The sequence below is a fragment of the Beta vulgaris genome, chromosome 8, assembly GCF_026745355.1.
Source record: "Beta vulgaris subsp. vulgaris cultivar EL10 chromosome 8, EL10.2, whole genome shotgun sequence".
Lineage (NCBI taxonomy): Eukaryota > Viridiplantae > Streptophyta > Magnoliopsida > Caryophyllales > Amaranthaceae > Beta > Beta vulgaris.
This window is the reverse complement of record NC_079209.1, coordinates 59,564,928-59,709,106: the sequence shown is the minus strand read 5'-3', so window position 1 is coordinate 59,709,106 and position 144,179 is coordinate 59,564,928. Positions and strand designations below refer to the sequence as shown.

The 144,179-nt window shown below is 34.4% G+C and overlaps 11 protein-coding genes and 2 non-coding genes across 24 annotated transcripts; 3 read left to right on the top strand and 10 right to left on the bottom strand.

Annotated features, from left to right (window-relative positions):
- Positions 1-15,775: 15,775 nt before the first annotated feature.
- On the bottom strand, positions 15,776-17,712 carry LOC104902271 (ethylene-responsive transcription factor ERF043). The gene has a single exon (XM_010689989.4). The coding sequence runs from the start codon at positions 17,593-17,595 to the stop codon at positions 16,744-16,746; it is 852 nt and encodes a 283-aa protein (XP_010688291.2). The 5' UTR covers positions 17,596-17,712; the 3' UTR covers positions 15,776-16,743.
- Positions 17,713-40,748: 23,036 nt separating this feature from the next.
- Positions 40,749-47,324, bottom strand: LOC104902270 (hypothetical protein). Of its 2 annotated transcripts, none has more exons than XM_010689988.4 (9): positions 46,320-47,324; positions 45,327-45,414; positions 44,915-45,143; positions 44,680-44,784; positions 44,412-44,540; positions 43,059-43,108; positions 42,859-42,956; positions 42,417-42,701; positions 40,749-41,477 (listed from the first exon to the last, which is right to left on the bottom strand). In XM_010689988.4, the coding sequence occupies exons 2-9, from the start codon at positions 45,394-45,396 to the stop codon at positions 40,968-40,970; spliced, it is 1,476 nt and encodes a 491-aa protein (XP_010688290.2). In that variant the 5' UTR covers positions 45,397-45,414; positions 46,320-47,324; the 3' UTR covers positions 40,749-40,967. The 2 variants fall into 2 exon arrangements, with proteins under 2 accessions (XP_010688290.2, XP_010688288.2); XM_010689986.4 differs by having other exon boundaries at positions 44,915-45,146; positions 46,320-47,320.
- Positions 47,325-50,149: 2,825 nt separating this feature from the next.
- LOC104902268 (probable glycosyltransferase At3g07620) lies at positions 50,150-54,702 on the bottom strand. Of its 2 annotated transcripts, XM_057391275.1 has the most exons (5): positions 54,485-54,702; positions 53,225-54,086; positions 52,999-53,135; positions 52,248-52,596; positions 50,150-51,182 (listed from the first exon to the last, which is right to left on the bottom strand). In XM_057391275.1, the coding sequence occupies exons 2-5, from the start codon at positions 53,948-53,950 to the stop codon at positions 50,514-50,516; spliced, it is 1,881 nt and encodes a 626-aa protein (XP_057247258.1). In that variant the 5' UTR covers positions 53,951-54,086; positions 54,485-54,702; the 3' UTR covers positions 50,150-50,513. The 2 variants fall into 2 exon arrangements, with proteins under 2 accessions (XP_057247258.1, XP_057247259.1); XM_057391276.1 differs by lacking the exon at positions 54,485-54,702 and having other exon boundaries at positions 53,225-54,457.
- A 2,386-nt stretch (positions 54,703-57,088) lies between these two features.
- On the top strand, positions 57,089-58,329 carry LOC130589953 (putative F-box protein At5g62060). Its single transcript, XM_057391613.1, has 2 exons — positions 57,089-57,207; positions 57,843-58,329. The coding sequence occupies exons 1-2, from the start codon at positions 57,089-57,091 to the stop codon at positions 58,327-58,329; spliced, it is 606 nt and encodes a 201-aa protein (XP_057247596.1).
- Positions 58,330-60,288: 1,959 nt separating this feature from the next.
- TRNAE-UUC (transfer RNA glutamic acid (anticodon UUC)) lies at positions 60,289-60,360 on the bottom strand. The gene has a single exon. It is a non-coding gene; the product is annotated as a tRNA-Glu (tRNA).
- Positions 60,361-70,855: 10,495 nt separating this feature from the next.
- TRNAE-UUC (transfer RNA glutamic acid (anticodon UUC)) lies at positions 70,856-70,927 on the bottom strand. Its single transcript has one exon. It is a non-coding gene; the product is annotated as a tRNA-Glu (tRNA).
- Positions 70,928-73,041: 2,114 nt separating this feature from the next.
- LOC104902266 (probable glycosyltransferase At5g03795) lies at positions 73,042-77,163 on the bottom strand. Its single transcript, XM_019251462.2, has 4 exons — positions 76,483-77,163; positions 75,812-75,942; positions 74,539-74,887; positions 73,042-74,250 (listed from the first exon to the last, which is right to left on the bottom strand). Exons 1-4 carry the CDS (start codon positions 77,161-77,163, stop codon positions 73,582-73,584), a joined length of 1,830 nt encoding a protein of 609 aa, XP_019107007.2. The 3' UTR covers positions 73,042-73,581.
- Positions 77,164-78,678: 1,515 nt separating this feature from the next.
- LOC104902267 (probable glycosyltransferase At5g03795) lies at positions 78,679-83,286 on the bottom strand. Its single transcript, XM_010689984.4, has 5 exons — positions 83,061-83,286; positions 80,937-81,601; positions 80,699-80,832; positions 80,091-80,439; positions 78,679-79,347 (listed from the first exon to the last, which is right to left on the bottom strand). The coding sequence occupies exons 2-5, from the start codon at positions 81,585-81,587 to the stop codon at positions 78,679-78,681; spliced, it is 1,803 nt and encodes a 600-aa protein (XP_010688286.1). The 5' UTR covers positions 81,588-81,601; positions 83,061-83,286.
- A 1,102-nt stretch (positions 83,287-84,388) lies between these two features.
- Positions 84,389-88,274, bottom strand: LOC104902265 (sugar transport protein 14). The gene is given in 5 exon segments (XM_010689981.4): positions 84,389-85,113; positions 85,419-85,750; positions 85,753-86,044; positions 86,201-86,523; positions 87,620-88,274. Coding segments are annotated over 5 exon segments (1,542 nt in total). The 5' UTR covers positions 87,759-88,274; the 3' UTR covers positions 84,389-84,657.
- Positions 88,275-97,391: 9,117 nt separating this feature from the next.
- Positions 97,392-102,062, top strand: LOC104902264 (ninja-family protein mc410). Its single transcript, XM_010689980.4, has 3 exons — positions 97,392-97,557; positions 98,980-99,845; positions 101,112-102,062. The coding sequence occupies exons 2-3, from the start codon at positions 98,990-98,992 to the stop codon at positions 101,567-101,569; spliced, it is 1,314 nt and encodes a 437-aa protein (XP_010688282.1). The 5' UTR covers positions 97,392-97,557; positions 98,980-98,989; the 3' UTR covers positions 101,570-102,062.
- Positions 102,063-107,949: 5,887 nt separating this feature from the next.
- On the top strand, positions 107,950-109,873 carry LOC104902263 (E3 ubiquitin-protein ligase ATL42). Its single transcript, XM_010689979.4, has one exon. It carries the CDS (start codon positions 108,172-108,174, stop codon positions 109,525-109,527), a length of 1,356 nt encoding a protein of 451 aa, XP_010688281.1. The 5' UTR covers positions 107,950-108,171; the 3' UTR covers positions 109,528-109,873.
- A 12,978-nt stretch (positions 109,874-122,851) lies between these two features.
- On the bottom strand, positions 122,852-132,319 carry LOC104902262 (protein phosphatase 2C and cyclic nucleotide-binding/kinase domain-containing protein). Of its 4 annotated transcripts, none has more exons than XM_048634268.2 (15): positions 132,066-132,314; positions 130,416-131,656; positions 129,663-129,794; positions 129,334-129,561; positions 129,095-129,220; positions 128,083-128,228; positions 127,306-127,537; positions 126,901-127,217; positions 126,694-126,781; positions 126,527-126,593; positions 125,745-126,046; positions 125,130-125,195; positions 124,895-125,016; positions 123,614-123,770; positions 122,852-123,508 (listed from the first exon to the last, which is right to left on the bottom strand). In XM_048634268.2, the coding sequence occupies exons 2-15, from the start codon at positions 131,442-131,444 to the stop codon at positions 123,263-123,265; spliced, it is 3,258 nt and encodes a 1,085-aa protein (XP_048490225.1). In that variant the 5' UTR covers positions 131,445-131,656; positions 132,066-132,314; the 3' UTR covers positions 122,852-123,262. The 4 variants fall into 4 exon arrangements, with proteins under 4 accessions (XP_048490225.1, XP_048490226.1, XP_010688278.1 ...); XM_048634269.2 differs by having other exon boundaries at positions 130,416-131,478; XM_010689976.3 differs by having other exon boundaries at positions 125,745-126,022; positions 132,066-132,313.
- A 4,100-nt stretch (positions 132,320-136,419) lies between these two features.
- LOC104902261 (ETHYLENE INSENSITIVE 3-like 3 protein) lies at positions 136,420-142,761 on the bottom strand. Of its 7 annotated transcripts, none has more exons than XR_007269301.2 (5): positions 142,426-142,760; positions 140,032-141,864; positions 139,656-139,742; positions 137,294-137,418; positions 136,420-137,166 (listed from the first exon to the last, which is right to left on the bottom strand). XR_007269301.2 is itself a non-coding variant. In XM_010689975.4 (3 exons), the coding sequence occupies exons 1-2, from the start codon at positions 142,458-142,460 to the stop codon at positions 140,064-140,066; spliced, it is 1,836 nt and encodes a 611-aa protein (XP_010688277.1). In that variant the 5' UTR covers positions 142,461-142,761; the 3' UTR covers positions 136,420-137,418; positions 140,032-140,063. The 7 variants fall into 7 exon arrangements, 2 of the variants coding, with proteins under 2 accessions (XP_010688277.1, XP_010688276.1); XR_007269300.2 differs by having other exon boundaries at positions 136,420-137,123; XR_007269302.2 differs by lacking the exon at positions 139,656-139,742 and having other exon boundaries at positions 136,420-137,123; positions 142,426-142,761.
- Between the last annotated feature and the right edge of the window lie 1,418 nt (positions 142,762-144,179).

Sequence of the window (144,179 nt, the reverse complement as noted above, 5' to 3'; positions counted from 1 at the left end):
ATTAACTAATAGCTAATCATTAATAACATTAAATGGTAGGTATTTTTTTCACAAAGTCATGAATATACTAATACCTTTGTCGAAAATGAATCTGATGCTTTTTTAAAAAAAGAAATTAACAAGATGACAAAAGTCCCCTCAAAATAAAAATTTCCAATTCAAAGATCATTATTGGTTCAAATATCTTTTATAATATGACAAATAAAAAGTATACAAATTACACCATTATTAGATTTCTTGAGGAATTTCATAGTAATATTGTTTTCTTAGCTTATTACTTTTTATCAACATGAATTGAGAGTAATCAACAATCAAAGTCCGATCTCGTGACTCGTATATCATGTGTGTATTATAATTTGAAATGGAGGAGTATAGACTAGCCTTTGACTTCTTGTCAGAAAATTCTGGAGCATTACCTTAATTGTAATTAATTAAGTACTCTACACTAGCTATGTTAGCTCATATATATCAAACATGTAATAATAAAAGTTTCTATTATAAGTACTCTACTGAGACTAACTTCCCTTCTTTGATGCAAAACATTTATTAGTTCTGAGATATCATTGACTTCAATAGGAAGGCAAACTAATGGAGTAAAATAATAACAAGAATTAATTTTATTTAAAGAAAACACTGATAGACTTCATACATTTTGTTGCAAATTTGACCCATTTGAAATCTTTTGGTCGTTGAAAGGGCAACTGTCGAGAGAATCCACTGATCGCTTAACCGTCCAAATACTTAACTAGAAAATTGCGTAACAACATGGTCATTTATTATACTTTACGGAATTACGGGTGTTATGACATACAATATATACCAGTAGACTTCATGCCATTGCTCTTATTGTGTTTGTCTAAGCATATAAAAATGAAATACTCAAGAATATAAATTGACCAGATCTTATGAACGACTTCATCAAGTTCCATATAAATAATTCATTCCACCTTCAGTCAGGGGTGAAGCTACAAGGCCTGGCCAGCCCCTGCTGTCCACAGTCGCGGTTTATATATATTTTAATGGTCTCCGTAGATTTTTGAGATATATTTTATAAAATTTTCTATTATATCACTTAAATATTCTTATTGGAGTGTTAAAGTAGAAACGATAAAAATATTTTTTTATTTATAAATTTGTTAAAAGTATTCTTGATCCTATTAATTAACTTTTGATTCCTGGCTTCACCCCTGCCTTCAATACTCTTTTTCTTTTTAGGTGCAAAGAATCTTTAGAAAGGGATGCCTAGCTTCGATATATATAGTACTATATGCAAAAACTAACATATGTCGCTTTTTGCAAGGAGTGTTTTTTTTATATCGGAAAATAAAACAAAAAACATTAATCCTAAGTCAATCTAATTAACCCGGCCTAACCCTCTCTCTCCCCTAACCCACCAGCCCCCCACCCCCCAACATCCCCAACACACTAGCCCCCAGCCCACCACGCACCCCTCCACCAACCCCAGCCCCACCAACCCCAGCCTACGCAGCCGCAACCGTGCCTCCCCCTCTCCCTCCCCCTCAACCGCAGCCGCGCCTCCCACCACCCCCGCCCCTTCGAATCCCAAGCCCACCACCCCCAACCCGCATCAAATTCGAGGCAAACTGAAAAGTAGAAGAAACTCGCCGGCAAATTGGTGTTGAACTGACGAGATCGAGCGAGTGAGGGAGAGGGAGGCGCCGGCAAGATCGAGGGAGGGAGGACTGGGTTGAACTAACACGAACTGGTGTAGAACTAACGAGTGTGAGGGCGGGCGAGGCGCGAGGGAGGGAGGGGGGGCTACCGGGGGGTCTATGTTGGGGCTGTCGGGGAAGGGGACGGGGTGGGGGTGGTGGGGTTGGGGTTTGGTGGTGGGGCTGGTGGGTCTAGGGTTGGGACGGTTGGGGTTGGGTTGGGGAGAGAGAGAGTTAGGATTTTTAGGATTTAGTTAGGTTTATTTAGGATGTTTTAGGGTTAAGTAGTTAATTAGTTAACGGAGCACGAACGTTCATTAGCCAAAAGGGCATTTGGGTGAATTTTTTTAAAGGTCAGGGGTATCTGGTGAATTATTTTAAAGGTCGGGAGTATCTGGTAAAATTTGAAAATTTTGGAATATTTGGTTAATAAATTTTTTTGTCAAGGATATTTAGTGAAATGACCCTTTTATTTTAGCTTGTCCTTCTTTCAAGTACCAAAAAAAAAAAAATCTTTTTCGGGCAGTAATTGATACAAAACTTTTCTTCTAAAGCAACGTCCTTATTCGGGGTTGGTAGTGCTCATTAAAAGACTTTGAATTAATTACTTAGATCAACAAAAAGGCTTGTAACTTTAAAAATAATGATTAGTTTTTTCATTTTAGTTTCCCTTAGTTTAAAATGGAAATTTTGCTGCATTATTCTTGAATGATGTAGCAAAACGACTGAGATCCGTCATCATTTTGGCTTAATATGATTAGCCTTTCGGGACCCATCGTTTTACTATGGATTTACTTTCCAAATATGGGAAAACTATTAGATCATAGAGGGCAATAGTTTTAAGGCTAATATCATTCACAATACTTGCGGCAAACACAACTTGTAATAGACAGGCTTGTGGTTTTACTCCGTAGTTTTTTTTTTTTTTTGACTTTTCTTAAAAGTGATAGAGAATATATCTGAATTTTTTCCTTACATAATGCAAAAGTGGATTTTAATTCCCAAAATATGGCCAAAAAATAAATAATTACCTGCATACCGTCCACGTAGGACAGCACGCGAGAAATTTTTTTTTTTTTTCAACTTAAGCAAAGCCGCTACTCGAAGTAGCGGTTTACAAAAAAAAAAATTTTTTTTTTGTGTGTGTGTGTGTTGTGTAAACCGCTACTTCGAGTAGCGGTTCATTACTCAAGTAGCAGAGTTTGATTTGTGCTTGCAATATTTTGCCTAAGTAAACCGCTACTCAGAGTAGCGGTTTGTATTTATAAACCGCTACTCTGAGTAGCGGTTTGTATTTATAAACCGCTACTGTGAGTAGCGGTTTATGTGGGCAAAAACAAAAAAAAAATCAGTTTCTCGCGTGCCCTCCTACGTGGACGGTATATAGGGAATTTTTTTTTTTGGGTATATTTTGGGAATTAAAACCCGCTTTTGCATTATTCAAGGAATAAATTCGAATATATCTAGGATAGTATTTTTTTATTTATATTTTCTATTACGAAGCTTTTTGGTTGTCATGTATTTTCGTTAGATTTTAGTTTTTTGGTTTGAGATTTCAGTTTCTGATATGATGATATAAGTTGTAGAATGAGATTAAATTAGTCATACTTAGAACGATTATTTTTTTAAAAAAAACTAACAACGAAAAATTGGGAATTACTTTATGTAGTTTGCATATTTTAGTTTCGAGTTTTAAAAAATAAAAAAACTTATAACAGATATGATCACAAACAAACTTCTTAGTGATTCATTTTTTTTTCTTTTGTTTCTTATTTCGTGTGCGCTTGTCACTATTGATATCTTACTTGACCAAAAATACTCATGATTACATAATTGTATATATAATAGAATTACTATTAATTGACCACTTTATGTATTAGTATATGTGAAGTCAGTGAGAAAATACGAGTGAAAACAAGTATTTGTAATGCAATTACTATCAATATTCGAAAAACGAACACCGCGAGAAAAAACAAAAATTGCGCACTCGACGCACAGTGATGCGTCTGACGCCACCACTCAGCTTTCTAAGGAAGACCATAACACCCAACGCAGGCTTCCTATCGCGCCACACAGAGGTTATGCACCTTGCGCAAGTATGTTGAGCCCGTCACAGCTCGACTGCGTGCAACACACAAACACTAGCTAGTTTTGGTGGATTTTATAATTTTATCTAAAAGATCAGTTTTGTTATTTTACTGTCAAAAGACCAACTCAACCAATAGTTTAAGCTAGTGGTCGAGGTCCTAAAAATAAATTTATACTCTATCACGCCCTCTTATGTAAGAGTCATTTGGGCTTAAAGTATGGATACAGCACGGGCCTAGATATTCCATTTAGAAATTAATGAGCGATGGATGAGATTTGAACCTGTGATCCTTACTTCATAATGGCTCTGGTACCATGCCATGTCAAAGCACTAACTCAACCAAAAACTTAAGCTAATGATTGAGGCCACAGGAATAGATTTATATATACTCTATCATTTATGATAGTTATTAAAAAAATAACGTATTTAAAACATGATTTTAAGAAAATAATTTAATAAAAGATTTATTTGAAAAATCAATTTATTATTATGAATAATTAATCGAGCTTTAAAGTTGGGCTTTTTTTCAAATGGACTAAAACATACTTCATTTAAATTGATAAAAAAATATGTATAAACTGATACTAAAATGAACTAAACTGAAATCGCAGCTTGTTTATAGCACCTAGCTTGTTTGAGCCATAAAGAAAAATCTTTAACTAACTCAAGCACCATTTAACCTTTTTGGCTTTTTCATTGAAAAGCATATGGGAGAAAAGCATTATTGATTTTTGAATATTGGTAAAAAGGACACCCCTTTTGCTGTTGTACACAACCATCAAAGTTAATTAGAACCTATATAATCGTCAAAAGGGATATATATTCCATGATGATGATCACAAAAACAATTATGATCAACGTGAACCATACTGTAAAACACAATAACAAATTTGACTTCTTTAAAAGATGCCTTGAGATTACTATATTCTATTTGATTGATTATTTTCTTTGCTCTATTGATGGCTTCCCACTCTTGCAAAAATAATTAGTTCAGAAGAAAATATGAATGCTTAGTGACAAAAAATAGAGTAAAAAAATCAGGAAATGAATTCTTCAATTGTTTAAAAGTTCTTCTACTTTAGCCAAAACAGGTATCAGATCTAGCTAGTATCCATCATCAACAAGTTAAGCTGTTTTTCTTGTCTTTTGTTTTCCAATATTTGGTACATAATATAATAATTAATATTGTGTTGATTCTACAGAATATTCTCTCTGCTCCAAAGAGGGTGATTGTTAGCATGAGTAGTGGTGTCAATTCAGTTAACCAGTTCAGTTCTGGTTCAAACCAAACAGTTCAGTTGACTTCAGTTCAGTTAATTCAGTTTATTTTTCCAAACTTAATTGATTCAGTTTAAACTTTTTCGGTTTCAGTTTCAATCCATACAGTTAATTCAATTTTCAGTTAAGTTCAGTTCAGTTTACAGTTATCTTTTGGTTTGACCCATGCAGTTTTGGTTTAAACAGTTGGCTTTTTACGGATTACTATCAGTTAAACAGTTATTTTCGGTTCGGATTCAGTTATTTTCATTTTCTTAAGGAAACCCGCATTGACTCGGGTGAAAGTTGATATCGGTTATGACGTGCGTTTCGGGTCTCGCTTCGGGTCGATCCGTTATTCATTGCAGGAAATTCCGATTTAGTTGGACTTTTATCACATAGGTTAAAGTGTTGTTAAACTTGTCGAACACAACAATGGCACCAAGAGACGTATATATATTTGTCTGCGAAATGGCATTTTGAAGTTGCCATATTTTCTGTAAAATTATTTTATTAAAGGTTCAATATTTGGCTGATATTGAAAAATTCAATTTCAAATTCTTCATTATTCTATAGTTTTCCAATGTGTAACTATCAATGATGAATTTGTGATTGGTTGTGGTCAAAGATTAAGATGATGATTGATAATGATGACTTACTTTATAAATCAGTTAATGTAAGTGGTTAAGCATTATAAATCAGTATAATGGAATTTGAAATAAAAAACATCTACTTAAATAATCCAAGTATTTATTAGTGTACATTATGAATGTATCAATGGTAGCCTCTAAGTTGATTTAAGATAACAATGCGATATTTGAGTTAATCGTCTTTATGTGAAATGCATTTTGAAACATAAAACATATGATTGAACTAATACGTACGTAGTTATTAGGTTAGATGGACGATGTATATCAATATAAGTCATTAAGTTGATTCAACATAGCTATATTCTATTTAACCAAGTCATATTTAATTTCAACTAATTTTGAAACTACAAATATCCAATTGAAGTAGAATAAGTTGTTATCAGACATATGAATAATGAATGTATCATTAATAAGTAACATAAAGCGATGATGAAAATAGTAATAATACAAATAATAGCAACAATAACTATGATGACACTTAGTCAGTTACTCTTAGTCAACTCGTGTGTGCGGTAAATAGCTATGATGACAATGAAAACAATAACAATAATGAACATAAATTATAAGAAGTTACTATCGACTCAATGAAATTCATATAAGTTATATCGTTACACAATAAGTTCACTTAAATAGATATAATCTAACTACTAAATAATTAGGTGACAGACTAATAGTTGTATACGTAACACTATAACTCTATAAGAATTATAGCTTATCCTATAACACGTCAATATAATTATATTGTTATACTATAATTCATGTAAATGACTATAATCAAAACATTAATGACCTTAGAGCTAGAGTAACAACTCAACAAGTAATGAAGTAACAATGATCAACGTTAACCACTTATCACTTAATCGAATATGTCAATATGTCATATGAAAATGATACATAATCAAACACTATGTTAGTAGAGGATGAACATGATCGAATTTCGTTAAGTTAAGGTTCATAATATTGGCATAAATTAATTAATGAAATGATCATAAGATTGATTGTCTTCGACATTAATCAAAAGTCAAAACCATCAAATGAATATGATCATACGATTGATCATCGATGTTATTACACGGTTTTAACAATAATCAAAGCATACTAGAAATCCGTCTATTTCATTATTTAAATAATCACACATTCATGTATTTCATACTTAACACTTAACAATTTATACTTTACAGTTTCACTGTTTCACATCAATACATCATTATTCATTGAACATCATGATTGGTGATGATCAAGGTGATGATGATTTATAATGGTGAATGCTCATAATTTAGTGATGACGATGATGATTAAAGTCGATAAACACAAACTAATATAATACGAGTATAATGTGACAAAAATCAGTATAGTTGGGCAATCATTAAGCTAAACTCAATATGTATACTATGTAGATAGATGTATTGCATTTCGAGTACATATTAATGTATAGAATAGTGTATAGATCAAAGTATTGAATTTTGAATATAGATTAGTATAAACACAATCTAATACGAATTGATTAGTATATAGAATAGTTAATCTAAGTCAGTAATCATTATGCTAATCGTCTTTAAGTGTAATGCATTTTGAAACTATACTCTATTTAAGTTAAGCATCCAATCTAAGTCGAGCTATGAGCTATCGAGACTCCGGTGGAGTATCATAAAAGGAGTATAACTAAAATTAAGAAACGCAATTCATAACTTTAATAATAATAATAATAATAATAATAATAATAATAATAATAATAATAATAACAATAATAATAATAATATTAATAATAATAATAATAGTAGTAGTAGTTATACTATGCTAATTAATAAACGATAGTTATACTTAAGTAATACTAATAGTAATTTTAATAAAGATATTTAAAATTTTAAATTATAATAAAATAATAATAATTGACTAATTATTACAGATTTTAAGTTGTTAAACCAAGACAACAACTACTAAAATGATAAGAATATAAGAATATCAATCCATGTGCTAGGTCATCAATCCATGTACTAGGTCATTCTATTTTTCTATTGGCTAAAGAATGATATCATGGATCATGAATTAGAACCATTGATCTAAGAAGGATTAAAATCTAACCATTAATTGTGTATTGTAACATAAAAGAAGGAGAAAAAGATGGATCCAATCTCATCCGTTGAGGATTTTCATTCAACGGACGAGATTAAAGTTAGAAACCCTAATATTGTTAGATATAAACGAAGTGAGTGTTGTCCCACATCTCTCTTCTGCCGTTTTTTCGATCATTATCTCTTCTCCTCTGCTCTTTGCCATATTTCTCCGGTGCTTGAAAGCATTCACCTGGTCTTATATCTCTCCTCTCTAAACTTACCTATGTTTTCTCTGTCCATCTCAGCCCTTGAATCTTTGTTTTTTATGGCGAAATTGCAAACTTAAGCGAAAAACCAAATCGGATCCAAAGCGAAGAAATCAGACCCAAGTTGATGTTTTTGTCGTGAAAATCTCAAGAATCGAGGTTTTTGAATATAATATACATGCCTTAGTTTTACATCTGGATTATAAGATAATTCTAGGTCTTATCAGGTTTATGTAGATTTAGAATTTATAAGGTTTTTTGGTAATTTTTATCTTTTATGTTTTAGATCTTGTTTTCAGGAGAACTCTGAATTTCTGTTATTAATTTTACATCTTCTGTAATTTATTGTTATCATGTATTTGTTCATCGTTGTAATACATGTAGAGACTATATGGTGGAAGTTATAAAATATTCCTTCATCTCTTTCTTTGATTTCGTTTGTTTGTAAAGTTTCCAGCCTCAATCTTTCTTTAATTTGTAATTCTGAATTTATATTTCTAATAATGTGATATTTGAGAATTTAGTTTTTAGGTGTCGGGTGATAAAAAAACATAAGCTTCAATTTGATTATAATTTTCGAATTTCTTGCTAGGTTGTTGAATTGAAATGAGTTAATGCGTACAACTTGTATAAGTGTATAGCTAATAAAGGAAAGAAAATTAAAAAACAGAGCAATTGCTGGAACATTTTTGGTTTTGTTTTAGTTATATTATCTTGATTTTGAGTAGTATTAGTAGAGTGATAAGAGTAATTTGCAGGGACTTGTTTAGTTCAAAGTTTGGGACATTAGTTTGATTTCATTAATTATGTCCATAACTCAATAGATAAGACTATAAGAGCCATAGAAGTGATAAACAAAACTACAAAGGGGTCATGGCTTCTGCTGAATTTTTTCGACAGGTGGGTTTTTTCGATCGTTTACAAATAAACGCAAACCACTGAACCAACACAAAGCCACAAAGGTGAAAGTTTGCTGGGCCAAAAAAAAAAAGACAGAAAAAGTGGGAAATAGTATGTTAAAAGACATTATTAAGATTGTTATTTGAATGTAGTGATTTATTTATAATGGAAATAGTAATTGAAAATTGAAATCACTTGTTTTTATCTTTGTCTAGTTATTAAGGTGTCATGTCATTGCACGTCAATAATTTAGGTAAATTAAAAATTATGAAATTAGGTGTTACATTTTGAAACAGTTCAGTTTGAGTCTTTGAGACAATTGTATTCTATATAGTTTAAAATTATTTTATTTAGTTTGATTCGGTTTAGTTTAAAGAAGTTTTATTCAATTTTATACAGTTCAGTTAAAAAACAGTTAGATTTAGTTCAGTTAAAAACAGTTTTATTCAGTTTGATTCAGTTCAGTTAAAAACAGTTTGAAACAGTTTTCAGTTAAATTCAGTTCATTTTCAGTTCAGTTCAGTTCAGTTTAAATCGGTTTTTCGTTCAGTTAATTTCGGTTTGATATGTTTTCGGTTGAGTATCAGTTCAGTTTCAGTTCAGTTAATTGCAGTTTACTTTAATCTGATTAACTTATCGGTTTTTAACTTTTCAGTTATGGGTCAATTCAGTTCAGTTTATTCAGTTCAGTTGATCAACAGTTTGCAGTTTAACCATCGGTTTTCAACCAAACTGACAGCACTAAGCATGAGCCTATTATCAATATAGTTGCTTGAGGTGATCTAGAAAATTAACTGATTTCAATCATAGAGTGCATAGTTTCAACCGATTAGCTAGCTAGCTACCACTATATAGTACTTCCTCCGTGTAGAAATAATTGCACCGTTTTCATATTTTCATGCTTATCGATGCATGATTTCAAACGTCAATATCTTCAATTATCAATAAGCAAAAATTATAAAAAGTTAATATTAAAAAATACATTGAGACGAATCTAACAAGATCCCGTATGACTATGTTTTTCCTAAAATATAAATCACCAAAAATAATCGAAGTGTAAGATATGAATAGTAAACACTATGCAAATAATGCAACTATTTCTAAATGCAAAGGACGTATATAGTTTTAACCAATTAGCTAGCTAGCTACCAGCCTACCACTATATAGTACTATATAGTTGTAACCAATTAGCTAGTAACCATCTAAATGATTTGTGCAAAGGTTGGCTTTGTCCAAATTATAGGTTTGCTCCTTGTTGCGCAGGTTGGGTCCTATGATTTAGTCATTACTATAAATAAACTTCATATAACTGAATAGGCTATTGTAATATGATGTATTAGAATTTAGAACTAACTAAGTTTGGCAATCAAGAAGTTCCAGTTATGTTTTCATCTAGAAGCCTCCTTAAAACGGAACAAGTGACTAAAATGTATGTCCATTGTTTCGTTTTTTTATACTTTGTTATTATAATTTTTGCAACCGCTATTTAAAATTTAATTAGTTGCAAAATTTCAAAATCAGTCGATTGTAAGTTGAGAGATCGTCACAATGTTTGCGACTAACCAAATATTAGTCGCTAGAATAAGTCTATGACCAGTGGTTTAACATTTACACTTTAAAACTGTCTCTAGTAGTCGCAAATTTGATTTAGTGACCGATTTGGTCTTTTGCTACTCATTGTAGAAGTCGCAAAAAATGTCTTTTTCTTATAGTATGTCTCTTTCTTTCTCTTTCTAATCATATAGAGAAGTGAATGTTCCTTTGGTTGCTTTGTAAATCCTGAAAAGAGTTTGTCTGGTGACAGAAAAGAGTTTCCCCATGAAGATAAAACTTATTATTTCTCATAGAAATGTCACATTTTCCTCCTCATTCCTTACATTTCTCTTTTTTTCTTCTCCAATTCACCCTCTCTCTATTTTCCTTTTGCTTGTAAGTTTTGTTTTAAGGAACTAATTAACTGACAACTAACTTAGAATAATATTGTCTTTGAAAATTAAATGTTTTCCACTTAATCAATAATTGGTACATAAAATTGTTATGATTGTACAGAATGTTCTGATCTCTGTGCTTCAACGAGATAGTGATTGTTAGCGTGATCATATAATCTATAGCCATTGCTAAAGTTGCTTGAGGTGAGAAATGAATGATTTTAATCAAATAGTACATATATAGTTTCAATTGATTAGATAGCTACCGCATTTTTCTCTCGAGCTGATTTGTTCACATAGATCTAGTTAATTTGTCCCAAAGTTGGCCACTTTATTGTGAAAGCATTAGGTCCATGTTCTAGTCACTGTTATGGTAAATATATAATTCCTATGAATTGTATGTATAGTACACATTTGATTTGCATAATTTGGGTTTGCATATTACGTGATCCTAATCAAGCGGTGATGGGGAACTCACTTTGTAATTTTGAGGACATATTTGATGTGTATGGGAGTATGGATTCCCTTATATGAGTTATATCCCCATACTCTCAAGCGTTAACCTGTGTAGTTAGGTTGGATGACCTAAGAGAGGTACTGTTACAATTGGGTCTTTTTTACCAAGGGGTTCCTAGTAGGGTCCATAAAAAAATATTACCGGATGATCATAACATATATATTATTTAGAATAGATCTCATGGTCACATATGATGATTTTAATGCTAATTTTTTAAAAAATCAACTTTTTATTATCTCTCTATACATGTTATTAAAAAACATTGTCACACAAGTTCGTCCGCTATGTGATACCTCTCTTCACATATTAAATATAATTATCTCTATTTCAATCACTTACATATATAAGCAGATCAATGTCCCGATCCTGTGAAGACTTGAACATATAATCATTTATTTGCAAACTAAAAAGTTTATAATAGTGTAAACTAAATATTGCTTAATTAATAAATTGAATCTTAACTTATTACAAAAGACATTATTATTATTATTATACACTTAGCATTGCTTAGAATAATGAAAAATTATCTCAAATGACCATGCTCTTTGTCTCCGCTAACCCTAATTTTGTATTTTCTCATTAGAACTGACGGAAAAATGGATGGTGATGTTATGTGTGTTTAACTTTGGCATGTTTGGTAGTTAATTAAAACATCTGCCAACTCCTTTTCCTTTTTACGACATTTTTTCCGTTATTTTGCAACGTGTAGTGTATAATAATAAAGTATACGTTATGATAAAAAAAAGTATTTTACTTTTTTTTCTCGCTCATATACTATCATAGATATGAGGAAAAAAAAAGTCATTCGGTATTATAGAGTACTCCCTCTGTTTCCTAAAGATCTTCCCACTTACTGTTCCTACAGATACCAAGGAAAAGCAAGTTGTGTGGGGCATGGTGTGAGTAAAGTAGGAGAGAGAAAGGGGTTAAGATAAATAACAAATAAAAAGAGGTTAAAGTAGGAGAGAGAAAGGAAGTAAAATTGAATTAATAATGTAATGGTGGACCATATGATAGTGACATGAGAGGGTAAATAGGGAAATTTGTTTTGCCAAATAAGGAATAAAGCAAAAGAGGGAAGATTTTTTGGAAACACCCTTAAACAGAAAGAGGGAAGATCTTTAGGAAACAGAGTGAGTACTCAATATATCTTTTACTTTTTTTTTTTTGAAAGACAGTATCGATCTTTTACTTTATATCTATTAATACATTGAAAAGATAAATAAGTATTTGTAATAAAAATAAGTTTTCCAAAATAACTTGTAAATTGTAATGCAAGGTTTTTCCTAGAACAACCCTAAACTTTATTAAAAAAAAAAAAATGTCTATAATATACTGCCTTTATTTCAAAATATAAGGCATTCACGATTTACGAAAGTTTGTTTTCACTACAAATATCTCTCATAATATTATAAATAAAAATTATAAAAATTATACCGTTGGATTCGTCATAAAAAATACTATAATAACATTAATTTTTTAATGTTTTTATCCACGTAAATTGAGAATAATTAACAATCAAAGTCCGATCTCAAAAATCGTAGGTGTCTTATATTTTGAAACGGAAGGAGTAGTTTCAAAGACATACTATGACCGGGGCGGAATTACTATGGGTTCACCGGGTTCTAGTGAACTCAGTGATTTTTGGAAAAAATTTGCCCAGTTTTTCTTTTTTTTTAAATAAAATATATTTTAGTGAATTGATATATACCATTTGCGTGTAATATAAAACATGGAACAAGCAGGGGTCAAGCTGGTTTTGTTCTCCATGAAACTCCATGGGTTTGCACGCGGGCTTGGGGGTTCGAATCCCAGCAAAACCAAAATACCAACTTTTTTTTTTTTCCTTTTCTCTGATGCTCTTTGTCTCCAAAGCGAGTTTTGGTCTCCCTAATAACAGAACGGGACATCAGAGGTTTGTGGTTGTCTGATTGATGGGAGAAGTTACTATCTAAATTAGCTAAACATAAAATTGAAAAACCCAAATTGTTACTTTTTCTTATTGTTACCTTTGGTAAATTTGGTCTCCCTCCAAAAAATCTCAAAGGTTTGAAGCCAAGTATTATGATACTATATAGTTTTTTGTTATTCAAGTATTATGTGTACATGTTCTTTTATTAGTTCTTTATTTGATTCTTTTATGTTCTTTGCATATGTATTCTTTCAACAATTACAAATATATTTTGAAATCAAAATTAGTTGTCTTTCTATAATTGTATAAAATGGTAGAATGCTATGATGTAGTATTATTTTTTTATCAATGAAAAATCCTTCCATGTGCGCTAGTAAGTTTAGGTGACAAATTTGAAAAGTTCCCTCCACGTGATAAGCCACTTACTTAGTTTAGATGGTAGATTTTTTTTTTATTTTAACAAAATATTTTCCGCATTATGTACTTATTTCAGAGCGAGGAATAGTTAAAATCTAGCTTTTTAATTGGTAAGGTGGCAATCAAAGCTTCGTTTTACTTTTTGAATCTTAAACGATGTCGTGTGAAAACAAGTGCACGGTGTGCTACATGCACCCGGGTGCATATACAAAATTACGGCCCCCAACATCTGAGTAAATGGATGTATTTTTTTTTTTTACCAGCTCCGAACCCATAGGTTTGAAAGATGACATACTGTATAGGTTATCAATCACTATAGAAATATTTTGGTTAATTAACTATGATCTAGGGTCCGTAACACCAACCACCTAAAGACTTGGGGGATGTATAATGATACATCTTTATATTTTTTTTGGAGGAATAGATGTACGAAATGATGTTATGGGCCCTTTGTTTTAAAGAAACCAATAATTCAATTTTCTGTAGTTACCACTTATACGTGTAACACCATCATGTGCCACTACTTAATTGACGTGTTTGTTGTGACCATCAATAGTTGTGTTATAAGAGCATCATATTCATATATGATACATTGCCCTCTTAACACTGTAACTTCTCTGCATGATTCCATCCCATAATACAATAGCTGTCTATCAGTCTTATTGTCTCTAATTTTGGAAGCCAACTAAATACAAATATTAACAATAAGCTCAAAGATTGGGACATGATAAAGCTTATATTAATGAGTTGATTATAAACTAATGGAGTTTAATTAAAATAATGTACGGAATGATTCATCATCTAAAAATAGTTAGTGTTTTAATTAATGTAAGTTGTTGATTATGTCATTAATTGTACTAAGCAATTTAGTTGTCTAATATTTTCCTCCATTTGTTTTCAACTATTTTGGACCATATGCAAAGGTTATCTTTCAAGTTATTAGTATATTTTTTTTTTGTTTATTTGTTCTTTCTTTTTTCGGAGTGGTAGTTGTTATTCTATGTATGATAGTCAAATGTAAGATTGTTTATTTAATTATTAATAAGTCTGGTGTAAGTCCGTATTTAAGTAATATTAGTAGAAGACTAGCTCACTTTTTGCTTAAAAAATATCACTTTAATGTAATAGATACAAACGGAAATGAATTGATAAACCATTAATTCATATAAAAAGAATTATGCTACTTAATTAGATATTCGATCTGTAAATTTAGTTTAGTATATATAGAAATTCTATTCAATTTGTGACGGGTCATTTCTTACCTTAGAGGGATCACTTTCAGGAGAAGTGATCCCTTTAGATCGAAATTTTTTTCCGTCTTACCATAAATCACTGTAAAACAGTTTTATATAAATAATTTATTTAAAACCCCCCTCAAGCTTCAATTAACTACGAAGCTAGGGGACTACATGTGTATCTTAAAAAAATTGTCATCATATTATTATGATGCTTAACCATGGTTTGACAATGAAAATGATTGCACTAAAATACAATGGAGGTATGGGAAACTTCCACCTACTTGTGGAACTCTACTAGATATATAGTTGTTTGTTCTTGTAGGTAGGTACACACTAGACATAAAGGACGTGTAAAAAGATATAAATGGAATTTAACTTCATAGTTTAAATAGCACTTATTTTGAAAAAGTTTTATAACTAGTGAAGTGGTTCTGTAGTTATAAACAGTAAAAGCACATACTTGTAGTAGAAGAGCTTTTTGGATGTTAAAAATATGCAAAAATCCAATAACTAAAATGTTCTAGTTCCCACAAAATAATGATGTTATATTTCATCCATTTCATTTTAAATGTAACAAATGGGTATTATTTATGAGATATAAAATATTCTTTTGTCGCATTTAAAACGAAACGGATGAAGTATGCATTATCAGTCCTCAATTATAATAAGCATTTTTCTCTAACGTGTAATTTGTAACTAGTTACAGCCAATACAAGAAAAAATTATTACCAAGCTAAGATAGCTGAAATTTACTTTACAATTTATCTTACTTCCTACTTTTAAATTAGTAAATTTATGTAAAATGTACGTGTGGAGAAGATTCGCATTATACAGTGAAAATCTCATAAATAATAATGAAGCAACAGAAGTAAAATTAAATACAAATGTAAGGTGGTACATGTACTCTATTGCATATTTGCATCTATATTAAAAATTCATAACAAACTATCACCTTTTAGTGTAAGCTGCTTTCTTCCCCTTCTGTACACAAAAGGGAAAGAAAAGAAGTAGTGCATTGTAATTAGTAACAAGAAGATCTCGTCCTCACCCTTCAACTTTTGGTCAAAATGTAGCAGTGCAAAAATAGAGGGATGGTAGAAGAATGGAAATGATCACTTATAAGTAATAAATGATCATTATGTCAACCCATATCAAACCTACCTCGTTATTACTCTCTCTGTTCTAAAATATTAATCTGCTTCAGATCAGAATCGAAATCGCGGAATTTGAAATAAAAATATATAAAGATGAAGAAAGTTAGTTAGTTATATGTGATACTTTATCAAACAAAAAACAACTATATACATATATGAATTGCTAACTTATTAATAGTAGACTTGTAAGGAAAAAATTGTCTAGCCACCAGATAGACTACCCACCATTAATAAAGACTTGTTGAGAATTGTGGTAATGGATCCAACTCAACATAATTAATATTTTTTTTAATACTCTATTAGTAATGGGTTGTCTACTCGATGGATATGTGTAGCAATGTCCGACTTGTAAGCACCAAAAAATTAATAGTAGAAGAATGCGCAAATCTTAATTAATGTGCATTTAGCAATACCAAACTGAATCTATAAACTATTGCTTGCAGTTGAGACTTTGTAAACTCCGTACCCAAAAATCTCATCGATAATCACAATCACTAAATATTTTCCCTGGAAAAATGGTGGGCAGGGAAAAAAAAAAAGAAATTTTAAAAAAATATTTCTATTAATTCCCCTAAATATATTTATATATATAACCTCACCTGCCTTAACTTAAGGCAATTTAAGGAGGGAAGAACATGTTTTTCTTTTTTATTTTTTTTCCAAAAAAAAAAAATGCTCTAGCTAGCATTTAATGATGCCATAATAGAGCTTCAAAAGAGGTATTATAATTCAAACCTTGTTCCCCAAAATACCCTTCCGTAGTACTGATATTTCCATTATTTACCCAGCATTGAAGTAAAGGGTCGGAGTCGTAGTACTCGTACATTAACCACGTCTTGTCCACAAACTCGGACGAGTCAAAAAACCCAGACTCGTCTTCTAAACTCGGAAGCTCAACTATTTCTCCTAATAGATGTTCTTCGTCACCGGATACAGCCGTCGATTCAAACGACAATGCGGTGGAGGATGAGGTAGAGGGTGAAGCCGGTGCTACATCTGTAGTAGCATCAGCAGTAGTACTGGTACTGCTCGTTACATGCTCCTGCTGGGATGTGATACCAGCAGGAGTAGTAGTAGCAGCACCAGTACTGCTGGTACTGGTGCTGTTGCTGTTAGCTGTTGAAGTAGCTGTATCGATGTCCATAGCTGCTGCTTTTGCAGCAGCAAACTGGACATCGCGAGGAGAGTTAGAGACAGGACGAGGGAGAGAATGAGCAAGATCAGGAAAGTTGAGAACCGCAGAAGTACCCTTAATACTCAACGCGGCAACATCATGAGCACGGGCAGCCATCTCTGGAGTAGCGAAAGTGCCTAGCCATATTCGAGATTTCTTTCGAGGTTCTCGGATCTCAGACACCCATTTACCCCACGCTCTCCTACGAACACCCCGGTACACGGGGTGTTTCGTATCCCTCTGTCTCTTATTGTTTCTATTTTTGTGCTGATCAATTGTGGTTGACGCTGCAATCATGATCATTTCCTCGGATGTATCTGAGTTTTCTTGGTAGATATGGTGGTCATGATCATTTGGTGATGCCATTGAGTTAATGACAAACTATAAGAAGCAAAAATTAACAAAAGAAGTTAAGAGAGAGAATAATAATAAGGAAGAGTTTGGGGGGAAGAGAGTGGGAGAGAAGGTAGTTTTATAGGAGGGAAGAAGAGTGAAGAGTATGGACAAAGACACGAGGTTTACGCCTATAGAGGGGAAGCGGGGTGTGTGGGGGAGAGGAGAGAAGGGGAATATCTAGTTACTTGATTAGTGTTACTTAATTATTATTATTATTTGATGATACTATTTAAATAGTGCTTTGAATCTCTCAAGTCAAGCTTCAACTTTAGATTAAATTATTACTAAATAATTATTATTGTTAATTAGTATCAAGTGATTGTATACTGTAGAATCTCTTGCCCCATCAAATGTTTAATTTGCAGTTTTTGTTATAGTATTTACTTTAGCCTTTGTTTTCTTCTCTTACCATTGACATTCTCACACTATGGACAAAAGTTAAAATTAGTGAATTTGACTTGTAATTGTACGTGGGAATCAGATACTAAGGGTTAATTATATTTGATTAAGGGGTAATAAGATATATATAAACTAACATCTTAATATCATTAGAGGTCATAAGATTGTTCGGCCGGCCACACCTGATATTATTGAGTTCGGACCTTCTAGAGTTTTAATAAAACAGTACAAGGTAGGATACAATTGTACTTGAAACATACATTTTAAAATCAGTGGCTCACGTTGAAAGGGAAAATTTAGGGGATGAATTTTGATGAGAAAAAATAGGGGGGATTTTGTATAGATGATATATGAGCTATTGATTTTTAATTCAATGATTGATATTGTTCAAACTCTACCTTGTAGAGTTATTTTAGAATTTTAGAGGATCCAAACACAATATTATTTAATTAAAGTGATTTTTTTCCCATGCATATTGAGTAACTAGGCCATGTTCACTTCATTTTTGACAAATGGGTCAGTAAAGATAAATTTGAATTATTAAAAAACTATTTTAATAAGATTAAATTTTTGTTAGTAAATCAAAGATAGTTCTAATATGTAAACTACGTATAGAAATACAACGGAGCACAACAAAAATAGATTTCAATCAATATATGAAAATTTGTTTTAATCAGCAAAAATCATTTTAATATGTTAAAAATCAATTTTAATTAGTTAATCTAATTATATATTATTGAAAAAAATGAGGTGAATTGAATAAGGTCATAATCTTGTTGTTTATAATAAGGAGTTACAAATTTATAGTTTGTATGAGTCAAAATTCTTAGCGGTAATAAATCTCATTGAGAATAATTAGGTAAAGTAAATAGGGCCATAACAAATAAAGATTAATCTATGTTGATTTTTACTGAAATACAAATGATCTCTTACTTTACTGTTGATTTGATATGTCGTAGATGATGGTGATAGTGGTAATAAATATCTACGTAATTTAGTAAGAAAACTTACTAGCCTATGTCACAAAAATGTATAGAGAACCATCCTTATATACTTGTATCAAGAAAAAAATTGGACATAGGCCGATATTACTAGCATGATCAGAATAAGAAACTTTCCTTTCGAATTATATACTTCCTCCTTTAATTTACAAAATATAAGGCGTGTATAAAATTTAAGATCGAAGAATTCTGGCCGTTAATAACTCTCAATTCAAGTTGATAAAAATTATAATAAATATAATATCATTTTAGTATTTTTCCAATCAAATCAAATGGTATAATTTCTATTTATCGTGTACTCCCTCCGTTTCACAATATAAGGCACGCACGATGTTCGAGGTCGAACTTTGACCGTTAATTACTCTCAATTTATGTTGATAGAAAATTTTAAAATATAATAGTATTATAGTATTTTTCAAGACGAATTCAACGGTATAATTTTTATAATTTTTATTTATCGTATTTGAGAGATATTTGTGGTCAAAGCAAATTTTCGTAAAACGTAAATGCCTTATATTTTGAAACAGAGGGAGTACTATAAGAAATATTTATGGTCAGAGCAAATTTAAATAAACATACATACCTTATATTATAAAACGCATGAAGTATAACTTAACAATAATCATTGTCACATTTATTATCATTAAATAAACCCATCATTCATAGAAAAGTACGGAAAACTACAAGTAACACCTAACTACCTACACAACATTGCTAAATGCTACATTTACCCACCGGATCGGATTGACAACCCATTACTAATAGAGTATATATTAAAAAAAAAAAGTGGAGTTGGATTCCATTATCACAACCCTCAACAAGTCGTTATTAATCGTGGGTATTCTATCCCTAGCGGGTAGATAAAGTTTTTCCTACAAGTAACACATGGAAAAGTTTGATCATATAATAGTAGATGAGAAAATTGCAATTATAGGAAACAAAAAAGGCACACTTTACATTAAGATTGTAGTAAGAGATCAGGTCCTGCCGGCCTGGTGGTAAAAGGAAAGAGATGTGCACTTTCAATGGAACATCATATGAGAGACCCAAAGCAACGTATATAAAAATGGCACCATAACTTATTATATTTTTTATCTTCATGCAAATTTTCTTTTAAGAGTAGGTAATTTTACTGATATTATTTCATATGTACATTAATGATAGAGCACAAAAATAGAGATAGACCCACAAACAAGCACCTATAACAAGTACCATGAGTAACTATTAAGTGAACTAGCTAAAAAAGCCAGGTTAATATTTTTTTTGTCAGCTGCCAATTATTTTCTTTTGTATACTTCCTCCGTTTAGAAATAGTTGCACGATTGTATAGTGTTTACTGTTTACATCTTACACTTTGATCGTCTTTAGTAATTTATATTTTAGGAAAAAAATAGTCATATGAGATTTTGTTAGATTCGGCTCAATGTATATATTATTTTAATATCAAATTTTTATATTTTTTTACTTATTGATAATTAGAAATATTAATGTTGGAAATAATGTATTGGCAAATGAGAAAACACGAAATGGTGTAACTATTTTTAAACGGAAAAAGTATATAATAAAGTTAATTTTTATTTTTATTCATGGTTGCCCTACAAAAATTGTGGACTGAAGTGAGAGGAGGTCTATAATAGAAGCTGAAAATGAATGTTCTAAGAAGGAGAAGAAAGCTTCATGCTCACAGCTGGCACACGTTTTTTTTATTTATTTTACATAATAATAGATTTATTAATTTACACCGTCCCCCTTTTTTTTCTTTAAAGTAAAAATACTTTTTGAACATTTTAATGGTTTTTGTTTTTTCAGTAGTAATGAGTAATGACCATAGGTCCATCTTGTCGAGATGGGTCGGGTTTGGGCCTTCATTGATTCACCAACTTAATTGTATTGATTTCTTGGTCAGGAGAAGATTTGGGATGTGAACCGAATATGTGTTTGGTAAATGATTTTGTAGTTATCTGGGTGCATAAGAAATTACTCGTTTCGTTTCTTTTTAATTTACTCACTTCACTTTAGAGAAAATCAAGGAAGAAAAAAATATGAGAAACTGAAAAGTGAAGAGATAAACTAAAAAATGGGTGATAATATTAAAAAGTGGATGGTATGGTTGGAAGACGAGGAGAAAGTAGATAGGACATGTTACCAAGAATATAAAAAGTAACAGTGTTTAAATTAAAAAGAAACTAATAAGGGAGTAGTTAATTAGTTTAGAGATGGAGAAATACTTGATCTCATATTATTAATCGATGGCCAAAAGCCTATATTTATAATACAAGAAAAATCACCTATATGGTAGGTTTCCTAAGCATTGGAACATAAAGTTACCTAAACTAATATATATGTTTTTTCACCAGATACTCTCGATAATTTTACTGCATCATATACCTCTACGAGTTTAAGAATACAATGACATATACCCCTGAGGTTTAATTTTACAAATACATCAAACTATTACCCTTATGACTAATGGAAGTCTAACAACGTTAGTCATAATTCCTAGTTCTGTTAGCTAACTCTAACTAACACTTAATGACCATAACTCTCTTCCATTTTGCTTCTTTCTCCACCCAACCCCCCTCCTCCTCCACCACCCGCCATCATTATCATCGACACCTCTCTTTTACCACCATTAGAGGAGGCTTGTAGCGCAGCCCACACCCACACCACCAGGTCAGCCACCAACATCATCGGCGCTTCTGTCTTCGTACTCCCACTTTGTTCACAAGTCTTTCTCTCATTCCATCCTTCCTTTTCCTACTTATTGTTTCACCTTTAATGTGGTGACTCACTAACCACTGCCACAAGCTGGCGTTGTTGTTGGCGCAGTCCTTGGTGCTGCTGCCATCCCCCCTCTCCTTTGTCGCGTGCTGTTGTTGTGCTATTACTCTGCTGCTTCAGTGCTACTGTAGATTTGCCTGCTGTTGTTGGGCTGGCTAGGGTTTTTGAAAGGTGGGGATTTTTGTAGCTTTTTGGGGGTGGGAAAGGGAGAGTGATGGTGGATGGGAGGTGCTTTTCAAAGGTGGTGTTTAGGTACGGAGCTAGTTTCAAACGTGGGGAAGGAGAAGGAGTTGGTTTTCGAAGGTGGGGAAGGAGAAGGAGTTAGTTTTCTGGGGAGGGGAACGAGACAAGATGATTTTCTCGTCAAGAGTGGTTTTCGGCAGTGAGGATCAAGGGTGGAGGTGGGGGTGGTTTCGGGGGTGAGAAAGGGGAAGGGGTGGCTGGGCGATGACGAAGATTGGGCTAGGTGAGGGTGGTTAGGCAACGACGATGGTTGGGGTTGCTGGTGGGGGTTCAAAAGGGTGGGAGAGTGGTTGGGATTGAAGCAACTAGGGTTAATAAGGTTTATTTGGAGTTGATTAGGAAATAAGCATTTATTAGGGGATGAGCAATTAAAGATATGTGGGTTAATTACGTCAATTAGAATTCATGACTAACGATCTTAGACTTTCATTAGTCATAAGGGCATTCTAATGTATTTTTAAAACTTCGGGGATATATGGTGAATCCTGAAACTTGTAAGGGTATATGGTGTAAAAAAAATTAAGAGGATAAATGGTCAAAAAATTGTAACATATACTCTAATTCTCAAAACTAGCATGTTATATGATTTCTAATATATACTAGAACCCTAAACATATCACAACTCTAACATTCCCCTGCATTCAAAACTGAGCTAACACGAACGATATGATTTGAAGGTAAGATAAAGAAGATCATCAAGTAAGTTGACTCACTCAAACGAGAACAAATTAAAAAAAAAACCCACAAAATAGCACCAGATCTAACTATGTGAGGCAAGAGAACAATAAAACATATCACGTACAAGATCACATCTTGATTATACACGATCTAATAAACCACGAGCAACTTGATCACAACCAAGATGGTATCAGAGCCTAAGATGTTAGATCTTAAACAATGGACATTTATCAAACAACTAAAATAATTAGGAGGCTCTATTAGACGTTCATTTTCAATGAGAATTAATTATTTTGTACCTTCCCATAAGTACGTGTGCCCTGATTCTGAGGATACTCACACTTGATTGAGAGTGTTGAACCCTTTGTTTGTTGCACACATGTGATTGAGTAGTTTCGCATTGAAGAAATGGATAGTTACTAACAACATAAGCTTGAAGAGATACTCCTTCTATTACTAATTGATTTTAGGATAGAAACTTTATCGAGGTTGTAAGTGGTCTAAACTCTCTTCTTCCCTTTCTTGGGTAGCTTAAGGCCATTTTCATATTATTAAAACTCTAACAATTAGCTTAGTATTATTCACTATATATTTTTTAATAATTAGAGAAGGAAAAGTTAGTTATTTCACACGTAACCGCTAATATGTAGCACCTGATTCTATAAATGCTATGAGTAACGAATGTCATAATATGTTATCTAATTATTTGAGGTTGCTATATTTATTCTATTTGTTTCTTATTTTCTATAATGGGTTGTTTAATATGAAAGCCCAATAAATGTTAGAGGAGACATCTTTATCCAGGATCTACAAATTAACCGATATTATACGCTGATAATTAAGAAACTGCACGTTGAGAAGGTATCGAAGAGAGCAAAATTTCTGAAAGTTGTTGTTCCCTATATATCCCAAGACAAGTTTAATTAATTATGCCTAAATGACGTTGATACTGAAAATCCAGACCATTTGTTGCACCTCAAAAGGCGTTGGTAAGGCTCCGATATACATAGGGGTTAGACCAAAAATGACGCCGATGAGCTTGGACTTAGTGTTCCCTATGGTGCTAACAGGCTTGCAAGAGGACATATATATGAGCACGATGCAAAATCTCTACAACATACTTGTTTTCGAGAAAGGAACATATACTACTAGGTTTTGAAGTAAGCTAACATACGACCTTGTCGAAAAATAAAAAATCATAAATGCCACTTTGATGTATGGCTAACAAAATCTTTTTGCTGAAACAAAAGAAGCAAACCGTTTATACCATTCCCGAAACAATTACCTATTTATGTCCCACCTTATGAGATGTATTTTAGTTTTCCGTCTCTAAATAGCCAAACTATAAAAATATATAAAGATTTTGGATCTTGGAAGCTAGATCTTCGAATATAGAGTAGTTGGATGCTTGATTATTAGGACCAAGTTAATTTATAATCTGTTTGCAGTTTGCACGATTGGTAGGCCAATCATCACATCGTACCATAAAAATTAGTACTTGTGACTTTTGAGAAGTATTATTAGCTTACAATATATTTGTGGTTGAAAATATACAAAGCGACGTATTACCACCCTCTACTCGAGAGTTTCCTCTATCGCGATCATTGTATTCGTCAAACAAAGACCAATAATTTCGATTTTATTTGAGTGAAGCGTCTATGGGGCATGCACCGTACTAATCGCATTACTTGCCATAATTTTTTCTAGGAGGGAATAATTACCTTTTAACTAAACGTTGAACTGTACAATATACTTATCACATGCATATCTCATGGACTCATGGTAATTCTCATAGCTACGAATCAAGTAGTACTTGTTCTAATGGTAAGATTTGTATCTCGTATCTTTAAGGTTATGAGATCAAGTAGTACTCTATTAGAGGCTCTTTGAGATGATGTTCCTTTACCTTTTCCTTCGCTCACAAAAAGCCTTACTTGTGTAGTTGGATCGGATTAACTTGTGTAATGTGTATGTTCAGTAGCGCACTTCTCCTTACCAATCTTTAAAAAAAATTCTCATACGTAAGAGACTTCGGACTAGTTTATTTATGTAATTCATTTGTTGGTTAAAATTTTGTAAGAAGTAAAACTATAAAAACTTAGGGACATATGGCAAAGAAAGAAGATAGAATTAGTAATTAATTTTTTTTTCAATAGTCATTAGAAACTGTCGATGAAAAATAAAGTTTAGAATGTTGTAGGCTGGTCATATATATGGAACCAAAACTATTCTTTGTTTTCTGTAACAAAAAAAAAAAAAAAACAAAGTTTAGGGACATGATTGATCACCCTCTAAAAAAATAACAGCCCTCAGCTCCTCACAATTAATTGCTACTAGGTGACCAGTGAAATTTCTCCTTAGATTTCCCAGGGCCAAAATCAGGTCAGGCCGTAATTTAGACTAAAAAGTCATTTTCAACTTGTTCAAAACCCGTCCCAAAGCTAAAAAATCGGGCGGATCGAACCCGAAAAGGGTCGAAAATTCTGCCCAAGCCCGAGAAAAATTTGAACCGGGCTAATTTGCTCACTTCTAATTTCCTTGTACAAAATTTTTCTGGTAGCGTTTCCCATTCATATTTCCTTTAAACGTACTCCCTCCGTCCCAAATTATTGTTCCTGTTTTCATTTTGGGTGTCCTAAAGTATAGTTCTGGTTTCTATATTTAGTTCCACTTTTTTTCGGAATTTGCCTAGAAAAAATATGTCCCTATCATTTATTTGCTTCTTAAAATTAGTTTTTTGTTTTGTTTATTCAACCCAAGTGTTAGAATTAATACTCTTTCATCAATTATTCTCCATCCTCTCTCCTAAAATCATCTTTTCCCAGCCATACAACATTTATTCAAATAAACAACAAAATATTATATATCGCTCTTAGATTCTACTTATCTTAATTCTCGTGAAAAAATAGAATCAAAAAATAATTTTTTGGGACGGAAAGAGTATGAAGAATGGCACTAGAATAGAAGGCCTTAATTAAGGATATTTATAACAACAATTAAAAGAACTGTCCTTATCTGTTCTAGTCTCATGTACTCTTCATACACACACGTTAAAAAAATAAATGCTCCCTCAAGTGCAGAAAATAGCTTGATCACTCAGCTTCGATGTATAATATTTTATTCTTATGTGTCTAAGAGGGTTGGCAATCCTAAGGGTTACTCAAACATTTTCCATGTCTATCTTCAATCTTGCGATCTGAAGTCTTGGTTTTGGTGTTGTTTTCGTTAATATTCACTGCCTTCTCCCAGACTATTAATCTCTATTGATTACTAATTAGTAATTACTATGGGCCTTTTCTATGCTCCCAGAGTATTTGTTAGTGCCAAATTGCCAATCAAGGCAATCATATATGTAGAACCTATTCTATCAATCCACCATCCTTAAGTATATATAGTATTTAGCAAAAAAATTGTTTGGTGTTTTCTTCTCAAAGTAAATCCTCAACAAGTTTATTTTGCACACGATATAGTTCCCATTTTCATATTTAGCTCCGCATTTTTTCGCAATTTGTCTAGAAAAATCGTGTCCCATCATTTATTTTCTTCTTGAAATTTGTTTTTTCATTTGTTTATTCAACCAAAATGTTACAACTAATGCTCTTTCACCAATTATTCTCCATTCTCTCTCTTAAAATCATCTTTTCCCATACAACATTTATTTAAATAAACAAAAAATCTTTACTATCCCTCTTATAGATTCTACTCGAATAAATTACTGTGAAAAAAGGAAAATGAGAACTATATTTTGAGACGGATGTGAGTAGTTCATAATAGTAATATTAAAGATCTACATGACATCATTAATATACTAGTGCTCGTATTTATTTTCGTCTTTTAATTTTACTAAGATATCTCAACCGGTTCATAGCATGGGTTTTCGGAGGCGCTAGAAGTTGAGTTAAAATCCCATGCCTCATTAATGATTTAGGACGCACTAATTGGTCCCTGCAACAGAATTACAATATCTGGATTCATTAATTGAATGTTCCAATGATAATATAATCTACACCTGGAAGCAATAATGATATACATAAATATTCAAATGGATATTTTCGTCTGAGAAATATACTAAGTTCAAACTATTTCCATCTATCAGACCATTTATAAAAATTTAGGAAAAATGAAATATTTAAAAATAATCAAAAAGTGAGACTGTTCTTGAATTATCGAAATCAAAATATCCAAAAATTTATTAAGGTTATATAACACTTAGCAAAATCTAGAAGACGGTCTACACGGTTGCGATATTTGATGCACGACCTCATTTATTGCTAAGTTTCAAACCAAATAACATGTGTTCTAACCAAATCACTACCTAAAATGTTATACTCCCTCCGTCCCAAAATATAGTTCCCATTTTATTTTGCACAATCTCCAAGACGTACCGTTGACCTACAATATCTTCTATTTCTTATTAGTAAAAAATATAAAAAGTTGATATTACGAATTTACACATTGAGATGATGCTAACAAGACCCCTTATGAATATGTTTTTTTGTATACATTAGTAAGAATATTTGGTCAAAGTTTTTAAAATTTGACTCCCAAAATAGAAATGGGAACTATATTTTGGGACGGAGAGAATATAAGCCAAATTGATGGTAATATTAGAGTTGGCTACTACCCAAATAAAGTACGAATATATTCAACAAACCACCAAGAGTACCATGTGTATAGTACATTTAAAACTATTTTTGCTCATTTGCTTATTTGAGCTCTCCCTTTTGAGTATATATATTGCTCATTTGAGATTCGGAAAATTTCAAATGAGCAATGAGCAAAAAACAGCGTTAGGTGTACCATACTCATGGTACACCAGAGTGTATGATAAAAGTTATAATAACGTACTAGTACTATAACTTTAACGACAAACTTCCCTATTTCATTACTTCATATACAAAAATACCTTGAGATGAAATCTATTAATTTATCGTATCTATACACATATATTAAAGGCAAAATTGGCCTAACACCTGAATTATAGCTCGGGTGCACCCAACACCACCAACTACGACTAGTAGCCTAAACACCACCAATTATACGGCGGGGTGCATTCTGTATCACAAGTGAGGACGAAAGTCTAAAATGTTGTTGAAGACTGTGGGTTCTTATGGTATAGACTGCAACCACCCCGTAGTTGGTGGTGCTTAGGCTATTAGTCATAGTTGGTGGTGTTTATGCTATTAGTCATAGTTGGTGGTGTTGGGTGTAGCTGAGCTATAGTTCAGGGTGTTGAGGCAATTTTGCCTATATTAAAAGGTATGCCTAAGGAAGCTTATGTGCCACATGAAACTCTACTCAAATTTATAATGCGAATGGTTTATGTCCATGTGTACTCCTCACCTTAAAAAAATTTAAATATTTTGTAATTGTAAAGTCTCAAACACGTAACCTCTGAAGTGAAAAGTAAGAGCTTAACCATCAATACACTACGGTTTTATTGTTTATTAATTGTGTCAGTCAAAATATGATAAAGTCTTTTAATAATTATTCTTAGAATTTTTTGATTTTTACCACCTTATAAGTAAGTTGTTTTGCGCTTCACTATCTTTTGGATTTTTTTTTTTCAATTTTACCATCTTATACTTTCCAACTCACTAAAAATTACCATCTAACGACTCGTGCTCCTACCAAGAATCCGGTGAGGGAGGGCCTACATTTGGGATAAAATAAATCCCCCCTACTCTCTCTTCCCCTGATTTCTTTCTCTTTCTTCCTTCCCCATACTACTTTTCCTCTCTTAACTTCAATCTCCTTAAACTATTCACATTTTTACCTTTAATTCCCTCCACTGACCTCTCTATTAGAACCATCAACTCCTATTTGATTTTTACAGAGATTTTTTCACTCTATCCCTCCTCTTCACCCAAAAATCTAAAATATAAAGCTCCTCTTTCTCCTCCTTTATTTCGACTTTTGCAGCAAGAGGAATTCTACATGGTTGCTCTTTTGGTGGTTTTGGGAAGAAAATTGAGACATTATGTGCATGTAATAATGAAGATTAATGAGAACCAAAACAATCATTATGCTAAAGAACACCATAAATGCCCTAATTTAGGCCCAATGTACTAATAAATTTAAAGAGCAAGAAATTCCCAAAATCAAAGAATAACCCTAACCTATTAAATTGGGTTGAAAAACCATTCCTTTAATATTAGCGGAATCTTCAATTTCTCCTTTGATTGAGGTCGAATTTGTCAATAAAAGGTATTAAAGAAATTTGGGTATTTAGAGGGATTCAAAAAACAAATTTGGGTATACAAGAAGAGGAAATGAAAAATCGAGGGTAAACGGGAAAAAATGGGGTGAAACTGAACATAAAAGAGTTAGTTGGTCCCTCCTCGTTGAATTTTTCGCCAGAGCTGAGTCAAGGTGGTGATTTTTAACGAGTTGGAAACTTTAAGGTGGTAGAATTGAAAAAAAAAAACCCAAAGGTGGTAAAGCGTAAAAACGGTTATTTACAAGGTGGTAAAAATAAAAAAAATCCTTATACTTAACTTAAAACACTTAAACAAGTATATACATCTCCAACACTCTTATTATTACATAACTAACAGGAGACTATTAATTTCATATTCTCTTACAACAATTCTTTTTAAGCTATTATTTTTAAACTCAAACCTTTTAATTTTTTGTAGTTATCACGTCATGACGTGAATAACTGACCCGAGGCATCACCCATCCCAAAATACTAATTATGAAATCATATCACAGGCGTCCTTGTATTTCACAATCATGTAGAAGTTTTAGAGGTTCCTACATACAAGAGAAGAAATTAAAGTTTCTACTACTTACATTAATCTTACGGCTGTCAATATATGATATAAATCGATTAAATATAATAAGGTTCATATGATTCTCTCCTAAACTAAACTTATCATGGGATGGATTTACGTGACTCAAGATATGATTAGCAACGTTCAACCTCAAAGTCTATAGAAAATTTCAACATGTAGGTACGTACATCATCATATTTACCAACTTATATTTTTCGGAGAAACTTAACATCATATAATCTTGGCTGCTGCTTTTTATCTCTGGAGGAGAAAAAAAAAAAGTTAGATAACGCAATCTTGCTAAAGGTGGTCTTAGATTCTCTACTAGAGAGGAAAAGAGGGACCAACTATGCTATATTGTGTGTGTTCCACAATTAGCTGTCCTTTATATTGGAATTAACTAGTGTCGATCTCCTAAACCGTGTTGCCAATTTTAGAGTGCTAAAACCGTGTTGCCATATGTTATGCATAACATATTAGTGTGTATATATGCAATTATGATATAAGCGTAATTAATTACTCTCTCCTATTCAAAATATAAAGCACGCACGATATTTGACGTCGAACTTTGACCGTTAATTGCTCTAAGTATATGCTGATAGACAACCATTGGGTGCATCCCATGAGCACAGGTGCCCAGCACCAACGGAAGCCTGGAGTCGTGGACTATAATCCACGCTTTTTCTCATTTTTAGACCATTTTTCGACTTTTTCGGACCCGACGATATTTTTCGTCCTATACCTTCCCAGGGACCCCGGGGTGACTAAGGATGGCTCAGGGTACCTCGCACCTTCTTTCGTTGCCCACTTCGGCATTCCATTGGCTTGCTTGGAACCGCCCTCGATTTACTCTGTAGGGTCTCCGGATAGTGTCATCGTAAGGCCCTTCCAAGGCACGAGTGTGCCTTACAAGGGTTATCACAACCCCTAAGTGTATCCCAGGAGCATCGGTGCCTGACCCCGATGGGAGCTCGGAGAAATGGGCTATATAACCTACATCTTTTTTCCCGTTTTCGGGCCATTTTTTCGACTTCTCCGGGCCCGACAAATTTTTTCATCGTGGAAATTTCTATAAGCCCCTAGGTGTTTAAGGATGGCCAGGTTTAACTCATACCTTCCTTAGATTCCTTGCACACTTTGGCTTTCCTTTGGTTCGTTTGGCACCACCCTCGCTTTTCTTCGTATGGCCTCCGGATGGAGTCGAATTCCCCTTCCAAGGCAAGAGTGTGCCTTCCAAGGGACTAATATAGCCTTTGGGCGCACCTCATGAGCATCGGTGCCAACCCTGACGAAAGCTCGACACCCTGGACTATAATCCACTCTTTTCCCTGTTTTCGAGCCATTTTTCAAATTCTCCGGGCCCAAGAAATTTTTTTGTCCCGGACATTCATGGAGTCCTCGGGGTGCTAAATGATGGCCAGTGGGCCTCGGACCTTCCTTCCTTGCCCACTTTGGCCTTCCCTTGGCTCGGTTGGCACCGCCTCGCTCTGCTCCGTAGGGACTTCGGATGTAGTCGTATGGCCTTTTAAGGCACAAGTGTGCCTTCCAATTCTACCCCTCTTGGTTGCACGCACCCCATGAGCACCGATGCTCTACCCCTACGGCATCCCAGAGCCGTGTACTATAATCCACTTTTTTTCTTGTTTTAAAAATATTTTTCAACTTTTCTGGGACCGACGACTTTTTTCATTCGTCCCGGACCTTCCTAGGAACCCCGTTGTGCCTAAGGATTGCCCCGATTGCCTCAAACCTTCTTTCCTTGCCAACTTCAGCCTTCCATTGGCTCGCTTGGCACTGCCCTTGCTTGGCTCTGTAAGGCCTCTGGATGGCATCGTATGTCCCTTCCAAGGCACGAGTGTGCCTTCCACGGGACTACCACATCCCTTGGGTGCACCCCATGAGTACCGATGCCCAAGCCCGACGAAATCCTAGAGCAGTGTATTATTTTCGCGCTTTATCCCATTCTCGATCCATTTTTCGACTTCTCCGTGCCCAACGACTATTTATTACGTCTTGAACCTTCCCAAGGGCCATGGGGTGCATAAGGATGGCTCTGGGTGCCTCAGACTTTCCTTCCTTGCCCACTTTGTAATTCCTTTAGTTTGCTTGGCACTGCCCTCGCTCTGCTCAGTAGGGCCTCCAAATGGCATTGTATGCCCCTTCTAATGCACGAGTGCATGTGCCTTCCAAGGGACTACCACAACTCTTGGGTGCAATCCCATGAGCACCGGTCCCAGCCCCTTCGACATCCGGAGCTGCTCTGATACCATGTCAAAGGACCAACTCAACAAAAAGGTTAAGTTGATGGTTGACATGAAGCCTATATATAAAAAGTTTTACACTATCAGATACATACTTTACATATTGAGTTTCTTCAATAATTTAGGAATTCATATGGAGCTCAAAGGACTTATCAGTTTCGAGTGTTTTCCCCCTTAATTTTGATCCGCTCTTCCATTGAAAATTTTGTTGTGGGTCACCCTATTATTTTTTTACATAAATTTTTATTGTCTTTTTTAATTAGATTCTTTTCAATGCTCCTCCTTTTTCTTTTCTATTATTTGACTTTTACAATATTCATTTATCAATTTTGATCGCATTTTTTTGACAAATATATATAAGGGATTTTTAGTAATAACATATTTTCACAATTTCTATAATTATTGCTAATAATTAACTAATGATTTAAATGGACAAACTTGTGCATTAACAAGTATAAAATCTTATAATATATAATTTAAAAATAGAGAAATTTTATAATCTCATATGAATTTTAAGAACTCTAACAAAAATTTAAAAATAAATAGTGATTTCGAAAAGCCCTTCCAAATAGTAACTTAGCACAAATGTCCGATGTGATACCGATATAATGAAGTATTGTGCATTGCATATACCAAAGATGAGAATCTTTTTACTTATTTAATTTTGATGGTTGAGAAGACTACATATGAACTATACATTTCTTATGCGTAGGACAAAAAATTGATGTTTCTTTTGATTGTGATCTTACAAGATGGATCACGTTTCTAACATTGGGACGTCTCAAGTTGTTTTTCTTCCGCCATAGGAGTTAGGCTATGTTTAGTTCACCTGAAATTTTATGATCTGAACTGATCTGATCTGATCTGATTATAAGATCTTATCTTTTAGATTTTTCTCAATATATAAGAAAAAATATAGTCATGTGGGGTCTTGTTTGATTCGTCTCAATGAATACTTTATTAATATTCAATTATTATAATTTTTACTAATATGTAATGAAAAATATTTAATAGTATAATGATTTTCAAATATAAGCAAGATCTGATTTGATCTGATCTGAACTTATTTTTTCTGATCTGATCTGATTAGATCTGAAATAAGCAAAAATAAGGTAATCTGAACATAGCCTTAGAACCATAATATTAATGCATTGACATGAGTAGGTGCCATTATATTGCGGTTCATATCTTGAACAAGGTCAAAGAAAGTCACCTAAATTCTTACACTATTTAAACATAGAGCTTCTTATGGACGGAACAAGACTGTCCGTTAAGCCTTCTCAGACTGACCCATTAAAATTGCGGGCCAAGCCCGTCTCGCTAATATTAATGGGTGGATGTGGACAATCTTAAATATACCACGTGCAAGCCCGCACAACCCCTTTATCATAGTGCCTATTTTCCATGAAATGTAATTTTATTTTAATCTTACTAATTTGTGTTGATTTATCTTTTGGAATATATAGTTTATTTGCACTAATATAGCTTTGGGCCGGGTAACATACAATTATCTTTATTCTTACCTTACAACTTAATTTGTTAATAACTTGTCATCCTCCAACATTTTTGTTACGAATTTTTTTTAACTTTCTCTTTATCTTACGTTGTGATTATCAACTTTTTCTAATTTAACCAAAATTATGTTTTAATCTATAAATATTAAAGGAAATTAACTATAGTTATTTGAAAAAAATAGTATAATTAATAGGCCCGTTAGGTCCGCGGCAAGCCCCATGTTTATTAGTGCGGGTCCTGGACAAGTAGTTAATCCCACATAAAAGGGGTTGGATTAAGCATGTTAGGCCCGTTGGACAAAAATTTAAGCTTAGGCTCGACGCGTAAACCGCCCAAACTCGCAAATGATCACCTCTATTTATACACTATGACTTTGACCAATAATTTAAACTAATATACGAAAACAAATCATTAGATATATATATTGTTGGACTCCATCAGTGTATTTAAGTTGTTGCTAATCTATAAAATTTTTAGTATTTTACTTAGATAATTAAAGATATTAGTAATTAAAATTCTACTTTGTAAGTGTGAGACGATCAAAACATTACAACTATTAACTATATATTAAAAAAACATGATGAAGACATTATAAAATTTATCATCGTGACTTTTGATGATTGGCAACAAACCCAAGACGGTTTGACGTACCATACACAAGATGAATAATGTGTATCATATGATAATAGTATGAAAATTGTTTAATTATTAATTGTTAGATAGTTTTTGAAATTCAATAGAACAATAATCTAAGAAAAATTTGTTTTTTCTCTCATGACTCAATTCAGCTTATACATTATATGCATTAATGAATTTTTTGTTACTTTGATGATGAAATAGCTATATATTAATAGTTCCTCATTCAATAACCTCAGGTTCTGATGGATATGAGAAATGAATAGCTACTGATCAACCAAACTTCTTTAAGAGAAAATTATGCTATCAAACTTCTTTAATTGTGTTAAATGATTTTAGGGACCATGTCTTGGAGAGAAAGAAATGTCCACGTATAAACAAGCATTGTCCTATCGAAATGAAACTAACAAAATGTCTTGTTTTTTCTGAGTGGTATTCTAGGAAGATTATTATAATTCTTTTTAGATCACATATTCAGATTCCATTATACTTCCTCCGTCTCAAAATAGATGGTACATTGTTGACTAAAACGCTTGTCGAGGCACTACTTTGACTACTAATATCTTTAATTATGTATTAGAGTAAAGTATAAAATTTTGATTTTCTAAAAATATACATTAAGACAAATCCAACAACATATTACATTATAACATATGATTTTACCTAATAGTAAATAATGCATGGTCAAACCTCATTCATAAATAGTGGAAAAGTCAACAATGTAGCATCTATTTTGAAACGGAGGAAGTACTAAATTTGTTAAATAGGTCTTAGGTTGTAGTCATTAATAAAGAAGAGATTGGACCACATACAAGCATAAAACAAGTATGATTATTGAATGGCTATAACAAAATTATAGTCACTATGATTATTGATATTTTAGCCTTCTATTTAATGTAGATTAATCTTACATATTAACTTAATTGAACTTTAAAAACATAGAAAAATGGAGGATAGACTAGTTCTAATTTTTTTTTTAAATGAAAACAAATGGTTGTTGAACGTCAGTTACTTTGTTATCTTCTTTTTGGATTATTGTTCTTTTCTTTATTTAGATGTTTTGTTCATACCATTAACAAAAATTTATGTAATATAGAGCCAATCATTATATACAAATTTTAATTATAAAATCAAGTTAATGAATGGCGTGAATCTAATATTAAAAATAGATGATTTAAATCACTCAAGTTATGGTGGCTGCAATTTCATTTAGCCATTGTAAGATTATCCTTTTAATAAGATTTTATTTATTCTTTTTTTATGAGAAACTTTCTTCAAAAACTTCACTCAATCATTAAATGGTTGTGTGTTGTATCTGTGAAAATAGTAGGTTTAGACCACTTATAAATTTAAAAGAGATTTTATCGATCATAGAACCAAACATTAATAGGAAGAGTAACTCCTCCCTCCATTTAAAACTATTCCTATCTTTTATATTAAGACGACTCATACTGTCATACAAGTTTATTAATAGGATCTCAACACAACGAGCTTAAGTTTTTCCCTAATCTAGTCACTTTAAGTGTTGTTTAGCTAAATGTTAGTAGTAGTATCTCTTAGAAAATTGTTTTTCTCTTAGAGTTTTAATCACGAAGAAATAACAGAAGGTATTTAACTGCTCATACGAAGTTTTCTATTCACCAACCAAACAATCTCACCTTATTTACTTCTTATCTAAGAAGTTTCACTTATGTTTAACCAAAGGAACACTTGTCTTTGAAGGTATAACAACTTGCCATCCAAAAACAAAAAAAATGATATAATAACTTGAACGGTTGGAGCCCATGTTCCCTGTTTCTTCTACTTTTATGTAGATTTACAATATGAATTCACTTTATGGTTAAGAGTTCTGGAAAGATAATAATACATACGAGTAGTAGCAATCGTGACTTTGATTACATGAACGAATTAAAGAAAAAGTGAATGCAGTTGGTTGTGAACTAAATTTAATTAGTAAAGAGTACAGTTGTATTCATTGTGATTTAACTAAATAAAGAGTAGATAGTAAGGGTTTGTTCGATTGGCATGCATGATATAGAAAAAAAAAGGGATGGAAACATATTTCTAAAACGTGGAAGATTGAAGATTTGAAGTTGTTTAATTAATAAAAACTAACGTGGAACTTCCTAGACAATGTAATGAAAAATTGAATAATTATCTGTTTGACAAATGATATATTATTGCATAATTTTCATGCAAATGCAGGAAGTTACTTGATCGGTCGTTTAAGATATATAGAACATCGTATCAAAATTTCTACTTCCCGAACTTAGCCAACAATATTTTATACTTCTCAAGAATTAAAACTTATTTGATATTGAAGGTTCCGAGAAAGCTATATACTTCCTAGGTAGAATCAATTATGGCACACCTTAGGAAAATATGCTTATTATATGTAGGAAATTATCGTAACTTGTAAGTTCGTTGTAACCCTCAGCTTCCTAGAGGCTTAATTAATTAATGACCTTGACTATCTGAGAGTCTGAGACTATTGTTTTATTTGTGGGCCTATAATCCACAAGTCTTTAGTCCATTTTTGCTGCTAAAATTAGGGCATTACGATTGCTTACCGACGTACCCTAACAAGTAAAACTTTTCATCATAAATTTTAGTTCCCAAATCAACATACTTTCTATACTTCTTAGAAAATATACATGAAAACAACTTTCTAAAATATATTACCATCTTTAATCAACCATACGAAGACTAGAGACAGGAGGATAAGAAACCAAACAAATACTTTTCATTGGAAAGATGGACGTAATGACATCCCTATATTCGTACGGAGCCACATGACTCATTTCCAATGACCTCCTATGTCCTTAGGTGGCATCCCGTGGGATCTGTAGCTCGGGCCCTGGGAAACTTCTAAAGCGTGTATTATAACCTTCAATTTTGACTGTTTTTGGATATTTGGACTTCTTCGGGACAGGTCATATTTTTTCTTCGAAAACGTTCCAAGGAAAGCGGACGAGACTTGTAACGTTTTGCGGGTGCTTGGCATCATTTGTGTTGCCTCGAAAAGCCTCTGACCACCCCCATTTGTTTCTCGTGAAACCCAAAATTGTCTTGAAACGAACATAACGGCATCCACATAATCGTTCCTAGCCACATGAATCATTTCCAACGACCTCCCATGTCTCTAGGAGTCATCCCGTGGCATTCAGAGCTCGGACCCTGGGAAAGTCTGAAAGCGTGTATTATAACCTTCAATTTTGGGTGTTTTTTGGGACATTCTTCGACGTCTCCGGGTCTGGTCATATTTTCTCCCGAAACGTTTCTAAGAAAACCGACGTGAATTTTAACATTGCGCAGGTGCTTGGCACGATTTGTGTTGCCTCGAAAAGCCTCTGAGTACCCCATTTGTTTATTTCCCGTGAAACCTAAAACTGTCTTGAAATGAATGTAAAGGCGTCCACATATTCGTTCCAAGCCACATGACTCATTTCCAATGACCTCCCATGCCCCTATGAGGCATCCCGTGGCGTTTGGAGCTCGGGCCCCGAGAAAGTCCGAAAGCGTATATTACAACCTTCGATTTTGGTTGTTTTTGAGACATTTTTGGACTTCTCTGAACCTGGTCATATTTTTCTCACGAAACGTTCCTAGGAGTGCCAACATGACTTGTAACGTTGCTCGGGTGTTTGGCACCATTTGCATTGTCACGAAAAACTTATGAACACCCCATTTGTTTATTTCTCGTGAAACCCAAAATTGACTCGAAATGAACATAAAAGCATCCACATATTCGTTCCAAGCCACATGAATCCTTTCTAATGACCTCCCATGTCCCTAGGAGGCATCCTATGGCGTTTGTAGCTCGGGCTCGAGGAAAGTCCGAAATCGTGTATTATAACCTTCAATTAATTATGACTGTTTTTGGGACATGTTTGGACTCTTCTCTGGGCCTTGCCATATTTTCTCCCGAAACGTTCCTAGGAAAGCTGACATGACTTGTAACGTTGCTTGGGTGCTTGGCACCATTTGTGTTGCCTTGAAAAGCCTCTAAACACCCCATTTGTTCATTTATCGTGAAACTCAAAATTTAGGATTGATAACTATTGTTGAATAGAAATTTGTTGTAGTTTTGTTTATTACCGACAAAAGATGTATATATAGGGCATAAACTATAGAGTTAGCTAAGAGATTATTAATTGGGAAAATATCATTTTGTGACTAAAGATCATTGAGGCAGGAAACTCGCTGGTCTTTCAAAGAAATTTTGTCCTCTCGAGTTTCGAAAATGGGAAACATGATCTTCATGAGAGTTTCCCTACTAAATAGATTTTTAGATTTTTTTAATGTTGATTGATTTGCATATCCTTACTTCCACTTTTGTAATTCTGTAAGTTAGGTTTTCTTTTTTCATAATGCAAAGCGATGGCCTCCGGATTTATTTTTACCAAGAGAGTCGATTCTCTGGTGGCTTCTTATTGTATTATGTCTTTTCCTAAATGGTAATTTAAATTAAATTTTTATTGTGGACCCTTAAAGCATGATTAAAAGTTGGTTGAGATGGTAATTGTGTCATGTTATAATAGCAAGTGGTCATGGGTTCAAATCTTGTTGCAAGCTAATTTTACTTTTGTTAATCGACATAACTTATGTTGGACAATTCTAGTGGAGTAACAGAGGTGACACGTGGCGTGTATACATTGTCACACACGCCTTTTAATATATTTGTACTAGTGCATATGCACACATCAATCTTATGTAGTTATATATAAATGGATATGTTTTTTATCTAAAATTATTTTGATAGTGATGTAAATTATTGAGGTTCTTTTGTGATGTTATTATCTTTTTCAATTAAAGGTGAATGATTTTTTAACTGTTCAATACCATCACTGTAAAATTTGGTAGATGATTTAATAATTTTTTTCTTTTCAGCGACTTTAGCATAGTTCTTTAACAATAGATGTTAATGAACCATATTGTTTGAACTTTGTAATCACGATATGTAGCTAACTTTTTTTAGTTGAAGATTCTAATTGACTTCGTGAATTGATTGTGTCAATCTAGTTTGTCAAGTTATTAATGGTATTGCATATTCTATTTTTGACCTACTCATATGGCAAGTTTCATTGATTCTCATTTTTCAATTTTTTATAAAAAGAAAAACTTAAATTATTAGAGGGTATTTTAGTCACTCCAAAAGAGGACACCACATCTCCTCTCTTGACTTATATAATAGAGATAGATAAAAGAAATTAGGAACATAGCTTGTTTAGAAAATATTTTCCATCGGATAGAAATCTCTAATTCTAATTTTTCTTTCCTAGGGTGGAGTCTCTAATTGTTTATTGCACTCCTAAATGTATTTTACTTGAGGCTTGTGCATAAATTAATTATCTTCCAAAAGAATTATTGATAATGAAAATAAATTGAATTTCCATCAACTGTTAACGTGACTGGAGTTAATTTCGTCCTTCAACTACGCAAAATTTACCATTGATCTCAACATTGATTTACAATTTAACATTGATCACATTAAAAGTTTCTACCATACCCCTCTTCATTTGTACTACTAGTACACTTCTCTTTAGTATTTTTTTTTTGGGCCCTTAGGGACCCATTGGTAAGAAGAATGATTCTACTGGAGTAACTGGACCGGCACCTATCGCAGGTCGATCAGCCCAACTACACAGATCAACGCCTGAGTAGGGGGAATATAAGAGAATCTCTACTCTCAAACATAAGTAGGTAATGGATTCGAACTTGTGATCTCCAAGTCATAAGGTCAGTTTTCCACCACCTCCACTAAGCAAGCTAGACTTCGTAGGAGTTACATACATGTTGCTTACACTACACGTGAAAATTCACTTTATATTTCGATATTGATACTTGTAGATCAAAACAAAACAATACCAGGGAAGCTTATAACGCATTTTACTTTCTAATAAAGTCTATATGCAACATTGGCATTGTCTAATTCCAAAGTTTGCATTATTTCAACCTCAACTAACTAATGATTTGCGAGGAATGAAAATTTCCTCCAATTGACTTAGTTTAGATCCTCTATATTTGTCAATTTGTCATTAACTTAAAATTATGAGCAAATCATTGACAACATAATCAGTTTTTTATGCCAGTGACACATAATTGGATCTTCCCATATTAAACAACTAGCCAATAACTACTTTGGCTAAAACCTCTTATCTCTAATATTAGCCGCTCCCATTCCTGGAAAAAGAAAAAGAGGGTGGGTACCCTGTTGAAAAGGTCTAGTCGGATCTACTTCCGCTTTAGAATTGCTCCTTTTCTATCCTGCGACAGGTTTGGGTCAGAGTCGCTCAGAATATGATAGGAACGACGCGTTCGGGTGTCAAACCGATGCGCCGCTAAAGCTCCTCAGCAAGTAAACTACTTCTCTTCGTTGCATAGGCGAAGTGAGTTGGCTCTTTCGAGCTAGGGCCAAGCTGGAGTTCTTGTTCGTGGGATTGTCCTAATGCAGAAATCGCATCAATGGTTTTACATAACCTAGATCGTAGATTATCAAGGAATTACTCCTTTTGAGAATATGATAGCACATGTTATAGCTAGCACTTGTTACAGACATTATCTATTTTTTTTATCCATATAAGTCACAAAGACAATACAAAGTACAAAAGAGGGGATGAAGGATTTAAACCCGTGACCTATCGTTCACAACATCCCAAATCCCAATCTTAATCACTAGATAAAGACATTATTGGTTAAAGACAGACATTACTTTCTGATTAATGTACCGATAATATATATTACAGGTTTAGTTCATGCCTTCATGTTAAACTTGATATAGGTACCCATCCCTAGGTCAGTCCATGTACCAATTCAATAAAATAAGCTGCAAGTTTAATTGTAACTATGAACTCATATTAGTATAAGGTCTATTTTTACAAAATCAAAGAGTATGAGTTCTTTAGGTACTTTCCATTCATCTCCTTGCAAAAATCAAAATTTTCTCCCTTTCTTTGTTTTTTTTCCTTCTTTTGTGGTATCTATCTTTCAAAACCAATAGCAACAAGATAATTCAAACAAATATATATAGGATGAGTTTGTTTTTTCATCAATCACCATTTGTTTTTCCCCTTGTTCTTAGTCTCACCAAGCTCCACAAGCAAGGTCAAAATAGCTTCACACATTTCACAACAATCAGGCTCAGTAGGATTCTTTTTCCATGAAGAGTAAACCATCCAAGCATGATCAAACTTCTTATCAGGCCTAATCACGACAGAACCGGGGACTTCAGCATCACGACATGTAACAAGGCCATCGCTTTTTTCCCCGTACCTTAGTCTAAGGTGGAGAGCACAGACCGCCATGGCAGCTGATAAGGGAATCACAACAGGTACCTTTCGAGATGGTTGTACACAGTCGTTGGAGGGGCCATCAGAAAATGTCGGGAGAGGAAACCATGGGAGCTCGGCATGGGCTATTTGTGTCAATGTGGCTAGAACACTGGGAGCAATATTTGCTTCAGAATGGAATGAGATGAGTGGGATTTCTTCAGGAAGTTTGTGGCTTAAGATAAAATCCTTCCTTTTTTCATAAGTGAGGTCCTCCATGGCCTGAAAATCGCCCTAGAAAAAGAATAACAGGTTTAAGTCGATTTAGTTACATGATATGCTGAACTAGGAATTCAAAGAATCGTGAACGTACAGACATACAGTGAACATAGATGTTAGATATTTGCAAACACAGTAGCGTATACAGAGATCGTAACCATTGACACCGGACTTTTCCTATAAAACAACACTGCTTTCATTATCATTACCTTTAGTTATTATTAATTACCACCTACCAAACAGGCCGTCAAGGTAATGATTTGCATCAAGTGGGAAACAGATCATCCACACAACGCAAAACTCTATAGTTTTCGTTCATTTGGAGGATAAAACAGAAAAAAAGAGGTAAACTGAAAGCAGATCCCAGTTCCTGATACATTCTGATGCACTAGAAGCTCGTATATTGGATACTAAGTATATGCGTAGACATTAGGGCATTTTAATGATCGAGACAGCCACAAGAACTCAAAATTGATCTGTACACGAGTTCCTAGACTACTCTCATCAGAAGTAAGAGTCACATTATTAATAGTTGGACCATTCTCAACTCTCACAATCTCCTCATTCCTCAATCTTATTACTTATGTAAGGAAGGTGATTGCGAGCTTCTTCCGAATATCCTAAAATTGTATATGTGACTACTCTATTACTTCTAGAGGAAAGAGGTAGCTTTTCGATAAACTCAACTAATATAAATAATGACTCATGTTTATCTACTTCCCCAGTGAAAATTACTTAGCAACCAATAGTCCACTAGACTCTAATTAATTCAAATTCGAGCTGGGGGCTAATCAGGGGTAAACTCTTCCAACAAGTGTTAATACACGAGCTCTAATTGAACTGGATTAACCCTTTTACTAGATGATCCAAGAACTGGTTGGTCTAAATAGCTCATGTTCATCATTCGTGCTTCATATATGCATTGAATGAGTGAAGAAATCTTGATAGTAATACCTTGATCAGTTTGCAAATTAGAAGCTCCATAACTCTCCTAGCTTTCTTGTCTGCAACCTGCCCTTCACGAAGTACATCAGATGCAATGGGGGTTCCCCCATATGGACTCTGCACGAGGGCCAACCCTGCAACCTTGCCTTGCAAGTCTGGCCAGTATTTTGACAATGCTGCTGCTGCATCAACTCCGCCTTTGCTATGACCAAGAAGCATCACACGCTTTCCAGATCCCCAGTAAAGCTCCTCAATATAATTTTTTAAAACCCATGCATTGTGCTCCACTGATGCCTTCATTTGAGAAGAAGCAAACATATCAGGAAACAGATAAAGCAAAAGACCGAAGATAGAAAGAAAGAAAATTACTATTCCAGTCCGTAATTTCAGATTTTAAGTTCGAGATATCATTTTTTGACAAGAGAATCTAAGATAAGATATCATCCTTCACCTCACTATGAATCTTGGCAATATGGCAAGCGAGGCCCATCTTTGAAAAGAATCTCTTGGTGGCAACAAAGTACAAGGGGCCATGATTACTAAAGAGGCCTAACATATGAGATAACAAAACATAGATATAAGGAATCACGCTGCACAGTAATGCCAATCATTAAATCCAAGGAAACTAAAATTAATTTAGCAGAAATTTACCTGGTATAAGAAGGTATACAAATGAATCAGGCAGTATATGTTTCCCGTTCCTGCAGAATAGAAAAAGTTCGATGGTCTAAAGAAACCATAAATAAAATCTAAAGAAAACCACATTTTTGCAATATAACCACAGGGGAATCCATTAGACAGAAGAGATCAAGTTGCCCTGTATCTCGTATATCATGTACTAAATAAAGTTACAAAAATCAGAAAATTCAGGCCATGACATATATTGACTGTGGGATATCAAATTAGCATCCATGAAAGGCCTTAAGACCTAGATCAACACTGATCATAAATCAGAATCTCTACAGCCTAAACCATCAACTTGGTTTCACATGTCCCACATCGTAACATCTATAATATGATGAATCAGTAGTATCGAAGTTTAAGGTGAGACATCAGCAATATACAATAGATTAGCAGTATGCAATCATAGTGTTAGGGAACTACAGCATAAACATCAAAATATTGAATGAGTAGTGATCACTCAACTTCTTGAAAACAGCAGAGAAGATGTCCAATGACTACCGATAGAAAAAGAAAGAAATCAGCCTAACACTTGTCTTTCCTGTGCAGTAAATTCATTGCACTTATGCCAAGCCACCAAATCAATCTAATCCTCATGCAAGCTATCAGAAGAGCCTAATTCATAAACAATGTAACAAAATGAACGCAAATACACAGCAAACTCCAACGACTTCAATCTCGCCAGCTCTAAGGGTCCGTTGACCGTTATCTTCAACTCTAAGTATCAAAGCTAATCAGGTTTAATCAGAGTTGAACAGATCCATGTCGGTGTAAGTAAAAGGTGAAATCAGGGGTATTAGGTCTTGTCAGGTTCAATCTTAAATTAAGTTCACATAAGCTAAAGCAGCACTTTGAACTTCAGCTCACATCAATCGCTGTTACAGTTTCACCTAGTCATGGCGCCTATCCATAAATCATATTGGTCAAAGATGCAACAATTCATAACACAGCATATTTTTTCTCCATGTACATCACCATACTTTGGTAAATGCCTTAGTTTTATTTCAACCATTTAAATGATAGAGCATGCTTCTCAGAATTGATCATACTTTGCAGGAAACAATAATCCAATGCAGCTTTTGTTCAATTTCAGAGACAAACTCCAACTAGATGAGATTCACAGCGAAGCTAAGATATAATAGCTAATATGTTAGAATACACTGCCAATCTACACAATACCAAATAGAGTCATTAAGATCCAGATGCTAGCTTGCTAACTAAAGATTTGCATGAGCTACAGCCTACAGTAACGACTCCAATTTTCAGAACTGTAAAGAATCAAGATAAAAAATTATAAGGCTTCTGATCATATATGTATGATACCTGACACCCTGAAGCAGTTCCAAGAACCTAGTTGTTCCATCTTTAACCGGAGGCAGCCCAGGAGTGCGTTGCATCCATCCTATATCATCAGATGACCCACGCAAACCCTTCTGCACTCTAGATATGATGCTGTAACAATAACAAGGTGACAGACTAAATCTTAGAAACAAGGCAAAGCAAAAGATAAAGTGCAACTCTGATAGATGGCAACGGCGGCTACTATATCTGGGACCCAAAAGTTAATGTTATCAATCTTGATTATGCATACCTCTTAACTCGTTCTATGGTGTGTTTGCAAAACCCAAGGAAACATCTCCAAGAAGCCAATGCCAATCTCCGGAATAATCTCAAACCACACAATGGAAGAGTCAATCTACACTAAAGATGCAACAACTGCAAGTAAGAATACAGGTAACATATAACAATGAAGATATGATATCAACATCGTATTATAAAGATGAATTAACATAACAACATGAGAATTTGGGAAAAAGAAACATTACCTTTTAAGAACAAGGGACGTTCCTCCGTGAGTGTCCCCAGCTTCTGTACCTGTATTCACACACAAGTGCTCTTTGGCATTTACCAACCTTCTTTGTGTTCCTCTATGTGTGGCAACACTATGGTTAGAAGATGATGCACATTCTTTGAAAGTAAATTGGCGCTCATGATAACTTGCAGAACTTGGATACTCTACTGCAGGACACCCATTAAAGATTCCGAAGTACAAATCTTCTGATGAAGACAAGGGCATGAAATTAGAATAACACGCCAGGCGATCAATAAATAATACCCTGATAAGCAATAAGCATGATTCTAAACCTCGATAGAAAAAAAAGGAAACAGTAATCCTTCCTAAAGATTGAAACACCACATATACACTGATATACATGTGAATGTACTAAAGGAACACACCAAGAAAGTGAAGCAGTGGACTGCTTATGTAAGATGTCAAATCCAAGATCCTGATAAAAATGTCATCCATTGATGTCCTGAATTCGTCCTGTTACAAAAGATAGCTCAAGTTACTCAGGGAACGACGTTAGGCCTAGAAGGGATAGCTTAAACAAGATTATTAGCAGTGCTCTTGGCCATGTTTAATAAAAATCAAATATTTGTGTTCAACTAAGATATCCATTCCTAAGATTCATCTTATTCCAATACTCCATGTTATCTTGTTCAAACAATTTACAAATTTCTTCTAGGGGTTTAGGTAGAACAATCAAAACAATATTTGAATATACAGGTTACACATAAGATTAAAATCAAACTTCATGTTCATCTTTAAGATAAAGAATCAATTCATATCACACATTTTCGACTGTATATTCAACAACTTTGATTGTACATCAGTAAAACAAGTTACTGTATATTGTAAGCAAAGTCTCACCACCCACAAACTTTAATTTCCACAACATTGAAACTATTGAATTAAATTTACTATAATTGTAATCCAATACACAACTAAAGTTGTTGAACGATTCGAATTAGTGAAAAATAAGTTCATCTTCTAGATAAACTCAACAACCCTTGACTAAAAAGTTTCAATCTTTTTACTTAATCAATAAAATTGATCTATTTGATCATTACTAGGAAGAACAAAGAAACATACAAATTCCAAAAGAATGCTGAAAATCCCATTTTCACTCTTAAGCTCAAGCATGAATTCAACTTGCTAGTAAGAAAAGTAAACATATTCCCAGATAGTAGGAACATCCAAATCTAAAAACAGTAACACTTCACCTTACTCACTTCTCCAAAAAACTACTATAATTAACAGTTATCAACTTACTAATTATAGTAATAATCTCCAAACTATTAGGAAGAGTGAAACACAAAAACACTAAAAATGAAGCACTATTATACACACACACAATAACAGAAAGCAAAAGTTAAGTACACAAATACCTGCAAAACCCATAAGCAGATTGGCCTCCTAAAATCAAATCAAATCCAAGAATTTATAATAGGAGGCTCCACTCCATATCTACCACCACTCCATGTCCACTACACAAAGCAAAAATTATATAGTATAATATATATACATACATAAAAGTATATGATATATGATAATATAAATATCAAAAATCTTAAAAATTTAATATTTTATAGATAGAGTGACTATAAATTTGGAATGGGGTAAAGCTCATTATATTCCATGAGATGGGATCAAATGATGGTTATCCACTTGAAGCTGTTATCATCCACATCTGACCCACATGATCTCATCACATAATCCACAATAATTTTTTAATAAATTTTAAAAGTTTGAGTCTTTGGCTTCACTTTAATAATAAAAAAAAAGTGACCCAACAAAAATTATGAATTTTTAAATAATGGGTATTTGCTAAACTTGGAAAGTATGAATAATTGAATAAGAAAAATACAAACTTTAATAAAAATAAATAAAGAAAAAAGTTTAATTAAATTTGATTTCAACTTTCAAACTTGAACAAGGGGGGCAAAATCTGATACTGGGTATTGAAGAAAGCAACATCATCTGTCAGACTGTAAAAAAAACAGAGTAAATTATAAATAAAAATTTCAACTTTTTATGTAAATGAATAAGAAAAAAAAAAACCAAATCAATTTAAAAATCAAACCGCCATTTTTGTAGAAGAATTGACTTTCACGCTTCTATCGTGAGCAGAAGTTATTATGTCTGCAAAATGTTGGACCAAAAATTATGTTTAGACTTTGGAATTTCTGAAATTACTCAACTTTTTTATATTTTCTACTTTTTGTTACCCAATCAAAAATAGAAAATAAAAGAAATACTTTGCTTAGAAGATGGAGAAGTTCAGTTGTTTAGCTAGCATGTAAGACCCACAAAAGGGGAATAATTTTTTTTTAATAGTATGATTCAGAAAAAGGTTTGAGAGACATTGGTGGAAATATGGAAGAAATATGAATATACGTGGCTTAACAGGGACAAATGTCTTGTTACAAGAGTTGCATGAAGATTGAGTAGTTAATTTAACCGCTTAAGCTACTACGAGTAGTCGAGTACGAGTCTTTGGTTTGAAGCAAACGTACAATTAGGGATGCAACCCAGTCTGGATTCGACCCAAGTCTGTTCCAATACGAAAGAAAAAATTCGAGTTGGCTCCGACAAAAAAGTAATCTATGTGAAGTTGTTTTGATTGAGCTTATTTGAATTAAATTTATTACTTTGTTGAATATGATTAATCTTGATTTCATCTTATATTTACATCTTGAACATGATCATCCTTGAAACTTATTATTGAAAAATGTAGAGAAGATACCCTACAAGATATCCTAACTACTAAGCAATTCAGAATATGATGGTCCTGAATGCTAATTGATGTACATAAGTACTGTTAAAATTTAAGAGATCATGAGATCAAATAGTAATGTCACAATCTTGATGTAATTGCTCTCAAGGATGGTCATGGGTAGAGTATGAGTCGGATCCAGCGAGACGCTAAGCCCATATCTTGAAATTTTTGTTGACCCATACCCGAATCCTAAGGGTTTAGAAAAGTTAGACATGGACCCCGACCCTTAGGGTCTACACTTGGTCTAGCCTATTTTTCTTATTTTTGCCCAATTTTCAATATCATTTATATTTCTTGACTTTCGATAGTGTCTATAATCTGTAAGGTCTAGAGTTTAGGTCTAGGGTTAAGGGTTCAAACGACAAAAGTTTTAGGATACTTACGAAGGTTTTCTGTAAAACGCTAAGACAAAAAGAATATTGAGTAACTTTAGAGACTAAGTGTAGGATACGGGTCTAAAATATTAAGACACAAATACGAACCCTGAGAAATTTACTAGGACTCAGACATGGACCCTTAGATTCTAGAAAAAGTTGGACTCAAAGCCTAAAATTAGAGTCGGGTCCAATAATGTCCTGGACCCATATCCATCTCTAATTGCGCTAATGACATAATTCGGCTTCTTCAACTTTTTTTTTTGTAAAGAGCCCTTTGCATGATTAATGTTCCCTTATTATATTATTTTACCTTCACAATCGTTCAATCGTCTCCTACCATGTAATACGAGCCTTCATATGCACGCGATGCATGCGTTATTTAAAACTTGTTAATCTATTAAATACTCCGTCCGTACGTTATTTATGATTAAAATTAAATGTGAAAAGTTTAATAGTTAGATGAATTTAGATACTTCCTCCATTTCAATTTAGTTGCGATACTTCTAAAATCACGGACTCCTAGGCAATTTTTGGAGAGTAGAGAGATATAGAAAGAATATGAAAGGGTCCCATGTGCTAGAAGAGAAATATAGAGAAGTTATTACTCAAAATGAAAGTGTCACAACTAAATTGAAACTTCCTAAAATAAAAAGGGTTACAACTAAATTGAAACAGAGGAACTATATATATTAATTCGCTAATGTAAAATACTGAAAAATATTGTGAGTCATTCTTATTAACATTAATTTTTTGTGAATGAATATTGAGCAGAAAGAACGGAAATAATGAGTTGGTTTAACTGAATTAAAGAGTATCAAAGGTACTGAGTGTTTCAGACTTTTCATGTGCACGTCATGTATACCATCTTTTCTTATAAAAAAGATATAGATATTTTGTCCATTTAATTTTTTTGATTGAAGTATTTAATGCATATACCATTCCAAACTTATTTAGAATGGCAAGTTGAAATGAGAAATAATTTTTAAATAATTTTCTTTTGCAATGTTTTTCATTCCATTAATTAAATCATTGAGGGCAATTTACTATTTTCAGAGGGGGACACCATCTTCCTCCCCCTTCCCTTATAATAGAGATATGTTCTATTTGCCCGACCATACTTATCAAACCCTTATTAGACTTAATCGGTCCTAATTTCATTATATGCTTACTTACACCTAATTGGACCCGATAAGCTCTGATTATACTTAAATACAAAATTATAAAATAAAAAATCTAATTAAATAAATCTAATAAGATTATACATAAACATGTTTTTCCTAACATGTAAATAATACAAAGTGAATCAAACCGTCAAAATAAAAGAATGACCACCATTATTTTTATGTGGAAGTGTTTAAAAGAGATGAAAGTGATGGATGACAAACTTTTTTGGTCATGGATAACACAAGATTAGTTTAATCTAAGAACAAAGTTAATAGAAAAAGAGAGTACCAAATAGCAAGTCTATCTTCACTAATACTCCATTTCTTTCTCATGTAGTAAGAAAATGCCTCGTAAGAGGAAGGTCACCTAATGTTTTTTCTCCTTACCTTCGGAAAAAATGACAACTAAATCGGAACCTATCACAATAAATTTAACCCCTGTATGCAGATTGAATTCCTAGAAGTAAATGGTGAAAAAGAAGATACTTTTCAGATCTCACCCCCCAAAGATCACAGTTGGTATGACTTATGAGTAGTTGGTATATCTTCACCTAGATTGAAATGCAACATTAAATCAACATTAATGTCAGCATGAGGATAAATTTGTAGCCACAGGTATGCAAGGATAGCACAATGCTTACACCCACTTCCGTCCTCGAAAGGAACGGGGTACTTCTGATGCAGGTTGCAAATATCTGCATTTAGATTTAGTTGTAATACTTACACTATAGACATAATGACTACTAATTCGGGACAGATGGAGTATCTAACATGCTAAAAGAGTGTAACAAGGTAGCAGTGTACTGCAACAAATTACTAATCCAATCATAACGGTTCGCTCTTCGAAAGGAATTGAACAAGCCATATAGTAACAGTTAGTAACTGGAATAAGCAAAAGATAACAATAACATTGAAACCTTCTATTATATAATGATATGATTAACAACACTATATTTGTCCAGGTAAGTGGAACATGCTTCCCAATTGAAAACTGGTAACATATGCTACATACAAATAGACGAGATAAAAGAATGATGATACGTATTATTACAGCTTACAGTGAGGTAGAGCAACTGGCTAAGCTTCCAAGTAGTGCAACTTCATATATACATGCAGACTGCTGACAGCAACACATCGGACAAGGTCCCGGTACAGATGCCCTAGTCATTACCATATCTTTCGTAGAATCCCCTCCTGTTTAATTATCATCTCAACGTCATTCCTAGCAAGCTTTAGCGTAAAAATGGTTTGATCCAGATCTCTCTATCGCCTTTGAATCTGAAAAACTCTGCTATACCAAATAGAATGAAGGGTCATATGGAAAAGATCGTACTTGACAGGCCTAGCATGCCAGAGGAAATGCCGCTGGACCTTTCTCACTGCAAGCTGCATCTTAATATACTTCTCCATTGGTATTGATACTAAAATTTCTTTCAACTTTGGGATGTCTTTCTCTGAAACTATAACTGAGAATGCTTCCCAATTCAAGATCTCGAAAAAAGGAGGGACAAAATTGTCAGAAATTATCACTGGCACACATTCATAGAAGATGGCTTCGACAATTCTTGGGCTATTGACCTCGTGACCTTTAGGACATATGCAATACTTGCTACTTTTCATGTGCTGAAGATAGTTCATCCTTCTTGAAACATTGACGGGCAATAGACCATATATTCTCATATCAGGGTCTTTGTCTTTCCAATGTTTTAGCAGGGTGGGCCGTAAATACCCATGGTTGTTTCCAGCATAGAAAGCAAGGATGTTCCTTTTTGACGGCGGTTTTCCTCCGATGTCTCTAAGAGGATTTCTTGCATAACGAACAAAGGTTTCTGGCAGTGACACATCCCTCCCTATCTTGAAACCTATAGTAGCATCAGCATTGCAAAGGGCTTTGATGCTGTTCTCCATATGGTGTCTTGTTTCATATGGGGCCTAAAAGTACCCAACATGAAAATTTGAATAGACCAAAACCAATATGTATGAAATAAACTTCACAAAAATGTCAATCTATGAAGTCCTACGGTAAAACAGAATTTTCTTAAGCATGTGCAAAGAAAAACATTTCAGAAACTGTTCATGCTTTTCCAAAAATAACTCAGGGTTCTGCAAAGCATATTTGGTAATTTGTTGGGTTTAAAGCAATCTTATACTATATGCACCTACCTTGGAAAGCCCTAATTGAAAAAGATCTCATGTGTATGCATATTAAAGTCTCATAACTAATTGAAACTCCTAAAACAGTTATCCCATCCTAACACACTTCTTGATCAAGAGTGGATTTCTCAAGATCAGCCCCGCTACCAAGTACGAAATTTTGGTGCAGGACTAAAAATTTTGGTTATTGCAACTCATCCCTGAGTCTTTAGCAGCAATTGAGGTCCTTGATATACATATTGAGTTCGCAATCTACTCAAGCAGATGTGCGGCATGTAATATTGATCCACAGGAAAAGGGTGGAGAGAGGGAGTTGTCAAACTACTCAGATACTCAGCTTCCATTGTGCCTTGGCAATCAAATGTTATGTTACTCGGACTCTTCATTTTACCTCATGTACCATGTCGGATCTCTGACACTACGACATGGTATGGTTACTCCGACACTTCATTTTTGGCCAAAATCATGAAAGACTTGCATAAAATAGATTGGGTTGGACAGTTATACACATACCCTTGTCCACTATGAGTACCCAAGTCCAAAAATTCAGATGTATCATAGAACTACTTAATAGATCATGCAGAATTTAAGCACCTTATTACCTTTATAGAAGTACGTAGATTATGCCTCTCGAGACATCCTTAAACAAGTAAACAGGTGCATCACTTCATATTCTATTAGGTTCAGGTCTTAATTTAATTAAGTTTGGTTAGTAATTCATCTCCGGTGATATGGTATACTTTTTAGTTTTGATTACAAGAGTCAATCAATGAATATGAATCACTAAATGCCAACAAAGAGGTAAAACGGGAATATAATTAGCTGACAGTATAAGGACCATACCCAGTCATGGCAAGCAACAACAAAGTGATCTTTTCCCCCAGTTCTGTTCCAGAAAGGATATTTTGCTGCAATTGCTTCAGTGTAATCTTTCACAAATTGCCTTAAATTTGCACGGGAATGAGAATTTGGCACATACAATGCATACTCTAGCATTCTCGAGCTAAAAGGCATATAAAATAGGTGAGCTTTTTTTGGGTTCTTCACTACGAAATGCTTGTTTCCCTCCATCAGTTTCATAAACCAGCCCTCCGAAGCATATAGTCCCTTGAGTATTGGTTGATGAAATATGGGCTTTGTACCATCCTTGTAGACATAGACTTTCAATACTTTCTCCATTAATTCATAGCTCCTGCAACAGCATTGAACAGAATTACGTGTAGAGCAAGCAAATTTCATCAATACTTTCATATTAAATACACTATGCAAAAGAAAGGGGGTTCTTACTTCACACTATATTGGTATTAGTATAACAAAGCATAAAAATGTACATTGAACAGCAGCATCAATATTATTATGGAAGAGTGTTGAAGTTTCAGTAACTACCATTTTCCCAAGTTTGGAAGGGACAAAAAAGCATATCCCTTTATGCTATATATCGGTTTTTAGTAGGGTAATATAACCTATGACCTTCCTCAAGCTTATGTTTATTAACTAATGCAAACAAGCAAACACAAGGAATGATTTATGGTATATAACCTCCACAAAGTACGAGATTATGTATCACAATGATTCAAACAATGTTTACCCTTACCTCAGGAACATAGAAACATTTCTGAAAACAGGAGCATAAAGTTCCTTGTCAACATCAGCCACGGTAGAATTGATAATCTTCAACTTTGCATCATAAATTTCCTTATCACGGTCATCAAGAGAAGACCTTTGAGGTTTCTACTATATCACATAAGAAACAAGTTAATTATCTGATTCTCTCCTTCGGGCAAGGCTAATAAAAATGTTGGGATAGTCGAAGGGCATACCATTCTAATAGAAGAAGCAAGGTGCCGAGCTAATATCCGATTCATCCTATCTATAGGTACTACAGAGATCGGTGGCATTCCAGGTTTCACCTTCTTACTTCGACGAGTACCCATCGCTCCTGACTTCCTTAGAAGAGCAAGACCAGTTGCGTCTTGGAACTTGTTTTCATTCACAGGTAGTACTAGGTCCTCTTGGTTCCATATCTCAACATTTTTATTTCCATTAGAACTGGAACTCTCATTCAATTCCAAACTGCTCTCATGCAAAATTTGATGTTCCGACCCTACTATATGCTCAATTTTACCAACATGATTCAACTCCACCCCAGAGCTATTTTTCTGGATGTCACCTACAAACTTCTGGCCTGAAAGCCTGTCAAATCCAAGAGGTTCATCCTGTATACTTCTATCTATCTCCCTAGATGCATTGCCACTCTCTAAAAATCCATCATCAATTCTATGATTATCTTGTTTTACTACTCCTACAAGATTTGAAGGATTAATCCCATCCTCCTTTTCTGATTTAACCAATAATTGGCTCGACGAAAAGCCGCTATCAACACTCAGGACAACTTCATTATCCGGAAGTAGAGACTTAAGTGCATTTCCATAGGGTAGCATGAAGGATTGAAGCATCAAGCAGGTAATAGCAACAAAACCCAATATTAACACAAATCTCTTTGCTTCAATTTGACATAATTTTTGAAATTGAACAGAATACTCCATGCCCAGAACACTATACAAATCTCCAACCCTTATATCAAGATATTTTCATATGAGAGAAGCCATTAACTATCCAGCAAAAGAAGCAGATTTTCAGAAACAGATTCATCAATGAACATAATAGCCAATACCCAGTTCACTGCAAGTACAAAACCATCCAAAAACACACTTTTTGAATAAAAAAAATAACACAATTAATTGTTAACAAAAGCTAATCAGTAAAGTTCCTCTTTCCTCAGAACAAATTCAACCCCAAAAAATTAAAAAAACCCAGAAAAATACTGGAATTCTGAGCAGTTAGATTTGAAGAAATTGAACTTATCTAGCCAATAATGACAGAAATTACACAAGTTAGAAACAAAATTGAAGCAAATGAAGTGAACTTACACAAAGACTAACAGAAAGAGTAGCAAATATGCTAGTGTTTTCTGTACATATGACCAAAAAAAAAAAAGCTTGCACTTGCAAAATTTTACAGTTTCAAGATTAATGTTGTAAAATCTTACAGTAAACACAAAGATTTAGAAAAAGACTCACCTTTACAAATTACAAGAAAAATTCTGATTGCAGACCCACATTTTCCAGAATTGTAAATTATAGAGAAGTATAAAAGTAGTTTATGATGCCAAAACTAGAGGGTTCTTTCTATAAAAATTCAGAGAAAAAAAAGATCCACTTGCCAATTTCAATGGTCAGACCGTCAGAGTTCTTTGACTGATGTTTTCTTGTTTATTCTTTAGGTGTAATTAGCTAATTTTTTGGAAAAATTGATAGAAAGAGTTCCAACTTTTAATTAGGAGTGTTTCGCCGACTTTTACCATTTTCAATTTAGATTAAATATTATTTTTATGCGTTTCCAACTGTGCATCATTTTTGTCGAAATTAATTTAATTAACCGATACTCCTTTTAACAAGTGAAATGTCTTTTAAAAAAATTCTTAACAAAGTTTCTTTATTCCTTTTTCTCTCTCCTATCTCCTTCTTTCCCTGCCACCCTTCCCGCAACCCCTTCCTAGCCACCCTCGAAATACTACCCCCCTTGCCAACCCTCCCCAGCCACCCTTGAAATCTCATCCCCTCATGCATTGTCACCTTAAAAAAAATCACTTATCTTTCGAAGCATAACAAGGTCTTTATATAGATTTTTAATGTAACATGTTCTTTTAGATTGAATTAATGAAAATTCAATTTAGTTCAATTTAGACATATTCAGTTCATTTCAGGAAAATTCAGTTGAGTACAATTCAGCTAGTTTCCTCTCACAGTTTTCATTCAATTCAGTTCAGTCCAAAACAATAGAGCCTTAATAGTAATATTTGTACATTTTATGTGGGCCATCAAGCTGCGCAAAATTTCTTGTCCGGTAAGTTCCGACCCGCACGAAAGACGTAACAATCTGGGCCAGGAAATTTAGGTCTATAGCCTAAAAATTCTTTTTTCCTTGGGAACGAAATGAATTACGGGTTAGGTCGTTTGAATAAATGGATCGAGCCTTCGCCAGCAATAGCGAACATCTCAGCTCGGTTGTTCCAACTTCAGAGATTTCTCATGAAACATTTTTCAAATACAAAAGATTGGGATGAAACGACAAGTAGTGGGCCTAGATTCGGGGGCACAGTTGAGTTTCTCGTCCGGTGGATTTGATCTATAGTTAGACGACTGCCCCGCCCCTTTCTCGTACTCCAAAAAAAATCGTTGGCTTATCAAATTCTCTATCAGAATCCACAATTAAACGATTTAATTGATCAATGCTCATTGGATGAGCAATTCCAAAATCTTGGATCGAATCAATGTTGATATACTGATTCGATTCGAGTTGTTCCAGATACATTTTCTATTTCCATATTTGGCATGAGTGCACCGATTAAAATATTGTTTATCTTCTCTTTTTTATTAGATTACTCACTTTTCATTAAATCAATCATGAGTCCCACACACTTACCTTAACCATTAACATTCTACCTCCTTAATAAACAACCAAAAAAATTACATCAACCCCAAATTTTTTATTCTAATTTTATGCATCTAATGGCTCACTTAGAACTTCTCCTTCGTTCTTGTGCTCAAAAGAAATAGAAAATCCAGTTGGGGATGAAGGGAATATGTTCATCATCCACCAAATTCACACCCACATCCTCACCATATAGAATGAGTTAGGAGCAAAATCGACGAAATTAGTAAATTACCTAACATAACCCTCTTCTTGAATGAAAAAAGGAAAAATAAAAATAAAAAGACCTAGATATCTCTAGATAAACAATTCTAAATTTATATATTTAGGAAATACTCTTAAATCTATGACTAGAGCTGATCATTTTTGCCCGGTCCGATTTTTGGGCAGAATTTTTTGACTCGCAGTCTGGCCCAGACCGGATTTTTTTGGTTTTGGACAAGCCAAAAACGACTTTTTAGTCTATTTTTTAGCCCGGCCCGAATTTGGCCCGAAGGCCTCTAATTTTAGCCCAGAATAGCGGGATTTGGATACAAAAATTCAACCCGATTTTAGCCGGTCCAACTAATGGGTAATTTTTTTTCCCCAGCCCAGCCCACGATCACCTCTAAAATCTAAATCTATACTAACCAAGCTAGTTTTCGATCCGTAGGAACCTATTTGTCCTTTGGCAAAATAAAAGTCAGAAAAACTAAGGTGGCCCAATAAGTAATAACACCATAAAACCCTATCATTCTTGGTAGAGCTGGCCACGGGCCGTGCTGGCCTGACCACGGGCCAGGCCCGCGGGCTGAAGTAGAAAACAGGTCGGGCCAGGCCCGTGGGCCATCAAACTCGTGCCGTGCCGGGCTGAAATTGTGGGAAACTTGTCCATGGCCCGGCCCGGCCCACGGGCCTGGCAGGCCGGGCTCATGCTCACCGCGGGCTTGGTCCGAAAATCACAATTTTTAAAAAAAAAAATTGCAAGGCCCACGGGCTCGTGCCGGGCCCGGGCCGAAATCTAAAATCTCCAAACGTGCAAGGCCCACGGCCCATGTTATGGCCAGCGGGCCGGGCCGGGCTGAAAACGGGCAGGGCTCGGGCCAGCCCGGCCCATGGCTTGCCTTTCTTGGTATTAAATCGATATAAAAGCAGTAAGTGAGCATGTAGTTTCATCTCATTTCTCCCAAGACCTAGAAAGAGTGATAAAAATGGCAAGAGTTATTCCTACTGACATTATCATAGAAATACTCCTTCATTTACCAGTTAAATCTCTTCTACGTTTCAAGTGTGTTAGTAAATCTTGGAAGACCCTAATAACCAGCCCTAAGTTCGACTACCATCATATCGACCTTCATAAATCTCTTGTTTCGACCTCGAATCGTTTCATGATCATCAAACACCCAACCTCCCCTCATCTATTCTATGTTAACTTCGACACTCCACTCTTAAATGCTGTCAAATTATCCCTCCCAAAACGCTTCTTCAGATCTTCCTATGATCATGTCGTACTTGGCGGATCATGCAATGGCTTAATCTGTTTATACTCCTTTCTTACAGGAAAAATCATTTTACTTAACCCTATAAACCATACATATTTTCAAGCTACTATTGATGTTCTACCCTCTCAAATACGAATTATTGGGTTTGGGTTTGATTCTATAAAGAACGAATATAAATTCGTTTGTAGTTTTTCTCATGATCAAGCCCTAGTTTATAGTTTACACAATTTTTCTTGCAAATGGATTAAGGGCCTGTTCTTTTCGGCATAAAACAGCTGAATTGAACTGAACTGAAATGACTAGTGATACGTGAGAGTAAAAGTATTGTCTAGAGTTAAACTGCATTGAACTGAATTGAATTGAACTGAACTAAAAATAAGCGGGAGAAAACAAGCTCTAAGCCTAACAATAGGAGTTGTAATGATCCTACTAATAGGAAATATGTATCTTTTAATAACTGTAGGATGTCTGTTGGAGCTCTTGTTAACAACCATCTTTTACATTGGATTGTACATCTACGTGAATCTTATAAGATAATAATTGCATGTTTTGATCTTTGCACGGATGAATGGAGTTTGATTAGTGTTCCTGATGAAAGAGACTTTCAAGTGCAGCTTCTTCGTCGTAAATTAAGTGTCCATGAAAATGGATGTTTATGTTTATCAATTGTTCATTGTCAAGATTTGGTAGATGTATGGATACTCAAGGATTACGCGGTGAAAGAATCTTGGGTTAAGATTAGAGTGTCAAGAAATTATCCTTTGATTTTGAGATATCGTTGTTTTCATTACAACAAAGAGTTGTTTTCATGTTTACATGATTTGCATGTATCTGAAAAGTGGTATGCTGAAATTTGTACGGGAAGTCTTGTCACACTTCCATATGTCCACAAGCTAAAGTTTAGTTGGAAGCATCGGTTAAGTAAAGCCTTCTCTTGTCTTACCACTTAGGTCTGACTCCGGACTATTTTCGACTACACTCGTATATATCCAAGACTATTTTCGACTACACTCGTATACATTCAAGACTATTTTCGACTACGTACACTCGTATACATCTAAGACTGTTTTCGACTCATTTCAAGATTGCAGCTTGGAAAGTGAGCAAATTATTTCAGCTAATGTATGTATGTTTGCTAATTTCAGTTTTTAAATAGTTTGGTATGTGCATATAGGGGTGCTAACGAGCCGAACCGAGACCGAACATACCTAGGCTCGGCTCGGCTCGAGAATGAATGAGTTCGAGCTCGGCTCGGCTCGAAGCTCGTCGAGCCTAAAAAATTTAGGCTCGGCTCGAGCTCGAAACGAACAAAACCAGGCTCGGCTCGAAGCTTGGCTCGTGAAATTAAAATTTTAAAAATTGAAAGAAAATTTAGCTTAACATTATCCAAGACTTTAGATATAGCCCAATGTTTTGCCAAACTTTTTATAAGTATGGATGTCAGGCTAATTTTCATTAAATAATGCAAGCCCAACAACCATACATTCTACTCCTATCTATACCCCATATATAATACAAGAGGTCCCTTATTACTCTTGCTTTCTCCCCGATGTGGGACTTTTAAAATCCCAACAAAGGAACTCACTTAGGCTCTATAGTGAGCAGCGAGAAAAAGAAAAAATGGGTGCTTTAGATTTTTCTATCATGTGTCTTTTATAGTTGGAGATATGAAGTTTTGGTTTTGCCTCATCGATGTGGGACTTATAAACCTTAGCTAAATAAGCTCAACATTATGTTTTATCAAACTCTTTATAATTATGGATGTTAGGCTAATTTTCATTAAATATGACAAGCCCAAAAACCATCCATTGTACTCCTATCTATGCATGCCCATATAATACAAAAGGTCCCTTGTTACTTAGGCTCTAGAACGGGCACCAAGAAGAGATGGGTTGTAGTTGCTTTCCATACCATATATGGGTAGAAGAAAGGTGATAGAATTATATATAATAAAAGAATTAATTTTATGCTAATCCAAGTTTCTAGGCTTTGCATATTTATTGATTGTCCAACATTATAAAATAAGACAAATCAAACAAGAATTATAATGAATTTAAAGGGTAATAAGTATATAGGAAAAACAAAGTTGGTGTTTACTTTTTCTATCGATTGGGACAATACTTTTTTACATAAAGCCTATCTTAAAACATTTTACGAACATGTTTGCGAACTTTCGAGCCGAACTCTACTAGGCTCAGGCTCGGCTCGCTAAGGTCACGAGCCGATCTCGAACTCGAGTCGAGCCCTCCCGAGCCGAGCTTTGACCGAGCTTTGACCGAACCGAGCTCGAACAGTTTGCGAGCCACCCTGGCTCATTAACACCCCTATGTGCATATATTGGTGCATGTGGTTTTTTAGTTAGTTTACATTTTGTGGGTTTAGCTAATGCACTAGCTCTCCGGCTTGTTTTGTGTAGAAGTTGCTTCATAGAAGTAGTACTTTATTAAAGCTATAGAACATTTTAGATTTCAAAGATAGACTTTAACACTTGATCAAATATCTATCTTTTCCCAAACAACGTATAACTAAGAGACCGTTTGGTATTGCTGTGGTTTTCTTGATTTTCAAAGTAATATGATATATGTTCTATAATGAATAAAAAATTAGTCATATTTATTGGAAACATGATGATTTTGGAAACTGACAACTAAAAACTGAAAACCACTTTTTCTCATTTCCTATTTTTGATTTTCAAAAAAACTGAAAACAAAAAACGTTAACGAACGGGCCCTTAACTAATGATTTTTGTAGTCAAAAAACAATGAAAAGATGACGATTGTTTTGGCTAGATAATTTGAATATATATTAGAAATCCGTTGGATTAGGAGTGTTGAAAGTACTTATGCGCAGTTTTCGTTCCTCATTTGTTTTCTACTGAAATTTAAAAGTATGTGGTGCAAATAAAAAAGTTCCGTTGCCGGGAATCGAACCCGGGTCTCCTGGGTGAAAGCCAGATATCCTAACCGCTGGACGAGAACGGATTTCTTATATGTTAGTGGTAGTACTTAGTAGGATTTTAGTCATGAATTATGCTGTAATTAAAGTAATGTGACAGAAGCCAGCTATGTATTATTTTTTCCATCGAGGGGGAAATTAAGGTTCTGATTTCATGCAATTGAAACAGTAAGGTAGCAAAGAAAAATAATTATGAAAAAAATGTATATTTCTATTTTTATCTTTAAGATGAATTGTCTTATAGGAAAGGAACTCGCATTGGTCAAACTGGTCCGAGTTAGCGGGCTAGACACTCTGAGAGTAAGGGGGAGGTAAGGGAAATCCTACATCAGTGCCCTTTGTGTGAACCCCCAACCTCAAGGTTGGAAGCCACAATGTCAATCACTAGACCAAACTTAGCTTACTACTTCATTCGTACATGACATAATACCGATGCGTAAAGTGAAAATTTAAGACTTCTTAGCTTTTTTATTATAAAAAGAAGTTAAATGGTTTAAAATGGTTGATTTTAATCAAAAGTATAAAAAAGGGGTAATATGAAATAGAAGTTTACCAAAAAAATGAGCGAAGGATGTTTTAGGTCAATCCTGGCTCACAAAGGTTACACTCATGTGGATCTCTCCATAGCTGGTTTGAACTTCCTGACCTAAACTTTCTCTTTATTAACTGAAAGGATGTTTTAGATTGGTCTTATATAAAAAACTAGCCTAATTTTTCTCTCTTATTTCAAAAAAAAAAATGAGCTAAGAAAGAAATGTAAGCTAAGGTGATTCTAAGTTCCAATTGTGGAATACAAAAATACCTATACAAATGCTACCAGTTAGTAGATGTTGGACAGAGGTGTAGGATGAGCATCCTACACCAGCTCCAAAACGCAAGGCAAGAAGAATAAAACGTACCATTCAACATGCAAAAAGTAATTGATTTGACAGCCAGTGTACATTCCCCTTACATCCAGTGTACATGTCGAAAATTCAAAAAGTAACTGATTTGACAGTTACTGTTCACCATTTAATAACTGATTTGATGTCAACCGCCATCATTTCCCCCCATATACTGTTCACCACTTCTCTCTTTTCCACACTCAACCTCATTGTACATTCTCGGCTTTGTGGTTGTTCATTAACAAAATCAAAATGTACAATGACAGCCCCCCCAGTTGAAAGTAACCCAATTCCTGAAGCTGATGTCAAGTGAGTAATTTCCAATCTTTGTACACTGGTGTGTTGATGTTTGTTCACTAATGAAATTCAATATGTACAATTACAGTCCCATACCGAAATTCAATAAATCACAATGTACACTGATGGTCAGTACTATTGTATACCAAACCATATGCATTTGTACATTAAAAAAAATTGTTTCAGCAAATAAATGAGAGAGAAAAAGAGTGTATGAGTGAGTGATGAGAGAGAAAGAGCTGACACACTTTCAAAAATACTGCCAAAAGCCAGCCAAGTGGGCAAGGTCTAGGATGCTCATCCTACACCTCGGTGTAGGATCTAATTTGCGCAAATGCTACACCTTTACATATGTCGCCAGCCAAATAAACTTGATTTTGTTATTCCTTTTGCGGCAATTGACCAAATTGGTAAAAGAAAAGTCGAAATAACGTTAATGATAACTTGGTAAATTAAAAAACACAGACGATAAATTGATAAATTAAATTGGATTTGGCGACAATTGAGCCATAAATTAGGCCTTAGATTGTAGAAACAAGCGCATGTAATCTGTAATCTACATTTGTCTGTGTTCTCACTAGGGATGGGCATGGGTCCAAGACCTGACCCGGACCCTGTTGGACCCGACCCTAATTTAAGGGTCTGGGTCCAACTTTTTCAGACCCTTAGGGTCCGGGTCCGGTCTGGGTCCAAGCAATTTTTTGAGGGTCCGGGTCCGGGTCCTGATATTTTAGACCCAGACCCGACCCTGGACCCTAAACATATGTAATATATAAATTTTAACCTTTTTTTTTTAAAAAAAAACCTGATTTTCCAAATAAGTAAATCATTAAACCCTAAAAGCCTAAACTAACAGTTTAACACCAAAAGAGTGAGAGTGTGAGACGCTTCAATTCCTCCCGGCTCCCGCTGTCACGCCTCCACTCTGTCACGCCGGTTTCCTTCGACTTCGCCGCCGGTTTCCTTCAACTTCGCCGCCGGTTTACTTCAACTTCGCTGCCGGTTTCCTTCGACTTTGCCGCCGGTTTCCTTCGACTTTGCCACCGATTCACGCTGCTCAGGCAACGCAAGGTTTCTCTTTAATTTTTCAGTTTTTTTTTTATTTCTCTGATTCTTCAATCCTTTTCTTTATTTTTCGAACACTTTTTGTAAGCAACTGTTAATTTCAAAATGATTTGTTTGTCGAACTGATTTATTTCATTGTTTATTTCGTTTGAAATGTGGTATTTGTTTGTTTCAAACTGATTTGAAATGTGGTATTTGTTTATTTCAAACTGATTTGTTTCATTGTTTGTTTCGTTTTTCAGTTTATGTATGAATTTCAGTCTTGATATTTCGTTTGAGTTGAATTTGTAGAAAATTAGGGTTAAAAATTGAAAATTTGGCAAAATAAAGAAAATTTAGGCTTGGACCCTTTAGACCCTCCAGACCCTCCAGACCCTAAGGGTCTGGGTCAGGGTCCAATTTTTTCAGACCCTTAGGGTCCGGGTCCGGGTCTGGGTCTGTAAAAAAAATTAGGGTCCGGGTCTAGGGTCCGGCCAGACCCGACCCTTGCCCATCCCTAGTTCTCACTTAATCATAATTTTTCAATATATAAATGCACCAGAAAACAAGACCGTTGTAAATTTTTTGAGGACCCGAAATCTATATATTAAAAGGCGTGCGTAACAACGTCGATGCGCCACGTGCACCCTCCTCCTACCACCAGAATTTTGCCACGTGTCTGTTAACCAACAAAGTCAAGTGCTCATTATTTAAAAAATAAATATGTTGAAGCCTGGGCTTGAACCCCCGACCTTATGTAAGGGTTTTCAAAGAATCACCATCTAATCTAACGTCTCTTAATGATCCATGTTTCCACAAAATTACAAATATGTGTTGTAATTAGTTAATGTTATTAAACATATCCCTTGCATCCTTAAAAATAAATTTTTTTGCATGTTCATTAAAATTAATTATGTATGCATGATACCATTTGAAGAGCAGTGTTGAACACTATAGTACTACCCTTATATTTACAGTAATACTAGCTATAAACAAAATTTGATCATAAGTCTGTATTAAATATATATGGGCCTAGGCCGCTCCACGTCTAATATATTGAGAAGTGTTCCTTATAATGTATGTGTCATGTGTCGCCATCCCTTAATGAGTAACATTCTATCCACATCTTTCTCATATAGTAAAAAAAAAAAAGCATACGTGAACATTCAATCCCACAACCTTAAGTATGAAAGAAAGAGATACAACCATCACTCCACTATACTATTATTGCTTATTTAATCAAAATCCATATAATGAATGACATAACTTTTTAAATGAGTATGAGATGACTTATTTAACTACTACTAAATTATAGCACAGAAAAACCCCGAGGCATCGCTCGTGCCTAAACACTAGTTATAAATTAAAGCTCGGGTTTAAATGATATCACTAACAAGAACATTTAACTTAAGACTTTTGGACTCTCTAAGAAGTGGAGCCTTGTACTGTTGCTTGTTGGTCGCTTTACGCACCCTACTAGACGATCCGGGCCATCCGGCTAGAAACCCTATCATTCTTGATAGTTGATACGGGATTGATATAAAAGCACTAAACAGTGCCAGTAAGTGAGCATGTAGTTACATCTCATTTCTCCCAAGACCTAGAAAGAGTGATAAAAATGGGAAGAGTTCTTCCTAGGGACATTATCATAGACATACTCCTCCGATTATCAGTTAAATCTCTTCTACGTTTCAAGCATGTTAGTAAATCTTGGAAGATGATAATAACCAGCCCTAAGTTCGCCTACCATCATATCAACCTCCATAACTCTCTTGTTTCGACCTCGAATCGATTCGTTATCATCAAATGCCCTAACTCCCCTCATATATTCCGTGTTAACTTCGACACTCCACTCTTTAATGCAGTCAAATTATCCCTCCCAAAAGGCTTCATCAGATCTTCCTATGCACATGTCGTTCTTGGTGGATCATGTAATGGCTTAATCTGTTTATGCTGCTTTGTTGAAGGGAAATTCATTGTACTTAACCCTATGACACTTACCTATTCTAAACCTATTACTCCCTCCGTCCCATACTATAGTGTTTGTTTCTTTTTTACACGGTCTTCAAGACGTAACTTTGATCATTATTATCTTCAATTTTGTATTAATTAAAAAATATAAAAAGTTGATATTATGAAACTACACATTGAGACGAACGAATCTAACAAGATCCCACATGAATATGTTTTTATATATATACAAATGAGAATATTCTGTTAAGGATTTTAAAGTTTGACCTACCAAAAATGAAGTAGGCACTATATTATGGGACGGGGGAGTACTACTTATCATTTCCTGAATGGAATACGAATCGTTGGATTCGGGTTTGATTTCATAAACAATGACTATATAATCGTTTGTGTTTCTTATCACTGTTCTATCATTTATAGTTTTAAGAGAAAAACTTGGAGAATTCGTAATGAGGGTAATCAGGGATATGAATTTCTTAACAGGGTTGTTGGAGTTCTTGTTAACAACCATCTTTTACATTGGATTGTACGTGTGCATGAATCTTCTAAGAAAATGATTGCATGTTTTGATCTTTGTACAGAGAAATGGAGTTTGATTAATCTTCCTGATTATATAAACTTTCAAATGCAACATCGTCGTTCTAAATTAAGTGTCCATGTAAATGGATGTTTATGTTTATCAATTCTTTATTGTCAAGGTGTGGTAATTTTATGGATGTTGAAGGATTATGCGGTGAAAGAGTCTTGGGTTAAGATTAGTGTATCAAGAAATTGTCCTATCTTTATGAAATATCATTGTTTTTGTTACAACAAAGAGGCGAATCCTTGTTGGTATGCTTTGTGTAAATTTGAAAAGTGGTATGCTGAAATTTGTACGAGAAGTCTAGTCACAGTTGGAGATGGCCGGAAGCTAAAGTTAAGTTGGAAGCATCGCTTAAGTAAAGCCTTCTCTTGTCTTACAACGTAGCTCGAGCTCACTCGTATGTGGCAATCGTAGCCTTCATTATGGACGTGTTTGGCACAAGCTTTTTAAGTAGCTTTTAGTGTCTTAATAGTGTTTGGCAAGGTAGTGGTATAAGTAGCTTTTAGTGGTACAAGTAGTGTTTTAGTAGTGTTTGCCAAAAGCTACAATTTTTAGCTTTTGGGATAGCGTTTAGTGGTGTATAAATTATATGTTAAAGTTTTGTTTGAGTTTTTAACTAATTATATTTTTAAATAGCTACTTTGACAGCTTCTTTTACTGAACATCAATATTTTATACCACTACTTGGTCAGCTAACAGCTACACACCAACCACTAACAGCTACCAGCATATAGCTAACAACTATTCTCACAGCTAAAAGCTACGACCATAGCTATTGTTGCCGAACACGCCCCATATACTCGGGTATATTCAAGACTATTTTCGACTCATTGCAAGATTATATTAGTCATATATATAGACTGCAGCTTACAAAGTGATCAAACTATTTCAGCTAATGTATATACGTCATTATGTTGCTCGCATATATGTTCATGCGTGTTGAGATCCTCTAGAGTTCCAAAATAACTCTACACGGTAGAGTTCGTTAAATATTAGTCGTTGATTAAGAAATCAAAGGCTTTTATTTTCTTTCCCGAAAATCCCCCCTATTTTCCACCGAATATCCTGCCCATATCTTTTCCTTTCCCACTAATCATGAGCCCTTGATTTTATAATATATGGTCAGGATTCAACTCTAATTTGTAGAGTTTTCATAAAACTCTAGAGGATCCGGACCCATGTTGATGCATGGGGTTTTTTCTATAAAATTACGTTTTATGGTTTTAGCTAATGTATTAGATTTTTTTGTGTGGGTTGCAAAGATTTATTGCTATTTTCTTCATATATTTGATAAAGGGCTTTATAGTATTTCATTAAACCTAGAACGGTTTAGATATAAAGATAGACGTTACGCTTGGTCAAATGTCTATCTTTTACCTAACAACGTCTAACGAAGATAACGATTATTTTGGCTAGAGAATCTGACTAACGTCTAAGGAGGTGTTATCGATCTACTGAAATTGAAATGGATGTGGTGCATATAAATAAACAAAAATTATTAAAAGATACGGTCTAATTTTAATATAAAAATAGACCTAGTCACTAAATGAATTAAACTAGTCACCGAAAGAAATTAATCTAGTTATTATTGGGCTTATTCTCTTTTTAATATTGGGCTTACTATTGCCTAATTTTAATTTAAAAGTAGGTGGTGTCTTATAAGGCAGACTCAAAAATAAAAAAGTTATGTTGTCGGGAATCAAACCGAGGTTTCCTGGGTGAAAGCCGTATATCCTAACCGCTAGACGACAACTAACGGATTTCTTATTTGTTTGTGGTGGTACCTATGCTCTGTTATTTTGAACTGAACTGAATTTTATCTAAACTGGATTTATTTTGTCTGAACTGAATTGAATGAAAATTGTGAGAGGAAATTAATTGAACTGAAATTTTCATAAACTAAATTGAATTTGCATTAATTTTTTTTTTTTGGAGGGAACTGAATTTACATTAATTTAGTCCAAAGGAACATAGCTTTATTAGAACGTGGATCATGAACTAAGCTGTAATTAGAGTACTGTGACCGAAGCGACTATGTATTATTTTTTCCATTGAGGCGGAAATTAAGATTCTGATTTCATGCAATTGAAATATTAAGGTAGCAAAGAAAAAAATAATGGAAAAAAAATGTACATTTTTATTTTTATTGGTAAGCTAAGCGAATTTGTGGAGTGCGGGACCTTAGATGGTGAAATTCCAGTAGTCGAAAGCATCACTAGCTCACGCTCTGACCCGAGTAGCATGGACAACGTGGAATTCCCGTATCTTATCGGATCGAAACCTCACACAAGTCAACCCAGCCAGAATTAGCGGGCTAAATGCTCTAAGAGTAAAGGAAAAAGGTAAGAGAAATCATACTCTCAAGTGTCTCTATAGTAAAAATTGAACCCCAACCTCAAAATTACAAGTCACAATTCCAAACACTAGTCAAACTTAACTTGGTAAAAAGTTGTATATGCTGATATATGCAAATATGCAATTGATCATAGTATAACATAAGATGATAAGACTGCTACTTCGCACATGACATAATATTCAGGCCTAAAGAGCTAGTCTTTGATCGGCAAGAACCATTTTGTTTTTGGCAAAATTAAAGCTTGGAAAGCAAAGGTGGCCCAATAAGTAAATGCACCAAAAAAACAAGACAGTCGTAAAACTTTTGAGGCCCAGACGCTAATTATAGATTTAGGCCTAAAATATTATGTGTAATTATAAATAATACATTTTATAAAATATATCATTATTATTAAACTATTTTTGAAGCTCGGATTTAAATAATATCACTAAAAAAAATATATGTAACCTAAGACTTTTGGATTCTCTAGAAAGCAGACTCCAGTATTGTTGGCAGGGGCGGATCTAAGGGGTGGCCTACCCAGGCCTCGGCCCAACCCATAATCCAAAATATCTTAAGTAATCTATCTGGGATAGTACTGCAAATAGGTATGGTGAACAGAGGTGGTTGGAGCGCGAGTATACTTGGCATCAAATCACGAATTCGATTCTAAGGATAGTTAATTTTGGTTTTTTTTGGCTTTTTTTATCTTGACTTATGAGTGATCTATACATCGTTTTCATAAAAATTAATTAATAAGTTCGGCCCACCCTATATAAAAATCCTAAATCCGCCACTGATTGTTGGTCGCTTTACCCACCCTATTCGACGAACCCGCCAGAAAACCCTATAATTCTTGGTAGTTGGTACAGGATTGATATAAAAGCACTAAGCAGTGGCATCAGTAAGTGAGCATATAGTTTCATCTCATTTCTCCCAAACCTTAACCTAGAAAGAGTGATAAAAATGGCAAGAGTAGTTCTTCCTAGGGACATTATCATAGAAATACTCCTTCGTTTACCAGCTACATCTCTTCTACGTTTCAGGCGTGTAAGTAAATCCTGGAAGCTCCTAATAACCAGCCCTAAATTCGCCTACCATCATATCGACCTTCATAAATCTCTTGTTTCGACCTCGAATCGATTCGTGATCATCAAATGCTCCAACTCCCCTCATCTATTCCGTGTTAACTTCGGAGTTCCACTCTTTAATAATACCGTCAAAATACATCTCCCAAAAAGCTTCTTCAAACCTCATTATGGTCATGTTGTTCTTACAGGATCATGTAATGGCTTAATCTGTTTATACTCCTTTATTGAAGGTAAAATCATTTTACTTAACCCTGTAACACTCACCTATTTTCAAGCTAGTACTATTGCTTTTCCCTTCGAAACTCGAAGTGTTGGGTTTGGGTTTGATTCTATCAATGGCGACTATAAATTCGTGTGTAATTCTACTTACAGAGCCATGGTTTATAGTTTTAAGAACGAATCTTGGAGATGTATTAGTCCTAAAAATATGGGATATATATATCTAATCATGGGTGTTGGAACTCTTGTTAAAAACCATGTTTTACATTGGATTGTACGTTTGCATGGATCTAATAAATCAATGATTGCATGTTTTGATCTTTGCAGAGACCAATGGAGTTTGATTAATCTACCTAAGTATGTAGAATTTAAACATCGTCTTAAATTAAGTGTCCATGAAAATGGATACTTATGTTTATCACGTATTTATAGGAATCATTTGTATGAAGATATGGTAGAGATATGGATGTTGAAAGAGTATGCAATGAAAAAATATTGGGTTAAGAAGATTAGAGTCTCATTATATGATCGTTTCCTTTGGATTTATGGTTGTTTTCATTACAACAAAGGGTTGTTTCCTGGTGTAAATGTTTTGCATAAATCTAAAAATTGGTATGCTGAAATTTGTACGGGAAGTCTTGTAACACTTCGAGATGGTAAGAAGTTTATTAGTTGGAAGCATCGGTTGAGTAAAGCCTTGGGTTGTATTACAACTTAGCTCGATCGGACTCGTATGTGGCAATCGTACGTAGCCTTCGTTATCATATGCTCGGGTACATCCAAGGCTATTTTCGACTCATTCTGAGATTGTGTTATTACTTATATAAAGAGCTCAACTTGTAAAGTGAGCAAACTATTTCAGCTAATAATGGATATATGATGTTCATTTCAGTATGTGGCAATTGTAGCCTTTGTTATCATATACTCGGGTACATCCAAGGCTATTTTCGACTTATTGGGAGATTATGTTATTACTCAAATAAAGAGTGGAGCTTGCAAAGTGAGCAAACTATTCCAGCTAATGGATATATGATGTTCATTTCCGTATGTATACTCGGGTACATCCAAGGCTATTTTCGACTCATTGGGAGATTATGTTATTACTTATATAAAGAGCTCAGCTTGTAAAGTGAGCAAACTATGCTATTTCAGCTAATAATGGATATATGATGTTCATTTCAGTATGTGGCAATTGTAGCCTTTGTTATCATATACTCGGATACATCCAAGGCTATTTTCGACTCATTGTGAGATTATGTTATTACTTATATAAAGAGTGCAGCTTGCAAAGTGAGCAAACTATTTCAGCTAATGGATATGTGATGTTCATTTCAGTTTCTAGTTTAGTATGCGCACATATATATGTTGGTGCATGTGGTTTTTTTTAGTGAGATTACATTTTGTGGTTTTAGCTAATGCATTAGATATATTGCTTCTTTTTTTGTGATCAGTTGCAAAGATCTATTGCTATTTTCATCATTATCTTTGCTAAATTGCTTCATGTTATACGACAACTTTCTGAAAAAAGTGTTTTACTTATTTCAAAACGGATGAAGTATTTTGTTAATCTATAGAACGTTTTAGATATATATTAAGATAGACGTTACGTTACACTAAGAGCCCGTTCGTTATCATTTTTTGTTTTCAGTTTTCAGTTTTTTTCAAAAAAATTAAAAATCAAAAACTGAAAACCAGAAAAAGTGGTGTTTACTTTGCACGTGTCAGTTTTCCAAATCATCATGTTCCCAATAAATAGTCAAATTTTATATTCATGAGAGGACATATATCATATGACTTTGAAAATCAAAAATACCTTAAAACTGAAAACCACAATAATAGCTATATTCATGAGAGGACATATATCATATGACTTTGAAAATCAAAAAAACCTTAAAACTGAAAACCACAATAATAGCGAACAGGATAATGATTCTTTTCCGTTTTAAAAAAAAGAAATCGATTATTTTGGGTAGATAATTTGACTATAGATTAGAGATCCGGTGGATAAGGAGTGTTGACAGGAAGTAATGCGCAGTTTTCGTTCCTCATTTGTTATCTACTGAAAATAAAATGTATGTGGTGTAAAAAAACAAAAAATTCCGTTGCCGGGAATCGAACCCGGGTCTCCTGGGTGAAAGCCAGATATCCTAACCGCTGGACGACAACGGATTTCTTATTTATTTATGGTGGTGATTAATAAGGTTTATTTAATAAGCTGTAATTAGAGTAATGTGACAGAAACGGCTATTTATTTTTATTTTTTAATTGGGGGAGAAATTTAGATTCTGATTTCATGCATTTGAAATAATAAGTTAACAAAGAGAAAAAAAATTAAGAGGTCTAGTTAAACTGTGGGATTCAATGCAACATTGGTTCTTTTGCTTCTTCTAAATAGATGGTTGTAGTTAAGTGAATTTTGTTACTATGTTTGGCTTAGGGTTTCAAATCATTTAGATATGATCTTTTCACATTTGATAAAATTGAAATAGTGTCCGATCAGGACGGACTTAAACAATTTGGGGATCATGTACTAGTTTTAAAATTAAGCATTTAAATTAAAAGAATGTTGCATTAAATTACAAAATTCTAGTCCATACTTCATAGTATTAAAAAAAATGTATATGCTTATTCAATTTTCTTATGTATACTAAATTTGAGGGTCCCATACTAGTTATAAAATCAAGCATCTAAATTAAAAGAATGTTATATTAAAATACAAAATTATAATCCATACTTCATAGTATTAAAAAAACATATGTATTGCTTATACAATTTTCTTATGTATACTACCTAAACCTCTCAATTGACCAGCAAGTAATAGCTTATTGGTGTTGCCTTTATTTCTAATCTCAGAGATCTTGGAATCGAATTTCACTCCTTGTAAGGAGGGACCCCCAGTCCCCAATTTTCCCCTTTTCTTGTAAGGGACTTTATCTTACCTTCAAAAAAATTTAAACCTCTCAACAATAAAGGAGTACTAGCATTTTCCTTTCCTTGGTAAAAATAAAAATAAAAATAAAGGAGTACTACCTAAACATCTCTAAAAAAAAAATAGTATAGACATATTCTTTTTAATTTGGTAAAAGAATTTTGAAATTTTTTCTCTCTAAATATAAATAGTGACAAGATTCTAACTTTCCGAGCGAGAAAGATAAAAAAAACAAAAAAACCAAAGAGAATACATGTGTAACCAACCAAACAACCTTGATTTTGTGATTACTAATGGGCCCTGTGCTATTAGTTGGTTTGTACAGGCGAATAGTCGGGCCTGTGTGGTTGTGTCCAACAAAATGGGCTTTTGTATCTCACCCATCACTGCATGCGAACCTTTTTCCATATATTAGAATCCTTCTTGTACATGTTCCTTATATTTTGGTGAGTATGTGAAAAAAATCTTTAGTTTTAAAGTTGTTATCCAATCTATTTCAAATGGACTTGTAGCTGGACTTAAGGAATTAGAACGAGATTTGGTTATTTAGATTGTGTTTGGTGATGGATTGGTTGTTGTTCTTAATCTTATTATACATATGAATGAATTTAAATGACATGCATGTTATGTTTCCACCATTTGGGTGTTGTCCAATATATAGACGAAGCTCTATCTAATTGGTGTCCTTTCCGATCTTTACGCATTTCACCGCTCCCCTAAAAATTCCCTCTGCCCCTACCATGCTCGAGCTTAATAGTTTCCACCGCCTGTCCAGGGTTGAGCCATGGGATTTGACTGCGGACTTAAAAAGCCACCTAGAGACGCTTTACGCCCAATCATTCTGGATAACGCTTGCATCCTCTGTCCACTTGATACATGATTTGGTAAGTTTATAATGGTGAAATGGAGGATATTTGGTCATCCGAGTTTCAAGTCGAGGATACTATGGCGATGAGGGCCTCCTCCGCCCTACAAGTGGAAGCTCAAGCGAGTCGCTCGAGCCTTGTGTGGGCAACAAGTAATGGTTTCTCACAAGTTCTTGTGTTTACAGATTCAGCTTCCCTCGTTTCTGCTCTTTCCTCCAGGGTGTGTTCCCAGCGCTACCTCGAGCATACCTTCTCTGAGATTCGGAGGTTAGCAGAATCGATGAATGGGTGTTGTATTGTTAAGGTCACCCGAGAAGAGGTAGCAGCTGCGCATGATCTTGCGAAGGTAGCTCGGAACCCTAGTTTCCCTTTTATCGCTCATTAAAGTTTGGATGTATGTGCTTTTTCTTGTTTTCTTGTTTACTGTACGCTTTCCTCGTTGTCAAAACAAAAAAAAAAAAAAAAAAAAAAAAAAAAAACACACGAAGTGAAGATAACAACAATAAGGAACAATCTGTTAAAATGAGCCCATTTTTGCCATATTCTTAAAGCAATTAACAGGATTGAACATTACAGGTAAAGATTTCGAAAGGACAATTTCACAATATCCGAGCTATTGCTCTTTGAGTTATATGCTCAGACAAACAAGTTATCAGGAACACTCGCATCTATAGAGAAATTGTTGTATAGCGTATAACAGCAGATGGCTTGATTTCGCAATTCGCTTCACAAATTCGAAAGAAGTGCAATCTCTTGTAAGTTCAAAACAACAAACTAACAGTTTATGAAGTGGTCTAGATTTTTACCACCGGTTCTTGTCGCTTGTAGAGTTGATGTCCCAGAGTCAAATATATTGGTTCCATGGCTCATGATCACACCACCAAGGCATCCAACAAGAGCAACATTAAGCCAACTATATTTTTTCCACCTTAATCTATGAGTGCCATTTATTGTAACTGTACTTGCTATGAGGCCAACCAAACCCCTCTTATTTAATCAACTAACTTTAAACAACTAAATTTTTCTTCCTACAAGGGCTTCATCCGAGAAACCCGGCTAGACCAAAGTGAGTGAAGGATCATGTGAAACAAGTCATACTTCTTTGGAGTTTTATTCCAAATGAAATGCCTTTTCACCAATTTCAATCTATAGTGCATATCAAGGTACCTGTCTTCTGAGATAGCAAGTAGGATGTTCCTCAGATTCGGGATGTCTTTCTCCTGCACAAAAACAGCAAATGCCTCCCAATCTAGCACCTCGAAAAAAGGGGGCACATAATTGTCAGCAATAATCACCGGAACACACTCGTACAAAATAGACTCGACCACCCTAGGGCTGTGGACTTGGTACCCCCTGGCACAAATGCAATACTTGCTGCTCTTCATGTACTCGTTGTAGGTCGCTTCTCCTTCAATATTACTGGGCATCGGGCCAGAGATCTTCATGTCTGATGCCTCATTCTCCCAATACTTCAGCAATAATGGTCGGAGATAACCGTGCATTTTCCCAGCAAAGAAGGCTAGTATCTCTCTCTCTGAAGGTGGTTTTCCTCCAAATTCTATTGAAGGGTCATCTTCATTGTGAATAAATGTTACAGGTAGACTAACATCCTTGCTTATGGTAAATCCTCTTGCAACATTGGCATTGCACAAAGCTCCGATACAGCTGCTCATATGCTTCCTCGTTATACGCAAAGCCTGAGCATGTCATGTTTTTATCAGTGAAGTAGAAAACTGAACGGAAGAAAACCATCGAACTACAAGAAGATTTTCCTACTGTTATTATGTTATTCTTGGTGCTAGTCACCCTCTAATTATAGGCGTGAAATGGCATCAGCAATAGGCAGAGCTAGCAATTTTGGTCAATGGGTCGGGTTCGAATAAGATTCTGGATCGATATTGGGTGACACAAAGTATATCAAAGATGTAAAAAATTAAGTGAAAGTAACTAAGACAAAGAGTAGGGATAGAACTTCTATGACATACCCAATCATGGCAAGCAACAAAAAAATGATCTGCACCCTTAGTAGCATTCCAATAGCTGTATTTATTCTTGATCAAATCCACATAATCTCTAAGAAAATTCTCCAGGTTTCTGACATTATGTGTCTTATCATCATATAAGGTCCAGCGCAGTGTTGTGGAACTAAAGGGTAAGTAATATAGATGAGCATTCTCGGGGTCCTCCACTACAAAGCGTTTACTTCTCGCTATGAGTTTCATAAACCACCCTTCACCTGCATAAATTCCTGTTAGCCCTGGTTGGTGAAATATGGGCTTCTCCCCTTCTTTGTATATATAAATTTTGAGTAAATGTTCCATCAAGTCATAGCTCCTACAAAGATAACCCTTTCAGTAAAATAACGCTACAGGACATGGTACATTTAATATAGTCAATTAATTTGTATTTAGGGTCTGTTCTCTTCGACATAAAACAACTGAACTGAATTGAATTGAACTGATTGCAACTGAACTGAACAGATTGCAACTGAACTGAACTAATAGAAATGATAATCGGAGCTGAATTGAACTGTTTTCAATTGAACTAATTGAAATTGAACTAAACTGAACTGAATTGAACTGTTCTTATTGCAACTAAACTGAACTGAATTGAACTGAAATGAAATAAGCTAGGAAGAATAGGCCCTTAAGCATGGTGAAACTTACACAAATTAGCTTGAAATAATCAGATCAAAATTACAATCAAAAAAGATCATAATTCCTTCTTTTTTCTGTGGAAGGAATAGACAAATAACAATTTTACGTAAGCATATTGAAGAACTAATGAGAATCTAGTAGAGCTTAATGCTAGATTATCATCATTCTGGTAGTTTTCTTATGGGTAAAAAGTCCCAATTATCGGTCTAGGTTTCCAGGTGGGTTGGGATCCCTTATGTACCCCCACATATACATAGGTCATATTACTCGTATATGGCCAACTAATTTCAAATTTTTTTCAAAAAAAAATATCACAACAAGAAGCAAACAATAATGCCAAAACCTTAATTCCAAAAGATGGGGTCGGCTGCATGAACCAAATTTCTTCATATCCTCTTAACTTCCTCCATCCCACATAACTTCTTCTAATATCCTCATAATACATGTCAGAGATACGCTCAAATGTCCTAAGATGTACCAATGTGTCCCAATAATTTCCGTCACCTACTCCAAAATTCATCTTTATGCAATCATTTCAACTTTGTATCTCCTCACTTTGCTAAAAGACAAAAACACATAATCATCAGTGAAGATAGCTTACCTTTTGAACACAGAGACATTCCGAAAAAGAGGAGCATGCAAGTCTGCAACATTTCTTAAAACAGGGGCATTCTTAATCTGTGAGCTAGCATAGCGAAGCTCATTATCACGTACTGTTGACCATTCCTGCCTCTGTAATCAGTCAAAACAAAAGCATCACATTAAGGTTCAAAATGCAATTTACAGCACATAGTAAAAAGAAGGCTATTATGGACTGGTTTTATCTGAAAAGGAAGGAATTTATTCCCTCTCTTGGACTGGGTCAGGAGAGGAGGGAAAGGAGCATTTTAAAAGAGTGGTATGCTACAGTGGCCACCCTTGTATACCATCTTTGGAAGGCTCGGAATACAGCACTGTGGGAGCATAAATTTTTGTTGAGCAGTCGTACAATCACAGCAATAATTTTTGATATAAAAAGTAGAATAAAGAACATTATAGGGAAGAAAGTTACCAGTGCTAATAGAAATTGGTTTAGCAAACTATAAGTGATGAAATAGTATAGATAGGCTATGGTTTTAGCCTTCTCGTTTCCACAGGCCCTAGGAGAGAGGAGTCCTTCCTATAAGGTTTGCCCTCACTATGAGTCTACAATTCTGTTTCAGGTTGTAATGTGCTGAAAGTTTATACAGATACTTGCTTGCCAAAAGAAAAGAAAAAGAAAGGCTATTATACCACTAACTCGGAATACTTGGGACCACTAAGCAACATGGATGTCATCTCAGACAATGTAACCAACTTAACCCTCCTCATCCTTCTTAAATATTTTTCGATGTTGAAATTGTCATTCTTCAAATTACCCTTTAACACAACCTGCTTAGATTTTTTCTTCCGAGAGTTTCTTATGGATGCAGAAGTACTCGATTTGATACTCGAAGTCCGTACTCTACTCATGGGAATCGGTCTAGGCCGACTAGCTACAATCGAAATATTTTTAGAAACATTTGCACTGCTGTTGTACTTCACATTTGAGCTAGCAAGATGCTTCTGGTCACTGTCCTGAGTAGTACTGTTGTGCAAGATATAAAATAGCTTTGTTCTGCCCTCTACACTACTAGAATTTCTTTTGAATGCAAAACCCTTACTAAGAATGACATCCTTTCCATTTCTTTCTTGATGAACTGCACCCTCCTGTCCGAATTTACTCGCATTGTTATCAACAACTAAGTAAAAGGAACTATTTGTCATCGGATTTCCCAAACTTGGACTTTTGGGTTGCATTTCTGATAGATAGTATCGCCCCGAAGAAAATCCCCAAAAAAGAGACAAAATTGTTACGGCTGCTACAAAGCTCAGCACAAAAAGAGGCACTAATAATCTCCCAGGATTGCATAGTTTCATAAATCGGGCAGTCATTTTATATCCTATGAAACTATCCAATAGGAAATCCCAATATTCCCATTTTACGTCCGAGCAATCTCCTGAAACAAGAAGTGGAACTTGGATTTAGCTATCAAAATGGATGAACAAAGAGAATTTATGCTAAAACTGACAAAATTAACCAAACATATCTATACTCATCTTGATTAGTGAAATATATATATTGAAGCAGCATATACCGAAAAGCACATAATAAATATTTGTAACCCCAAGATTTTTATATTAGGACTTAGGTTTTTAAATAAAGCTCACAATAATTAGATACTGAGAGAAAAAACAGAAGAGGGAGGGCGAAACCAAGCTTTAGGAGAGAGAAAACTGCATCTGAAGTCAAAAAAGCTTCAAAAACTTCAACTCAAAAAAAAAAAAGTTTCTGTATGAGATAATTTCAGTATCAAACACCATAGAAGTGCATAAGATAGAGAGAGTACCTGTCCAGTCAACACAAGTGAGTGAAGTGACCAAGTTTAAGACTGACTGTGAAGCACTATTATATTATGTGGTTAATTTATAGTTAAAAAGGGAATCTTAAGGAGCTTTAATTGTCCTATTATCTTGAGCTTTGAAAACAATGACAGTAATTAATAATTTAATCTTTTACTCCTCTTTCCTCTCCTCACTAATTGCAAATTTTAATTCTTTCTTCAACTTACTTTCTCCAGGTTCCAAGCCATACTCCACTCTTACATCTTTCATCTTCTGTCCCATCCCTTGTTATCTCTGCAAATCCATACACACCCACTAGAATTATCTCCACTTTTTCTTTCATGATGAAAAGCAGTGGAAAATGTTACTAAATAGTTATTTCTGCAATCATTTCATGTCTAAAATTTTCACTAAACTGGATTCAGAAAAACAACTTATCTTAAATTATTGACAACAAAAGGTCAGAGATTCTCTAAAATAATGGAGAGGCTGTTTATGGCAAAAGTTGTCCAACAAACAGGTGTAAAAGGATACCAGTCATTGGATCAGTGCAAGGAGGAATAATTAGCCTTTGGAACACACAACAAAAATTATAACTCGGAAAATAACTAGAACAAAGGAAATATTCACAAGAACATTCTCCACTATGGTCCTGTCTACGGATGTCTCCGCATACTAAGTCCCACTATGGGGGATGAGTTCACTTAATGATCCGGTAGCTAAAAGACCAATTTAAAAGGTCAAACGACGATGTGTCAAGCTCTAGTTGCTAAGAAAAGGGAGTAAATCAGAGAGACGGGGAAATTAATTGAACAACACAAAAAACTAATAATTAAACAGGTTATGTTCTAGGTTACTTGGATCATTACCGGAAAGCATCCCCATAGTTGCGATGATATTAACATGACCCATAGGTTGGGATTATTATTAGAACACTTTTTCATAGTTGAGAATTCAATTGTGACTTTTTCTAAAACAAAATTCACAAACTTACAGTTACTGATTTGCAGGCAATTGAGGTTAACCAAAGACATCGCATTTTGCAGCATTTTGCACCAAGACTTCCTAAGCAGACTTTATCTGAGAAACTCGGTTATACCAAATTGAGTGAAGGATCATGTGAAACAAATCATACTTCTCCGGCGTTTTATGCCATATGAAATGCCGTTGCACCATTCTTATCTTCTGTTGCATATCAAGGTACCTCGCTTCAGAGATGGAGAGAAGAATGTTCCTCAGATTTGGAATGTCTTTCTCTAGAACGAACACAGCAAATGTCTCCCAATCTAGCACCTCGAAGAAAGGAGGCACATAATTGTCAGATATAATCACGGGAATACACTCGTAGAATATGGATTCGACAACCCTAGGGGTGTGGACCCCATAACCTCGGGCACAAATGCAGTACTTGCTGCTTTTCATGTAGTCCCTGTAGACTGCTTTGCTTTGAACATCCCGCTGCATTGGACCTAAGATCTTCATATCAGGTACCTTATTCTCCCAGTATTGCAATAATAAAGGACGGAGATAACCATGCAACTGGCCAGCAAAGAAGGCTAATATATTTCTCTCAGAAGGTGGTTTTCCTCCTATGTCTCTTGTGGGGTCATTCCCGCTACGAATATAAGTTACCGGTACACTGACATCTTTGCCTACACTAAATCCTCTTGCAACATTGGCATTACAGAGTCCTCTGATGCAACTGCTCATATGATCCCTTGTTATACGCGGGCCCTGAAAATTTCATTGTTTTGTCAGAGGGGAAAAGCAGCCAAATGGATATAGAATTAGAAGTCAAAGTAGCATGCTGTGCAGCTGATGAAAATCCACTTCAAGATTCTGATACAAATTTATTCACCAAGTTTCACTTACCTTTTCATAGGTGGGATATTGTACTTATGGTACTTAAACTAACGACTTTCTGTACTCTTGATTGTCACCTTTCGCCTTCTTGAAATTTGAAATTAAGCAATCATTACCCCTAATTCACACCCTTGCCTTATTTTCATTTCAAGGAAAATAAGTTGATAAAGGGTTTATAAGGTCCAATAAGTTTGAGGATTGATAAGGGCGAATAAGTTCATATAATGGCTAAAATAAGGTCCATTAAGTTCAAGCAAGGATTGATAACGGCAAAAATAAGGTCCAATAAGTTTGGAAAAGTTCAGATTAGTGTTGATAAGTGATATTTAGTGCAATAACGAATATCTTATCCCAATATTCAAGCATCATATATGAATGCTTTCAGTTGAAAGCATAGTAATAAAGGCAAAAGTGTTGCATATGCTAATGTTGCTGATGCAGATATAAAGTATGACCACTGACCAGATCATGCAAAGATTTTGTCTTATTAAGCTAGAGATTAAGAAATCATCAAAAAAAATACTTAGAACACTTAAGTGACTTCCAAGTTCCAACAGATACAAAAAACAACAAAATTCAGATTATTAACGGGACTTGGAAGTTGGAAGACATACCCAATCATGACAGGCAACGAAAAAATGATCTGCTCCCCCAGTCCTGTTCCAAAAGCGGTATCGCGTTTTTATCAAATCCAAATAATCTGTGAGATAATGCTCCAAGTCCTTGATACTATGTGACTTCTCATCATACAGGGTTGTGCGCAGTGTTTCAGAGCTGAATGGTAAGTAAAAAAGATGGGCCTTTCTAGGGTCCCTTACAGTGAATCGTTTACTTCTCTCTAACAGGTTCATAAACCATCCTTCTGCTGCATATAACCCGCGTAGTCTTGGGTGGTGAAATATTGGCTTCTCCCCTTCTTTGTATACATAAACTTTGAGAAGATGATCCATCAAGTCATAGCTCCTGCAGATACAATACCTTCACAATATAAGCCTGGCTTTTTAAACATATGGAATCCTTAAGCTAAGAACATAATTGTACAGTAGCCTATAATCTTTGAATAGGTACAAAATAAGGAAAAACAGACGAACAATTGTTTTGCAAACAATCAAGCATCTCAGAGTTAGTAGTACTTTAGTAGACAATACTTACATTGCTCTACCTCTGTGGCTGCTCAAACACACACAAATTCCATAACAAAGATGGTCATTAAAAGGTTTACCTTTTGAAAACAGAGGCATTCCGGAAAAGAGGAGCATGCAAGTCGAGCAAGTTCCTTATTACAGGGGCATTCTTGATCTGCAGGCTTGCAGTACGAAGTTGGCGATCACGTATTGAAGAAGATCTTCGTCGCTTCTATAAGTCGAAATATATATGAAACTAATGAGGAAATGTGCTAATAAAATTAGTTGAAATAAAAACAATTGAAATAAGTACAAAAAAGTGAAAGACTTTCATACCACTGAGGTCAAAAAGGAAGAACGACTAAGCAACATGGTATTCATCTCAGATAAAGTTATAGTTGCCCCCCTCATCTTTCTCACATATCTTGCAATCTTAGACGAGTCATTCTTACTCCCAGCCTCGAACTCCATAACTTGCTTGACTTTGTGCACCTCCGAGCTACTTGATGAGGCTGAAATAAATGATCCCGTACCCAAAGGTTTTGTGATATCAATGATAGTTTGACCAAATGCAGTCGAATAATTTGCTGAAACACCCATATTGATGGCACCTTGATCAACGTCATCACGACTAGCATTGTTATGCAACAATTTTGATTGGCTCATTCCACTGTCCACATTCGTAGCTTTTCTCACTGATGCCAATTCCTTACTAGAAGCAACAACATGTTCACTTATCTGGACTGTAAGTCGGTTCTCACCAACTCCCTCCACCATGTCAAAAGTACCATTCTTATTCAAATGCAAGGAAGGTGAACTTTCTTGTATCATTATGAGAGGTGAAGAGGCTTCACCAGGTAACAAAGTAGATATGTATGTACCATAAGGCAATGCCCAAAACTGAGAGAAAACTATCATAACTGCTAAAAAAACCATGATAGAAAGAAGCGTTCTTCGTCCATGATTGCCTAATTTCAAGACAGCCATATGATACTCTATCCCTAAGAAAGAATTAGAGGGCACCTTGTGAGTATCCAACAATATCAAATTCTAGTATAAGAAACATTTGATCATACAATCTCATCCAAAAAATCGTCATAAAAACATGTGAAGAAGCTAATGAGCAAAGAGCAAGATTACATGCTAAACTGACAGAAAATACATCTATCCATCAGAAATAGACAATTAAATAACAAAAGTATATCATGTTGTTAAGTTGGATTTACTAAGAAGGTATTCGGAAAAGATTTTTTCGAGTTCTCCAACTTTCTTTGTTTGGTTTGTAAAAGGTGGAAAACAGTTTCCTAATGATATTTTTAAGTGATGGAACGCAATTTCAATTTTATATGATAGTTTTCCTAAATGTCAAATCTTCTTCAACTATGGCTTTATTTGTTTTGGAGGAAAATGATTCTCCCCATTTTCCATTGATTGGTTGGACAAAAGGTTTTTTTCTTTTTTGTGAAATGCGGAAACATAGATTTGACATTTAGTGATTGGTTCGACAAAAGGTAGAAAAGAGTTTTTGATCCATGTGTACGAATTTTCCTCCAAATTTTGAAGGAAAACCATTTTTCTCCTCTCTCTCATTTCTGACCTCTCCACTTTCCGGTTCCTTTATATCAAATCACAACATAAAAAATCCATTTTACATAAGTTCCTCACACAAAAAACAAGAAATGGTTAATGATACAATCAACCAATGCATTATGACTTAATTATTCCATTGCTAAGATACATCCCGTCGAAATAACTACAAACGACAAAAACTTAATAGTTTTTCATCAAACTGAACAAAGGAAATTTAATATTTATCCGCACTTCTGCAGTTTCCACTGGAATATAAATTCCATGGAAAATGTTTTCCACCAAACCAAACGGACACTAATTTACCCCTCTAGGCTCTATCCTCTAACTTTTACCTTAGAGAATGTATTCACGGAAGATGATCTTCCATTAAAAATGGTTTCCGTCCAACCAAACGTCTTAATGTCTATCTCTAATGGGTAATTTAGGCAGCAATTAGTTTCCACAAATACACTAGCTATCAATGTCTTGGCGTAGTGGTTGGGATTGAGGTGCTGTGGTCACAGGTTCGAATCCCCTTCCTTCTTTGTACTCTATACTGCCTTCGTGGATCATACGGATAAGAAAAAGTAAATAAACAAAACCAAAAGAAAAAACAAAAAAATAAGCAAGAAAGTTGTTAAAGCATGCTTTAGTTTCTGCATATGATTGTTAATTTTGTATTACCAAAAATAAAAGACCCAGAAAACATTGAGAATCACTCAATTTTCAAGCTTAGTGATAATATAATATATGCTTAGCTAAATTGAATGCATGATTTAAACTACCAATAAATTGCTAATTTACTATAAATAGTACTTAACTACTTACTAATTTATTTTAAAATGCAGGAAAGAAGGAGTATTTGATAAAGAACGGAGAGAGAGAGTGTACCTGTTGAATATCAGCACTCAGCAGTAGACAAAAGCAGTGACAAATGCATTTGAAGACTGAAAAATGTCGGTACTATCAAGGAGTAGAAGAAGAATAAAACGACGTCATTTCTTAGTTTAACATCCAATACGACGTCGTTGCTTCTTTGTCATATTCTTCCCCAAATTAGTTTCAACTTCAGGAGATTGGGATTAGGTTTTAAAGACAAGAACTACTAATTTATGTAAGTAGGTTGTTTGTGATATTAAGGGGGCATCTCTTTTAAAAACAACCTTAAGTGTTAATTATGATTTTGGCAAATTTTGAATCTTCGGAATTGTTGGTACTTGAATTTGAGATAAATGTTGAGTTTTGTCTTTTTCTTTGATTTGTTTTCTTTGTATATTTATGCATGAATCGTTGGAACTCGCATTTTGTTGTTTTGTTGAATGGATTAGAATATATGTACTTGTGTCTACACATTTATATGAAATGGAAGTGGCTTGGTAATATGTTGCCATCACAAATGACTGTGATCTATTGGGACAAGTTCGCTAAGTGAGACTTAGTGTTTTTATTGCAAATAGATGATGTAATGATAAACGAATAAATCCCTCATGGATGAACGAATAATTATGATTGGTTGTGACATGCATTGTTACTTGTGGCTTGGTAATATGTTGCCATCACAAATCAATGTGATACATTGGGACAAGTTCACTAAGTGATAGCTTGTGTTTTTATTGCAAATAGGTGATGTAATGATAAACGAATCAATCCCTCATGGATGAACGGATAGTTATGATTGGCTATGACATGCACTGTTACTTGTTTAAAATCTAAGGTTGTGTTTGCAACCATTATTCAAGTAGCTTTTAGTGATTGAAGGTAATGTTTTGGGAAAGTTTAAATGAGCGTTACTATTGTTGAACAAGACCTAATTAAAGAACAACTTCTTACTAACAACATTACTAAAATACACATTTGAGTGAATACTTTAATCCATTTTTGCCTTCTTAGGAATTTCTAAGGGGTTCATGCAAAAAGCTACAAATTTATATCCGATATGTGCACTATTTAATGTCTTAGTGGTACTTTTGGTACTTTTCGTGAAAGTAACTCCCTAAAACACCGCTGAATCTGAAAAGTAGTTAAACTTCTTAAGAAATTTCTCCAAATCTTAAATACCACCAATATGTACATGAATCACATACATCAGATCTAATTTAGACAAATCTCGGGTTTATCCTGACAGTTTACCATCTATCATGTTCTTGATCATAAGCTTCTTTACATGTTTCCATGACTAACTAACTTTTTCATGAGATTGTTGTTTGTACGTTCAATGGTTTAAATCTAAAAATATGATACTGCATTTATCATATAATCACAGGGTGCACTCTATAATTGGCTTCAAAATTATGCAGTCATGGTCTAAGAATGCTTCTTTCTACAACAATCTGACAGTCGATTCTGTAGGACAATCTCAGTATCTGGAAACATGCTATCTGCTCTTTTTGACCAACTGCTTAAAGTTGGACATTGATTCATGATTCTGAATGATTAAGTACACAACTTATGAACATTAATTTTGAAAGACGTGTTCTCCAATCTCCGGTTAGATGCTAGATGGTAACTTGCCACCAGTATGAGCCTTCACATCTTCGTCAGATACATAGCTTTTCCAGAACCAGTGATTTCTCCATAGGAAGATGACTTCCTCTATCGGAACCTGTTTTGTCTCGGGTAGGAAGAAGAACACAAAGCTCGTCATTATCAAGATCAGCCCGGCAAATAACAGGAAGATTCCGTACTTTAGGTGACAGAGAGCCACAAGGAAACATTGCGCGATCAAGGCAGTAAAGATCATGTTGACACCCACAACAATACTCTGGCCAGCTGACCTTGTCTCCAATGGGAAGAGCTCACTAGGTACTAGCCAACCTAATGGACCCCATGACCTTCCGTATGCCAACACGAACAAGCAGATCATGATAACAAGGAAGTAGCCAATTCCCTTTGGTAATGTCTTCCCATCCCCAAAGTAGATGCCAAGAATTATGCCAACCAACACCTGAAAAAAACCAAGTAAACTATAAGTTCAGTGTACTTTTACTTTTCAGCAGTTCATTGTGATAGTTTTATCTTCATCTAGTGTTCTCTTTAGAGTAGTCAAGCTGCATTATCCTCGCCTAAACTTTGTTGAACTAAACTAATCTGAACTCATTGCATAGATTAAACCTTATGTTTACACCTAAATTGAATCTCATAAGCCCTGATAATGATTTCAAGTGAAGATAATGCATCCTAAAGCTTTGTTTGCACAAGGCGGCTAAAAATGTCATGTTTTTCAGTTTTAGGTGTCAAAAACTGGCTTACCATTTCAATAAACATCTCTATACCAGCTTGTACGTAGAAGGCTCTTCTTCCGAACTTATCTACCAAAGCCATTGAAATCAACGCAGCAATCACAAGTGCTCCATTGGTGATCGTTGATGAATATAGAGAAGCGTTTGTGTTGAATCCCAAACTCTGGAAGAAAACAGGAGCATAGAAGAGAATGGAGTTCATGCCAGTAAGTTGTTGGAATGCTGGAAGTGCTATAGCACCTATAATCAACTGAGGACGGTTCTTCCTCTGGAGAAGGTTTCGGAAGGGATGTTTGATAGCCCTTGCTGCTTCACTAGCATCAATGAGGTCAGCAAACTCTCAACATTCTTGGTACCTCTGACTTTTTCTAACACCCTCCTTCCCTCTTCTAACCTGCCTTGTTCCACCAGACTGTTTGGGGTTTCCGGAAGGAAAAGTCCTCCGACAAACATCAAAGTTGCAGGAAGGCATGCCAAACCCACCGAAATTCTCCATCCATGAGGATGTATGTTGGCAGTCCCATAATTTATGAAGTTAGCTACTAATATTCCAAGACATGTTGTTAGCTGAAAGAGTTGATTAACAGCTCCTCGAATTTTTGCAGGCGCCATTTCAGAAAGATACAGTGGAACTGCCTGTAAGATTAAACAGAAAATAGAACACGGAATGTTAATTATTGCAGAACTTCTGAAATCCTGCAGAACTGGTAGAGAAATCACTTCTCAAGACCCACATTGTTGTCACATGAAAGGAAGGAATGAAGAGAAAAATAAGTGGAAGTTGGGACTTACTTGATTGCCAAATCCAATGCCGAAACCTAGGAAAATTCTTCCAACAATGAGCATAGCAACATTTTGGGCAAAGGCATTGATGATACCTCCAGCAAAGAAACTAGCACCACCAACTAGTATACTGGCTCTCCTGCCCTTGGTTCGAGTCAGAACAGAAGCTCCGAATGTAGACACCAGAGCCGCGTAGTACAAGGAGGATGTGAATAGAGTTAGGATTTGATCGTCGTATTTGCAGTAATCTGTCTCTAGCAAGTGAGCATGCTTCCTTCTGTAAACCTTGGGGAAGAATTCCTCCAAAAAATCATCCATGGAAGTCACTCCACCTATAACAATGTTTCAGTAACATTTTTATTAGTCTAGCATTGTGCAACCTACTGATGATTTGAACACATATATTATTGCATGATTTTATTGATTTGAACATTATTATCAGAGATTCAGAGTTACTGAGTTAGTTGCCAGTTAACTTAAAACAATGCTTCAGTACTATGCAAAAATTTCTCCCTATATAGACCAACTTGTGAAAACTCAAAACAAAACAAAAAAATTATCAAAGGGGAATTTGAGTGTTGGACTCAACCATCAACATGATACTGACTTCTTTAATATGTTTCCTCTGTTTTTTTTGTTACACTATTTGACATTTGACACTATCCATCAACCAGGTTTGACAAGCTTTCGCTCATCATTGTATAAGAAAAAAACTAGACAATTGAGATCTTCTTAAATTCGTCTCTACACTAGTATTCCAAATATCAGTTTTTTATAACTTTTTTTTACTTATACGTAGATAGAGATATTAAAACTCAAAAGCAGCATCTTAACATATATGAAAATGTAAATGGTGTAACTAAAAAACAAAGGAGTAGAAACTAGAAACTACTCCTAACCACTCAAATAGTCAGATTTATGAATTTCACATGATCATATTAAATATGACCATAAAAACCTAACAATTCGAAATGATACTCAGTCTCTAAGGGCCTGTTCGTTAACTTTTTTGTTTTCAGTTTTCAGTTTTCTTTGAAAACTAAAAACCAAAAACAGAAAATCAGAAAAACTGATTTTCACTTTTTAGTTATCAATTTTTAAAATCATCATGTTCCCAGTAAGTTTGACTAATTTTTTATTCATTATAACCTCTAAATTTCCACTGCCAATACTACAATATAATCACTTAAAAATATACATATTATATCATATTATATCATTCACTCAAATTGACTCATGAGATTCAACCACCACCACTAAAATATCTCAAATTGAACCCTTCATTTTTCCTTTTCATTCCCCCATTTCAATCTTTGCACTTTTACACTTACACACAAATAAAAAATTGTAAAACACCCAAAAAAAACAATTTTAAGATACATGAAAATGATGAAATGGGTAAAAAAAGAGAAGAGAAAAAAAACTAACCAGAAACACCAAGATCATAGCCAAACAATGCTCCTCCACTAGCTGCAACAACACAAGCAAATATAAAATAAGGTGTGATCTTATATTCATACAACGCTGCCCTTCCTGACGCTGCATTTACAAATCCTCCTCCAGCCATCTCCTCTGATACACCAAATCTCTAGTATATACTTCTATATACTATTATGTATATACTTTTGTTTCTTATACTAATCTCTCTTCACAACTTATTGTTATCTTTTATGGAAAAAGATACAATCTTGCCTTAACTGTGTTTATCTGCTATCAAAACAAAAATCAACCTTTTCAGGTACTTGAATCAATAATATTATGAAAACTATATAGTATACAAAAACAATAGTTGAAGAAAGTTGAATTTTGGGGTGTTTCACTCTCACCTACATATATAATATAATACATGAAAATTCAATGACATATGATATTGATATTGATATGATATGTTATGGTGTATTTATACAAAGTTCATGAAGTCATGAACATAGGATTAAATAGAAAAAAATAATGGATAGAAGACTTGTACAGTTGTACTTTACTCATAACTGACATGATTTGGCTAAGATATTATTAACCACTTGGGTCTTATAATAGTGGTGACGTATTGGTTAATTACAAGTTTTTGGGTGTTTGAAAACTTGATTAGATCTGGAGTTAGGTGTATTTACAACTAATTTGTTCTTATCATTTGGTTGGTTTTAGATGAGATAAAAAATTTCTAAAACTAGTAAATGAGTAGTGGAATCTGTTTTGATTAGATGTATCCGAGGATATATGATATAATAGTCAATAGATAAGTAGACACGCTGAATATTTTGGATGGATTGAGTTTATGATATTTTACTATTATAAGTCATAAAGTGACGATATCACATAAAAACGGTTATAACATAAAAAATTGATCGTACAAAAACTAATCATACTATATAGAAACAGAGTATATCAATTAAAAATGGATTATATCAAATAAATTACTATATATCGTAATATATAAGGTGTATAATTTGCTATCATGAACGAGGTACATTCTAAATTTTTACTAAATATAATTAGTTAATTACTTCTTGTTAGGTGTAATGTAATTATTAGCTAGAGAATTTTTTTTGGTGTTTTATTTATTATAATTATCTTTTTGGGGGGCTTAACCTTAACGTATATTTGGCTCATGATTGAGAGCTTTTGTTTACTTCCCATAGTTCCAGGTTGGAATCAAGTGGTACTTAGTCGCAAGACAAAAAAGCTTATATTTTTCATTCTTTTTTCTCTCTAAAACCCTAGCCTCCCTCTTTCTTTTTTCTCTCTAAAACCCTCGCCTCCCCTACTTCTTCTTCATCAGTTAGGGGCTGCCATGGATGATTTCATCCATGGTAAGCCCCTTTTTCCTTTTATTTTCAGTTTTTAGTTTATTTTCTTGTTTTGTTGAATAAATCAGTATCTCTTTATGAGATTTCTTAAACCCTGTTATGGGTTTTTAGTCTTTGTTGTGGAGATCTCCTTCTCCTCTATGGGAGTTGTGAGTGTGGTTGTTTTGTTTTTAGGTATGAGAAATTGTTCTTGTTGGTTGAAGTTCAAACTCAACATGAAGGTATTGGAATCTCGGATGCGGTTAACATGGCTCGATCAAGAAGGCTCTTCCCAAACTATGTCAGAATGATAGACTTCCTCATCAATAGCTGTTTGATTCAACAAATACAAGGGGGCTGCGCTGTATTGCTCGATCTGGTTCATTATAGTTTCTTCGAAGACGAATTTGATTTAACCTTGTTTAATTGTATCTTGTTTTTCTTTAATATCTATTGTAGATGCCGTTTGGCTTTCAATTAATGAAATTTCTCTTTCAAAAAAAAAAAAAGTGGTACTTAGTCCAGTAATTTAATATGTAATTTTGTATCTCACAACTTGAGGCATTTTGGGTTGGAGATTTCTCCTTCCTATTCCCCCTACTCTTAAAGAACCTTGTCTGCTAATCCGAACCGAGTTAACCTGTACGAACTTCCGGTCCGATTAAAAATAGTTCCAGGTTGGAAGTTTTATGGAGTATATTTTTTCCTTTTCTTAAATGAATATATCAACTTGCTAATGAATAGTATAGGCTTACCTCAAATTTCTCAAGTCAACAACTACTGGGTCCGAAAAATCTGAATAAATCAGTTGTCTTTTTCAAGGTATAAATTTCTATAATTTTGGGTCAATTAGGGCGACTAGAAAGTATGGTCAGTAATCAGTTAGTGATTGGCCTCGTTGAATTAATTCACTCATCAAATACATTTCATTTATTTATGGGCTTCTTTTCTTCTCCAATCTAGAAAATTATTTTAGCTCTTGTAAAAAAAAATCTAGAGAATTATAAATATTATCAATTATAAATCCATATTGAAGAGAAAAAATTTTGTCTACTCGGAGGATAATTCACCCGCCAGATATAGACATTAATAATCAGTGGAGAACGACTCAACAAAGTTAATTATTTTTTAGTTGTTTATTTCTAGTGAATAGTCTATATATAGTCTAAAGCTATTTAAAGATCAATCGAGTAAAAAATTAATCTTAGACATCTTTATATATATATATATATATAGTTCATATGAGAATGCATACTTACATGAGAAGTGAGAATGGATTTTACACGCTATAACTCTAATGAACAAGTGATGTAAGTTGTAACTCTAATGAAAAAGTGATGTAACTCCAAAAAACAAAAATTCAAAAAAAAAATTCGAAATTTTTTTTTTTTTTTTTGGGCTTGGATTTTTTTCAAGGGTATAACTCTAATGAATAAGTGTTGTAACTCTAATCCAATCGAGTGGTTGAGATTCATTCTCATTTCTCATGTAAGGAGTATTCTCATGTGATCCTCTATAAAGTACAAAGAAGGGGAGGGGAGGGGGGATTCGAACCTATGACGTATTGTTCACAGCACATCAAATCCTCAATCTTAACTATTAGGCCAAGACATTCTTGATAACTTACAGAAATTTATAACTAGTGAGAAAAATATTATGCAAAAAAGGTAACAGAAGATTTACTTTGAAATGGATATTGAGAGGATTTAATTAATTGGATTGAATCAAAATAAAAAATATGACCTATTTATTCATTATTGCCTACGTGTTTAGGATAAGATAGATTAATAAGCAAAATCCAAAGAAGGTGTAGACAGGTCTCATCATCTTCAATATTAAAGTCAAGTCAACGCAACAAATTAATTGGATAGCCATTTTTCTCGTGCCTATGCTTTCTTCAATCTTCGGCATGAAACTCTTGTTTCGACCACACCCGCGGAAAAAAGTTAGTATCGTATAAAATTCTCAATTGGATAATGCCAACCCAATGTGGAAAAAGGATAGAATTTGCTTGTTTGTGATTAAAGTCTTTTTTTTTTTTTTTAAGATGAAGGATCCTACTGAACTGCATCTCGTACAGGTGTATAAACAGTCAGGTTGTATACCTTGGCCAGTTTTGTAGGTCAGAGTGTGAGACTCCTTGGAGGGAGGGGATGGTAAAGGAAACCTCACCTCAAAGAGCTCTTAGTGGGATTTGATCTCATAACCTTAAAGTTATGAGCCAAATCTTTAGTTCTTTACCACTAGGTCAAGTCTTATTTGGTAATACATAAAGTCATTTAGAAAGCACAATTGTGATAAGAAATAGGAGTTCATTAATCATTTATAATACACTGGAGTGTATTATGTGCATGGTACATATAAGATTAATTTATGCTTATTTGAAATTCTTATTTTTAATACATTTTAATCATTTGGATAATTTCAAATGAGTAATGAGCGAAAAAATTGGTAAAGAAACATAGTTGTTTAGGGGTTTTGGTAGTTAAAAATTTTATGATAAATATTTAACTTATTTGAATTAGTAGATTTGAGCATGAGTTAACTAAATTTCCTGAATTCTTTTATTATACTTGAATTGAATTTTTAGTTTTGAACTTGACTTACTTGAACTAATCTAAATTTAGGGGTATTTTGCAATTGCTAGTTGGTCGTTAGTCGTAGGCGGCTTTACTTAACTAGCTTGACTATATGTTTGTGTGGGTTGTTTAACTATTGGTGGCTTATAAACGTGTTTAGTAAAATCAATTGTTATTGTTGTCGGTTCAGTGTAAAATGAAAGTAAAAACCAAAAGCCAATATAAAAAATTATTAATAAAACTAATTTTACACTTTTGGACGAAAAATAATTTTATTTATGAATCTTCAAACATTATTTATCTGCCGAAAATCAGTAACCAAAAATTTAGAAAGACGATACACAACCTCCTAGACACACCAAAACTGGTTTTTTTAATATTTTGTTGAAAATAGTCCAAACACATAGAAAACACAAACTTGAGTCATGGCCAATACATTTGTTTAATTTGATTTGTTTGTACCATTTTCAAGAAAAACAAAAAAAAAATGATTATGGTTTATCATTGATTACTTCTTTTCTTAATATTAACTTGATTACCTTGAATATAGCTTTCCATTTTAAAAAATGTAGTTTGGGCCAGTGCCAGCTAAGAATTTTGTTATCCCACCAATGTCGTAACGTGAAATGAATTCACACCGTTGATTAATTCATGCTAAACGATATTGTAGACGATAATGATATGCGACCGTTAGTCGTAGGCCTAGTGGTTAAAAACAGTTTACTTAAATCGAACTGAAATGAATAGGATATGTGAGAGTAAAAGTATTGTCCGGAGCTGAACTGAATTAAATTGAACTTAAAATAAGTCTGGGAGAACAAACCCTAATTGGCACTCTACTCGATTTCCCACTTTTTCCATCTCCCATGACAAAAAAAAAATAAACGAACAAATTTGTTGGGAGTAGATACATTGATCTGGCATGTTATTTATTTAGCAGGAATCTTGTTTGAATTTTTTTTAGTGTAAATGAACGATTAAGTGTAATGATATAGACGAAGATTCAAACTTAAGTCTAGAAATACCACTACCATAAGACTTTACTAACTCAGTTAAATGTCATCCAAACCTTTTTTTTTTTATGAGTGGTAAGTTTTTTTTTTTTCCTTGAGAAAAAAAAAATAACTCAAAGAAGGTGAAGTTAAATCCTCTAATATACTCTTTTTTTCCAAGCTTATGTAAGGAAAGGTGATTTTTTGTTGCAAAAATTTTAAAAAATCAGTACCCTAACTACCTTTTGTTGCAAGAAGGTAACATATAGGTTCACCAAAATTTGTGATGTTGACCATCACATGCCTAGTGTATGATGATATGATCCTTATAATCTCCCATATTTGTCTCTTTTTCCTCTCTTTCTTCACTTATTGGTTATTTTTTGTTCGAATTTTTATTAATTTATTAGTGGATGAAATCATATTGAAAGTGAATTGTTGGAGGAAAAAAAAGGTTATGCCATATGTGCTTGCCACATGATGGCCAATGATCATTGTTGTAAAATTTGGTCAAAAATATGTATCCCGTCAAATTGTCATTTTTGCAACATAAAAAGTCACATGAAGTTTATAGCCACAAGATTTTGGATTTTCATAGATATTGCAAAAGCAAGTTTTATTAATAATTATACGTCGAAGTATATCTTAATTCCTTGCCTATCTTAATTGGACGTGAGAAAAAAAAAATAGGAATCGCCAAAGCAAACCACTAGTACGACTATCGGTTAATTTTTTAAAAAGCCGCTATCTGAATTAGCGGTTAGTATGTGGAAATCATTACTCTTATAGTCTAATTGGTGGTCAACACTATATGACTGCTAGCAATAGCGGTGTACTCAAATTCAAAAAGTATCAATAATCATTTTTTTATCTCTAATTTCTCTTTCTCAAATATGATTTTAGTTTTCGGGATTAAATTCTAACTTTTCGTTATATTGCAAAGAATAGCTTCAATGCTGATTTGGATTCAGTGATTTGTTGAATAAATTAGTGACAAAATCTCTTAATTTCTCCACATTCTCCCAAAGAATCAGAGGAAGCTTCTCCACACTTTATTTTTAAACTATTATTGAAAGTAACAATTGTATATGATGAATCGGTTCATTTCTCAATTTAACACCTTCATGTTCTCCTTTAAACAATTCAACCTCCCAAAATACCCTCGAAAAACTCTCTCTCTTTCTCTCAGTTTCAACTTCATCCACAAACAATCAACAATTACGTTCAAAGCCTCCATTTTCTCTCTCCTCATTTTCCTCATCATCCTCCCCAATTTAACCCCACTTACTCGATTATGCACACAATAATTACTCGAGAAAACGTAATAAATGTTCTCCACTTGTGTTATCTCTTGATTTTGGTTATTTACTGAGTTTCACTTCTGCGTATTTGCGCATTTTCATTTCTGATTGTTAGATTTCATTTTTTTTTCCTGATTATTGGGTTTATTTCAATTTTTGATTATTGGGTTTCATTTAGTTCATAAGAAATGCGTTACTTTAAGTAGCGATTTTGTAACACGATTAGCGGTTCTCAAATGTGAACTGCTAATTGTAATAACGGTTTTGACTAAGCAAAAATAAAAAAAGAATTGTCGCTTCTAGTTTTACGTGGACGGTATGCAAGGAAATAAGATGAACTTTGATGCAAAACGAGAAATAAATTGATTTTGCATATATATACGGAAAAAGTTTCAAGATATTATAAGGTAACTTTTATGTATGTAGTATTTTATACGGCGCTTTGCCGCTTTTTGACAAATTTTTCTAAAAGACAATTGAATCTGAGTACGAACAACAACAAAATAGTAGTTTTATATGTATAGAATATAGATTGCAAACAACTTCATGAGGGAAAGTCTTACCAAATCAAAGTTTGGTACGATGTAACTTGATTAAGCTAAACAAAAAATATATTAAGCTGAGTATTAGGAATTCTATTTTTTTTTTTAGATTGGTTAGACGAATACCCTATAGGCTGCCATTGCATATGGCCCGACCCAGTGGCTCAAACAACTAAAGGAGGAAAGAATGTTAAGGAGAATCCTCCTTCAAAGTGCCCGTCACTTGGTGGGTATCTCACCCATGACCTCCCACCAAGTTAGCAAGCCAAGTTTGATATTCTATTGTAATAAGAATCCTTGTATTTTAGGAAGTTTTATAATGTGAAAAGTTGCTAAGAGTTTCGGGCGAGTTAGGAATGTATATTTTATATCGGTAAATGGGTGATTAATGAAAGTTAGGGCATTCACTCATTAAATTATTGTAAATGTAACAACTCAAAGTCTTGTACAAGATCCTCTTACTATAAAATTAGTGTAAGTCCACTTCATTTGTTTCCTAAAAGGATCACTTTTTAAGTTAAAAGGTCAATTTATAAATTAAATAGATCACTTTAAGATAATAGGTCAAATTATGTCTTAAAAGTCACTTGTACCATAAGGGTGCGTTCTGTTCAACTTAAAAAATTAAGTTTCAGGTCCAATAAGTTCAGATAAATTCAGATAAGTTGCAATAAGGTCTAATAAGGGCAATAAGTTCCAATAAGGTCTAATAAGGTCCAATAATTCCAATCAGGTGCAATAAGTTCCAATCAGGTGCAATAAGTTCCAATCAGGTCTAATAAGGTCAATAAGTTCCAATCAGGTCTAATAAGGTCCAATAAGGTCCAAATAGTCAATGTTTAATAAACATTTGTATTATTGTCCATTATTTTGTTATTCATAATTTCATATCACTGTTAGCTGATTATGTTATTATTAGAATTTTAATTAAAGTACCACAATGATTATATAGTATTTACTTGCATTAGTGTCTATTATTTTATTATTTATTTGTATTATGTCTATTATTTTATTATTTATTTGTATTATGTCTATTATTTTATTATTCATATTACTATTAGCTGATTATGTTATTATTAGATTTTTTTATTAAAGTACCACAACGTATAATATTATACTTGTATTATTGTCTATTATTTGATTATTCATATTGCTAATAAATAATATTATAATCATGGTCAAATAATTAAGGTTAACAATAATTATTATTATTATAATTACAATATTTTGCAATTCGTCTTTAAATAACTAGAGATAACATGTTTTCGTTACTAATAACAATGAAAGATATAAATAATGTTAATTAATTTTTGATTTTCTACTAGTGTTTTATAAAATCAAAACAAGACTATTAGATATATCAGTGGTGAAAGTTATGTATAGGCAAATATATAAATAGTAAATTTTTTTGTTAAGTTAATTATCATAAGAGATAATTAATAATCATTATTTTTTAAAGGACGAATTATAATAATTATTACTCCATAAAAAATTTTGAGGGGTAGTATTTACGTTAGTGGTAACATTTATGTTATTCATGGTCAATCTTTTTGTCTAATAAGGTCAAATAAGTTTCAATCAGGTCCAATAAGGTCTAATAAGTTTCAATCAGGTCCAATAAGGTCTAATAAGTTTCAATCAGGGCCAATAAGGTCTAATAAGTTTCAATAAGGTCAATAAGTTCCAATAAGGTCCAATAAGTTCCAATCAGGTTCAATAAGTTGAATCAGGTCCAATCAGGTTTAATAAGTTCCAATAAGTTCAGTTCAGGTTCAATAAGTTCAGTTCAGATAAGGTCCAATAAGTTCAGGGCCAATAAGTTGAATAAAACGCACCGTGATCACTTTAGGACATAAAATTACAAGTTACCTACGTCTTACCATAAAGTCTTACTAGCCTTCATATGCACGCGATGCGTGCGTTAATTTTAAAATTTGTTATTCTATTAGATACTCCATTCGTACTTTATTTATGATTAAACTTAAATGTGAAAATTCAACAGTTAGATGAATTAGATATATTAATTGCTAATTAAAAAAATAAAAAGTTGTGAGTGATTGTTAACATTAATTTTTTGTGAATGAACATTGAACAGAAAGAACAAAATAATGAGTTGGTTTAACTAAATTAAAGAGTACAAGGTAGTGAATGTTCAGACTTTCATGTGCACGTTATGTATGCCATCTTTTTTATAAGGTATAAATATTTTGTCCATTTAATTTTGATTGAAGTATTTGATGCATATACCATTTTAAACTTGTTTTAAATGGCAAGTTGGAATGAGAATTTTAAATGATTTGCTTTTGTAATTTTTTTTCATTCCATTAATTAGATCATTAAGGGTATTTTAGTCACTTTAAAAGAGGACACCACACCTCCTCCCTTGACTTATATAATAGAGATACTTCCTCCGTCCCAAAATGTAGTTCTCATTTTCATTTTGGGTGTCCCAAAATATAATTTTCATTTTCATATATAGTTCCACATTTTTCTGTAATTTGTCATTTATTTGCTTCTTGGATTTTGTTTTTTTTCCTTTGTTTATTCAACCAAAATGTTACAATTAATGTTCTTTCACCAATTATTCTCCATTCTCTCTCCAGAAAATCATCTTTTCGCATACAACATTTATTTAAATAAACAATTTTTTTTTTATTATCCCTATTAAATTCTACTTGCATAAATTACCGTAAAAAAAAGAAATAGAAACTATATTTTAAGACGGAGGGAATATAAAACTTATAATTTAAGAACAAGCTATAAAGTAATCCTCACTCTCAAAGCGCCACAAGCCCACAACTATAATGCGATCCATAATCTCATGGTTGGATGGATCAAAAGATAGATTGGATTGACTAATAGCACGAGTGAGAAAAAAATGAGTATTATACTATTATTTTACGCTTAGCTGACTTCATCAACAGCCTCCATTTCTTCACCTTTTCCTACTTAAAAAAACCATACAAATCACGTGTAGAAATACACAACAGTAAAGTGGTAATCTTATTAATCTAATCCCCCATTTTCACACCATTTTCTCTGTAATTCCTCAATTTTTCTCCCTTTTCTTTTGTGTCCTTCAACCTCTTCATTCTTCAGCTTTTTTTCATCCCCTCTTTTTCTCTCTCCTCCCTTTTTACTCCTAAGCTAGGGCTACAATTATCAGGTACTTATTTCCTTCTCTCTTAATTATATTATATGCTTTTCATTTTAATGGTTCTTGTAATACTTTTCTGGGTTCTTGCTATCTTTGAATCTGAGCACTAACCCACCTTTTAATTTTATGGGTTTTGATTAACATTGACTAAATTGAAATGGGATTCCTTTGTTTTTGGGTATTGTTTGACTAATATATGTTTTTTTATAGCATGGTTTATTTCTGGGTAGATCAGGGTAATATGTTATTGCTGTGTTATTTGGTTATGATTGATTCAGTAATTAAAGTTTTCTTCATCATTATATTGTTGAAATCTGTGTGATTTGTGTCATGATTATCCTTATTTTGCTGAAAAAAGTTGGGATTTTTTTTTTGGGGTATTTTTCTAACTACTATAGCTTGTGAATTTTAGGGTGTTTTTAGTTTTTACTAATCATGTGTGATAGTGGGAATGAAGTTCAGATTATTTTTATTGCTGATATTGTGTTTAGGCCAGAAAGTCAATTGATTGTTTTCCTTAACTTGAGGATTATTGGGTAGTTTACAGTTAGTAGAAAAATTGTTTGGATCTTTTAGACTGATTCAGGGTGCTAGCTAGCCTAGATTATTAGTGGTACTACTTATACTCGACTGACTTAGTGGCAAAGGTGTGGTGCGGTTGGGTAAAGCACATCGGTTGCTAGCTTACTCGAATCGTTGCTTGAGAGTGAAGTGTCCTTCCATTTAAATCTTGTCAGCAATGTTGAATGGAGTAATGACCTTATAAGAAATAATAAAGACTCACTTGCCTTGGCGAATACATCTCATTTATATGTAGAATAGATGAGGAGTTGGGCAGTAGTGGTAGAATTTCGAAGAAGTTTCTCTGAACTATATGTCACCTTGTTTCACACTTCCAAAGAATAGAGCTTCTGCTAACGTAGATGTTTGGAGATGTATGAAGGTATACACGAATAGAATTTGCTTGAAGCTAGTAGATTCAATGCCAAAATGTCTGCTTCATTAGTTGAAAGGTTTTTGTTTTGTTGAAATCCAATAGAGCTGTAAGTTTTTTCTTTTCCTATAAGTGAGAACTACTTGTGGCTAATGTTGTTTGCAGCGGAAAATAAAAATTTGATTCTTGTTTCTGTTGATGAAAGTAGTGAATGAGATGAGAATGCATTCATGCTGGTCACTTGTGAATTATGATTCTTGTATGTCAATCAATGACATCATACTTCTCATAAATATATCTTCATTTTTTTCTGCATTGCGAGAACAGGACCTTTTTTAGATACTATTATTGTCAACTCTGTTTGTTTTTCTTGCAATTTATTAGTGTAGGGTAATTCTTTTGTAATTTATGCTCATGATGTTGCTGTATGATTTTGTGATGTTATGATAGAAAGGGAAGAATAGGTGTTGAATTGATCCATGTTGAAATGCTTGTAGGTCTCCTAGCATGGATGAAGATAAAGGGCTTGAACTCAGCTTGGGATTAGCATGTGGTGGTTCATCTTCCACTTCAAAAGAGAGGAGTGGAAACTCAGCTGATGCTAAGACAGACCCTGATGAGAGAACAAATAAAATTTTGAATGATTTCAAAAATTTCCTCAGTGCTGGTGTTCCACAATCTTTTCAGAGAAATGACGCTGTTAAACCTCAGGAGAACTTCTTTAGTAATTTGCAACAGACGGGTAATGGTGGAAATGTTTCTTGTGATGAGCCTGGAGTCGGTGATAAACGTAAGATTGCGTTTGATGAGATGAGTAACCATAAGAAACAGGAGACCGATTCCCGTAATTCTGATTTACAAGAAAAGGGTAAAACGTCTCACATATCAATTACAACAGACGAGGGCTCGACAGCAGATAATGAAGATGTGGCAGAATCTGAAGCTGAAGGTTCGACCTCTCGATTGGCCTCTCACCATGAAGATGGATCTAGAACACCAGGTGGAAGTGGTAGCTCTTCTCAAACTCCAAAGGAAGTCGGTGGAAAAGCAACGAGTACTCCTTTTTCTGTGCAAACAATGAATACCTTGAATGTTCCTTACTCTATAACCATGAAAGAGCCTCCTTCAGGTAGCGCACCAAGCACACCAAGTTATCCATTATCAGGGATGATGCAGGGCATAACTTCTACAAACGGGGACCGTCCTAGGCCACAAGCTACAGCTCCAGGAAGTATGCCAATGTCATTTGGATATTCTCCTGTCCAGCTTCCAGTGCTGGATAAGAAGGATGGGTCGTGGCGAATGATAGCTCATCCTCAATCCCTCCCCTCTCCTTATTCTGGCAGAGCAATATCAACTTCAGGTAAATGCTTGTATTTTTTTTTATTCTCATAGTATTAGCTCACTATCTCAGCCTTAACTCTTGTGCTGAAATCTGAATGCATTTTTATTTTCTTTGGGTGGTTCTTTTCTTTGATTTGTCTCTGTTTCATATTTGTTTTCTTGGGAGGGGGCTGTTAGATGATTGATTTGAATTAAGTTTTATTCTTTGGATGCCATCTCATGTCAATCAAATGGATGTTATTTCATATCAATCAAAGGGCTGTATTGCATGCAATGGTTTATAAGGATTTTTTGTTTTTGATTGGCTAGCTTTGCATACAAGTATGTCATTCTGAAGATTCTTGAAATTTACTGGAACTTGTCGTTGAAGATGGGGTTTCTAGATGAGGAAACACCAAATATTATTGTAGCATATAACCACTTGGTACCTCTAGATGCTTTTATATGGGTAATGATGAGCTTAGAATGAGGCCGAGCTATTGAAGCTTGAGCCCGCGCACTCGGCTCGAGACATGATGAGGAAAGTTGAGCAAAGCTAAGCTCAATAAAAGCTCTTTGAGCAAGTTAAACATGTGGATTGAATGAAATAACTGAGATATGATTTATGGCTAAAAAATATTAATTTTATTAAATATATACAAGGTCTGCAAACTACTTCCTCCGCTCCAATTTACTTGCAACATTAGGATTTTCACGCCTCCCAAACACACAACTTTAACTATTAATATCTTCAATTGTCTATAAATAAAAATTATAAAAAGTTGACTTTTTGAAAGTATACATCGAGACAGATCTAACAAGATCTCACATGACATGTTTATCCTTACATATTAATCATACTAGATGGTAAAAAAGGGGTGTATGGATAGTGTAAAAGTCCATATGTTGCAACTTGCAAGTAAATTGGAACGCAGGAAAATTATAAAAAACTCTATATAACAAAATATTGTAATAATTTCAAGGAGTGTTTACTTAGCTTTAGCTCTTTACTCGAGCTCTAGTTAAGTTCAAGCCATGTGAGGCAGAAGTTTCGAAAGCTCAACTAGTTGATATTAAGTCAATTTGAGCTGAGCCACGCTAAGCTACCCAAAGTTGGATCACAGCTAGGCTCATTCACACTGTTTTATCTAAAAATTAGATTTCCAATAGTGATTAGCGATTACTTATTTGTAATTAGGTCTTCTGATGGCTGATGTTGCTTAATCTTTTTTTACTTTAGCCATTAGTTTTTGACTCTGATGTTTACTTGTCTCCTTCAACTGTAACATCCTCCACTGACACGCAGTTCCAATGCAAGTAATCAATCCTAATGCATCTGAATCAGTACGACTTGATGTGCGCTCTTCGGAGCAGCCCAGAGGTCAAACACAACAATTAGTGGCTGAGGAAGGCTCCTCTTCTCAAGCCGAAGATGATGCAAAGGGACGAGGAAACAGTTTTCCATCCGAATATCCGGCAATAAGGCCTGGAATTGCCACTGAGATGAATTTTGGTGGATCTGGCTCCTTCCCGAATTTACCGTGGGTTTCTACAACGAGTCCCGGACCCAATGGTAGGACGATTTCCGGGGTCACATATAAATACAATGCCACTCAGATAAAGATCGTATGTGCTTGCCATGGAGTCCATATGTCTCCTGAAGAGTTTATACGACACGCTGCAGAAGAGGAACAAAGTCCTGTCACCACCCCAAACTTAGCATCTCAGCGAAGCACTAACCCTGCAACTTCTGCAAAGACCTGACAGATTATACCTGAAGTGAATGAATTGAGTAAAAAAGTAGGAATCTGAAAAACTCTGAGCTATATTAAATCTTCATAGCTCCTATATGTAGATGATTCTGTTCTGCCTTACTAATTTGATAATATCACATGGGCATGTTATCATGGGAAATCTTGGAAACAATCCCTCTGCTAGTCCACACCGATGACTGACGAGAGGTAAAACTTTGTAAATCTGGATCTCCTCAACCGAACAGGGCAGTAATTATTGTTTATCAGGGTAGCGTGATTCTAACATGCAGCATCATTCTGGTATTGGAATGTATTATTCAGATTTTCCATTCATGTAAATTTTGTAAGGCCAAGCTAGCTGCTTGTGATGATATGAAATTTGTTCAAGAGCTCATTTGGATTATTTTTTTCCTCGCGGATTCGTGTAATAAATTGTTTGAATCTTGTAGCAGTTTCTTCAGGAAGCTAAGGAGTAATAATCAAACTGTTAGTTTTTGCTGTTCTGCTGCTGTCCGTGTAAAGTACATATCTTTGTTGGTTCAATATTTCTGTGGACTTGTAATTTATAAGGTGTTAATCTGAAAAGAATTTCAATGATTAAGCTATTTATCTTATTACTACTAATAGAATGAAGGAAGACGAAATGTGCATTAAACTATTTTTGCATACTAAATAACAGGTTTTTGTCTCTAATCTATCATGGCTAAGTGTTTAAGCATGAAGGAGTTACAGGACTCTTGTACCTTTGTGTAGAAGTAGGAAATATATGTATACCCTTAATCTTCTCATGATATAACATTCTTAAAACAATCTACTATGTTCTTTTTGAGTTAGAGATATGGTATATTGCTATATATTTAATCCAACTTTTAACCCGCTCGATTCTCAATCTATCCATGGTACGAATCGAACTAGGGTAATTATGTGGTATATTCGATCTATCTAATCTTTAACCTGTATATCATCTCGATTTTTATCGTATCTATAATACGGACTGGCCTAGGTCACTCTTTCCATATTCTTTTTTTAATTGACATTAGACCTAAATAAGTACAATTTATACATCTAGCTATCTAGGAGGTGCCTTTCCTAAGCGTTTCCAAAATTTGATCAGTTTATGGTGCATGTTGATTACTGCAGTATTGCAGCATCCCCTGCCCCCTTAACCCAAATACAATGTCGCCTTGTTGCATTCTGTTCCACCAGTGTGCTACATCATGTTGCCCTAAACTATCATGCAAGATGAATTTTTTTTCATCTAGTGGAGTTGCTATCTTTGTCCTCATACTTAATACCAATAAGTTAAGTATGTACTAGTATTGATATTATATTCTGACTTCTCAGTTGTCTCACTCTAACCTAATACTTCATACTATTATGTGTGTTTTTTTGTAATGTTTGTGACTATTTTGAGGAAAATTTGCTTACAACTACTAAATAAAAGTATAGAGAGCTTTTTACAACAACTTGTAATTTTATATTAACAGTTATATGATGTGAGTTCTTCCGTTAGTACTTATGCCAAAAGTCGATATATACGAAGAAGCTATGTTGCTCGCACAGTCGCACTCTTCATTTCACCTTAAGTATCTGTGTCGGATCTTCGACACTCGGACATGGGTGGGACACTCGGACACTTCGTTTTAGGCCAAAAAATGAAAAAAGTTCCAAAAACTAGTCGAATTAGACACTTGGACACGTACCCGTGTTGAAAATGGGTGTCCGAGTCCGAGCAACATAACTGAGAAGTATCAGGCGTACAACCCCCACTACCATCCGACCATCGTATATGAACTCTCCTTTTTAACGAAAAATACCAACTTTAATTATGTGTAAATAAGTTCATTTCGTAGAAACAAACTCAAATATTCAAAAAACAAAAAATAAATTTAAATAATTATAAGTTTATATTGTTAGTTTAGATCAGAGTTATTTTATGTATAAAGAGCCAAATATGACAAAAAAAATGATTCCTTGAATTGACATAACCCCTTTTAAAAGCATGCTATTTTTACACCAAGGCTGTGTGTGGTTCAATTTAAAAGTATTTGAGTTTCAATGGACAATATATTTCAATAAAAAAAACAACTTTAAATTTTGATTTCCTTTATAAAAAGATTTCCTCTAAAAGCAGAGTGTAAGCAAAAGGTCGACAATTATGTGACAATCTTTCTACACAAAAAAATATATTTTCCACCTATGAGAGTTATTATACACCAGTAGAAAATCTTTTTATCCAACCTTTATAAATAAATTAAAACTAAAATTACAAAAATCGCTAATTTAGGAAAATCATGTCCTAAAAAGCATGGAGGAAATTGACAAAAATAATTAAAAGAGACGGTCTAATTTTAACATAAAAGTAGACCTAGTTACTAAATGGATTAAACTAGTTACCGAAAGAAATTAACCTAGTCACTATTGGGCTAATTTTCTTTTTAATATTGGACTTATCATTGCTTAATTTTAATTTAAAAGTAGGCGATCTTTTAATTTACAAGACAAACTCGAAAATTGAAGCATTGCTTTGGAAAAAGGCAACTGTTAACGGGTGTCCCGTTATGCTGGATAAAGAGCCTATATTTATATATTACTCCCTCCTTTTTCTTTTGTTGTTCCTATATTCCCCATTAGCAAATCTTTCTACCTAGCGATATTTGTTTGAATGACTTGTGTGTTAAAATAAGTTTTTTTATCTAGCGCCCCTTGACACTTGTTAGCAGAATTATTGAAAAAATTAACTAAACAAATTCAAATTGGTCTAACATACTTGCTAAATCTAGAATAAGCCCTTTCTAACAGAAGGGTGGTTTCCAAGCTCGTAGTTTTGAATTTTTATATGCAGTAAACATTATTATTTATGGACATTACATTAACTCATTAACTGTCATGTTACTCATGTTGCTACTACGTAGTACAATACCAAGCAACAAAAATTAAAGTTGACTTGGATTATTATTTTCTTGAAACTCTTTTCATAAAAAAAAGAATGTATATTATACCTATAGTTTCCATGCAGGAATCCTGGCTCAATTCCATGTGATACCTTTAAACATTCAACAATAGTTGCCGCATATACATTATACAGTAGTGAGGAAATTGTGTGATATTCCTTACAGCTTGGATTTCCTTGATCAAGCATGCGAGAGAATGCCTGTAATGTCGTTCATCAAATTATGAGTATTGTCTTCTCCATTCCCAACAAGTCTTCTCATTGTTGTTAGAATCGCGATCCGGATAGTAGGATCGTACGATCCTATGATCCGGTTTTAGCAAAACGATCCATATCATAAGCAGAATCGCAGTAGGTTCGGTCAAGATCGTAGCAGTATCGGTAGGATCGGACGATCCTGTTTTTCACTTAGATTGTTGCAAGATCGATCAGGATTGGAGTAGCGTCTGACCGGTCGGGATCGATTAGGATCGGCCAGAATGGGAAGATATTACTTCTTTACTTATTAAATGATCCCTAAAGCAACTAACTTTTCCTTTAAGCCCAATAAATGATAACTCAACTTCATACATGCAAATATTTATCTTCTCTAATCTTTTATGACTCTTGCGAAGCCATATTAACTTTAAAATATCAATATTATGTGAGAAAATCTAGGTATTTAGCATCCATATTTTTTGAAAGATGTGTATTTATTCATTTGGAAACATTGTTGTTACTTTTTTTTTTTTGCAATTTGGTAGGATCTTACGGTTTTACGATTCGATCCAGTCCCGGCCACTTATCGATCCAAAGTGGGATCCCGATCCTAACAACATTGATTCTTCTTATCAGAGTCTATAAGAGTTATTATTAATTAGAGTTTATAGATATAAGAGGGCCAGATTGTAGAAGTTGATGATGTTGTTGCATTTTTGTAAAATAAAAACTTCAAACAATAGAAATATAAATTCTATTCCATGTGGAATCACTTCCTCATAAGTGTGCTTATCGATCGAGCGAGTCAATCACGAGCTGGCTTGTGCTCAACTCGACTTGTCATTAATAAGGTATCAATTCAAATTCAAATCGAGCTTGAAATTACTCTAGCTCGACTCGACTCGTTAAGGTTTCCAATTGAACTTGAGTTATTGCTCATGAATATATATACTTTAGTAGTTCCATTAAATTACATGCAATAAAATTCTCTGTGTTTTTTAAATATATCTATCACCGTATGAATTTAATGTAAAGTTCTCCATTTTAATAGTCATTTCAAGTAACTTATGGATAATCAATTTAATATTTTATCCTTAAAATAGTTAACATTTGATATATTGTAATATATATAATAACTAAAAATTTATCGAGCAACTCACGAGTTTATTAAAGTCGAGTTTAGGGTAGCTCAACCCGACTCGTTAATGTATCAACTTGAGTTCGAGCTCGAGTCGTGCGTTAACCTAGTCAAGTTTGAGTTGCTCACTAGCTGCTCAACTTAATTAGCACCCCTATTTTTTTTTAAAAAAAAAATAGTAAGGAGAAGCGCCCTACTGGGTAGGAACCTCGCATGGGTTAATCTCACCGACCCAGCTATACAGGCAAGATCCTTTGAAAGTGGGTGGAAAGGTAAGGGAATCTCTCTCCCAAATAGCATCTAGTGGGGGTTTGATCCCACAACATCAAGGATGTGAATTATAAGCCTTACCATTAGACCAAGTACTACTTGGTAATTAGCACCCCTATATGCAATCATTGTATTTATTACCATAAACGTACCCTCTTCAATTTTCAAATATTAAAAAAATAATACTTCCTCCATTTTCTTTTAAATGAAATGTATGGTATTGACACAAGGATTTAGGAGAAGACCGATATATAGAGAAATAAAAAGAGGAACCCACGTGATAAAAAGAGAAATAGAGAGAAGTATCAAATATAGGAACGTTTAATTTATTTCAAAACTGCCTAAAATGAAAATTGTTTCATTTATTTTAAAACGGAGGAAGTATTACTATTTTGTTCGAGAATACATTCCCCATATTCTTCACCCAACTCAAATAACTCCCATAAAATTTAATTCCTAAACTTCAAAGATACGAAATGAGAAGTGATAACACCACTACACGGCTACACCACCTCAACCTCCTAACAAAAGTCAATATACAATTGGTAGTTTCTAACAAAAAATTTTACACCAAAACAATTTTAAGTACTTTAAATTAAACCTGTACAGTGACGTACACTATATGGGGTTGCAAACTAGTTGATCTTAAATAAAAAGGCTGTGTCAATATGCTGATTAAGTTGTCAACACGTACAAAACATATGATATCATCAGTTTAATTGATTAATAAAGGGTAGTTAGAATATGACTTCACATTTCCTAATCTTAAATATTGTTATTAAGATAATCCTCCAGTCTCCTTCCATGATCTGGCACTCTAGATAGAAACTAAGTTAGATTCCCAATAATATTTGCACAATGATAGCCTATTAATTCTTCTAAGAGATAGAACAATCATTATTAACAAAAAAAAATTATTGTAATCAGTATCCTATATTGCACCATAAAGATAATGATATGGCACATCAAGTTAAAGATTCGAATATTTCAAAACCATAGTATAAAAAAAATACTCCATCCATCTCATAATATAATGCGGGAAAAACTTTGTCTATCCACTGGGTAATATACTCACTAGAGATAGGCATTAATAATAAATGGAGTCCAACTCAGCAGAATTATTTATTTTTTAATTATCTATTTCTAATGGGTAGTCCACTCGGTGAGTAGATGTAGCAATCTCCACATAATGCTTTTTATACGGTATCCAAGATAAACGTTTGACCTTCATACTTCAATATCTTCAATTCCTTATTAATAAAAAAATATAAAAATTTAATATTATGAAACTACACGAATCTAACCAGAACCCATATGAATATGTTTTTGTATATATACAAATGAGAATATATGATTAAAGATTTTAAAGTTTGACCTCAAAAGAGGGACAAAAATTATTAAAAAGGACGATCTAATTTTAATATAAAAATAAACTTAGTAACTAAATGAATTAAACTAGTCACCCAAAGGAATTAACCTAATCTGTATTTGGACTAATTCTCTTTTTAATACTGGGCTTACCATTGCCTAATTTTAATTTAAAAGTACGCGGTCTCTTACAAGACAAACTCACACTCAGGAGAGAAACAAATACTATATTATGAAACGGATGAAGTATTTTTAAATAATTGTAGCCCAATAGATGGAGCAATTTTAATTGAGAATAAAAAGAAAGATTAGACAACAACTATACTTGATACTTCTCTTCATGGAGAAAGGTCAGAATCTCTAAATTAAAGAGACAAGGAACCAACCTAGAAAACAGACAAAAAACATATGAAAGCAGAAATATGAGAAGCTTATTAAAAAATTATTTATTTACTTTATATAGTATGTAATATGTATGTATAAATATTAGATAGACATAAGTTTTGTTAATCAATTAGTACCAAAAAGTCTTATGTTTCTTCAAACATCTTCCTTCTTTTGCCAAACTAAACTAACAATACTTTCCTACACAACAAATAAATGACCAAAAAAACTTGTTTTTTGATCATCATATACTAGTCTTTCAAATTCATCTAAAATCACATAATTAAGCCAAATAAAAGCCATGATTATGCTGATTATCCCTCTTTTAGTGATACTAATGAGCACACAATTAGCTAATGCTCAAGATGAACAACAACATACTCCTACATCCTCAAATTTTCAACCAAGTTTATTTGTAGTAATTGGAGTACTTTCATTCATGTTTTCACTAACAATAATACTCCTGATTTACGCGAAAATGTGCCATAGGAGACCTTCAGCAATCTACAATGTTAGCCGCAACCAAAATAGTGATAACAATGAAGGAATGTTTGGGAACAATACAAGGTTCTCAGGGATTGATAAAACTGTAGTGGAAGCACTTCCATTCTTTAGGTTCTCATCTCTTAAAGGATCCAAACAAGGCCTAGAATGCGCGGTATGTTTATCAGAATTCGAAGAAGTTGAAATCCTAAGGTTACTTCCAAAATGCAAGCATGGATTTCACATACAGTGTTTAGACTTATGGCTTGAGCATCACTCAACATGTCCTTTATGTAGGCAAAAGGTAAGTATTGAGGATTTTTCGACGTTAACCAACTCTACAAGGTTTATCATAGGAGGGCTAAAGCCTGATGATGCAGGGGATGACCCTGCATCATCAAGTTTCGAGCTTTTCTTAGAGCGCGAAGATGAAGAACATAGAGAAAGATCATCAAGGTTTTGTATAGGAGGAAGTTTTAAGAAAATACTTAGTGCAAGTGCAAAGAAAGAAGAAGAAGAAATGGATATGAAAGTTGAACAAGGAAAGGTTTTACATAAGCATAATCATCAGATTGTTGTATCTGATGTCATGTTTAAAAATCGTTGGAGTGATGTTAGTTCATCAGATTTAATGTTCTTGAATTCTGAAATGCTTGGTGTTATGTCAAATGAACCATTTTCTTCATCAAACTTGTTGAATGATGCAAAATCTGTTGATGATGAACATTACAGGATTATCAACATCAAGGAAGAAATGCAAAAAAAGATGATTTTTGAGCATAAAGTTGGTCATATTAAGAGGTGTAATTCAAATTCTGAATTGAAAATTGATCTGGGTGTTGGAGATTCAAGTGAGATTAACATGAATTTGAATCCTTCAAGAAGAAATTTTTTAATCTCAGGTGAAAAAAGATCAATGTCAGAGATTACAGCTTTTTCAAGGTTTAAGGATTTAATGAGTGTCAAGAATAAACTTAGGCAATGTTTAGCAGATTCTGAGGTTAATAAGAGTGATAATGATGATGATTATGCTAGAGAAGATGTAATTAAGAGAAGGAAAAAATGGTTTCCAATTGCTAAAAGAACAGTTCAATGGTTTGCAAATAGAGAAAAAAACAGGTCTCAGCAACAACAGCAGCAATCTCAGGGCACAAGTCAAACATTAGATGTATAATTTTTTCTTTTGCGAGTTGGTATTTGCCGCCCTGTTTTTTCCTACTAACGCCCTGTATTTTGTATGGTTTTTTTCTCCAAAATCTTTTTTTGGGTTTCTTATCTTTCTTTTTACCCATATATGACTTTTTTTTTTCCACCTTAAAAGTATATAAAAGTTTTGTCATATGAGCATATACTTGAGAGAGAGCAAGAAACTTTACATTTTTTTTTTGATTATGTAACCTTTTCTTTATGCAATGTTTTAATCTCTTTTCATTTTTTTGCTTTTTCTTTTTGGACTTAGAAATGTATATACAACAAGGTTGAAGTGATATATTTGTAGGAATAATTTGGATTTCAATTGATTCTCTTTTCTCTGTTGATGAGTGCTGTTATGTTTCAGCTTTGTTTGATTCCATTAATCATTTATTTTTGAGCTTCTTTTGACGGTTTAAATCTGCTTAGAGCTTGTTAAATTTAAGTATTATATGCTCTCTGTATTAATAATTGTCATAAGTATGATTTACTAATGTTTTAACATGTAATTAAATTTAATCCAACATGTATGTCAAAGTAGTCTACTATGTTTCTATCATGATTTATGACAGCATTTTTAATTAATTATTCGTTCAATGATTATATATATTTTTTCGTTTGTGTAGTGTACAAGACACACATTTCCCCATTATTCTTGTTGATTACATAAAAATAGAAATGAACGGCAGGTAATAGGCTAGTGATAAATATGACCCGGATCGGGTTGGGCCGATTCATAGGTTGGTTCGACACAGCATGGACCTGAACTGGATTGGTTCATGTTCATGGTTGTTTTCTTAAACCTGCTAGTTCGGCTCCGGTTCAGTATGATTCAGGGATCGAGCAGGGGCTGGGCCGGTTCAGATTTGGCCCATCGGTTTTTTTTGTGTGTGTTAATCATAATAATGGGTTTTGATTTTTAAATTTTAAATGTATATGCATTAGCATTTAACAATAAATAATTTACAATACCGTCCATATACACCAGTGTCTTTTATAACTGGGCCGAGGATCGAGAATTATTATGCATTTTCTCGACTGGTTTCATGGGCTGGTTCAGGTCTGAGTACGATTTACTGTCCAATTCAGAGTTGAGTGCGATTCACGATCCAGTTCTGGCCAGGGCCTGGCCAATTTGCTCATTCATCATTTTGGCCCACGAGAACCCTTTGGTTATACAGTTCAGGGGCGATCATCTGGCGGTTCAGGCTGGTCTTTTTACATGTCGGTTCCAAGTTGGGTCCAATTAGGCCCGTCCAATAGTCACCTCTACCTAGCAGTGTTTGGCATCACCTCAAATTCCATAAGTTCTAGGATCAAGTCTCATTCCTTGCAAAAAGGATTCCCATATATTTGATATTTCCCCCTATTTAAAAGGGACTTCAACTTGTCTCAAAAAAGTATTAATAGAAATTAAAAGAAACAAATATATTGATGATATACAATGAAATGGATATAATAATATCTGATTTGATTATATTTTTTCTGTGAATTTTTTTATATTTTATGAGAATTTATGATCAAAAGTCGTGAGATTTGACTTCTAAACAATTAAAAATAATATTTTCTCCGTTTCATTTTAAATGCAACAAATGAATAGTATTTTATATCTCATAAATAGTATTTTTTGCTGCATTTAAAACGTAACGGAAAAAGTACTGATTATATATAAAATAATTGACGTACATTTATCAAAAAAAAAACAAACAATTGACGTACTATATTTCTATTTTCATTGTTGTGAGTCTTGTGACCCTATCTTCCAAAGTCGTAATTAATAAGTTAAGGCAAACAGTATCACATCATACACATAATATAAAATGTTAACTGAAAATTAAGGGGGACAAGAAGCTGCAGCAGCCACCCTATTTTCAAGAGTCAAGTTTAACAGGATAATCAAGTCATACATGACATTGTTGTCACATCTTTTGGACAACGCAAAAATATAATTTGATCGACTTGAAAGATTCTCTTGAACAACTGAACATTTTTGTTGTAAGATTAACAAAATGAGATTAATGTATATCAAGGTGCTTAAACCAAAAGATTAGGTTGTACACAGTACATACTTGAATCAGACAAGCTATTAATTACTTAATCACTTCACTTATCTATTAGTTTAAACCTAATCCTACCAACCTTTAAATAAAAGAAAACCTAATCTTACCAACATTTTTTATGGGCGTGTAAAGAGAAAAAAGAGGGTTGTGGTGCAAGTTCATTTAGGAGTGGGTTAACGAATCAGCATTGGTTTAAGTGGTGAGCTTTTTCATTTTTTCAAGCAAATTAGGGTTCAATTCCTACCTTAATTATTTGCTTAGAACTTTAGGGAGTTAGAGGAAGTTTGGCTTGTAATGGACCTATGGAATGGCCGGTGGTAAACGGGTCGGGTCATAATCGAGTCAATTTTTTGTTCGGGTTACGTTGGGGTCGGGACGGGTTTGTTCGTGTACGGGTTAATATCAGGTCCATGCGATTTCGAGTCATATCGGGTCGAGTTAAAACGGGTCGTGTTAGAACATGTCGGGTTAAACGGGTCGGGTTAGATCCGATTTTCAATCTCCCAAATAAATAAAACACATACAAAACTAATGAGAGTAGATTAAATAATTCATGGACAGTGGCTAAATTATATATAATATTTCGATACAATATATTCCTTAAATTTGTTTTAAAAGTAACTAATATGACATCTTTTCGGGTAGAGTTCGGGTTCGGGTTGTGGTCATCATTATCGGGTCATTCGGGACGGGTAGATTCGGGTTCGGGTCATATTCGAGCCTGTTTAAATTCGGGTCGGGTTTGGGTCGAGTTGTTTCGGGTTATATTCGGGTCGTTATTTTCGGGTGAAAACGGGTTTCGGGTTGGGTCAGCGAGTATGGGTCAATTTTACCGGCTATAAAAATGGGGTCTAGTGCCAGGACAATTCATAAAATTTCTTCTTACCTATTAAAAAATATGGAGGAGTAGGCCCAAGACTCATAGTTGATTTTGGATTTTGCTCATGGTATTGGTCAACAAGATGACAACATAGACAAAACAAGTGGAAATCGGCAAAAGATATAAGAAGTTATTAAACCCAATACGAAAATTCTCTATAGTACTCGCGGAAGACCTAGAATTATGTGATTTCTCTCACAATTTCCGCATATTTGTTATTTGCATATTTTACGTATTGTTCATTTGAACAAAATATGTGACAAGTGTGTTGATAAATATTTTATATATTGATTTTGAGAGTACAAAATTCTAGTTGCTCCTAAGAGTACCTAAGAATTTGACACTACCTTCTGGTTTTGTAGAAGAAAAGATAGATTTTGACGGTAAACATACAGATTTTTGTAGTGTATTTTGGATCTTTTCAAGTAAACCTTCCTACGTTCCTTGTTGACGTTCGTAGTTTGGCTTGTACATCTGTCAATGTACATCTGTCAAAATAAGTTTGTATTTTAAATATTTGGAGTGGTCAAGAACCAGGCATTAAAAGCAGGGTCACATGATGTCCGTCATGAAGCACATGGAAAGTTTCATCTTCCAAGTATGGACAACATGGAGGTTTAGAAGGGGAACAATGTTTTGATGATGAAACATTTTTGTGTGGAGGAATTAGAGAATAAGTACAATATTGGTGGGATTTTGGATTTCCAAATTATTGGATTTAATGCTGATGACAATTTTTTTTCGAAATTTTTAATTTAGGCTTTGTAGGCAGGAATGTTGGAGAACTTCTTGTTTTGACTTTTGATGCAAGGTGGCTATGGGTTGCTGGTCAAGAAAGTTTTGAGTAGCAGGAGAGGTTCAAGATTTTTCTTGTATTCAGTCGACCAAAAGACATAAGTTGAAGCTCCAAGCATGTCTTTGACCATACTTTTCAGTTTGAGGGAAACCTCAGTCCTCATGGAGAGTAAGGGTGTGTCACTAATTGACTCTCTAATCTTTCCGATCCCTACCCAATTATTGTGACTGTCATTGTTTATGTTGTGCACTTAGTTCTGATCTTTTGTTGGGAATGATGGATGTAAAACTTGATTGGTGTTTCTATCTCTATGCTATATGCAATATTAATTATTTTTTTGATTTAAATTAGGTTGAAACGCCAATTATGAATACATCTCCTAGCATTGGAGCTGCACGTCCATTTGTTGCCTCAAATGATGAATTAAAAATGAAGTTCTTCATGCGTATTGCACCTAAGTTACTGTTGAAGCAATTGGTGGTGGGTGGATTAGAACGTGTGTATGAAATTGGGAAGCAATTTAGGTGTGAGAATGTTGATATGACACATTACCTTGAGTTTACTAGATGTGAGTTATACATGGCTTATGCAGACTACAAGGATCTGATCGTCCTAACAGAAGAATTGCTAAGTGGTAAGAGTCCTTTTTCTACATTTAGGAAATGAATAATTTTATCTGTTTACATTGGCTTAGCAAGCTAAGGTTTCTTTAAACATGAATGGTGGAGGAATTAACTGGAAGTAAGGTGATCTTTTGTCATTCTGATGGCAAGGAACCGACTAAAATAGACTTTACTCCACCATTCAGGATTTGTACAGTCAGCCCCGTTTTTGAGATTTTGGATGCTCAAGGGCAAACCTACATATTAGGGCCCTGTTAAGTCCAAGTTTTTTGAATGTTTTGTTTTTCGGTCTAGACTAAAAAATAAACAATTTTTTGGTCCGAAATTTTTGAAAGAAACGTTAAGATAAGAATGTAATTACTTGATCATTTAATATGTAAATCAGAAACAAAAAAAAATTGAAAAGATGCAGCAACCATTCATTATAGAAGGACCAAATTAAAGGCGGAAAAATTTAACCTGGACCGAAATAAAGTGATAGAAAATAATTGAAATTTATATTATATAATATCAAAATTTTATTAAAAATGGATTAAGGGTCTGTTCTTTTGAATTAATTTGCTTTGCACTATTTTTAATAAAATATTATGAACTAATCTAAACATATTCATACAAAAAAAAAACGATAGGGGTAAAATTAAATTTATCATTTTATTACTTCGATTCATTATGCAGTTCTACAATATACAAATATCAAAATTTTATATTAAATGAAAATACAAGTGGGAGTATAAGACTAAAACTAAAGAAAGATTGAAATTTATATGCATTAACAATCTTTAAGGGTTTACAACATGACATAAAAATAAAAGCATATTTTCATAGTCTATTTGTCTACTTCTACGGCCCAATCTATTTTCGAGTTCAGTCTTTCATTAAAATTAATCAGTAACAATCTGATTTCACAAAACTTATTCAAGTTTTCAGAAAAATTAAATTGATTTAATGTATAATACTTATTTACTATGAAAAAATACAGTGTGTCATTCTGTGAGTCGTTGGAATACGGGTTGCCTCCGACTGCTGGTTGGGGATAGGGATTGACCGTTTGGTCATGCTATAACTGATTCTAAAAATATCAAGGTAATTTAACTTTTCATTATATCCTACTTCGTATATGTTAATCTAAGATTCAATCATAATTAAATAAAAGTATTTATTATAACGTATGTTTATCTGTTTTACAGAAAATTCTGCTGTTTCCACAGTCAATCAAAAAGAGAAAGATGGAAAATGAAGCATAGTGGTCCAGTCAATCAAAAAGAGAAAGATGGGAAATGACTAATGAGGCATAGTGATCCAATATACATTTTTGTGTGCTTAATACTTACTATATAGTGTGATTACTGCTTAATATAGAAACGTGTAAATGACTATATACCTTAGAAATATTATATCATGAATGAAAAATTGTTAAAAAGGATCTTAAAAAAATATTTTTTTTGTAAGAAAGGACCTTTAAAAAAAATATTTGAATTTTTTTTTCTGATATCGTCTTATTTAATTATCTGAATTTTTCTGATCTTATCTGGATTTTTCTAATCTTATCTTATTGTTTCTAAAATAAGCAATTGAATGCTTATTTAAGTTAATCAAACACTCTCGAAAAAAAAAAATTAATCAAACACACTCTATAAATTAAAAGATCTCCTTTTCTTCAAAGGATGATGATTTTTTTATAGGTTAAGATATGAAAAATCGTGTTTGGATCCTCTAAAGTTGTAAAATAACGCTATAAGGTAGAGTTTGAGTCATATCAACCATTGAATAAAAATCAATGGCTCATATATTCTCTTTCCAAAATTCCCCGTGTTTTATCTCATCAAAATTCACCCCTAAATTTTTCCCTTCCACCAATATGAGCCTTTGATTTTAATATGTATGGCTCAAATACAACTCTACCTTATAGAGTTTCACTAAAACTCTAGAGGATTCGAACTCTGAAAATTCGTTTCAAAATCTATTTTTTATCTAATGACGAAGTAACATTTAATTTGAAATGTTTAACTTGAAATAACCATAGAGAAAAGAAAAAAAAAAACTTCAAATATAGTATGAGTTAATTTGGTTTAATATCTAGATATTAGATTCAATGGTTTTTTCACCAAATACCCCTAACAAAAAAATTTATTCACCAAATACCCCAATTTTTTTCAAAATTCACCAAATACCCCTAACTTTTTAAAAAATTCATAAGATACCCCAAATTTTTAGAAAAATGACAAATGCCCTTAATGACTAACGGCAGTTAACTCCGTTAGTCATTAGTGTTAAAAAACCCTAAAAAAACTCTAATTAACCTAAAAAACCCAACTAACCTAACCCCCTCTCTCTCTCCCCCCCTAACCCACCATCCCTCCAACAACCCCAGCCCCACCACCCTGCCCCTCCTCCCCTTCCCAGCCAATCGCGCCTCCTCCTCCACTTCCCCACCAATCGCGCCGCCTCCTCCCCTTCCCCGCCAGTCGCGCCGCTCCCCTCCCCTCCCTTCGCCTCGCTCGCTCGCGCCTCCCCTCCCCCTCCTTCCATTGCGCCTCCCATTCCCCGTCCACGGACTACCGTCGCACCGCCACTGATTGCAGCGAACTCTGAATTCGCGCGAATTTCCGATCTTTCTCTCTCCTCCAATGAACCAGAAACAACAGCAGCAGCTGGCGGGGTGTAATCCCCCACAATTTTAAAGAATTTTCATAAATATATTAAAGTACTTATGTAGTTATATTTAAATCCAAATGAATTTGGAAAATGATTTGACTTTTAAAAAGGGTTGACTATTTTAAAAGTCAACTAGAAATATTTTTCATAGCTTAATAAAATTTGTAATGTTTTAATTAAGCATGTTTTAATAAGAGTTTTAATTATTAAAAGTATTTTTTAAAAAGAAGCTTAATGGAATCGAAAGCCCAAAAGTGATAAAAAGGGAAAGGGTTATTTGATGACTAAAGTCCTAATGAGCCCATCTTATTATTCATCAAAGTTTCATTTATTAAAATCTCTTTTCCTAAGCCCAAAAGAAAAAGCCTCTATTTAAATATCCTAAAAACCCAAATTTTACCCTACACACTCTATTTCTCTCTCCTCTTTCCACGTGATCTCTCTCTCACTCGGCGCTTTTTCTCTCTCTTCTTCTTTGTGTGCGTCGTTCTTCGTTTCTTCTCAAAAATTATTTCTTCTTCTTCAAGTAACGTTTCTTGTTGAACAAGAAACGTCACAAATCTTTGATTGAGCCAAGAAACCTGCTGCCGCCGGTCCTCTGCTGCTGTTATTGCCGCTGGCGCCTCCTCTTCCTCCATTGTTGTGGTTGTTTTTCTTTCTTCCTCTTCAAGATTCCATTAAAGTACTAGTTTTTATATTATTTCATTATTAATTAGCATGTTTATGATTTAAATTATTGTTTTATATGCAATATAATTTCGGCTATCATATATATAATTATAATAAATTTCAGATTATTATTTTAAGTTATATTTCAGTTTTTATTATGAAATTTATATTTTTAGGGTTTTTAATCACTAGAAACTATATTTATAAAGTATAAATCATGAGATTTGGTTAGTATATGATTTTATATGTATTAAATATATTTTCAGAAGATTTATTAAATTTTATAAATGCTGTAATTTCAGAAAATACGTATTTTAAGGGTTTTAAATGATTTTTAATCACTAGAATAGTTGTACTATACTAGGGATTAAAAATAACGAAAGTTTGGTACGTAAAAACGATTTTAAAACACGTTTAAGGGGTTTTGATCGTTTTAAAGTTGCTGTAAATTTTTAGTACGAGATATTTATTTCATTATTTTATTTTCTAGGCGGAGATTTCGTAGTAGGAGACTTTTAGCGAGTAAAAGTGGCCTACATATTTGTTTATACAAGGTACGTACATTGTCTACGTGCTATATGATTTGGAAGCATGCTCAAGGAATGTTTTATTTATTAGTATCATGTATAGGACTCTATTTGTTCATATATATGATTACTGGAATTGTTTTACATGTTATTTGCCTGTGTGCTACATGTAAACTAGAAGTATTTATAAGTATAAATGTTTGTATGGAAGTTTGATGCAAGCAGGATAAGTCAAGTTTATGTATTAATTCGTGAGTGAATTAATGTAAGTTGATTGAATCATGTTTTACATGGATTCTTGAGTATTATTATTATCTTATAAGAACCGTGGATCTTATTTGGTAAGTACAAGTTATACCTATATAAAGGTAAAGTTTATTGTTGGCTAGGTTCAACAGGCAAGTTAGTAAAGTATAAAAAGAAGTTAAAGGAGTCTTGATTGATAAGTTGTGAACACTTGTTAATCTAAAGATAAAAAGGAATTCTGTTATGATTGTGTGATTACTAGTTATGTGTTATTTGCTTGGTTGGTGTCAACACAAGTATTAAAATATATTCAACGTGAAGTGAAACGAGAATAGGTTATAGGCTTTAGACTGGTGCACGTCTAGAGTTGGACACTAAGGGTTGGAGTACATGGTGGTAGCCCATGGCTTTTCTAGGATTGGATTGATCACCATTCCTCATTAGTTCAAAGGTTCCTCGATATCGCAGGTCATTTTGGAATATTTGGTAGCTCCCATTTTCCTATTTTCAGGTTGAGACAACTCGTCCAATAACTATTCCATTTAAGAAGGAAATAAAGTTTAGAGTCTAGTCAGTAAGAGTTGTCTGCAGATTATTATATGTTTTATTATTGTTTATTCCTGCATGTTATTTTGTAGTATCATGTTTAGGATTATGTATGTCTGATATGTAGTACTCAGCTTTGCTGATTACGTGCTTGTTGTGTTTGTGATCATGGCTTTGCCTATTGATCCTGTGGTGATCCTTCGGGGGAACAGAGTTGAGACGGCATTGACATTACAAGATTGAAAATCTATTAAACAACTAAACTGGGGAAAGACCCTCGGCGGTCAAGCTACCTGCGCCTGTCTGGTCCGATCGTTTAGCGGCTCTTTCTAAGAGACGGGAATGTAAATAGAAAACGTCGTCTGGTTCCTGCCAAGATAACGGATCCTGCCGTGGGTGCCTCTACATGAGCTTTCGCGGATCGGAGAAAGTTGACCATTAAGAATGAGGAGTCGTGACCATGAGCTAGCTTAGGAATTCAATATTTGGTTAACGCGGGAAGGCAGATCATTCGTGTTTCTGTTACAACACGGCGAAACTCGGGCCAGACGCAGCAGAGCGACGACCCGGGAGCGGATTCCCCACCGGCATCGAAATAATGGACTGATCTTTCTCCGCTTTAAAGAAGGGAACATTTCTTTGTATATTTTGGTGAGAAGCAACTATTAAGCACCCATAAACGGGTCGCGGGTCGGAAGGCGGCGGGGGAAGGAGGAGTAAAGAAAGAAGTGTAATCATATTCATGTAATGAAAAATGTGCTTGCTTTTTTTGTCAGCTTTATAGATGCATCTCATTGGGAATCTGGAATGGAGAGACTGTTGTATTACTAGTAGCATTTAAGTTATTTTCGTAGGAACTTATGTTTCAGACAATAGTTCTAAGTTTGTTTGTGTTAGTTTCTGACATTGTTTTTGGTTTCATAAGTTTTAATAAAGTTATTTTTAGAAAGTTGTTTTCCGCTGCAAAATTCTGAGTAAGCCGAAACGTTATCACACGGGCGATAATGCCTAGGTAATTCTCTAAGGTTTATAATAAAAGTATTTTCTAGAAAAGAGAATTATCGGGGTATTACATTGTGAGTGTGACGCTAATCAGAAAAACGCTCCCCCTCTCCCTCTTTGTTCACTGGTGTAGCACACTAGCACCCCCACCCATCCCTTTGCTCTGTTTTTTGTCTGTCATCTCCTTTCCCCTGTTCTTCTCTCTTCGTTGCGACCTCGCTGCACCCTCCCCTTCAATTCGCCGGCGATTTGCTAGGCTTGTTGGAGATATAGCACCACTCCCTCCTCCTCTGTTTCGTCGACGCTACTGTTGTTCGTGGGTAGTGTCGCCCTGCGTTGCTGTTCTTCGTGCGTCGCGTCGCACCACACTGGCTTCGCCGGAACTTTTCTCCTCGGCTCACTCCACTGCTGCGTCAGTGTTGCGGTTGTGTTCAATTCAACGGAGGGGATTATTCGAATTTCTAGGCTACGAGGGGTTGGGGGGGGGTTGCGACAGAGGAGGGAGGGGGTGGGAGTTGTGACGAAGATAGGGAGGGTTGGGGGCTGTGGCGGGGGAGGGTTGGGGCTGTGGCGGGGGAGGGGAGGGGGAGGGGTGGGGTTGCGGCAGAGGGAGGGGTGGGGGCAGGGTGGAGGGGGAGGGGAAAGGGGAGGGGGCTGGGCTCGGCTTGGCTCTGCTCGGCTGGGCTTAGGGTTAAGGATTAGGGTTTAGATTTTAGGGTTAGTATTTAGATTAGGGTTAGGGATTAGGTTTAGATTTTAGGGTTAGGAGTTAATTGTGGCAAAATGGTAAATAAAGTTAACGGTGAGTTAACGGCAGTTAAAAAAAGGGTATTTGGTGCACAAAACTGAAAAGTTAGGGGTATATGGTGAATTGTTGAAACATTGAGGGTATGTTGTGAATTTGTTGAATTGTCGGGGGTATTTGGTGAAATAACCGAATTAAGTATTCTTTCTTTTGGTGCAAATGAGCCATAAGGGAGGATCATCTGAAACTGATGAGAGAGAAGCTCTAACCAATTTAGCTCTCTCTCATTTTCACTAATAGAAATAATGATAATTGTTCTAGGAAATTTTTTAGTGAGTGTATTAAAGTAATCAAATATTGCAAAAATAACATAGGGACATGTTCTCTTCGGCATCAAAAAGCTGAATTGAATTGAAATGAACTGAAATGAATAGTGATATGTGAGAGTAAAAGTATTGTCCACAGCTGAGTTAAACTAAATCGAATTGAACTAAATTGAACCGAACTAAATTGAACTGAACTAAACTGAAAATAAGCTGGGGAAAACAGGCCCGTAATATATCTCTACAATGAAGAAAACCAGAATTAAATATTGGAAGATATTGATGTTTGGCTTACTAGTTAGTAGTTACTAACCATACGTACAGTTCGATCATCCATGAGGTCAGTGATAGTCGATAGAATATTCCACAAATTTGATGCATCGTATTCATGCATGAAGTGATGATTACACCATACAAAATTGTTGACGTTGTTCATTTGTCTTGGCCATCTCGATCGTATTACATGTGTTTGACTTAACCCAATTGATAGAGTATAAAACTATTCCTGGGGCTTCAACCATCAGCTTAAGCTTTTGGTTGAGTTGGTCCTTTGACATGGTATCAAGAGCCAGCGTGACAAAAAGGTCACGGGCGCCAGGTATGAGGGAGACCTGTGTTGCATCCACACTTCAAGCCCAAAGGGCTCTTGCGTGAGGGGGCGTGATAGAGTATACCAATATTTGTGATCTCACTAATAATACTTCTTCATTTAATTAATTAAGAGTCCTGTGAAAAGAAAAGTGTTTTTCTATGAAATTCTAGGTTATATCTTTCTGATTTTCAGTTTGAAAAGTTCCATATAACACCTATTTTTTTAATATTTGGATGTTTAGTTTGGTATAAATTATCTTGAATATGTTACATTTTTATCTTTGCCTTCTTAATATAATAAAAAGTCATACCGCTCGGTTATAACTTTATTTATACCTTAAGATAGTGTTTATTAAGTATCTCTCCAAACTCAAGTTCTCAACAAAAATTCCATCAATTTTTTTGTTTATCACCTATTGATAAAAAAAAGGTATTTGCTTTTGTCATTAGACTCCACTTAAAATCTTTCTCAAAGTTTAAAAATTCCAAAACTTCTTAAACGTTTCGAAACAAAACAAAAATCTTGTAAACAAGTATACTTCACATAACCTTATAATTTTTTAAGTATATCAAAATTTATATAAAACTGATTACATAAAGACACGTATAAACTTATTTGAATAAAAAAAGGTAAGAAATCCAAGATACATAAATAGCTCAGTCGGTAGCTACTCGCAAAAGTCGGTAGCTACTCGCAAAATCCTATATAGAATACTATTTGTAATATGTTATTCTAGGAGATGCGGTCCAATTTCACCTCATTCCAAACAAAAAACAAAAAATTAAGAAAGAAAATAAAGGAGTCTTCCTACATATTTTTATGTCATTTTCCAAATTTGTCTTAATCTCATTGTTTGAGACTCCCAAAAGCCATAGGGTAGCCACATGAGCCATGAGGTCAAGCAAATTAATTAGATGGGACCAAAAAAAAAAACACAAGACATAATTTCCCAAATCTCAGCATCAATGTGGGCCTATATTATAATATAGGCTGTGTTTTTTTTTAGAAAGAACTACTAGCTATGCATGCAATATGCATCATGCATGGGTGATGAATAATGTAGAAATATAAACTTCCACCATATATTAGGGATTATCTCATGCTTTCATTTCGTCACTAATTACAAGTTACAACTACTCTTATGGCTTTACCATATATTCAGCAGTTTTGGCACTGTAGAATTGTCAATTCTTATAGTATCCTTTTTCAATAATAGGACAATAGGGCAGATTTCATGGACATGAAGACAACCATTGTTAGACTATTAGTTTTGAATGTTTCATATTGATGAGTTGGGAATCAAGCTTTTGGAGATAAGAGTGAAAAGATGCTCATATGACAAGAACAAGAAAATTCGCGTAAATTATCTCGAAACAACTCTACGTAACCCAATATATCAAACAATGCCCCGAGATTGGACGAGAAAGTCGCATTTGTGAAAGTGTTTTATGTTGAAAAGGGTTCTATAAACTATGCAGAGTTTATTCTTCATTGAACAAAAAGGAGGAATTGGAGTAGGGACGTATCAACTGGATTACCAAAACGTCCCCTCCTTACATGTTTGGTGGAGAACAATTCTCGAAATAGCCTGACACGTCTATGTTGCTCGAACCAAACTACCAAGTTTCTCTTTGCTACGAAGGTACAAAAGCGAAGAAATTCAACATTGTATTTGTCTGAATAATGAACCAGTATCAACAGCATTAATTGGTAGAAACATATACATCTTCTATTTTCAATGAGATTGTAAACATGAAGGATAAATTCGAGTAAATCTAACTACCATCCACCTTTAGAATATAAGGTGGGAGGCAAAATTCACCTCTGAAGGGATACATCATACAGGAGAAGGAGAAGGAGAAGACTCAGCTTCTTTACAAGCTATACCTTATATACAGGCACTAACCCAAAAAAAAGAGGATATTTTCAGCATTATCATTCCTCTTATATTCCACAAAAAAAAGAGGGGAAAAGAGATGATGAGATTTTTGGACCTCTAAATCATTGCTGCTTTCCCCAACAATTTTACTATATAATCATCTCAACCAAATACATTACCAGTCTTCAAGCCACTCCGGCATGTTCAGTTCTTCAACGTTCCGAAGGGGAGAAGATGGTGTTGGGGAACTGTCACCGAGGAAGCTCTCTAAATGGTGATTTATACGAGATACGATTTCATGAGGTATGGATATGTTATGATCCGCAAGACCAATCCAATCGAATCCCGAAAACCATTGATGATTTTTGACGGAATCAGGTCCATCACTTCCAAGTCTCTTAGTTTCATCAACGTCAAGCAACTAGAAAATAGTGGACCAATATAAGAGTCATTTAGATCAAATGAAATAAACTTTAACCAAGGTTAGCTCAAAAGATTAAGATATATGGACCAATGAATGAAGGACCTTGGTTATGAGATCAACGGCTTCAGGACTGCAAGACTGAGAAAGATTAAAATTCCCTTTTGCGATCCTCGCCAATGTATCAAGTTCGTTCTCTCTCCACGATCCAAAAGGCATGTCCCCTTGCAGCATAAAATAGATCAAAACTCCCAGACCCCACCTGCAGGAAAATTGTATTATCGAGGCATGGTTAAACTATTAAAAGAAAATACCAGTGAAAGGAAACAAATGTTTCAGTTCGAGTCTAATACAATATACGTAGAAGTTTGTTCTAACATACAGATGATAATGCTAAATTACTTTTGTTTGGTTGGTTGAAAAATATTTGTGAATTTTATCAATATATAAATTGCAAAGTATACAAAAAAATATAAAATTATACTTCCTCCGTTTTTTTACTTGCAATGTTTTAATGATTACGCTTGCCGACATACAACACCACCTTACATGCTAAGTTATAAGACCTTATACAATTGTGAAAATTAGAGTTGAAGTCTTGTAAATATCACCTTACATGCTAAAAATTGTGTTGTATATTATTCACAAATTTCAGGCCAAAGTGCATGAATACTGCAAAAGTCAAAACGTTGCAAGTACCAAAAAGGAGGTACATTAAAACAAATCAACAGAATACCTTTTTGGTTATCCATATGAATATCATGTAAGATAATATAATATAGAAGTACTTCTATGTTTTAACACAAATCTACGTAACACCTGGTTTATGATTATCAGTCCAAATTCATCCTTCGGATTTAGGAACAAAGCGACGTTAAGGCTATGTTTAGTTCACCTGAAATTTTCTGATCTGAACTTATCTGATCTGAACTTATTTTTTCTGATCTGATCTGAACTGATCTGATCTGATTACAAGATCTTATCTTTTAGATTTTTCTCAATATATAAGAAAAAATTTAGTCATCTGGGATCTTGTTTGATTCGTCTTACTGAGTACTTTATTAATATTCAATTATTATAATTTTTACTAATATGTAATGAAAGATGTAATGATTTTTAAATACAAGCATGATCTGAACTGATCTGAACTTATTTTTTCTGATCTGATCTGATCTGATTAGATCTGAAATAAGCAAAAATAAGGTGAACTGAACATAGCCTAAATGTCGACAGAAGGAATATCATCAACACAAGTGGACTTAATAATATAAATGTAATAATTCCAACCAAATTGTTATACTGTAGAAATTTCAGGGTTCAGATTTGCAGAAACAGACCACTAGAGTTAACCTTACTAAAAGTAAATGGGATAATTATCATTATTACCAGTCAGCAGAAAAACCATGGCCATTTCCTAGTACTATCTCTGGAGATAAAGAATCTGCCATTCCACAGATTGTGTATGTTCTCTCACCAGATAACTGCTCCGCAAATCTGAAGTCTACAAACTACAAACATAAAACATTCATCATAAAAAACCTCCAAGCTGTCCTCATGAGTAAGGAAAAGAACACTATTGCTGAAACTAAATCATGCATTTTTGGATTCTCATGTAACTGACCTGTAGGCGTCCTGCTTGATCACACATCAGAACTTCTGGAGATACACCTCGGTACAGAATATTCTTCTGTAAAAGCATATTTACACAAAGGAATCAGCAACTAGATCACGAAGTTCCTCAACACACAACTAGGGGTCTAATGATTCTGACTGGCTCATGAACTATACGAGCTCAGCTTGAAATTTTCATGAGTTGAACACAGCTAAGTTCGACTCTGGAAGCTCGTTAACAAGCTCGAAATATTTTTATAACTATTTCTATTTTACAAATTATAGAAGTTAACTTGAGATTACATAGTAAAAATTAAGACAATATTGGTGAGAAGCTCAAAAGATATAAAGAATATTTATTTGATAAAGAACTCAATTTTGACTTTTAAGGTAAGTTGAACTTAAGTACTAAAACTCAAAAAAGCTCGCGCTTGAATGTAAGTGTTACAAGTCAAGTCAAGCAACCCAAGCCCAGGCTCGGCAACACCCCTACAAACAGCAAAATCTAAGTGACGTAGCTTAAATAGCCGAGCCCAAAAGGGGGAAAAACGAAATTTATGGAGTCTGAAGATGAATAAAAACCTAAGAAAACAAAGTAAGAATTTCAAGAAACTGCTAAATGGACCTTGTGGAGCTCTTCTAATGCAATCACAACAGACGCAGCGCAGAACCTTGCTGATGATTCATCAAGTGGTTTATTCAGGATTGAAGCAAATGGGCATGCCAGGCATGTATCCAATAGAATTCCAGCATGTGTTTCATCAGCACAAGTGCATATAATTTGAGGCACACATACTGAATCTCTCAAACTTTTCATGAGGTTCTTCTCTTTTAAAACCTGATCTTCCTTTCCAAGGCTTTTAACCTTCTGCTTCCGAAACCTCTTCAAGCTGAGGAAATTTTCTGCACAGGAAATCAATTTTTTGTCTGCTTAATGATCATTCAATCATTCTAAACATCACTATTTATCTTCCACTAAGTTTTGAAATTCTCACTTGGAAATTTCACAGCAAGAGAATGGAAACAAGAAAGCAGATGTCAAATTGAACAACAAAGGGAAAGGTATATTCCAGTGTAGTGAGCAGAAATTGTATGGAAAAGTGGCTTCATTTAGAGAAGCACTTGGTTTAGTTTGTAAAAAAAAAAAAAAGGGCTACCAACATACTTATAGTGTAAGCTTGCAATGTTGTTAACAAATAAGATGAGAGAGATCTATAAGCCTGAATGAGGGAAAAGGAAAAATTTAAAGGTCAAGTCCGTAATAAGATCAAGATGACTCCTCTAAGCAATGTAGAAAGAAAATGTTGCAAAATCGGAAACAGAGACATATTTTCCAGCAAAATAATCACCAAAATCAGCTCTCAAAGAAAGATCTCAACAAACATGCCAACTAAGAAGTTCTCCGACCTGAACCTTTCAGAAGTACAAGTCCAATCTCACTGCAGTCAGTTGAATACAAGCACCTTCTCCACTCCTACAAGGCCAAAGAAATAAGTGAATTCATGAGCATGTTCCTTTCAAGACATGAAATTATTGAAATATATCTCCAGGGAACAGAGCTCAACACCCCTCACCAAATCAGAGAGTTGAACTCTGTTTGGAACCAAAGGCCGATCCCTTCTTTCATGTTCCTTGTCTAAGACCACAGGAAACTCCTTCAGCCTGAATCATATAAAGCAACCTAGATTAAAGATAAGAAGTTGCATAACAAGATAGTTATTTTTGACACAGGAATGCTGCTAGTGGTAACAATGATCTACTACACCATGTAGCAAACATACTTTTGCTCGTCCAGTGAAATTTTTGCCAGCGGACCAGCAACTAAATCGAACTGCTCCTTTGTTAAAGCAGAACATATAACATCGCCAACAGCAGATACAGCCAATGGACTAATTTGGTCATCGAGTAGTGCCCATTCCCCAAAATAACTTCCCTCAGGTTTCTCTACCAATAGTCTTCTGTTACTCTGTTTCACATCATTCTGGACTAGAAAATCACAATTCAGGCTGCCAACATTTGGACTCTCCAAAACATCAACATCAAATTCTATCCTTACTCTCCCTTTCTGGATTATATACAATGCAGATACACACTCATGCTGCAGAAAAAAAGTAAAAAGAAAAGCAAATTACATTAGAAATATGCCAAATTAGAGGAATATGACCTCCTTCCAGCAGTTGCTATACCTGTTCAACTATTGACTGACCATCAGAAAATGAAATTTCTGTCAGAGAATTTGCTATCTGACTAAGCTGCAGAATTGTTAATCTTGAAAGAAGATCTACCGATCTTAGAAGTTTTAGGGATGACAAGTTTGAAAACTCTGACATTAGAATCCCTCGAAAATCTTCTCTTTTCAGGGTCCACAGAGTTCCATTAGTCACACACCGTACAGAGGCTTGAAGTGGTTTATTATTCCTGCACAGCAGAAGCTACAATAAGTGGTATGAACAGATTGTTTAATGTGACCATGTTACTGGTAATATAAACGGAAAAATAGAACTGTTTGGAACAACCCTAGGCTCTTTTTGTTCAGACAGTTCTTTCAGGGCCAATTACAACACAAAAAATGACAATTCAAAGCTAAAATTAGTTTTTCCAGTAACTATTACAAAGGAAAATGCCACTTTACCAGGCTTGATTTTGATTGTACACAGGATTTAAAAAGAGAGGAAGGGAGTGGACAAAAAGTTTCTTTCAGGGGATATCGCAATGGACAGAAGGGAAAGAACACGAATTCCTTTCAATCCCATCCAGTTCATTCCTATTTAACTGACCAACAAAGAATTATTTTGAGTTCCTACTTACTAAACCAATCAACAAAATGCCAACTCTTTTCTTTCTGTTCTCCTCCCTGGACCCTGCAGTAATAACTAATAAACACCAAACACTTTTCTACAAATGGTCAAGGTGTTTATATTAGCATTGCATGATGTCATTAATATGGAAAGAAAATATCTCACATTAACGCCAGCTCTCCAAAGCAAGATAACTTTTCAGCTGTATAGCGGTGCAAAACTCTCGGTACCTCACCGTTTTTCTCCTCCTGTGTGGCAAAAACTTCAAACTCTCCACTCCCAACAACAAAAAAGCAATCACCTTCACCACCCTGCAAAATAAATTAAGTCTCAAACATGTATCACACTTTAGGTTATAGTCCCTCCACCGCCATATATGCCGAGTTCAGGAAATGGAAACAATTAAGGGAACATCTTCTGTTATGATGTCTCTTACTTTTTACCAATATCTATTAGGTTTATAGAGTTCTGAATGGTCTTCTACTTTACTGTTTGGAAGCTCCAAAGGTATTCAAGGGAGTCCAAAAGAATATTTTCACAACGTTTGAGGGTTGCAGGGAGTGAAATTTTACTCTTTAATTGGTTAAATTACTTTTATGAATTTCTCAAGCTGGAAACTTCACACCCCCACCCCCCTTCTTCACCTGACATCAGAAATCGAAACTCGGTCATGCCCAAAACTGGGTGGAACTCTCACCAACCAAGCTACCCACACTCCCATATGTAGAGATCTAAAACAAACAAGAAGTAACATATAAACTCCTCCAACCCTTTCAAAAGACAAGTACTTATATAGTTATGTTTCATAACCCAAATCTTACAACCTTTTAATTACACAACTTAATCACATTAAGCATCTAGTCTTACAAGACGTGTCCACAAAGGGAACTCCTGGTGAATTACCAAATTATTGATTGTCTTCTGCGTTCAAGAAACCAGAAGAGCACTTTTACAGTTTTACCTAATTCACTTAACACCCCTGCGAACTTGGACCCAGAAAAAGGAAAACTTTACATGCCAGAGGCATAATTTAGAACTAATTTAACCCAACTAGACGGTAAATTGCATTCTCGTACCGATTCTTGTACCGCACATTAGGTAACCCTGCCTGTAATCACCAATCGGTCCGTTACTACTAAAATTTTACCAGCAGATTATCCTAACATATGTGGCTTACCTGTTGGACAACAATGTCCCCGGCCTGAACCTCAACTCGCTGCATGCAATCCAACAGGACCTGGCACTGAGAATCAGTAAGCTTTCTGAAGAGGAAATGATCATGTAAAGCTCGCTCAATATGTGCCTGTAACATAGACATAGAGATGTGACAATTCTTTATACTAAAAAATAAAGGAATCCAGAAACCACAAAATAGATTCAGTTTCATTTTATACGAGTGCAATCAGAAAAATTTACCTCTTCTTCCCAGGTTTTCCTGTGGGCAGGCGATGGAGGCACCCAAGCATTTCCACCCTCCAAGGAACTCTCAATGGCACGAAGACGGGTTCGTGATACATCATGCCTTACACGATGGTTTCTAGAATTAAAGCTCATAGTGGCAGGGGACTCTGATCCATTCAGCTCCACAACTTGAGGAGCAGAGGGTGTCATAGTGGGACCAGGACTAGCACCAGCACCCGTAACCTAGCGACAATGTAAAAACAACAGATTAAGCAAGGCACTTTCCTAGATACTAGCAGAAAAGGTAAGTCAACCAAAATGAATAATTTCCAGAGTCATCTTACATCATTTAGCCCATTCACATGAACAACTATTATAGTAATATCATCTGTACGAGTTTCATATTGCAACCAAAGACGGTATGATTCAGCAACAATAGCTGCACAAGCATCACGAGGATCTTTGTGTAGTGCTACCTGGAAAGCAAAAGATTAAATGCAGTGACAGATAGACAAAAGATTAAGAAATAGTTCAACACTAAGAAGCAAGCTAATAGTTGTCAGGACTCAGGGGAAAATAGTCAGCATAGAAAATCATAGTCCATATCGAGTATCTACCACCAGCGTGCAACTTAAGAAAAGTCAGATAAGCAAAAGCAGAAAGCTATAAATGTTGCCAGGCCTGAAGAGAACGAGATAGACAAAAACTTTAAAACCCTTAAGGTAAAAAGTGGTATCAAATTCATAATTTGTAACCCTAGAATCAACCTTAAGCTAAAAACACGTCGTTTTTGGCACAGCAGGAAAAGCGATTTCGAGGATGAAGATCATAGATGAGCACAATATATAAATGACTTCACAAAACAAAAACATGATACACAGAGGGACAAAGGTTAAAGTGCTGATGGGCAGAACGATAAATCCATATAAACGTAGATTCTAAAGGCAAATAGGCAAAGCAATTCACAAGAGACTTAATCTGAATTTAACTTTAAAAAAAGCTCCTTTTCAAGAAATGGCCAAATTGACCATCAGTAAAAGGCCCTACAAACTCCACAAGACAAGATCACATTAACACAAAGGAAATTGACCACTCACCATATCAACCACAGTTTGGCTTGAAAGAAACTCGAACACACCATCACTAGCAACAACAAAAAAGGGATATTCTGGTGTGAGCTCCAAGACAACTATCTCTGGGTTTGCAACCACTCCAATTGTTTCAGCAAGTGAATCACCAAGACTTCTAGTAAAAGCAGTACCAGGATACATTCCATTCTGCACCCATAACCTGGGAGGATCGCCGTCATCATCCTCTTCAGTGCCCCAACACTGTACATCTGGATTCTTCAACCCTTCAATTTGATCAAGAGTAAGAACTCTTGCTCCACAAAGCTTAACTCGCTCAAGCTCGTCAGTACGGAATGGAGTTTGATCAATCGAAAGATCAACAGCCACTAAATCTTTCCCTTTCTTCTGGGCTATAACAGCTCTCGAGTCACCTGTATTGGCAACATATATCGTCCTACCCCTAACCAATACTGTAATAGCCGTGGTACCACTCATGCTATCATCTAAACTATCAGCATGCAACTGAGAATTGGTTGTTAAAAAAGCAGCATGACATGCTTCAACGGGATCAACATGGAATCGACTACTCCTCAACAAATTTTCACACAACTTGCGCTTCACAAACTGCGAGCATTCAGCCCCGAATTCTCCATGCCCATCAAACACTCCAAAGAAATGATCATTTGCGTCCGTGCCAAAAGGTGTATGAATGCAGAAGCTATCCTGGTTAGCCTTATCAAGTGCATCAGGATAATAACCCCTTTGTGATAAAAACGAGTATCTCATCTCATAATTTTCCGATGGAACCCTAACGGTCTTCCCTCCATCAGGCGGTATAAACTGAGCAGATACTCTAGAAAGCCTCTTTATACCAGCTTCAGTGTCCCTACCAAAGCTCAATTGGTTCAAATCTTGAACTTGATCATCCTGCCCTTCAGCATGAGCAGGAGAGAAGACACCAATCTCTGAACCCCTCACATTTTCGACCTGCTTAACACGGGCATCTTTCGGAATACAAACCTGACCAATACAAGATCTTGAATAAACACAACCCATCACTCAGAAACTGAAATTGAGGCAAACCCAGAAGCTGAAATTCCAAACACATTCATCAACTTCCAAACACATTCATCAACTTCAACATCAGAACCTCTGCTTAACAAAAACTAAGCTATCAATACCCAGCAAAATCCTCCACTAAACCACAAATCCTGTAAAACCCTTATCCTCAAATTGTAACTGTATCTCAACAAATGATCCTATCCAAACTGTTCACAGCAAAATATCAACCACATAAACAACTGTAATTTAGTGTTGTCACTCAAAATTATCAAACTATTCAACAACAATCAAAATTGAAATGTGAAAACAACTTATAAACAAAACATTAAAAAACCAAAAAAGGTACTCAATTTTATATGCTACATGATCAAAGAGCGTGACACCTTATCTATAAACAATTCAGAAACAAAATTTAAAAGACCCACATTCCAAAAGTACAGAAGAAAAAGCAGAAAGACAGTTAAATAACGTTGTAATTAAAAATTAATTATAGGGCTAATTGATAAATTGATCTGACACCAAAATAAAGAAATGTCAACAATTTTTTATACTTCCAAGAAAATAAAACAACAAACTTTAATACCAAGTACTAGAATAAAGAGTAGAATTACTTACAAAATGAATAATGGGTAGTTACAGATTACAAAAAAGGTAGAGAATTTGCAGAAAATTCTCTCAAATCTCACACTCAATAAGTACAGATTTATCTGTTTTGAAGTTGTGAGTGAAAAAAAAAATGGAGTTATGTTTTAGTTTAAGGGAAAAAAAGGGGACGTGTCGAAGTAGGGATCATGTGTGAGATTGGAGGAGAGAGAAAGAGAGAGATGAGAAGTAGAAGAATGAGTGTGTGTGAGATACAAGTTAGAAACTTATTTCTACTACTATGGTAAGTAACTAACACACTTAACACTGCATGTGTGGAATGGTCAGGAGATTGAGTGGACTTTGGACTGACTTCTACGACTAATCTTCTATGGAATTTTGCAAATTGGAAGGAATTTCCTTCTTTCGAAGAGTATTAAGGCCCCGTTCTTCTAAACTCGGAAAAACTGACTAAACTCGGAAAAACTGACTGGGTTGAACTTAATTGAAATAGAAGTAATTGAATGGCAGAGAATAACTGAAAAATAGGTCCAAAAGAACAGGGGCTTAAATTGTGGGAAATAAAGAGTTGCTAGTTTAGGTCATGTTTTCTAATAGCGCATTTTGTTGGTGGTCATAAAATTGTGGTAATACTCCCTCCGTCCCTTAATAGAGTGCCCATTTCTTTTTTGGACACTATTCAAAGGTAAAGAAAGCCCTCAAAAAATAAATCTAATATATAAGAAAAAAAAACATAGTCATGTGGGGTCTTGTTTGATTCGTCTCATTACGTACATTAAGAAAATCAAACTTTTATAATTTTTACTAATATGAAATTAAAGATATTAACGATACAAAACGTGCATTGGCAAACGTGTATTGGAGAAATGGGCACTCTATTAAGGGACGGAGGGAGTAGTAATGTATTGTAGTATAAATTTGTAAAGAATATCTTATGTCATTATCCGTGATAATGCTATTTCATTTCTAATATCCGTTTTCTTATGAAAATTTCATTACCGTTCATTACCACTTGAGAAGGTGGTATTGGATGGTAATGAAATATTACAAAGAAAAACTCAGGTTTCGTGATGAGATTTCATTACCATGATTTTCCTACTAGAATTTCTTTACCTATTTACATGATATTATTGTTATCATTACCACTATTTATGATCACTAACCAAACAGACAGTTATCTTATATCATCTTTATCGATGTTTGTTGATATATCGTCTTCACTTGGAAAGCAAAATCTTAAGCATGAATACTCAGTAATCTAATTTATATACTCGGTAATAAAAATCATGAAGAACGTCTTTTAAACCATTATCTCTCTCTTTCTCCACCCTATCTCAATAATCTAAAAGAAAAACAACCTCATTCTTTATCTATAGAGCCTAACGCTCACATCCACCATTTTTGGTGATGGCAAGTCTTGATTTTCCATTTTACTTTTAAGTATTTTATAATGATTAATGTTTTTCTCTTTATATAATTAGTATTTGGGCTCGGGCGTTGCCCCGGGTTAGTACTGTTTTTCGAATTCGATATGCATTTTTCTCCATTTCCATTAAAATATATTAAGAAAACTCAACATTTAAAAGGTACAAATATAATAATATGGATATTTAAAGCTTGATTAAAAGTTGGTTGAGATGGTAATTAATTATGTCATGTATATAATAGCAAGATGTAACGGGTTCAAATCTTGTTGTAAGCTAATTTTACTTTTGTTAGTTGACATGACTTATGTACACATTGGACAATTCTAGTGGAGTAACAAAGATGTCACGTGACGTATATACATTGTCATACACACCTTTTAATATATTTGTATAGAATAGATAGTTTATTGTCGCTTGCTTAATTTATGTTTTTCTGTAAGAGTCTCAAAACCTCTAATTTTTATGAGAATGAATAATAATGGTTGCGTATTGTTTGTCATGTGATGCAGAAAGGGTGGATTATGATTTAGTTTTGATTTTATGATGTTTTGGTAGTAGATTAATTTAGACTTTAAAATGTTAACTAACGTTTTTGGCTATTGATGTATAGTTGGTCGGTGACCTAATCTCAAGCCTTTTTTAAGAGTGAAAGGTGATAACAACCTTTATACAATGTCATTCTAATGAATCACTATATTAGGTGCACTTCAATTAGATTATGTTAAAGTGGTAGTTAGCTTATAATTAGTCATCTGTCGCGATGAAGAGCACTTCATTTTCGAATGTTCAAGTACATGATATAGCATTAATAAGACGAGTTTATACCAACTGGTGGGATTGGCGTGAGTGGTTAAGGGTCTCTCGTTTCTTAACCAAGGTCTCGAGTTCGAACCTTGTGTATGCAAAAACATCAGCTAGGAGGGAAGTTGCCCTTTAAGATACCCATGCAAACTCTCGCGGAAGATTAGTCCACTCGTCGTCCGAAGGCAGTGGGAAACCCCTCGTAGTAGGACCATAAAAAATAAGACAACTTGATGTTGCTTATTCAAATATATATCGTGGCAACGAAAAAAGAAACTAAAGGGATAGAAAAGTAGTTGCTAATCCAACTTAAATAGAATTAGCCAATTAGGTTACTAAACTTTTCTTCTTCTTATAGTTTGTGACTACAATTGGCAATAGTTATGTCACACGCTACCTCTTTTCTATTGCTAATATGTATGGTGCGGTGTCACATAAATTGTGATATGACATCTATGCTGATCCCTTTTCACATCAACCACTTACAAAGCACCGAAGATTCGCACGTGTCAACAATGATTTGATTTTCTACCTAAAAACTTAGCCTTTTTACCTTTAGACAAAAAAAAAGGTTAAGTTTGAAAATACCTAATTAAACATTTAGCATTCATTTAAATAACATAAAAAATCAATCACACTATTTTCATGAATAAGGTAGTATTCTCCTTCTCACAATAAATATGAGAATATATTAATAGTTGATATTTTTTTGGATATTAATCATATTATAAACTATTACCAAGGAACTTCTCTAGTCAAACCAATGATAATAAATGCAAGATTCCTTGTATTATTAAATGATTTGACTTAGTAAGACCACTTTTCTAGCGAAACATACTATAAAAAAAACGAGGATGAGTGATTTCAAATGAAAAGATTATTAATACCAACAAAACAATAATATAACAACATAGATGTAAGATATGTTGTCAACATTATATGAAGAAATTAAACTATTAGACACAGTTAGATCTTCATTGAAACTAAAAATTGAGCTGGATCTTTGCTCATTCAATTTCAAGTTTTGGTGGAAAATATGCGAACTAGGTCGTGGTGCATGCATGCATACATTGCGGAGTAGTTTGAAGTTCATAGATGTTGTGGGGCTTGAAAATTATTCGAGCTCAACAACATACAAGTATGATATGCTTTATGATTTTGAGACAGGAGCACGACTGTACAAACATGTCTTAACTCCCATACTGCCCATGCATACATATATGTCCCCTCTCAACCCTTTGCTTGGACTAGTATGTTTAATTTTAAACTGAAATATCCGTAAAAATCTTATCCTTTTAGAGATGGTCATTAATGCGGATTGGGCGGGATGGTCTGTGAGCTCTAATGGGCTGGGCTGAAATTTCACGGTCCAGGTCACGGTTTGGATGGGCTGGTCCACGGGTTGAAAAATCTTGACCCACACCGATTTGTTACCGTTTTTACGGTTCGGGAAGCAGATATGACAGTCCGTGGGCCTAACGGACCGGCATGAAATTTTTTTCAAAGTTATATAATCATCTATTATTGTTACATAAAACTTTTAAAGTTAATTAAAATATAAACAATTATTAATATTAATGAATAATTTCATTCTTTTTGAATTTGATTGAATTATAATATATGCAATTTGATTAAAATATATAATTTGATTAATATGTACATAATTTGGTTGAATAATTACTTGGGTTGAGCTGTCCGATTCATGAGTTAGGGCTGGACCGAACTGGATAATTTTAGTAGTAGGCTTTTGTTGGATAGGCTCGAAAAATCTGGCCCACAACCCACCCACCAATTTCACGATTCAAGTTGGGTTTGACCGACTTTTCATGGGCTCAACCCACACGGCCCAAGAGGCGAGCTAGGCTGGATTGGCTAGATTGACCCGCATTGTTGACCATCTCTAAATGAAACCTTTGGAGTTTGAATTGAAAACGGAGAGAAAATTGGTGAAAAACAGATCCCAAACTAGTGGTATGACCTTATAAAATGTGTCAATATTTCATGGAATGTAATCAAGCAATAATTGTTACTCAATTTGAGACCTCTTCTTCTAAATCAGTGTTACTAATTCGCTAATCACGCAACTAATTACATGTAAATTGGTTTCTAAATATGTAAAATTGTACAATTTCAACCACTTCAAACAAATAATGTTCATGTACTCATTGAAGACATGAAAATTGGTTTCCAAACTTAACCATCAAAATCTGTAAGTGCTAAGTCGAACTTGATAGCATACACAAGATGAAAACTCATAGGTGATCGACAGAAGTTAAGAAATCACAAAAAGAAACTTCACTACATATGAAACATGAGAAAATCTACAACATAAATAACAAAAAAAGACAATCTGATCCAGGAGAAGCACATGATATAATGACATCCTAGACACTGCCCATAGAACTCGTAAGCAGCTCGCAAGCTCGCCTTCTTCTGTTATGTCTGGCGCATACAGCTTGAAGAAGGGTAAGAAACATTTTCGGTAATACCTATTCGAAAATATGTTCAATCACAAGTACTCTGATCCGTCATAGAAGTACATGAAAATCAAATTCTTGCAAAAAGAGATGACGACATATAGTCCGTCTAATTAGCAGCTTTTAACTGTCAAACTAAACCACAATTCTGGTAAATGCTCTTAAAAACAAAGTAAAATAATCACTTTGCATTCAGTTGTCTGGGGAATGACTAAACAACTTGGTCAAAAAGAAGCTCATAGAGTATAGTTTCACTCGAGAAGAAAATGCTCTGAAATCACTTTCATGTGCGGTGTGCCCCTTCGTATTCATACCTTCCCTCGCTCAGCATCCCTGGCAGAGAAACCTGAAAAATACTAGTGGAGCTAGCCATCCAAAGATCAACCCCACCAAAACACAGGCAGCAATCTAAGCACCAGAAAAATTAACCTTAGGTTCTAGAAGGTCTTATGACCGACGATCGTCATGCACGGAGTTGAAGACAAGAGTTGCCAGCTATTAATAAAACACAAATTGGTAAGTTAAAGAATTTCACCATGGCATCCTTCAGATAATTCCACAGTAGGCAAGAACCATCCTTTCTCGAGGGAAAAGCCCTTCCTAAAATGAACCCCAAAAAATATCACCACAGAAAATCCAACCCTTGTGCAAATCCAGGACCTAATTCCAACAGAGAGAGAAACACAAAGCTCAGATATCCGTAAATTTCAATCATCACCACAACCCAAATACACTTAATATATGCCACCGAAACAGATTGTTCTTTTAGTTACTTGCATCAGTCACAACCATTTTTATCTCCTTTTAGGAGAAGGCTTCAGCGTCATCGTTGGTGTAGAAGAGCAATCCATCATTATAAGCTGTAGAAGAGCAAATTCTAAAAGAGCTACATGGTCATACCAGATACATAAACGAGGAAGAACACATTTGGGATGACACGAATTATTTAAATACATCAGTTATACGATGCTTGAAGTGAAATCTACCGAGCTAAGACATAATCAATTATCAAAGACCTAAAACTCAGAGAGCCACTGACTAGGAGTGACAAGGTTGAAGGCCAGTAACAAAAATAGGTAGAAGATTAGACATGATTTGGCTCAAGTAGACCCACCAAGGTCTTGATAGAATTCACACAATTAACAAGGATCTCTGCTGCCAATTCCAATCAACATGATGATCCATATTCTCGTGCTTGCAATCTTACTTCCTCCTAGAAATGGGATCAACGCCCTGTGAGGCGAAACAGGGATTTGTGCATCTTGTCCTTCTAGACCCACTCCATTCAGTATCATTAGTTATCCCTGGCAGAAAACTTCTCAGGTTCTCACAAATTCAATTTGCAAAAACTTATATAAGTTATTCTGGGATTCGTCTTTGTTGTCTTTTACGGAGAGATCGAGCATTAGGAGATATATGCTTCAGTGACACTATATTATATCCAAGGCTTAAGCCAGCATGTATAAGCTATAAACACCAATGTGCCGGTAAAGCTATTCATCATTGAAATAAAAACCTCTAGCTATTTCATCTGCAATTAGCTATCACATCATTGATATTCCATAAAAAGAACCTATATGATAGTTGGTTCCGTTTCTATCATCCCCTATTCACTAAGTTATAGTGGTTACACAATGGGTAATCCAGTCATAAACTATTACTCTCTCCTTCCCTTTTTGTTCGTCCCTAATCCCGTTCTAGTCCATGCTTCTTTGTTTCCCTATTGGAATTATTCATCATTGAAGTAAAAACCTCTAGCTATTGCATCTGCAATTAGTTAAAAACATCATTGATATTCCATAAAAAGAACCTATATGATAGTTGGTTCCGTTTCTATCATCCCCTATTCACTAAGTTATAGTGGTTACACAATGGGTAATCCAGTCATAAACTATTACTCACTCCTTCCCTTTTTGTTCGTCCCTAATCCCGTTCTAGTCCATGCTTCTTTGTTTCCCTATTGGAATTATTCATCATTATAGTAAAAACCTCTAGCTATTTCATCACATCATTGATATTCCATAAAAAGACCCCATATGATAGTTGGTTCCGTTTCTATCATCCCCTATCCACTAAGTTATAGTGGTTACACTTTGGGTAATCCAATCATAAACTATTACTCTCTCCTTCCCTTTTTGTTCGTCCCTAATCCCGTTCGAGTCCATGCTTCTTTGTTTCCCTATTGGAATTATTCATCATTGAAGTAAAAACCTCTAGCTATTTCATTTGCAATTAGTTAATCACATCATTGATATTCCATAAAAGACCCCATATGATAGTTGGTTCCATTTTTTCTCATCCCCTATTCACTAAGTTATAGTGGTTACACATTGGGTAATCCAGTCATAAACTATTACTCCCTCCGTTCCTTTCTTTCGTCCCTAGTCTCGTTTTGGTCCATGCTTCTTTATTTGTCCCAATTGGAATCCTTCCTTATTTGGTAAACCCTTTTCTTCATTATACTCCCCTGTTTCGCTTTTTGGTCCCACCAACTTTTATTTATTATTCTCACTTTACCCTTTAACCCACCACACTATACCTCATCCGCCTTGATATATGTGGCTACACTAACAAGGACAAACAAAAACCGACAGAGTGAGTATTGCATTAGGAAAGGTGACATCATCATATGAGAACGCAAAGATCTCAGATTGACAATGTAACAGACCAGGAAGAGAGGCACAACCATTATATATAAAAAATTGCAACAGATAGGAACTGATTTTAACTGCTTATGCTTGAACAGTCGGTTGACAACTTTACATCTTTCAAGCACATCTGATGATTGATACATTAAAATGGACTTCAACCAAAGTAAAATTGGCCCCAGTTATTCTAATCTTGTTTGGTTGTTTCAACTAAAAATAAATGAGTATGAAACTAATCTAGTAACTTACAACTGCAGGGACTAAGTTGACAAGTGACAACTATACAGGTGACACATTCAAACTGAATCTTTGCTTTGATTTGCATCACATCATCACCTAGAAAAGAAAATTTAGATACTTTGTTATAACTCAAAAGTGGCGAAAAATAAATACAGAAGTGTGGAAAAATCCCACAAGTGTAATCACTAAATGAATTAGCTAATTGTTGATACATAGATCAGATGTGGATGGAAAAGGTTTTGATGAATCAGGTATAATTACATAAGGAGAGTATATGTTATAGTGAATTGAAGCATTATAAGTTCCCGCAATCTTCTAAGAATAACAGACTACGAATTAAAAGAAATGTGGATATATATTCAGTTAGAGATTAAGCATAACTTACAGTTTAAGCTGCACAAATCCCACTTTGCCATTCTAAGCTCCAGTGTATTCCAAGAAGTCTTCGTCTAAACCAAAGTCCTCAATCTCATAATCTCCTAATGAAAATTCTAAAGAAAGGTCATGAAAGGGAGACCCAAGACTACTATTAAAGGGTCCATCAAAAACAGGCAAGTGACTTCCAGTGATCTCATTTCCAGTTAAATTAAGTGAGGGAAGATGCATTCCAACGATTTCGTTCCTTGCCTGAGGCTCACTTATTGGATGTTGCAAGTTCTGTACGTCATGCCCTTGTCCATATTGTTTATCATGCCTTTGCCCATATTGAATTGATGGATCATAATAAGAATCAGCATGTTGTAATTCATTTTCTTGTACCATTGCATGATGGAAGGATTGATCTGCCGCAAGCATATTTTGTCGAGACATTATATTGGGAGGACGGACATTAGACAAGTAACCATATTGACCATAATCTGAGGCCAGAGGATGATATTGCCCCAAATTATCAGTGGCCATGGGTACCAATGGTTCAATAAATAGAGAGCCATTATCCTCCTGGTTACTGCTATCATGCATCAGGAAACCATTCAAGTCTTCATTCTCATGGTCCATGTCAGACACAGGCCCCACAGGTTCAACCAAATTCTCAATTGTAGATGGTGCAGCCTGCTTATCATTAGGTGCTGCAACCAAAAGCTGATCATCCTTAGATGGGCTGGTTTGCTCATCAATAGAACTAGGTTTTCCTTGAGATTTTTTTCTCTTGCTTTGCTTCCCAATTAGATTCTTATTTCGGATAGAAGAGCGAGTATTTGTTTCAGGTGCACCAATTGTTTCTTCATCACTTTGTTGGTTTTTCCTTTCATCTTTAGAAGAAACAGACCCGGCACCTTCATCAACGTCATAATCACTGTCACTGCTAGCAGCTGGTTTTCTCTTTTCACCACGTGGGCCATGCGGGCTTCCTGTAACACCCGACATTCCATTATCACTGCTAGGCTGCCGAATAAGGGACTCTTCCCGACCCAAAACCCCCAACCAAATTGAACTCTCCTTGGCAGTCATCTTGTCTTGTAAACACTTAGATTGTCTCACAAGCCTTCGAATCTTTGCAATATCAGGAGACATATGCTTAATAACAGCAGTCAGAACCCCAACTTTCCACATCTTCTTGAGATCATGAGGCTTCTTATATGGAGGGTTTTGACCCTTCGGTAAACCAAGCTTTGACCACCAATCTTCGTCCCCAGAAGGCCACCATGGTGGAGGCACACCCTTCTCAAGAGGAAACTTTCTCTGAGGAGGATCACAATGTTGCATCAACGATGACAAAAGGGACCCCAAAGTAGCATCTTGCAAATCCTGAAGTGTGCTTTGGCCATTTCCATTCCCATTATTAGCACCCTCAGTCATCACCAAACACTCAGCTTCATACTTGGCTATGGCAGCCAGCCCATTCTTGTCGAATTTAACTTTTTCTTTCCACCACGCTCTTATATTATCCGAAGAACCGCTGACAGGCTTTCCCTTTTCAGGAATTATCCCATACACAAAACCCCGCGCTTTGCAAACTTCCATCAACTTCAACATATACTTCAAAATCCCATCTTGTGCTCGGGACATTTTCTTCCTCCTCGCCTGATCACTCGTCTGCTTGGGCTTTTGCTTCTCAGCAGCCCGTTGCGCCTCAAGTTGTTCCCTCTCTTTGATCCTCTTAAGCTTAATACGATCCTTCCACATTCGCCTTTCCAATTCCTCCGGCTCAATCTCTTCATCACTAACATCTTTCTCCGCAATGTTCCCACCCCTTAGATCATCGACCTCTATATCCGAGCTTCAATCATTGCAAATTCCCAAACAAAACCACAATCAAATTCCACAATGCAAAAAAGCCTCAAACGAGATCCCACATTAAAATTCAATAGTTACATTACTTTCAAGCAATCAACATTTATCCTACCTAATGCACTAAAGAGGGGGTGAAAAAGCATAATCTCTATATTCCATCAATCAAAAAAAAAAATGCACACTTGAACATGAAGTCAGTCTGATTACAAAAAATTCACTTAGCACTAACATAATTCAACTAAATCAAATTCAAATGCAAGGATTATAATCAACTAATCTAGCAAGAGAAAGAGATTGGCAGCAAACATACCCACAAACTCTATGCTTCAACATATCATGATTAATAATATAAAAAACACACAAATCTCACTAATTATTATAATAATATAAATCAATCTTAATCATATTCCTTCACAATAATCCACAAAAACAAGCACTATAGTCTTAAGCTAAATCATGCAATGAAATCCCAACATCCTTATGAGATATTAATTAAGAATAATTAACAAAAAAAAAAAAAATGAAATTTACTCAATTTAATTCTTACCCATAGTCAGGACCAATATCTTCAAGCTCGCCCATGAAAACCCAGATACAAAGTTTTGATTTTGACAACAAAATTAACAAACCCTAATAAAAATGATCCAATAAAAATAAAAAAGATTGAAACTTTGGAAAAAAATTTAGGGGTTTTTGTGGGCAGAAAGTTGAGTGGAAATTTTGGGTTCTTGCTTTCAAAGAGAAAAAAAAAAGGTGGAGATGTACAGAGAATCAAGATAAAATAAAATAATATTATACAAAATTAAAAGGAAAAAAGAAAGAAGAAAAAATGTAGAGAGAGAAATTTATGAGTGATTTTTGAGGAACACAAAGGGACAAAAATAGTAACAGTGTCAAGCTTTGAGGATTTAAATCACCTGTGTGGCAGTCCAACATGGTTGGCCTCCTCCCTCGTCACATACTTTGAATCTAGACATATTTCTGTTTAGTTTGGTATTTTTATTTTCAGATTTTTTATCACAATTTATTTATTTACAAATTTATGAAATTTGCATTGTAATAATAATAGATGACATTTACATATTTATTTATTTTTATTTATGGATAATTTGCCAAAAGGGACCTTAGAATTTTTTATTTTTGCGAGAATGGACCTTAAAAAAAAAGTTGTCATTTAAAGGCCAAATAGCAAAAAATATTGTAACGAAGGATCTTACCACCGGTTTCCGACATTGACCAATCTTTTCAGGCATTGACTTGCCTCAATTTCTAAATGGCACTCCTATTTTGATTTTTCCCTCTTCTTTTGCCCTACTTTGACAAAATTTTCCCTCCTAATTTCCCTTACTTATATTTGCTTCTTTGTACCCCAATTGCAACAAAATTTAAACCCTAACTATTGATCAAATTTAATACCACAAATTCTAGAATTGACAACGAAAATAAAATGCGAAATTACCTTGATTTTTGGATTATTTTGTAGTTGGGAATCCTCCTTCTTGCTCTGCTACGCTGCTTTGCTCTGCTTTTCCTCATTTTCGAACAGTTTTGTGTTAGTGCAATGAAGAGATTAAAGATGAAAATTTTAATAAATGATAGTACATTGAACTTACCAGTTGCAATTAATCAGTTGGATGGTTTTCAATATTCAGCAGCACACCATCATTAATGGTGGTTTTCAAATTTTGGAGAGAGAAAGAGAGAGGGAGAAATAAAGGAGTTCAAGTGACAGGGTGTTGTGTCTGTTTTTGGTATTTAAATGGAGTGCAGTTATAAAGTGAGGGAGTGTCATTTAGCAATTGAGGCAAGTCAATGCCTAAAAAGTTTGGTCAACGTCGGAAACTCGTGGTAAGGTCCTTCGTCACAATATTTTTTGTTGTTTGGCCTTTAAATGCCAACTTTTTTTTAAAGGTCCCTTATCGCAAAAATAAGAAATTCTAAGGTCCCTTTTGGCAAATTATCCTTTATTTATTTACATATTGTTTCATTTCTTTTATAAATTACGAGTACTAGCGTATATTTATCTCTATTATATAAGCCAAGGGAGGAGGTGTGGTGTCCTCTTTTGAAGTGACTAAAATACCCTTAATGATCTAATTAATGGAATGAAAAATATTACAAAAGCAAATCATTTAAAAATCTCATTCCAACTTGCCATTTAAAACAAGTTTAAATTAGTATATGCATCAAATACTTCAATCAAAAATTAAATGGACAAAATATTTATACCTTATAAAAAAAGATGGCATACATAACGTGCACATGAAAAATCTGAACATTCACTACCTTTGATACTCTTTA

Coding starts and splice junctions, on each gene's coding strand:
- LOC104902264 (XM_010689980.4), top strand. CDS start 98,990: ATGGATGAAGATAAAGGGCTTGAACTCAGCTTGGGATTAGCATGTGGT. Junction 99,846..101,111: donor CAGAGCAATATCAACTTCAG/GTAAATGCTTGT, acceptor ACTGACACGCAG/TTCCAATGCAAGTAATCAAT.
- LOC104902266 (XM_019251462.2), bottom strand. CDS start 77,163: ATGACTGCCCGATTTATGAAACTATGCAATCCTGGGAGATTATTAGTG. Junction 75,943..76,482: donor CCAAGTATTCCGAGTTAGTG/GTATAATAGCCT, acceptor GACTGATTACAG/AGGCAGGAATGGTCAACAGT. Junction 74,251..74,538: donor TTGTTGCTTGCCATGATTGG/GTATGTCATAGA, acceptor TGACATGCTCAG/GCTTTGCGTATAACGAGGAA.
- LOC104902270 (XM_010689986.4), bottom strand. CDS start 45,396: ATGGATGACATTTTTATCAGGATCTTGGATTTGACATCTTACATAAGC. Junction 43,109..44,411: donor GAACTGCTTCAGGGTGTCAG/GTATCATACATA, acceptor TCTATTCTGCAG/GAACGGGAAACATATACTGC. Junction 42,702..42,858: donor TTGCCAAGATTCATAGTGAG/GTGAAGGATGAT, acceptor TCTCAAATGAAG/GCATCAGTGGAGCACAATGC.
- LOC104902261 (XM_010689975.4), bottom strand. CDS start 142,460: ATGGGCGAGCTTGAAGATATTGGTCCTGACTATGG. Junction 141,865..142,425: donor GATATTGGTCCTGACTATGG/GTAAGAATTAAA, acceptor CAATGATTGAAG/CTCGGATATAGAGGTCGATG.
- LOC130589953 (XM_057391613.1), top strand. CDS start 57,089: ATGGCAAGAGTTATTCCTACTGACATTATCATAGAAATACTCCTTCAT. Junction 57,208..57,842: donor ACCCTAATAACCAGCCCTAA/GTTCGACTACCA, acceptor TAATAACTGTAG/GATGTCTGTTGGAGCTCTTG.
- LOC104902267 (XM_010689984.4), bottom strand. CDS start 81,587: ATGGCTGTCTTGAAATTAGGCAATCATGGACGAAGAACGCTTCTTTCT. Junction 80,833..80,936: donor CTTCCTTTTTGACCTCAGTG/GTATGAAAGTCT, acceptor TTCGACTTATAG/AAGCGACGAAGATCTTCTTC. Junction 79,348..80,090: donor TCGTTGCCTGTCATGATTGG/GTATGTCTTCCA, acceptor TGAAATTTTCAG/GGCCCGCGTATAACAAGGGA.
- LOC104902262 (XM_048634268.2), bottom strand. CDS start 131,444: ATGGGTTGTGTTTATTCAAGATCTTGTATTGGTCAGGTTTGTATTCCG. Junction 127,538..128,082: donor TTTGGAGAGCTGGCGTTAAT/GTGAGATATTTT, acceptor TCTGCTGTGCAG/GAATAATAAACCACTTCAAG. Junction 123,771..124,894: donor CATGGTTTTTCTGCTGACTG/GTAATAATGATA, acceptor ATTTTCCTGCAG/GTGGGGTCTGGGAGTTTTGA.
- LOC104902271 (XM_010689989.4), bottom strand. CDS start 17,595: ATGGCATCACCAAATGATCATGACCACCATATCTACCAAGAAAACTCA.
- LOC104902263 (XM_010689979.4), top strand. CDS start 108,172: ATGATTATGCTGATTATCCCTCTTTTAGTGATACTAATGAGCACACAA.
- LOC104902268 (XM_057391275.1), bottom strand. CDS start 53,950: ATGGAGTATTCTGTTCAATTTCAAAAATTATGTCAAATTGAAGCAAAG. Junction 52,597..52,998: donor AATGTTTCTATGTTCCTGAG/GTAAGGGTAAAC, acceptor ATGCTGTTGCAG/GAGCTATGAATTAATGGAGA. Junction 51,183..52,247: donor TTGTTGCTTGCCATGACTGG/GTATGGTCCTTA, acceptor GGGTACTTTTAG/GCCCCATATGAAACAAGACA.